Genomic DNA, 130,984 nt, shown 5'->3' on the forward strand with positions numbered 1-130,984 from the left:
TTGGAAGGTGGCTGTTGCACACCGTGTGTAAAATACAGTGGGTGGAGCGTGAGGATGAGGAGGTAAGTAAGAAACCGGCATCTGCTGTTGGGCCGTCCTACACACTTCTGTCTGTTACCAAGTATAGCAGACAAGGGAGTGTTGAGTCCAAGGCTCAATGAGAGTTTTTGAAAGATAGTAGCAGGACAGTGAGGGAAGGGAGAGAGCTGGACAAGGGTGCTACTACCTGAGGTGTGTGCTTCTGCACAGTGAACATGGGGTGAGCAAACCTATAACCAATCCCTAACCCCTGAAAAGAGGCAGTGTACAGAGCAGCATGTAAAGCTCTCTGGTCTTAGGCTGTTTACATAAGCAGTGCAGGCTGAGTCAAGAGAATGAACGCATAACCTGTGCCTGTATGTTTTACCTCATATAGTTCTTTCTCAATGAGTGCTATATGCTGTAGGCTGCAGCATATAACCTATGGCCGAGGCCTATGCTCGATGTACGAGTTCCCAGCTTCAAACTGTTGGAGAGGCTCCTGGGAAATGAAACCATTTATGTTCTGAGCAGATGATCTGACAAGCAAGTTAAGTGTTTATTATACTTTACTCTCTTCCTTTTACTTTGTATTTAATGTCTTTTTAAACTGATATTTGTTTGTGTGGCTTGATTAACATCTTTGTATCCAAAGAATCTTATCTCGTTCCACTGAGAACATGAATGGTGTCAGAAGTGGCATACAAAGGGTTAATAGCCATAAATCTGCTTAGAATGTGTAGTGGATGGTTTAGGGTTGTGCAAACCCAGAGTTGAGTTGTGCAAACTCATTGCAAATTGCCTTCATGGTTCAGTGTTGTCCTGAAGGAATGTTCCTCTGTCTCATTTTAATGACGGAGGAGTGACCTGATCAGTCACAGAGTGTATACTGTATGTCACAGTATATGTGCATGTTGTCTGTTTACTGTCTTTGTGTTACTGAAACAAACAAGGAAAAATGCATTTTAAGAATTTTAAGAAATATGCAAATTTGCTAAAACAGAAATTGGAAATTCAGCTGGATGATTTCCAGAGAAAGCATAATGTTGGTTTTTCACTGCCTGTTATTGATGAGAGTAAACATAGTGACATTTTACATAGACCCATATATTTTGTGAAGGGAGGAGGGAGTATAAAATCTATGCAGAATCCAGCAGTGATAAGCTAGCCTATCTCACAGCTAAAGAAACGAAACCTGAATCTGTGTCCCATGAATTGAAAAGAGAGGGGCAGTAAGGTGATTCATTATGTATCAGCAGTTGCTAGTGAGAGACAAACAGAGCACTTTACAAGCACAGCTGTAATTTAGAGAAGTAAAGATATTGCAGAAGATCTTGATAGTCACACATTGTTAGAACAATAGTATAGCTCTGAATTGAATGGAAACAAATCTGTGCAAGATGTAGTAGAAACTGAGGATTCTGATAACATGCCATTGGTTTGTGAGTTGAAAGATGGTTCACCTGAAATACCACATACTGCCCAGTTTTCTGTGTGTTTTGAACTGAACAAGAACCAGGAACGGCCCGAGTGCCCATTTGAAAAGGTTGGGCTAAGTGATGCTGGAATGGTTATGATGCCCAGTGAGGAATGGGATTTACCAAGAGCTAGGGGGTGGGAGACGGGCAGGATTGCAGCCAAAGCCCATACCCCTGAGACAGAAAACTGCCCAAATGAGATTTCATTTATTGGCATAATTCCCAGAGAGTTACTGTGAAGTCTCACAATGATGTAAATGCATGTTTAGCAAATGACGATTATGGTTTATCAGATATTGATGAGACAGTAGTGGTGGGAAACAAATTGATGCTGATAACCTGTGAGCCATCACATATGGTAATGCACAACTGTCTTGCAGCCACAACATACCCAACTGTTTGAGGATATTCTGGGTTGTTAACACTGTGTTTCGTATTACAGAAAAGCTGATTGTGAGTAGTAAGAAAGATCAGACCCCAGTGTATTTCCTGATAAAACCCTATCAGTCAATTGTTTTAAGTCAGCTGAAAAATGCACAGTCACCAACAGCAGTTACCAGAGCTGCCATGTCTATTGCTGGAGGAGTTCAGAGCAGAGGAATGGATAGTGCATAACAGAGGCAAGCAAGATCAGAATTTGATACATGAACGATGGTACGTACAAGTAAGGATATGCATGAAACAACAAGGTCCTTATCTTGTAACAGTTATATCACAGCCGGCTGCTGCGCTTGTCAAGTTTAAACCATTGTTGTCAACAATACCAGGACTGCATTATAGTGCTGCCTACACCAATGCAGAACTTTTATGGACTCTTTCTGTAGCGATGCAGCCATCTTTTCAGACTGTCAGGCAGACACGTGAAGAAAAGGAGCTACCCCTGCTGCAAATAGGTGGGAGACCAGTTCAGGTGGCAGAGTCATATGCCAAATTAAAATAAGACCAGCTGCAATTTGTGTGGTTCACAGAAGAATCAGCCACACTGACAACGCAAGGACACTGCGGGACAGCAGCAGCATTCCAGCCAGTTACACAAGAACTACTGTATGAGAGCAGTGAATGGTGGATCAAACCAATATGCAGAACTGCGAGCTGTGCCGATGGTGCTGAAAGAAACACAAGTCCTATAATTATCTTCACAGACAGCTGGGCCGTGTTGCAAGGTTTAACCACTTGGGTGCCGACATGGAAGCTGAACAACTGGCAAGTCCACGGCAAAGTAATCTGGGGCGGCACTGCACTGTGCAACCGTAGGCCTGCGGCCGTGTGCCATGTCAATGCCCACACTGGGCTAGATGGCAAAGAAGTTACGTATGTACTGGTTCAAGGCAGAACAGTGGCGCTTACCCCTGGAGAGCGAAGAGAACTGTACAATCTGGGAGAATGGGCTCATGCCCAGGGTGGCCACAGAGAAGCAGAAGGCCTGTATACCTGGGCCCAGAGAAATTAAATTCCCATGACACAGTCGATGGCAAGAAACATCGTGGAGAAGTGCAAAACAGATCAGCTGTGGAACTGCAAGCAAAAGCAAACTGAAGACATTGGCTCTATATACAGAGGAAAACGAGCAGGACAGGTGTGGCAGATAGCTTTTATTGGCCCTGTGCCCACTGGACGTGGGGGGGGTCAATTTATGCAGCACTGCGGTGGACACCTACTCTTTGGTGATGGTCCCTCGCCCTCTGTGCATGCTAACACACATGCCCATAGTCTGAATAGTGTGAAATTCATCACAGATGCAGCACTGATTGTGCAAAGACTTGTTATGCCAGCAAGCCTTATTCCAGCAACCACGGAAAGAGACAATGCAGAAAACGGTCACGTTTGACAAAGACAAACATCTTTGGGACAATTGAGAAGCTTTAAACAAACACAGCACAGAGTACACTGGAGGGACATTTGCATTTCTTACCATCCACAAAACTGCTAGAGCAAATGTATGAATATGTTTTTTATCGAACTGAAAAGTTCTATGTTATATATAGATTAAATATTACAGTAGGATGTATATATTTGTTTATTACAGTATAGCAGCTGATTAATGGAAATTATTATTCTGTTTGTTTAGTAAGTTTTAACAAGGTTTACTGTGTAGATTTTGCTGTTAAAGCAAATAACAGACATTTAAGTAGAATATTAAATTATATATATAGGACTGATGTATTATATTGTATTAGATATTGAGACAGGATGTGTTATCAAGAAAGATGATGTCCCTCATGTTTATCCCGGGATTGTGATACCAGAGCTTTCTTGTGATACTACTGTATATCAGAGACTGCATTACAGTGCCCAATGACAACAAGGGAAAGACTGTTAAATTGAATGGGCTCTCTTACAGTGCAAGGGTGGAGAGATTCTTTACATTAGATATTGACTTTATAACAACTGAATGTGGTGTGATCTCACACAGGACAGGTACCATCAAGAACTCTACATGTCAAAGTGTCAGATGATTATGTTTGTATATGTTTGTTTACCTGATAATGTGTATTACCCTAGTGGTAGAAAGATAAATGAATGAATGCCTTCTACATCATAAAACCAAGGGTGGATTGTAATAGTACAGAAAATGGTTGCTGAAAGCCATATTGTGTGTAGTGATTTTATAAATGTATCAGGCGAGGATTTTGGTTACGGATCAAGCAATATGCGGAGTCAGCTTTACTCAATTATGTCCCTTTCACTCCAGAGTGGGCTATTTTTGGCATTATACCTGCAGATACAAGGGCTAGCAAAGGAAGCAGAAGACTGTTATTGGCAATTAGCGCGGCTGCTCGTAAAACGTTATTGCAGGAGTGGATTTCGACTTCCTCCCCCTCTTTTGTGTTATTTAAGACAAAATTATACAATGTATTTCGAATGGATTGGGTAGAGGTAGTCTTGGAGAAAGAAAAGAAAGTGGAGAAATTTTTTGATATGTGGGAATCATATATATCTACATTATCCCTCGACATAAGGCGCCAAATACATCATAGTGTGAAGGATACATCTTGGTTTTTACTCCAGACTATTGGGAATAATCCACCAATAGACATCAACTCTACCGCGACATAATGTGTTTACATCAGATACGGGTGGCTGTGGTTCCTTTGGGGGGGTGGGGGGGGAGGATTGGGAGAGAGCTCTTTTTTTTTTTTTTTTGGTTTGTTTATATTTGTTTTTGTTTGTATTTGTGAAATGCTGAAAGTTTCAAATAATATCTGATATACAATATGATCTGATAACTAAGATATATGCAGTGTTTACATGGTGGAATACTGCTATCATAAACTATATGTATGTATCTATGGTTTTTGATTTGTTTTTAGGTTTATCTTTCTCCTTAGGTAGACACACTGTTACTACATTATGTCCACAACAACTATGATCTTTATGTCTACTGTACTCTATGTATATCTATATCTTTCGTGACTGTTATTTTGATGTATTTGATTGTGTTTTTGTGCGGTGTCTCAATAAAAGAAATTGTTTAAAAAAATAAATGTATCAGGCAATAAATAATGGTCAGCAATTGTATAAGGTGTTTTTGACAGAAAGAACTTAAGAACAGGACAAAGGTCTCTTTGTCCAGACATACATATCCTGAGTCAACATGGTCTAACCTTCCATTAATCTAAGCAAACACCAATAATGTCTCTGAGATGTCCAACATTCATAATTGAGGCAATAGTGCCCCCTACTGTCTATTCTTTCTTTTACTTATATTTCCAAACATGACCTTTATACTTGTTTAAATGCTTATGCATAAGTTTTTCCTCCTATATTTATTTATTATTTGTCAGTATACAAGCAGCCTACAGCATATAGCCTATGGTCGAGGCCTATGCTCGATGTACGAGATCCCAGCTTCAAACTGTTAGAGAGGCTCCTCGGAAATGAAACCATTTATGTTCTGAGCAGATGATCTGACAAGCAAGTTAAGTGTTTATTATACTTTACTGTCTTCCTTTTACTTTGTAATAAATGTCTTTTTAAACTGATATTTGTTTGTGTGGCTTGATTGCCGTCTTTGTATCCAAAGAATCTTATCTTGTTCCACCGAGAACACCTTTTATTTAAAATTCACCATAAGTTTTTATTAATTTTCTTTAATAAAATATTTTCTACAATAAAACTGAAAATTTCCCCACCTGCCCGTCTCACCTAGATATCTCGGACTGCTCATGTACATGGGAAAGCCAATAAATACAGTTCTAATCAATCAAACTCTCAGATCAGTGATCAAGTGCTTTTCTGCTATTATGGTTCCTTCATTTGGTTATAATTCATATCACCGTCATTCCAGTGCTGGGTCCAGGTGAAGACAAACAAGAAAACACATAAGGAAACGCCAGCATCCCAATCATTATATATAACGACGAACGCTGCTACGGATACACATTCATTATCAGCATTTAGCAATTATTAAGGACTGGCAGCCATTACCCATGATTGATATCAGCTCAAGTCATGTAACAACTGTTTAATTAATGACAGTGATTGGCCCCCCACATACTGTATCAACCTGTTTACCCAGGACCTGATTGTTACGTTAGGTTACGTCCATTCTCCACCATCGCCTCAATACATACATGAAGTAACTGTGCTTTGCAGCATGAGTCCAAGGCCCAGTTGGGTTTTATGCGTCCAGAACCAATTTGGTTATATTTATTCAGTAGATTATGGGAAATATATACATATCTCTTGTGTTCCAGGGTTTTCTTTAACTAACAATATGTAAGATGGAACATGAGGTTCTGCAGCTAGCCATTGTCTATTACATCTTTTAATAGTACCAACATGTTTCAAATGCATGTTATTGTAAAGGGGTTTTAGTTGTACAAATACTTATAGACCAAGACCAAAAGCAGAAACCTGGTCTAGTCAGGTGCATTTCATACCCAGAAGCTCAAAGGGATCTGTAGGGGTACTGAGTGGCCTGGTGTGGGTCTGGGTTGGGTGTTGAGGACAATTGGCCCCCTCCACTTTGCAGTTACATGCATAGTATTTTTTTAATTCAGTGGGGTCGTGACCATGCCTCCATGATTTCTTCATGCCCTCCTGTATCCCCTAGGCCCACCATAAGTCTTGGCAGCCCTGGAACCTCCTCTTAAAGTTATGCGGAGAACTCCATACCAGAGGCTACAGCAACACCCTAACAACTTAATAAATCTCAATGAAACCAGCAGACGTTACATTATTTCATAACAAATGTTCATTTATTAAACGTTGAGATGTTGTTCTGCAAACATTGGTCCAATAAGTGGATAGGTTTTCTCTTCAAAACGACCACTTTAAAAATTGCACAATACAACCATATGTGGTCAGTGTTCTTCTGAATAGTAAGGTGTAACGAAGTAGGCACTGGGGGTCCTTTATCCGTGGCCATCTTCATTTTTTGTGGCACCTCTTTTAAGATTGTTGAGCAGGAAAAGTTCCATGTAGGATTACTGTACATCTTTATTCTTAAATACACTTTAAATATAAACAAATGTATGTAAATCTAAAAACCAACATGCAAATAATCTATATTTCTTTTAACAAATATTTACTCATGGTACTCAGTCCCTTACAGTAGAGGAATCTGTAATTTGTCAAATAATATTTGTAATATAATAAAATCAATTAATCTTCTACCGTGCTGTGGCATCTTTTAAGATGTGGCCATCTCTGGCAATATACCGGTTATAATTTTTTATATACAGCCTTGATATTTTACCAGGTAGTGGAGTGAAGATAATTGCACACAATTTAATGAATTATGATAAATGAGAGTCTACAACTGGCGGGCCATGATCTGACCGCCAACTCTCCAGGTCCTGCTATCCTACTGCTCTCTCCCTTAGTAAGCTTTACCTAGAAGTTACAGGCAGAACGGTTATTGGTCTGTTTTCTGAATCCCTGCCTGCAGACCTTCCCTTCAAAATCCCTGCATACAGACTGTCCTTTCCCCTCAAAATCCCTGCCTGAAGGCCGTCCCTTCCCCTCAAAATCCCTGCCTGCAGGCCTTCCCCTCAAAATCCCTGCCTGCAGGCCTTCCCCTCAAATCTCTGGATGCAGGCCTTCCCCTCAAAATCCCTGCCTGCAGGCCTTCCCCTCAAAATCCCTGCCTGCAGGCCTTCCCCTCAAAATCCCTGCCTGCAGACCGTCCCTTCTAAATCCGTGCCTGCAGGCTTTCCACTCAAAATCCCTGTCTCCAGCCCATCCCTTCTAAATCTCTGCCTGCAGGCCTTCCCCTCAAAATCTCTGCCAGCAGGCCTTCCCCTCAAAATCTCTGCCAGCAGGCCTTCCCCTCAAAATCTCTGCCTGCAGGCCTTCCCCTCAAAATCCCTACCTGCAGGCCTTCCCCTCAAAATCCCTGCCAGCAGGCCTTCCCCTCAAAATCCCTGTCTCCAGACCATCCCTTCTAAATCTCTGCCTGCAGGCCTTCCCCTCAAAATCTCTGCCAGCAGGCCTTCCCCTCAAAATCTCTGCCAGCAGGCCTTCCCCTCAAAATCTCTGCCTGCAGGCCTTCCCCTCAAAATCCCTACCTGCAGGCCTTCCCCTCAAAATCCCTGCCAGCAGGCCTTCCCCTCAAAATCTCTGCCTGCAGGCCGTCCCTTCTAAATCTCTGCCTGCAGGCCTTCCCCTCAAATCCCCGCCTGCAGGCCTTCCCTTCTAAATCTCTGCCTGCAGGCCTTCCCTTCTAAATCCCTGCCTGCAGGCCTTCCCCTCAAAATCTCTGCCTGCAGGCCTTCCCCTCAAAATCTGTCTGCAGGCCTTCCCCTCAAAATCCCCTCCTGCAGACCGTCCCTTCTAAATCTCTGCCTGCAGGCCTTTCCCTCAAATCCCTGCCTGCAGACCACTCTCCAAAACCCTGCCCACAGGCCATCCTCTCCAAATCTCTGCCTGCAGGCCTTCCCCTCAAAATCTGTCTGCAGGCCTTCCCCTCAAAATCCCCTCCTGCAGACCGTCCCTTCAAAATCCGTGCCTGCAGGCTTTCCACTCAAAATCCCTGTCTCCAGCCCATCCCTTCTAAATCTCTGCCTGCAGGCCTTCCCCTCAAAATCTCTGCCAGCAGGCCTTCCCCTCAAAATCTCTGCCAGCAGGCCTTCCCCTCAAAATCTCTGCCTGCAGGCCTTCCCCTCAAAATCCCTACCTGCAGGCCTTCCCCTCAAAATCCCTGCCAGCAGGCCTTCCCCTCAAAATCCCTGTCTCCAGACCATCCCTTCTAAATCTCTGCCTGCAGGCCTTCCCCTCAAAATCTCTGCCAGCAGGCCTTCCCCTCAAAATCTCTGCCAGCAGGCCTTCCCCTCAAAATCTCTGCCAGCAGGCCTTCCCCTCAAAATCCCTACCTGCAGGCCTTCCCCTCAAAATCCCTGCCAGCAGGCCTTCCCCTCAAAATCTCTGCCTGCAGGCCGTCCCTTCTAAATCTCTGCCTGCAGGCCTTCCCCTCAAATCCCCGCCTGCAGGCCTTCCCTTCTAAATCTCTGCCTGCAGGCCTTCCCTTCTAAATCCCTGCCTGCAGGCCTTCCCCTCAAAATCTCTGCCTGCAGGCCTTCCCCTCAAAATCTGTCTGCAGGCCTTCCCCTCAAAATCCCCTCCTGCAGACCGTCCCTTCTAAATCTCTGCCTGCAGGCCTTTCCCTCAAATCCCTGCCTGCAGACCACTCTCCAAAACCCTGCCCACAGGCCATCCTCTCCAAATCTCTACCCATGGTCCACCCCTTCCAGATCCCAGCCCACAGACAGTTCTCCCTAAATCTCCCCCTTTCTGCAGACTGTCCTCTCCAAATCCCAACCCACTGTCTGTCCTCTCCAATGCCTCACCTCGCAGACCGTCCCCTCCAAATCTCCATATTTTTTTACCTGCCAGCAAATGCAGGAAAGTGAACCAGATGTGACACTGGTCTACAACGTTTAACTACAGAAAATCCCCTTTAAAAAACAAACATACAGAGACAACGTTCTCAGAAGCAGGTAGCCAATGTCAGGCACCCTGTTTAGCAAAAACACTATATTAACAACATATAAATACAACAAGTTACATTATTAAAATAAGTCCATTATTACACATAATAGTGGTCAATGTCTCAGACATGTAAAATCGTCTCACTGACTATGGGCGAGGTCACATGGTCTGAACTACGCATACACCTGTGTTGTAATTGTAGCAGTGACAGAATACTCTATAGCAGCATATGGAAGAATGTGAGGGTAATCTGTCTATACCTGTGTCCCTTCTCATCATATCACAATTATAGTCTTTGGTCCACCTGTAAAATTATGGGCCAAATGCCTGAGTGCATTAGCATGTCTAACTTGATTCTGTTATCTATAAAAGAAAAAAAACAAAAATGATTATTCCTACTGATTAGAAATGATAAAACTGAGAACTGACTATTGTTTGTGAATAACTTAAGAATGCAAACATTATGCAAAGCTTTCATGCAGTACCTTCCCAAAGCCTGCAGGTGGCGGTGTGTTCCTACTACTTCCTCTTGGAACCTGCTCTCATTCGCCATTACAGGCCAGAGCACTTTCTAACGCTTGCATGTGACAGTCACATTGGATAAAATATTTAAGTACCGTAGTAAAACCCAACTGTAAATGACCATTATACATTACAATTAATAATTGAGGAACATTAGCCATAGTGTTCTTTCAGTAGTGTAAGGGAATAGTCAGATTCTGAAAACATGTCCCTATTTTATGACAGGGGGAAAAATAAATCCTGATTAAGGAAATAAACGTTTATATAAATGACAGGAATTGTCACAGCTGGTGGGCTCATAGGATCTTCACAGTGGTCTCTAACACTTTTATAGTCTTTCCATGGAATGGGATGTCCAGCCGCTGCCATCAGTACATTGCGCTGTCACATTCCGTGGATTCGTATGGTGAAAAGAGCAGTCGGCTGCTTTGCGGCTTTGGTGCAGAGGCAGAGGGGAGGCAGAGGGTGCTCGCAGATTTCTGGGGGTTTCTGAATCCCCAGCTGAGGAACGATAACTTCTTAGATGCCTTTTGTGTTTTCGGGTTCTTGTCTTCGTCCATGGTTAGGCAGATCAGAGAATAGGTCTTCTGCATCCCAGCAGAATAGGTGGCACTTTTGTTATGCTGTTTGGATAAACACAAGAGAAGCACAGCATTATCAAGGGTGATGAGGAGATGGAGGACTGGGTTCACCAATGGAATTGTGCACAAGGTCTAATGAAGGGTCAGACGGGATCTGGTCGGGTGTGGACTGACAGGTCTACATTGAGAAGGTCGACAGGTAATTGGACAACAGCGACTTAGGTCGTCAGGGTTAAAGAGTCGACATTCAAATTGTCGACACAAAAAGGTTGACACATTATTTTATTTTAGCCTAAACCTAACTATTATGAAAAACCGCGTGTTGACCTTTTTATGTCGGACGTTTGAATGTCGACATTTTAACCCTGTTGATCCTAGGTCACTGTCGACCTTTCAACCCTGTCGACCTTTTATTGCCGTCTACTTTTTTTTTTTTGTAGACCTACCATCCGGATACCGACCTGGTCAACTTAATTGTGTATAATTGTTTTATCTATTTTTTGTATACATATTCCAGGCTCGGGTCATTTCCCATTGCCTGCCGGCACCTGTATGTATAGTCTGGAGATTCCATCGCTCGTGCCGAGTAGCGTGAGGGCTATAAGACATGAATTCGATTCAGAGGAAGGCATTATGTGATCAATGGCTCTCTAGTGCATGGGTAGCGCTGCAAGCAGATTTGTTAATACATTTACAGAAGCAAAGTAACATCGGGCAACGTGAATATTATTTTCATAACGCAAATAAAAGATAGACACCGCCCTATATTTAATGGTAAAGACCGCACAACATAAATCCTGGGTGTGTCTTTTTTACCTGGACCAGATTCCAGAGGCCGTTCCCTGTAATGACCAGTTGCAATGAAGATATATGGAGCCTGATTCTGATTTTGGGGGGGGTTGCTACTGTGCCTGTACGAAAATCTCACAGCGCACACGCATTACACTGAGTCCCACAGTATGAGAAATGAATAGGAAATGTACTGGGCAGTCCTGGGCGATGACTGGGAGACCGTACTCTGACAGAGAACTTATACCTAGCATGGGGCTGGGGCAAGTTCCGATGGTGCGACCAGGGTTTGCGTCTAAAGATGTACCATGCAGTATTACAGCGTCTATAGACGCTCACAGTGGCCGGCTCAGACATCGCACACCTGTACACCAGGGAAGAGCCGGTGCTAGCGTAAGCATAACGTCACAGACACGACTACAGCACCAGATACCAGAGCAATCACAGCGGCCAGTGCCTTGGAATGAGGACCATAGATGGGTCATTAGTGAGCAGTAATAGCACCATGTAACTAGGGACAGCCGACCTACCATACTCGATGTCTGGTCCTGGATACTGATCACTTTGATTTCTCTGCCCTGGTCATCAATTTCCTTCAGCAGGTCCATGACCTCGTTTATGGAGGACCACTTACAGTCCTTGCCTTCCACGGACACAATGTAATCTCCTTCTTTCACACCCGCTGTCTGTAACATGAAGAGATTCTAGGTTAGTGGATGTATGGAGAGGGCCATACACGGAGACTGAGCAGTCACAGACACAGGAGAGTGCCCCCTCAGTAACTGCACACCGCTTAGTAGGCTTAGGTTGTACAGCCACTCCCTACCTCCCAATTTTACCTAGACAAAGACCTACCGGTATACGAGGACAACACATTATAATAATTTCAGTATACCAGGACAGCACATTATAATAATTTCGGTATACAAGGACAGGACATTATAATAATTTATCTACAGCCTGCTGTAATATGGCCCTGGACATGTTCTTCCTTAGCTGTATATAGTACTTAAACCTACGGGGCGCTGCATGCTGCCCAATTTTAAACTGCAAAAATGGTCCCTGTCCTTAAGGATGCACCCCAATGACCTCGTCGGGCCCTTAGTACCCCATCTCTCGGGGGAACTAGCGCCCCTTCTTGCTATGTGCTATATAACCACTTTCTATCTGCCGCACTTGAAGTCCATCCGCGAATGGATGTAGAATTATCTGGTGAGAGACGAGAGGGCTGGGTTTGCCTCTGCACATTTAGGCAAACCCAGTCCCCTGTGTCTCCAGATAGCAGGACTCAGGAGACGCCACTAACATGCTGCCATTAGATGACCAGCTCATCTTTATGGGGACTAGAAGTGGCTTTAGCAGCAGAATCATCTAAATTCCAACTGTCTCAGGCATCTGGAGTGGACGGGTACAGTGGACAGATGGGGATCAGGCTTCCCTGTCTGACTTCAGATAGCAGGAGGCGCAGCCATTAACAGACCGGCTCAGCTCCCTGGGAACAGATTGTTCGGCGATCACTCCACCTGCAGGTATCTAACTCATTGCAGGGGCATGTGGGGTGGTATTAGGGGGATTGATGAGGCATATAGGGTGGTCTTAGGGGCATCGATGGTGCTTGTAGGGTGGTCTATGATGGAGCATGTGGAGTTGTCTGAGGGGCATTAATGTGGCATGTGGGGTGGTCCTGGGGGCATTGATGGGCATGTGGGGTGTTCTGAGGTCTATTGATAAAGCATGTGGGGTGGTCAAATGGCAAAGAGTTTAAATATTACATTTAATATTATGCTACACATTAGAGTCCCCTATTCATAATATGCCACACAGCTATAAGCATACCTCCCAAATGTCCCGCTTTTCGGGGACTGTCCAGCCACCCCACCCGCTGGCCACAGCGTCCCACGGGGGTTGTTGGGGGGGGGGACAGGGCGAGAGCCCGGGGGCAGCCCAGCATGTCCGGGAGCAGAGTGATAGAAACGGGCGTGTCACGAGGCCACGCCCCTTTTTGCTTCACATTGCAGTGTTGGGAGGTATGGCTGTAGTGACGCATCAAAATTGTGCCCTTTAACATGAAAACGTGCCCTCCTCGGTGAGCAGCACCCTGCACTAAAGAAATCCTAGATTGAACACCACTTAAATCCCTGTATATAGAATTATGCATGTCCCGCTGTCATTGGACCAATCGTCTGTCAGCATTCTCGTATTCAGACTAAAAACACAATGACTAAACTCTGCTGCTGTTTTAAGTGTCTGACCTGTTGGTTGTACTGTACATAACCCCACACATGTACTACGCTTTGAATTTAGAGTGTTAAATACAACAGTAAAACTGATATAATTCATCTGAAATGTAAATGAACTTACTGACGCAGGGCTCAGAGGATCCAGCGAGGTGATTTGTACGGGGCAGTCACCTTTTAAGATGAACCCCAAGTCCCCATCGTCAAGAATAAGCCGTACCTTCCTTGGGGCGGTCCACCTCTGCTTTGCTGAGAATACGGACAGTGGACCCTAAACATCAGAGACGAAATATAATGTATCAAACGCTAAATGACGGGAGCAACTGAATCCTCTGCACATTATTACCGTGTAGGGCGCTGCAGAGAGAATTGTATCTCTAGGAGCAAATGTTACAATGGAGCCAGTATCGTAACTAATGAGGGTGCAACGGGTGCGCTTGCTATGGGGTCCTCCGGCCCAGCAAGCAGCAACCACCTGCCAAGTACAGCGCCAAAGTCATTTTCAATCAGGCGCCGGTCGCAAGTCATTTTCAATCAGGCGCCGGTCGCAAGTCATTTTCAATCAGGCGACGGTCGCAAGTCATTTTCAATCAGGCGACGGTCGCAAGTCATTTTCAATCAGGCGCCGGTCGCAAGTCAATAGGAACTCCTGGACCAGCAGCCAACCAGCAACAGCTGCTGGTCTGCGAGTTCCGATTGGCTTGCGACCGGCGCCTGATTAAAAATGACAACGGCTTTTCTCTGATACGTCTAAAAGATGCTGGGTGGAGGCGTGGCTATGATGACATCCCAAAACCATGGCCAAGTCTCCTCCCAGCTTCAGCGAGGAGAGATGGAGCGGCATGCTGGGCTCAGGAAGAGGTAAGTAGTGTGGGGCTGGAGGGTGGTTGGTGGGGGGCGATGGAGGGCATAGGTAGACCTATGGAGGCCCTGAGGACATTTTGCTATGGGTCCCACCATACCTCTGGTTACACCCCTGAATGGAGCCCACAAGTCCTACTTACACCCCTGGTTTTCACCGGTACTATTTTACTCTAAGTTTTCCAACTTTTATACAAATGACAGAACTTTATAGTCTAGTTGTTGCTCATTATGCCAAGTGTTTAGTACAGCACAGTAATTCATTGTTAGTCATGGGGATGTTACAATACACTGTTCATAGGGAATATAGGATTTGATATGTATTTTTCTCCTGGAAATTCCACCTTGGGTGGAGACGTCACAGAATAATCCAATGTTGCCATATGGGTGCTGTCCTTTTTTTTACATAAAGATGGGGGTGCCTTTCCCTTTTTTACACTTCCCCGAATTGTACACAAATCTCTCTTGGTCCCTTGACCAATGTAAAATGAGAGATGAGCTGTAAATAGATATAAACATATGCTCATTGTCTCAGTTTAGTGGGCAGACATATGTACTGTTAGTAACTAAACGCGTTTCGCTGTTTTTATTAGTTGCCGCATTTCGCTCACATTTCCACGTTAATACTTCTTCTGTAAGGAGTGCAATTCGGATTACGTGGTACAAGGAAGTTATTTCATGTGCATGAAAGCAGATAGTATACAGGCAATGAGGGACATCGGGGGGGTCACTTTAATATTTTTCTGACACTTTAATACATGTTCATTATACTGAACAGAATAAGGGGATCAAGCACCTGTATTGTGGACAGTATCAGTCTGCAGGCGCTAAGGACTGTACTAATGACAATTGAATTGATATTGTTCACATTCCTTATCTGCAGTCTGAAGGTATACAGAAGCCAGTCATTCAGTCTGTTCATGTCACTGATGTACGTACCAGGCGTTGGAAGAAGTCGATCACTTTTACTCTGGCGAGCGGGGGCGAGATCATTTCTGCCTTGTACTCCGTCTTACCTGGTGGAGGGGATACGGAATGCGACACTGTCAATGATTGCAGATAACTTTACTTAGTTTACATTAAAACTAAATTACAATGAAAACTACTAAATGATTTTTACAATTTGTTTAGTTAAAATACATTTTTATTAACATTTCTTATAGACTCTTCCTGTGTCTGGGACTAGATTCAGAAACCCGGGGAAAACCCCTTAATGATCAATTAGTCAATTAGAAGTTTTTAATTAGTCATTATTAGGGCGAAATTCTGCAAAGTGCAGCATAATGGGTTACAAGATGTGGGACAGGTATATGGGGGTGCTGTATGGATGGGACAGGTATATGGGGGTGCTGTATGGATGGGACAGGTATATGGGGGTGCTGTATGAATGGGACAGGTATATGGGGGTGCTGTATGGATGGGACAGGTATATGGGGGTGTGGTATGGATGGGACAGGTATATGGGGGTGCTGTATGGATGGGACAGGTATATGGGGGGCTGTATGGATGGGACAGGTATATGGGGGTGCTGTATGGATGGGACAGATATATGGGGGTGTTGTATGGATGGGACAGGTATATGGGGCTGTTGTATGGATGGGACAGGTATATGGGGGTATTGTATGGATGGAACAGGTATATGGGGGTGCTGTATGGATGGAACAGGTATATGGGGGTGCTGTATGGATGGGACAGGTATATGGGGGTGCTGTATGGATGGGACAGGTATATGGGGGTGCTGTATGGATGGGACTGGTATTTGGGGGTATTGTATGGATGGGACAGATATATGGGGGTGTTGTATGGATGGGACAGATGTATGGGGGTGTTGTATGGATGGGACAGGTATATGGGGTATTGTATGGATGGGACATATATATGGGGGTGCTGTATGGATGGGATAGTTATATGTGGGTACTGTATGGATGGGACAGGTATATGGGGCTGTTGTATGGATGGCACAGGTATAAGGGGCTGTTGTATGGATGGCACAGGTATAAGGGGCTGTTGTATGGATGGCACAGGTATAAGGGGCTGTTGTATGGATGGCACAGGTATAAGGGGCTGTTGTATGGATGGGACAGGTATATGGGGGTATTGTATGGATGGGACAGGTATATGGGGCTGTTGTATGGATGGGAAATATATATGTGGGTACTGTATGGATGGGACAGGAATATTGGGGTGTGGTATGGATGGGACAGGTATATGGGGGTATTGTATGGATGGGACAGGTATATGGGGCTGTTGTATGGATGGGAAATATATATGTGGGTACTGTATGGATGGGACAGGAATATTGGGGTGTGGTATGGATGGGACAGGTATATGTGGGTACTGTATGGATGGGACAGGTATGTGGGGGTGTGGTATGGATGGGACAGGTATGTGGGGGTGTGGTATGGATGGGACAGGTATATGGGGGTCTTGTATGGATGGGACAGATCCATACAAACATTACAGGTGGGAGTTACAGATGGTGTTTTTTTTACTAAAAATGTGCAGTAGTTATTTAAATGAAAAATAATAGCTGTCTATCGTGATTTACCTGCTATTAAAAATGCACATTTGCCATATGAACCATTTTAAAAGCGGTAAATATTTTTTTATGGACATTTATATATTATCCAATATTTATTTTATTTTCTTTTAGGGTACATGCCGTGTTCCCTGTTTGTTCCTATTGTTCACACAGGTTTCATACAAGAATCAGGAGCGCGTATAGCCTCCGTAATCGGAAACTGGCCGCAATAGCTGCCTTAATATTTGCAGCAAGTATCTCGCAGTTGATTGAATAAGCCCCTAAAGGGCTGCTTCCGACTTGGGAGCAAAGCCAATAAAGGCAAAGAACTTAACTTAAACATGCTGCACTGCATGGCGTAGATGTAACATGTGCAGAGAGTCAAGCGGATCAATATATCGTACGGATCGCATAGTGTGCGCGCTCGATCGCGTGTCATTCATCGCATCTTCCCAAAGCGGATGGGGCAGCATGGAGATACACATCGCGCCGTCGTGCAGTGTGTACGGTCGGCGGGATCGTGCCGTCTCATCGAGCAGTCGTTGGGTACACACATCATGTAGTGTGTACCCATAGTTAGATTTGGGAGGTGCCTTCCATTTCCGATAGCAGCCGAGTAACTGCATACGGGCATCCAGGGACGGACTGGGGCTGTATTTCAGCCCTGGCAGTCCGCCCTGCACTTGCATGTGAAGGGGGCATGGTTAAATTCAGGGGGGGCGTGCCGCGAGTCATGGGGGCTGGCCTTGCGGCACGCCCCCGTCTTTGCCCGGCCCATCCATGCCTCCACCCCTTCCGTCTTCGTGATATTACAATGATTCCGGAGCCGTGGGGTGGAGGGCTGGGGACTCTTCATTTCCCCCTCCTCGAGCCGGTCCTTAGGCCATCGGCCCTTCTGGCATATGCCAGAAGTGCCCGATGGCCAGTCCGGCCCTGCAGGCATCTAACCGCATTTATCTCTGTGCACGCAATTTGCCTGATTGCAGGTAATAACTCTGCCTAGTACCATAATTAGAGAAAGATACAAGATCCATATATAGTGCAATAGAATGTACTCACTGATAATATCAGGGGCCACCAGTAGATTGAGGAAGTCGTCGCCTCTCTGGTGCTGAGCGTATTTCAGCAGCGCCCTCTTGTGGAAAGCAGACAGTATGTCCTGCAGCACATCGATCTGCTTCAGCTTGCTGCACAGACTGGATAACCTCAGGGATTCCTCATGACAAGCAATGGCTTTGGACAAATGAGCCTTTCCTAAACATGAACAAATACAACACTAGGATGTGACAAGACACAATACTTTTTCTTTCCATCTCACATAAGTTCTAATAAAAGCTACGTGATGAGGATTAGTAGCCTGGCATTCATTGGTTGACCAGTTTACAGTGATTTTTCTATTGTTCTAGAACAAACAGGAATGTGAACTATGCCCAAGTAATAGGGCGCGGTCAGGTGTATATGAACGCAGTGTTACACAAGGTGGTATGGTAACACCAGGTTTATGGAACATTACTATGACCCTATAAACCAGGATTCTGTGAGAACAAATCGAAGATAACCTCCTAAGAAATATTAGGAAGAGTCTGCGGGTGTCGCTTTCTGTGAACCCCAAAATATCCAAGAGGCAAAGCCAGTTAGTACTTCAATTGACAAAGGCACTAAACTCACTAAGACCATGGGGGTCATTCAGAGTCAGTCGCAAGCGCTGAGCGCTCGCAACCGACTCGATGTTGCCCCACTGGGCATGCGCACGACGGAGCCGGCTCCGTCGTGCGCATGCGCGAGACCCGGCTAGCGACGGATGCTCCGTCGCTAGGGGTCTCGCAGCAGACGGGGCGAGCTGTCGATGGTGAGTGACAGCTCGCCCCGTTTGGGAGGCGGGCAGGGGGCGTTCCTGCCCAAACGGAGGCGTTCCCGCCGGAACGCTTGCCGTTTGGGGGACGGCCCCACTGACATTGCTGATGTCAGTGGGGAGCTTCCTGCTCGATCAGAGCAGGAAGCTCCCTGGGGCTTACGAGTGCCCAGACCCAACCTTAGGGTCTGGTTGTAAGCCCCGATGGTCGCGATGGTCCTGACCATCGCGACCATCACCCATGTCGGTCGCTAGAGCTGTGGGTGTTAACCCACAGCTTAGCGATCGACAAGGAGGCGGTCGTTCAGGATGCAAGCGGCCGCCCTGATTCAGAGCGACCGCTTGCAACTAACGACCGCCTCTGAATGAGGTCCCATGTCTCCAACAGATGCAGTGCAGTGGTTCTCAAAATCGGTCCTCAGGACCACACGCACAGGGCCGGCTCGAGGCATGTTCGACCAGTGCGTACCCCATAGAGGGCGCACCCCTCCCAACCATCCCGAAAAGTGGGACTGTCCCGCTGTTCCACCCGTGAACCGAAGTGTCCCACTGGAGGTTGGGCACCGCCGCAGCTGTGCGGAGGTTCCAGACCCCAGAGAAGCTGAATGGATGCTGCGCGCGGCATCCATTAAGTGCAGGGAGAGGTCTGTGGGCACGCCCCCAAATAACATCATTTGAGGGCGTGGTCTATGGTTATTCGGCCAGGGGCTTTGGATTCCAAGGCTGCACAGGGCGCCGCTCCTCCTGGAGCCGGCCCTGCTCACACAGGTCATGTTTCCCAGGTCACCCAGCAGGTGCACAGGTGTATTCATTACTCACTGATACATTTTAAAAGATCCACAGGTGGACATAATTATTTCACTTGTGATTTAGTGAGGAGATCTGGAAAACATGCACCGTTTGGAGTCCTGAGGATCGAGTTTGAGAACCTGTGAGATAGAGGATATGAATAAAGGTCCCGATTCTGAGCTGGACGCAGTTATTGTGCTAAAATAAGGGAATGCCGCAGGAGATCACCTGCGTGACCATCGGCCATCTGAGTAACCCTCGAGCTGTTCACGTTTCCGGGCCCGGTAGATCTGCACCTGGAGACGCACACACTGGCCTCGGCACTCCCAGAAAATGAGGCCGGTACGTGCCTGTTTCAGAGAACACAACCCAGTGCAGCCCACCGGCATATCAATCTAGCTGCAGCTGAGGGGCACGGTGACCGTAGACGCAGAAAGAGACCTAAACATGCGCAGATCTCCAACCATCGGAGATGTACGTAAACCATGGGTTGTATGTACATCGCTGCATTAGGCCCCAACCTCAGACGTTACAGCTCCTGAATGTGTTCCCGAGAGGACGTGGACTGGAACGTACTTAATATGTGGATAAGTTTTATTGCATTGTTGTATGCATCACCCCTCTTTTTCTGGTTATAGGTGGACTTTGCCAAAAATGTTTTTTTTTTTTTTAATGTAAGTGTATTATATGTTTTATGTGACCAGAGACAGCCTTGAGCGAGGGGGGGGTTGTTGAAGGACAGGCACTCTGCGCTGCCTCTGTCCTTGAACTAGAACATCCTGGGCACTAGGACCCAAAGTCTGCAGGGAGGTGCAACCAGCAACCTGATGTGCTCCTGCAGCCACCTTCTTCACTGTGTAAGAGTGATACAGTGCTATGTAGACGCACAGAGGGTCTGATTCAGAGCCGGACGCTATTTGCGCTCAAAAAGGGGCAGGCTATTTAAATTGACCGTTCGCTCTTTGCGGTTTGTTGACGCCTCCATGTCTGAACGAGCGAACAAAACATGCGGTCGTAATTTTGAAAAAACGCTCCCTGGCCGCTCGCATCCTACGTCATCTCCGCTATTTATTAGATTAATCGAGTACATCGAAAGGCGAATGAACTGCTCGCTATTCTTGTGGTTGCATTTTCCTACTGCAATCATGCGAGCAGTTCTGGCTATAAGACACCCAACTGATGTGGTCGATGACGCTGCTTTGTTAATTATGCACACCCTTAAAACGCCCGTTTTGACCGTTTGGCACGCCTGCGTTCGGATCTCCACTCCCCATTTTCAAGCACTTTCCCCTGTTACCACCCACAAACGCCTTATCCTGTCACTCAAATTATCAGGCATTCGCTATTTTGCGAGCACACGATTTTCGGCCGCGCTGACTGGTTTGCGCATGCGTACTAAAACCCATACGCATGCGCAGTTGTGCGAACATCGCTCGGAGCGAACGAGCGGCCGCTTACGAGCGGCTCTGAATCAGGCCCAGAGCCCGATTCAGACCCGCTCGCTAAGCTGCGTTCGCATGCAGCCTGCCGATGTTTGCAATCTGCGCATGCATATAAGTCGCAGTGCGCGTACTAGTCCATGCAATCGGGAAGCGTTCGCTCGCAGCGCATAGACACCTCGCTAGATTGAGTGACAGGACGAGCCGTTTGTGGGTGGTGACTGGGGATGGTTTATGGAAACGGGGGTGTGGTGGTGCGAACGCAGGCGTGTCTGAGCGTCTTAATGCCATTTCAGAGGCATGCATAATTAAGACGAGCATCATAGTACACGTCACATGGCTGAATTACACACTGAATCAATCACAGTGCTTGCAGTAAGGTATGGTCATATGTTGCATACACTTCCTGGAGATGACGTGGGAAAGTGGGCGTCTTAAGACAGGCTGGCGGGCGTCTAAATACACACCGCGATCGCACGCCAAGACATAGTGGACGTGCTAATGCCTTGCGATTGCGGGATTTGCATACTTTGGCTGCGTGCGAACGGATCTGAATCAAGCCCTTAGCTCCGAGAGATGAGACACCTAATTCCTGCATTGATACCACTGCTTTTAACCCCTGCATTACCGCTGTGCTCCTGCATATCCTGTTTCTGCTGTTTATTGACAGTCACTTTCACATCCGCTGTGCCCCCTTATTGTGACCACCATCCCAATAGGCTACATCGAGCATGTAATCTACACTGAGCCGGTTCCGTGCCCTGACTGAGGTTACCTAGCTGTGTCCGCTGCGGTTTGTCCTTTAGTATCTTCATAGCGGTCAGTCCATCGGGGATGTGGTCATATAGCTGGGACAAAGCCTTCTCCTGCTTATCTTCATCATCACGCAGGGTCACTGTGGAAACAAAAACACAATGTAATGACTACACCAGTAGAAGGCTGCCCCCGTGTCTCTCCAGCTGCAGTGATCCTGCACATCCCGGCATGCTGAGACTTATAGTTCCACCACAACCAGAAAGCGACAGCTTACTAAAGCCTGGTGTACATTCTGAAAAGCCACTGTCATATTACAGGGGCACCAGCCATTTTTAACATAGTGTCAGCAGCTTGTGCCGAGGAAGCACAATGTACTATAATGGTGTCTATGTCGGGAATGGTCAGTAGAAGGGACACTTACACTGGTGATCAAGGAGTACGATTGCCACAAAGTAGTGAGCCAGGGCTTTGTAATGTTCCGATTTTACTTGCACCATAACAGTCCATGAATAGGGGATATTCTCCTTGATGGGGGGTTGGTTCATGGCATTGAAGACTTGTAGGTAGACCTCACCGACCTGGAAGTATAACATCATTTAAATGCTGCTCTTTCATCGTGTACAGATTACAACATAGCTGGACATCGGATCCAAACTTTCTGGGGTCAATCCAATGAGGAGCAAAAGGGGTGAACTTCTATAGGAGCGGCACAGAAATGCCGGCATCGGCGCTTACTATGCCCCCCATGCAGGCCGATATCGCTCTGGTCTAGCGCATTTTTACTCGCAGACCTACGGGGCTGTGGACAGAAATGCGCGTGTCCGGAGGTACTTGCAGCCACACTTTCTTGTGGGGGGCGAGAACATCGCTCTTAATTGGATTGACCTCTAAACCTGCAACTTAACACGTTTATGCTTTGATAGTTTATTATAGCAGTAGCACAAACTTATTTGAATACAGTTCATTTCTGCCCTTTATCTCGTCACAAGGGACACACAAACCTCACTGACCTGAAAACGCCTCCAATAGGCGCTAACGCACTAGTGCAATGCGCATAAAACTGGTGGTTTGTTACAGAAAAGAATGAACACGCCAAGGGCCTGATTATAAGATGGCGCAAAAGCGCACACAGCAGCAGCATCGCCCATCTGCGTCTTAAAGCAAATACCAATGCAAACTCCTTCTCTTGTGTCCATTTGTGTGTCCGAATCTGCACGGACTGAGACGCACACTTTCAGCGCCCATGCACGCTGCAATACCGACTGGGGCGTCCGTATACGCCACCATCGGTCACATCATCTTAACTCATACCAGCCCTATGGCGAGCTCAGTGTTTCCATCTGACCACGGCCTCCCGTGCCTGCGGCTGCCAATGAGACCCCCATAACGCGCCCACTGAATGGACCATTATTGCGCGCATTCCTAGCCAACGTCCATCGCTTTCCCGCAAAATTCCTGATGCCGTCCGTCTCGATCGCAACACCGCCTTTTGCGCCGTACGAGTCTTTGAAAATTTTCAAGCATGCGCAGTTGTAAAAAAATATTTCGGCACTGCGTGCGGCTTATGAATCAGGCCCCGAGTGAAATTGATTTTTAGATCGTAACGAAAGTAAGAACCCTCAAGTAATCCCTCCTCCGTGGCCGTTCTCTAGAACCTATAATGTCGATTGAAACTTTTACGTTATCAGTTGCATCAGTTAAATATTGGCGCAGCAGTCACGCCAATAGGATGGTAGAATCAGATGGACCCATGGAAACTCAATCAATCTCCGGTTAAGCAGCACTGCCCTAAACCTCAGCTGCTGCAAACAAAATGAGTCACTAGCGAAAGCAAACAGAAGATTCCTTATACGTGTTCACCCCAGGAATCTGCCCCTGGTTGCCGGGTTACCTGAAAACATTGCGTCATGTCTTAACTTTACAGTGCCAGAAAATCTCTATCCAGTCTACACACAACAAATACCTTTACTGCTTCCTGTGCCACCTTCACCAAGGTGCAGAATTCATTCTGTACCCCGGACAGGATGAGTTTCTCAAAGTAACACTCGTGGGCTTCCGCCATCAGCATCTTGATGAGAGCTCCCAGCATGGCCGGGCTCATGTCGTAGCTTGGGGTGTGCGTGAACGTTTCTTTCAGATAGCTGAGAACACCTGGAAGACGAGGGAATGGCGTTTAGGGGCAGCGCAAAATCCTAACTACAGTGTACAGTAAGTAACAGGAATTCCTTCCTGGAGAAAATGAGCTGTTAGTGCTGGCTGTGCGGAGGAAGGAGGGGGCTACGATCATGTGATCTATCAGAGCCAATAGGCTGAAAGCTGGCAAACTTCCTAGGGATGGTCATCGATGGGCGCTAAACCATGTAGGGTGAACCATCGATATGCATTATAAAAGCATGCATTAAAGTGTGCCCATCGTTTACACTCAGGGCTGGACTAAAGGACACTACGTGAGGCCAGTAGCTGCTGGAGAGATCACAGCCAACATACTCAGCTGACAAAATGGCCGCCTCCTGAGTAGCCGCTTGGTACACTTGAAAATAGACGACCACACCTTTATTATTAAATATTAATGTCTTAATGCAAAGCGCCCGATTGGATTCAAGATGCCATTCAAACACTCTCCACTGTGCTGCAGCTGTGTATAGACCAGCGGTGCCCAAACTTGGTCCTCAAAGCCCCCATCAGTCCTGGTTTTAAGGGTATCATGCTTGAGCACAGGTGACTTAATTAGTACCTTAGTCATTTTGCTTTAACCATCTTTGCTTAAGCATTGATATCCTTAAAGCATGGACTGTAAGGGGGCTTTGAGGACAGAGGAGCTTATTCAGACCCGGTCGTTAGCTCTACGAGCTCGCGACCGGGTCGATGTTGCTCCAGTGCGCATGCGCACGACGGAGCCGGCTCCATCGTGCGCATGCGCGAGACTCGGCTAACGACGGGTGATTCGTCGTTAGGGGTCTCGTAGCAGACGGGGCGAGCTGTCGATGTTGAGTGACAGCTCGCTCCGTTTGCTGGGTGGGCCGGGGGCGTACCCGGCCAAATGGAGGCGTTGCCGTTTGGGGGCGGCCCCACTGACATCATCAGTGACATCAGTGGGGAGCTTCCTGCTCAAACAGAGCAGGAAGCTCCCTGGGGCTTAAGGTTGACGAGACCCTACCTTAGGGTCTCGTCATAAGCCCCGATGGTCGCGATGGTCTTGACCATCGTGACCATCACCCTTAGCGGTCGTTAGAGCTGTGGGTGTTAACCCACAGCCTAACGACCGACATGGAGGCGGCCGTTCAGGATGCTAGCGGCCGCCCTTTTTCAGAACGACCGCTTGCATCCTATGACCGCCTCTGAATGAGGCCCAGAGTTTGGTAAACACTGGTATAGAGACTGTCCAAAGCATTGAAGCATATGAAATGATAGGAGAAGATGCAATGATACGGGAAGGGTAAATGAGATGGAATTATATGATATTGGAAGAAGACACAATGGGGGAGATTCAATTGCCTTTTGCACGCCCATAAGCAATGGGCACAAAACGGAATTTTGAGCTATTCAATTGTTTAGCAGATGGATGTGGGTGCAGCAGGCACCCATTACTTATCAAGCTTGTCGCGCCCAAACGTACTGCCGCTAAATCAGTCTAAAGTACTGTTTAGAGGCCGTTTGGGTGCTCAAAAGACCAACTTTTCGTGGATTTCGCCATCTTAGGAGGGTGCGAGCAGAAATTTGGGCACCTGATCAGAACAATTGAATAGCTCAGTCAGGTGCCCATGAATAATGGGCGTCCAAACAATAATGGAATTCCCCCCAATGACATAAGACGGAGATAGAATAGTGCAATTTGATTTCTTCAAAACTTGTCGGGAACACTTTGTGTACTTTACATTTCATAGTGGTTAGATTCCCTCTGCTGTATCCTATGATCTATATAATAATCTCATGTCCTGAGATAAACATGAGCATTCCACATTCTCACTGCTGCAGCAGAGGGGAAATGGGGGCAGGGGTGAGCTGAGGTGACCCAGCCTATGCCGAATCCTTATATGAAGTCATCTCAGAGTTACCTGTAGAAAGGCACTAGGACTGGATGTTATACGCTTATTATATTAGACAGATATGTTTTATAATATTTGGAGACATTGCTAAAGAATTGTGCACAGGGAGACGGTGGTGTTGCCCCTAGCAACCAATCAGTTTTAATCTGTAAGTTTTGTAGTGCAGTTTAGGAAATGGAAGCAGACATTTGATTGGTCGCTGTAATCAATGCCACAGTTTTCCTGTGCACTAGTTTTCATAAACAGCCGAGTTGCACATTTTATGGGATTAAGCAACTGTTAAAGGAAATCAATTATTATTCACTCTGGGCCTCAAGCAAAATAGCTGCCTCCAGCTATTCGGCACCCAGGGCCCTCCCGTGCTCCCCCTGCCCCTTCCCTCACTGTGCCCTCCCCCCAGACAATAAACTAATAACAGAAGCAGATGGGTGGAGGACGGGGATCTTCAGCAGCCGGACCCCGGCGCACCTGTGCGGCCGCACGTATGAAGTGTGGCTGGAGCAGGCATTGCCCACCACCATATATATAAGCTGTGACACCATATTTCCAAATGGCCGCAGCGCCATACCACTGGGAGTCCCAGTCTCGCAGAATGCCACTGCCAGGTGTGACGTTGTAGCGCCTGGCATTCTGGAGGCGGCCACTGGAGATAGAAGATGGAGGAGCAGCCGCAAAGAGGAGGGACCCCCCTTGCCTTCACAATTTAAGACATAGGCAAAAGGCTCCTCCCACCCCTTGTGCAGCGCATAATTACTATTTTCTTTATGGTTTTTGGTTTTTTTTCAAGGCCACGCCTCCGATCAGGCCACGCCCCACCGGAGCTCAGGGCGCCAAGGAAACTCTCGCCCTGAGCTCCGCAAACGCTAGAACCGGCCCTGCATACACACAATGTAAACACCAGTGTATGGTTCCAGGATTTTTACCCTAACCGGTCATACAAGATGCATGAAATCATCAGAAAACTTTCAGCCCTGACCCTGCGCCTTTATCAGTTTCTCTCAATGCAAATCATCTCCTGTCTCTGAAATACGTAATTTCACACATTCGGGAGATGTAATGAGCCTCCCCGTTACACTTCGGAGTAAATCCAGCTGGAAGGTAAAGTTTTGCAGCTGTACAAAACCATGTTGCATTACAGGGACAGACAGAGTTGGAGGGGTAACAATCAGTCCCTGTCTCTAAGTCGCTAAACTCTAAGCCGTCGAATTCCAGCATTCTTTTAATAGCAATACACCCCAGTGTTTTGCTATTAAAAGCATTGCCTTTTTAACTTTCAGGCTTAAACGTGCCAGGAGCTGGTGACTTGCCAAGTATATAAACCCCCAAGGGGCAAAAGTATCAGAGTCATAAGCCCTTACAACAAGTATCAAAGCGATTTCTCCAACACTGCCTGACAGATTGCAATATACAGTATCACACCGCCATAGCCTTCTGTAACAGCAATCGTGTAGCATAACATACTATGGGGTCTATTTACTAAGCAGTGTTAGGAGACAGAGTGAAAAGTGATAAGGTGCCAGCCAATCAGCCCCCAACTGTCATCTCACAGGCTGTGTATGAAAAATGACAGTTGGGAGCTGATTGGCTGGCACCTTATCACTTTCTTATCACTTTTCACTCTGTCTCCTAACACTGCTTAGTAAATAGACCGCTATGCCTGTTGTCTCTGGTTAAAGCATAACACCACCTGTCATTGTGCCCACCTACATTGCCACCACCTCCGTATGTAGAAACATTTTGCATCCCGTTCACTTTCAAATCGCGTACTTCAGTGACATTTCGCGCATGCGCATTAACGGGGTCTATTTACTAAGCAGTGTTAGGAGACAGAGTGAAAAGTGATAAGAAAGTGATAAGGTGCCAGCCAATCAGCTCCCAACTGTCATCTCACAGGCTGTGTTTGAAAAATGACAGTTGGGAGCTGATTGGCTGGCACCTTATCACTTTCTTATCACTTTTCACTCTATCTCCTAACACTGCTTAGTAAATAGACCCTTAAGTATCATATCGGCACTAGGTACACAGATCGCCGGAGTCATTGGAGGGGTCAGTTACCGCAAGACCCCTCCAGAGACTGAATTATTCACACATCGCTGCGATAATCGGCCACACAGGAAGTATCTTAGCGCAGAGATAGGGGATGTTTTTTTGGGGGGGGAGTCCTCCTGCATTAATTCGCCTCTCGGATCCCACTCACTTCACCGAGAGCCTGATAAAACAATTCAGGGTATTGCGTCATAGTGGCCACACCGCATGTAGGTGGCGGGTGGGGCTGCAGTAACACAATGTGCCACACGGCACTCGCATCTGGGCTTCGGCTCCCGGAGGTCCAGGTGGGAGTCGGCAAAAATGCCCGAAATTGCAGCGTATAAATACACTTCAGGAAACAAGCCTCTCATACAGCGCAGTGTATGGACCTGAATGATAATAATCACACACAGGCTGATAAATGGTCTGGATCGCTTGTTTGGTTATCAAACCTGTCCGATCCATCCGACCGTTCTTCAGCCAACTTCATCCTGTGACTGTAGATCGCCAGCATACATTGTGCAGTGTATATGCAGGCACCCCGGTTATCGGCCCGTCTCTCATCCCCTTCTCTGTGATGGCTGCACTATTGTGCGGCCTGTGCCAGTTTAAGTGAGGCCCATTATGTCCGTCACTTTACCAGACATGGGAGCAGAAGGGCAGACGGGAGGCATAAAGGTCAGACACACAATCATTAACCAGCAGGGCTGACCACTGCTTCCATTACCAACACAAAGCTCCACAGCAGATAAGAACCAATTGTCTGAAGTGTGGTAAAGAGCAGAAAGCTGGATTGTATGCTCGCTATTTATACCCCCATTGCCTGACTTCTACACTAGCTGCGTCTCAGCGATTTATACACCTGCAGCCACCTGTGCTTCAAGGCTACAATATTTCAAACAGAGACATAACAAGTATAAACCAGTCTGCAATGTCTTCTTCCCCTAAGGGTAAGTGCAGGACAGGCTACGACAGATCATTAACGTGCATCACTCACTTTGTTAGTTATACAACGTGCCAAACAGCTCATAGAAGATGCATTGGGGAGAATAGGATGTTTTTGCTTTTGTGGAGTAACACTGCCCTCGGGAACAATAACCCCACCGCGTAGATCACGTGTTCTCTTTCCAGGGGCAAAGAACTTTCTGACCGCAGCTGAACACTAGTGTACGATCAGATCATATAGCACACCAGGCACTAGTTATTACGCTTGCAACCTGGCTGGGCCAATGCACAATATGTGCCCCTTAAACTCACGTATTAAACATCTGTTACCCTATAGATTGTTTAGGACCTATAACATCTATGTCTGCTGCTTAATACTCAGTCTTAGGTTTTTTTACGGTTTTGATTCCAATTTGTAAAGCGCAACAGAATATTCAGGCGCCATATAAATAAATGTTAATAAATAAGCAGGTTATATGGACACATTCGGGAGATATAATGAGCCTCCCCATTACGGTTCGAAGTAAATCCAGCTGGAAGGTGCAGATTTGCAGCTTTACAAAAACCATGTTGCATTAGAGGGACAGAATGAGAATTGGAGGGGGAACGCCCTAGCTAAACTCTAAGGGGTGTATTTACTAAATGGCGGCCAGCAAAATCCGCCACTTCCCGGCGTGTTTAAGCCTGAAATTCAACTCCTAGCTGGTTCAAAATAAATCTATATGGTTATATAATGGAGACCTCATATGGAATATTGAATAGTAATCCATGGACCAATAGGAGAATAGCAGCGATCTGATCTCTTACCGAGGACAATGGTCAAAAGTCTGGTCAAAGCTGAATACCTCACTGGTTACTATGTGTCACTCCGTATATTTGAACTTTAGTGTATTGTTATTAAATACGCTATTAGAAGTCGTAGGGGGTCAATGCTAAATTGCTTGCTCTGGCGCAATGTAAGGGCAATACGCAGCGAGTAAACTCGTACCGGTACATCCACTAACCTCAATTTGTGCATTTTAATACACACCCCTATGGGCCTTCAAACTAAAATGCACGTTATGTGGCGGATTACAAGCGATTTAGGTGATGTAGGGTCCGGTTGCTGACATTCAAATGCTGTCATATCGCCTCTAACGGAATTCAGCCAATAGAGTACAGGCTTCCCTTACTGGGCAGATCTAACGCAGTTATTTAAATCTGTAGCACGGATGAATCAAATATTTAGAGTAACCTACAGGACATTAATCATAGGGGGAGATGTATCATCGGCGTCATCACCGATGCGGTACATCCCCCCCGACTTTGCGTACATACCGCGGTTAATTACCGCAGTATGTACCAAGAATATCGCAAAGAACAGCTCTCTCGATGAGAGCTGTCCTTTGCGATGCTGCCGGGCAGAGGGACTTCCAGGTTTAACACCCAGAAGTCCTTCTGCGCATGCTCAGAAGGACGCGGGCCGCGGGGGCTCATGGGAGGGATCCGTTCGATCCCTCCCAGCCCCGAGCGTAGCGCTAAGAAGCCCATAGACTTCTATTGGGTAACGCCACCTGAAGGTAGCGTTACCTAGCAACACGAAGCAGCAGAATGCTTAATACATACGGGGAATGCGGTAAAACCCCTGAAAACTGCATTTTCAGAGGTTTTACCGCATTTTTTCCGATGATACATCTCCCCCATAACCTCCAAATTCACTCAGCCAGAAACCCCAAACACAGCAGCGATGTGCAAGCGTTTCCCAGCCATAAGGATATGGAGGGGGAAGAGCATTACTCATTTACTTAGTAGTTTCTTTAATGCTACTTTGCTGGTGGAATAAAATTGCTCCTGTATCCCTGATATTTAAATATTTTCTATACAGAGACAATGATAAAAAAACAACACAGCAAAAAGACCTGATACATTTGGGTTTAATAGATACATTGGGCCTGATTCAGACCCACTCGCGAGCGGCTGTCCGCTCGCAAGTGGGTCGATGTTATGGACTGAGCATGCGCACGACGGAGGGAGCTCCGTCGTGCGCATGCGCCAGACGCGACGAGCGAAGGAAAGTCCTTCGCTCGTTGTGTCCGATCAAAGGGGGCGTGCTGTCAATGTTGATTGACAGCACGCCCCCTAGGGTGGGCGTGCCGGGGGCGTTCCCACGGGAACGCCTCCCGTCAGAAGCCGGCCCACTGACATCACTAGTGTCAGTGGGAGTGATTTTGGCTCTGATAGAGCCAAAATCACTCCGGAGCTTGCGGTTGAAAACCTCAACCGCAGGCTCCGGCTCGCAAATTCGATGGTCGCGATGGTCTCGACCATCGCGACCATCACAATGCACGCTCGTATAGCCTGTGGGTGGTGACCCACAGCTATACGAGCGTCCAGGAGGACGCTCCATGAAAATGGAGCCCGGCCCTCATTCAGAGCGTGCGCTCTGCTCAGAGCGTACGGCTCTGAATGAGGGCCATAGTACCTAATAAGCGCTAGAAGGTAGGAGAGCTGCTATGTAAGAATACAGCGCCAGGGATTATAGTGCACCATTCCGGATAAGCCCCCGCTTTTGCGTTATAACACACCAAACTGTGACAGGTTCTCGCACGTTCATGCTACCCCCGTTACACCACGGTCACATTACGTCTGTGCGCCATTACCTGCAGCTTTCTGAAACATGGTGACGGCTTCCTCCAGCCCAGTTTTTGTCTGTCGGTTACAGCGAGTTCCGATCTGTGTGTATAGGGCACTGATGTTAAATAAAATGCTGGCCTTCTCCAGCGAGATATTGGGCTGGCTGACGGGAACGCCAGTAAAGGAGTCATACCTAAAAGGAAAGAAAATAAGGATCATGGCTTAATTAGACTGCGTCCTCATGAAGTTGGAAAAAACTGCGACATAACTAAGGCAGCCATTTTGCGCTCCGAGCCAATATTCATGACGCTGTCCGCTATCAGTCTACTAGGATGGGCTGAAATCTTATGGATATTGCTCCAGTTAAAATAATGGGCGAAGGACAACGGGCAGGATGCGATATATCCAGCCACCCTTCGCATGTATGCCAATGTTAGCAACCCCCTTTGCGATGGGGGGACTTCCGTGTCTTAAGACCCAGAAGCCCCTCTGGCGTTCTTCTGCACATGCACAGAAGGACGCAGGCGCCGCAGAGGGTGCTGGGAGGGATCTCAGGAAGATGATGCTACCCACCGCAACCAAGCTCTGAAGTGCATCGCATTCCGAGGCTTGGTGCATATGAAAGATGCGGTCAAACCCGCATTTTTGGGGTTTGACCGCATTTCTCCATTTGCTGCACATGCCATAGCGATATCACTGGTTTCCAGTGAATGGATAAGCTGCATTCTCACAAATATTGGTTCAGGGCACATAGAGGCTGCGATGTCTCCTCAGCACTTTCACAAATATTACTTCAGCCCAGAAAATGGCTGCCTTCACTGTGGCTCAGATATACTAAACTGTCAGTTGGCAAAATGGCTGCGCCCCACTGTATGCAGATGACAGGTGCAACTTAATTCATGTCACTATGTAATACTATATATTTTCCGTAAGTAATACAATAAGACAATCTCCCCACCCTATCCATTCATGTAGAAATTTATACAGGCGTGTGGGCCTACCTCAGCTTAGTCAAACTTTTAATCTTTAACTCAAGATATGTCATTAATGTAAGTTTTCCTTTTCATTTGTTTACTCAACAAAGCCATTGAAATGAATGCAGTAGAGATGACGTCTTGAAGCACAAGCCACTGTTTGATATTAATATATAGCAAAGACTGTTTATTACGGAGCTGAATTATATACATGAAACAAAGTGATTCATCACAGATTGCAACAGCGTACGCAGATAAGTCCACGGTGCGTGCACCACAGTGCGCGTGCGTGAGTTAGCATTGCAATCGCTCAGCCATCACTCACGCAGAAAGAAAGCCATCGCAGAGTGAGTGACGGTAGGTCAGCGTTTGGGGGTGGTGACGGGGGAGTGGTCGGAGAAACGCAGGCGTGGCTGTCCGGTTAAACGCCGTTACATGGACGTGCATAAATTAGCCACTGCGACAGTATACGCAGCTTGTGTACTCACTGCATGCCGTAGCAATTTCTGAGTAAGGTCAGACCTCCTGTAATTCTGCGTGAGGGGTCGGTGTTACTCGAAGTTACTGATGTATACGCAGGACTGCAAGGTATTATGGATGTGAGATAGCGGTAGTGGGAGGCTGTGCGACGGCTTTGCGATTGCATTCATTAGCATATTTTCACAGCAGACCTCCGTGCGTAATCGTAGCTGAGCCATCGGTAGTGAGTCAGGCCCTGAGTGCTTATGCTTAACTAAATATGTCAAACACACTCCCTGTCGCTTCTCTGCATCAGGTCGGCATGTTACGCGGGAGGATCTCCTCTAACAGAGCAGACACAGAGTAACTGACCGCTGGACAGACTTGCTCTGTGTGGATTGGTGGATACATACACAGGGGTGGGGCCAGTAATGTCGCAGCAATTCAGATAACTGCGGTCTCTCATAGTGCCCGATTCCGAGATGTACACAATGCCGATAATTACGCAGATTGAGCGATTTATAGCCAATGCGCACGCCTGAAAGCTTTACTGTGATTGGTTTGCGAGGATTCACTGGCAAAGTGAGTGACAGGTAGTCAGCTTTTGGGGGAGGTAACTTGGGTGGCTACGGAAACGCAGACTGTCCACAGTTTGTATAACCTGCATCAGATGCCATCAGGACACTGTAGGAGGCACTTACCATGTGAACAGAATGCCCATGTGTCTGCTGGATGGAAAGAATCGGTTCTCCAGAAACCCCAGTTGCTGGAAATAACTCACCAACAACTCAATCCCAGCTTCATCCCTGCTGGGGGTACGGCACGTCTGCAGACAAAGACAGGACAAGGCTTAGCACTTCCAAACTCCGGTGTATGTGCAATAAACGGAACAGCGAATGTCTGGTCACGTGACACCTACACAACGGAAAGACATGGTACAGCGCAGACCGGGCGAGCCACGTAACCTGAGGTGACATTAGTCAAGCAGTATGTAAGACAGTGATAGGCAACCTGATACACCTCAGGGCCGGCATTGGGCTGTCTTCTAGCCTTCAAAGGGGCACACATTACTTTTAATCTCAGTAGTAACACAAATAATAATAATAAAAAAGACCCCTATATGTACTAACATACCAGCAGGCCATTAAAACAAGTGCTACAAGCTATAACAAACAAAAAAGCAGGAAGGAGCTGGAGGCTGTAAATCAAGTCTCGGGAGGGCGTATCGGTACCGGGCCGCCTGCTGCGCACCACTGATCTAAAGGGCTCATTTATCAATGAGTTTTATCATAAGCAACGAGTTTTACAACTCATGAATAAATGGTGCTCCAGCCAATCAGCTCCCGACTGTCACTACTCAAACAGAGTGAACAAGAAAAGGTGCTGTTGTCCTTAGCAACCAGATGTTTGCTGTCATTTCCTAGATGAAAAATGATGCGCTCTAATTGGCCGCTCTTAGCAACAACAACTTTTCCTGTTTGCGCCAGTTATTATAAATGCTTCTGTTACTTTACAGCTAAGAAATTTCATTTGTAATTTTACAAATGCTAATGTATCTACAAGAAGAAGACGTATTTCTTTGAGTTATGTACCTCTGACATAATATTGATGAGGTGGAAGGGTCTACCGTAAGCTTTTCCCATTTGTAAAACTAAAGTTTATGAAACCAGTGTCTCTCCTGGAAGCAGCCGAAATACCTTTCTCTGCGGCTGGTAATTATATTTCTCTGTGAGATCATTAAGTAACCCCTTAGCTGCTAGAAAGAATTAGGATTATTGCAGATTAACCCTGCCCATTCCCTCTCCAATCATGACAACCCAGATCCGCAACCCCCACCTAATTGTAGTACCACTGTTTCCCTTCTCTGCTCTTTCCTCCCTTGCTGTAGAGTCCGCAAACTACAAAATGTTCCACCCCTCACCCCTTGCTGTGTACCGGGCAACAGGCCAGCAGGCTGAAGGAGAGATCGGGCAGCCGGGACGTTATCAGGGCATTGTTCAAGGAATTCGCAATAGGCAAACCCACACAACCTGCCCGGCCACTATCTGCAGCACAGAGTCCCTGAGACCTGGGTCATGGATTCCAGGATTTGGAAAGTTTAGGGGGACATGCAAGATATATCAATATTAATGTCTTCACTGGGAGAAGACAATGAACAGAATTAGGTGGGGGGAGGTCAGACCAAAGGCGGGCCTGGAGTAATTTACGCAAGAGTCTTTCCCCAGCATTGGGTGGCCGTGGGCCCCCAGGGGTTAACATTTGTGGGTACCTGAGCCGAGTGGCATTCCCTCCTTGACTGACGCCCCTGGTAAGTGCCATCCTTACCAACCGGTAGTTATGGTGGCCCCCGGGTGTCATAAAACTACATACCCTGCTTACATTCCTGACAACATAAATCGCATCCCAAGCCGCCCAAAGACCACGCCCCTTTCCTGCCAAGACACACCCCTCTCTACCACCGAAGATCAACACAATCCCGTGAAAGTCAGGACAGGTGTCTGGTAAGAAATGATAACTGACATTGGCCCTCATTCAGAGCCGTACGCTCTGAGCAGAGCGCACGCTCTGAATGTGGGCCGGCCTCCATGAAAATGGAGCGTCCTTCTGGACGCTCGTATAGCTGTGGGTCACCACCCACAGGCTATACGAGCGTGCATTGGTCGAGACCATCGCGACCATCGAAATTGCGAGCCGGAGCCTGCGGTTGAGGTTTTCAACCGCAAGCTCCGGAGTGATTTTGGCTCTATCAGAGCCAAAATCACTCCCACTGACATCACTAGTGATGTCAGTGGGCCGGCTTCTGACGGGAGGCGTTCCCGTGGGAACGCCCCCGTCAGGGAGGCACGCCCCCGGCACGCCTACCAAAGGGGGCGTGCTGTCAATCAACATCGACAGCACGCCCCCTTTGATCAGACACAACGAGCGAAGGACTTTCCTTCGCTCGTCGCGTCTGGCGCATGCGCACGACGGAGCTCCCTCCGTCGTGCGCATGCTCAGTCCATAACATCAACCCACTTGCGAGCGGACAGCCGCTCGCGAGTGGGTCTGAATCAGGCCCAGAATTTGAATTGAGGTTAGAGGGGGGGTATTAGAGGATCATCCAGTAACATCTGTAGAGTTCCATTAATATGTTTTATATCCTAACCTGTCGAGACATTCAAAATGGTCTAAATCTGGGTCTAAAATGATATACCTTTGCCAAATGACTGCACACTAGCGGCTAAGAAGCAAATATCTAATTATAATGTAATATACAGCATACACCTAATCACCGTCACTGCCCATAATAACTACCTGTCTGAGGTCCATCAGATCCGCCAGCTCGTTCTCATAATCTGCTCCGTCCTCACTGTAATGTTCCAGTATAAAGTCCTGTAAAGGTTATATATAAGTGTAAGCTGCCATACCGTCTGCTTGTCCAAACTAAAATGCTTCTAAAATGTTGCTTTATAACATATATAATATATATGACAAGATCTGACTGGTCGCTATGCGGCACAACAGTCTCTCCAGGCACTGCTGTGTAAGTTCTCATCAATGTTCCCCTTACGGTTTTGTAGACATTTAACAACGATCCTAATTACCAGAGGCACATTTAGTTTAGTATCGCAGTGATACAAAGGAATATGCCACAGCCTACCGCTGCCAGAGACGGGCTACTATGTCATGCGCGTGCGTGACAGTCAGTTTGCGCATGCGCGTGACAGATTTTTCCGGCGGTGCTTGGACAGGCTTCGCTGACAGCAATAAGGGCCACATCGCTCTCGCCATCTAAAGATGGTCACGGTTTCAGATATCTACAGATGTGCCCTCAAACACTGACTTGAGTCTCACCAAGCAGCCCCTCTCAGCCCTAGGTCCTGGGCGACTGGACACAGCGAGCGTCTTTCTCGCTCAAAATGTGCGTCCTTTTTCACATAAATGACACAACTGGAAGTGACATAACAGCACAGCTAGATTGCTCTGATCAATTTGATGCTGCGATCGTTGTGCATCTGTCTGCTAATGAGCCTGAATGAAAATCGATCAACATCTAAAGCTGCATACACACACAACGATTGAGTTAATGAACGATTTTAGTAAACGATTTTCTACCTTGAAAAAATGAACTAAAATCGTTTAAGTTGTTCATTTACTATGTTCATTTAAATGTAATGAACGATTTGTATGAACTACAAACGATTTTTGCATATTAACTTAATGAAAATCGTTGAGTTGACAAGTCTGACTGAACTACAAACGTGAACGCGCATGAACTATAATCGTTCATCGTTTGACTCAGAAAGTGAACGATTTTTTTAAACGATTATCGTTAAACGATATCGTTTAACGATAATCATTCAAAAAATCATTGTGTGTGTATGCACCTTAAGGCTAAATCACACATTTACTACTACTTAAAGCCCAAAAACACAACAGCGATGGTGATCAATTTTCATCGACTTTAAATCAATTAAAATCGACCTTTAGTAAATATAACCCCCAGGTATATGAGGTCACAACGGTAACACCTTCTGGCAGCCTGACAAGTTCTTTTCCAATGAGTTTACAAAACACACTGACATATATTTGGTGACTTTAATACATGTGCTGCCAGGTCACAAGCAGACTATAGGGTAAATGTAATAGCCTGCAACTTGTAGGCATCGGCGAGATCCCGGCGAGTCTGGCCGATGTTTTAAAGCGACAATCATTTAAAAGGCCAATCCAACCGGGTTTTGGCTTTTAAATGATTGCCACTTAAAAACAATGGCGGTCTCGCCAACGCCTGCAAGTGGCAGCCTGTTACATTTACCCCTATATAGGAAAAATGTAATATGCTAAAATAAATAATAACAGCATTTTACAAAACCACCTTATTATCAAAGGGGAGATACAGTATATATTTTCAATAAAACATTTTCTGCTGAGAGAAACGTCTTTAGAATGGTACAAACCACACAGAGGTACTGTTCATTAAAATGAATACAAATAAATGTGATTGATAATACATTAAGATACATGGCTCCCAGAAGACATCCAGAGTGTATTCTGCATTAGTCATAGCTAATGGTTTCTGTCCTGCATGAATAATTCCAGCTGATAAAAGGGAGGGAAGTTATGGGTGGGGTCCGCTGAGGATTCGTCCCACGTTCTGACGCTACTACTCTGTGACTCAGACCCTGATATTACACCACAATCTCAGATACCCTGCTGGTGTCTCAAGTGGATTCATTCACTGAACGTTGAGCCTTCTAAATATAAACCACGCTCTTTATTCTAAATTTAGACCTTCTATTATTTACGTCACGAGAAACTATTAATAAGGACTACTTCAGAATACATCAAAATATCAGAGACATGTTTGGTCATTTGGTTTTTTATAGACCCCGGATTTACTAAGCGGCGGGTTTATAACCTACCACGAAACTGCTGCAGGGCGGCCGCCAAGCCCACCCCCCAAAAAATGATGTTCTCAGTGTTTGGGAGGGGGGGGTTCCCACTTCCCTAGGAATTCCAGTCTTGGGGGAAAGTTTATTAAAAGTTGATCTAAATCTATAAACATCAATGTTGAGTTTCAGGGGATAAATAGCACATTTACTAACACTGAAAAATCTATATTAAAAAAATCGATCTGTTAGTTAATGTGTGATTTAGCCCCAGACACAGAACATCGAAGTTGTTCGATTTAGATTGACCTTTAGTAAGCTAACCCCCTGGTCTGACCAATCTGGGGCAGGCAGACATTATGGCTGGGGGGCCCACGCTGTGTCTCCCTGCTATAGTGTCATCAGCCAGGACTGGTTCAGCCTAGTGCTGGTTATTGATAAATAGGGGGACCCCCACTTAAATCCCCCCCTCTATTTATTGCTACCAGCCAAGGCTAAGAGGCCTGAGGCTGGTTATCATTTTAAGGGTTTGGTCGTTTTATCTCTTTTTTAACATAATAGGTTGCACAGATCCTATTGATCTGTGCAGTGCTTGAAACCCAGGGCGGATTCTCGTTGGTTTGTGGCGGGATAGGGGCTTAAAAGCCGATGGGCATCGGCAAACAATTTTAAAATGACAGTGGAAACTGATGCTTAGTAAATTCTGTATTTTTACACACCAAACCTCCGTCGATGCCTATAGGTCTTGAATTGAGGGAAAAACCGCCAGCTAACTAAATTTACCGCTTACGGACACCAGAGTACCCTTGGGTGACATTCTATCAATTAATAATGAATCCAATATTATACCATATGCCGGGCAAGTCTTTTTATGGACTAATGTTTAATTTATTGGACTCCCATATGTCTGCACACGTTGCTATCCACTCATTCAATCTAATCTCTTTATAGTGACACATGTGTGGGGGACTATAGATCGAATACAGTGGTTCTTAAACTCGGTCCACAGGACCCCACACAGTTCATGTTTTACATGTCACCCAGCAGGTGCACAGGTGTACTCATTACTCGCTGACACATTTTAAAAGATCCACAGGTGGAGCTAATTATTTCACTTGCGATTCTGTGAGGAGACGTGGAAAACATGCACTGTTTGGGGTCCTGAGGACCGAGTTTGAGAACCTGTGATCTAATGCAATCAGCAGCCAAAGTGATTGGTAAGTAATCAACCTTGGAAGAATTTTTCGCCGGAAATAATTGGAATTAAGTTTTCTATTGCACTTGTATATTGATTGTGTGAGAGGCAATCCTTAGCTGTTGGATTTACGATCTGATGATCAGAATAATATAAATGATTAGATTGTAACATCAGTGTTTAAATTGTACATTTATGTGATTGTACAAAAATACAATTGTTCCTTTGGAAACCAGGAATATTGATGAGTGTCTGGTTAGAATTATGGTAAGTTATACTATATATACTGTGGTTTGGCGGCTCCATTTCCCTGTCTTTCAAGAAGAGCCCCAATAATGACCATTGTCTGATTGGGTCTCTCAGATGTCCGTCAGTATTTATGGTTGATTTGGTTGGAAGATAATTGCATGAACAGACCATTCAGAACTGCGGGTGGACCGGATGGCACTATGGTTGTATATATGCAATATCAAACATCTCATATTGGGGGAGATGTATTATAGCGACACTTAACGTGCCGATATATCGCTTCCTCTTTACTGAGGCAAAGCAGGAAGCACTAACGATGAGATGTATGAACATCTCATCGGCCAGAGAGGGGGAGCGTTAACTCCCCCCTCCGGCAATCCCTGCCTGAGGACACTAAGACACTAAGCTGATGCGCTGTGTCTCAGTCCCGGCCGGCTCCACTGAGCATGCGCGGGATCTCGCAAGTACCCCCGGAGCCGGCAGTCACCGCAGCAGGGACAGCGCTGTCCCTGCTGTGGGGATAGGGCATCGTCAAGCTGTAGCTGTCGATAGCTACAGCGGGCGGAACGGTCAGGCGAACTGACCGTTCATACATGCCCTGCCGATCGGCGCTGCTATCTTGTCATTATCGGCGCTGCTATCTACAGGTGCGCATAGCGCCCCTGTCATTTACCACGCAACCCCACGATCATACATCGGGGAGAAGCGGTATCGGCGCATGTAAACGTGCACTGATACCACTTCAGGGCTTAATACATCTCCCCCATTGTGTCAAGGTATGGGAGCCTGTGCGTAAGCATTCACAAACGCGACAAAGCGGCTTGTTATATTGGAACGGATTTCACCATGTTTTTTCAAATGGATTTTTAACAACGTAACGCGGAAAGCAATACTAAGCAGACACGAAGCTGAATAGGCTCCTGGAGCCTCTCTATCTCCCGTAATCTGAACACATTTTAGATACAGCTCCCAACATAGACAACACACAAGAGACGTTTCCTTACATCACTGGAGGGTACAGAAGGAAATATTCTCTTGTTACCTTGAATGCAGTGGTGAAGTCAACATCCTTTGTTTCTTTGAGGCCCAGAGGAATGAGGGGGATGCTGTAACTCTGCCTAAAATATATAATGCATTAGAGTCAAACAAGGAGGACAAATGGTATAGCAATAACAGACAGAGGGGTGTATGTAATAGCCTGCAAAAGGCACGTTTCTGGAGAGTTTTACCGATCACTTAAAAGGCAAAACCAGGTTTGTGCAAAGCATTATGGGTGGCAACAGAGGTCTCAATAACTTTATGGTGCAGTAACGCCACCTCTCTCTCTCTCTTTCTCAAAGTTATACCTAGGCTACCACACAGTGTAAGGGTTTATGCAGCTGCTGTAGAATTACAGGTCCAAGCATTCCCTGACAGATATTAATAGTACAGGTTGAGTCTCCCATATCCAAAATGCTTGGGAACAGGGGTATTTTGGATAACGGAATATTCCGTATTTTGGAATAATTGCATAACGTAATGAAATATCTTGGTAATAGGACCCAAATATACACACAGAATGCATTTATGTGTTATATACACCTTATACACACAGCCTGCAGGCAATTTTGTACACTATTTTCAATAATTTTGTGGCTCGAACAAAGTTTGTGTACAGAAATTAAATTTATTTATGTTTCATATACACCTTATGCACACAGCCTGAAGGTCATTTTATACAAGATGTTTTAATAATTTGTGCCTTAGACAAAGTTTGTATACATTGAACCATCAAAAATCAAAGGTTCCATTATCTGAGTCATGCCAAAAAAATTCTGTATTTTGGAATATTTGGATATGGGAGACTCAACCTGTAATAAGAAAAGACTTCCATGACCACTTGTACAATAAAACGTGATCGAAGATAATTCTGCAGTCAAAGTGCAGAGCCAGCACAATGTCAGAGAGACAGCTGTTGGGTGTCCTGAGAGTGCAGAGTGTGCCATTCCCTAATGAGAGTGCATATTTCCAGCGGGAGTAAGATAGGGAGTGTTCCACAATAGGTGATTATGGGAGCTAGTGGTTGTAGTAAAAGCAGGTCATGTGTTATCAGTAAGCTATTTACCTCAGCAATACTCTACACACCCAGAAATCAGGATACAGCTCTGCATTCTACACACATTACTAACACAGTCACACAGGCATAGGCACAGAACATTCCCGAAAACTGCAATTCCTGCTCTGTTATATATATATATATATATCTATCATAAATACAACACTTCCATGACTAAGTGATTTTACTGTCACATAATAAATCTAAAACACAGGGAACCATGTGTATAATCCATAAAAGAATACAAGCAAAGAGAGCGGCCATAAATAGCATATAGCAATTCTGGTACATGCTATAAATGAAAGGAATTCAGCATAATGATTAATCAGTGATCTGTAATGTTGGTGCTATAAATGAAGGGGGGTAAGAAGAAGGGTGTAGTGTGCTCCATATAAGTGAATAGTGATAATGACCACCTGCATATTATAATGATCTAATGGTAATATCAAGCAATTCCGGGGGTTCCCAGATTTTGAATTGTTCTTTAACTTGGCAGATAATATACATACTTCATATGGCAGGTGTTCCATAATCTATTGAGCACGGTTTGTAATGAGGGGGCCAACTCATAAAGTGGGGTCCAAATATTCCTCAGCAAGTAACCCATAAATTCACCAGGAACTTGTGACATCACTGAGGCGTGAGGTACAAAGAGCCTCGTGCCACGGTGTGCTCACTAGGTTCCTAGTGATCGGATTATTCTCATGGATATTGGCTCAACCCACAATAGCTTCCGCCCCTTCCTATACCTACAGGACTTTGGGGGTCCGTGGCACGGATTTTATTCTTATACTTCCCAATTCCAGAGGGAATTCTTGTATTTTTGTCGTAGCAGATTATGTTACTAGAACTGCTGACTTTATTCCCACCAATGATCTCTCTACGTCTACACCAGCATCTGAGCCTGTGACCTAAGAAGAGTTGGTTCTATGGTATCTCACATGAAGTTGTTTCTGATCAAGGAGTTCAACCAAACTGTAAGAATATGGGCCCCTGATTCTGAGTCAGACTCTGCAGCGTCCGTGTCGGCATCTCTTGCCGGTACTGCTTCTGCGGCTAGATCCAAATGCCACTACAAGCCCTTCCCTGGTGTACAGCCATGCGTCTGACTGTGCAAGGATTGAGACGCCCATTTTGAGCATCTTAAGACACTCAAATTCCACTTCAGTCGCACCATAGAAACTCGCACCAGCACATATGCTACGTGCAGATAAGTGACGTGCGGTGAGATCAATGGCTGGGGAGGCACACATGGAGATGGTGCTGACTGCTGGAATCCTGTTTCACCCCCTACTCACTGTAACTCTCCCCTCACTACACTAAGCTTCAGTGTCCATTCATTCTCTCTTACCTGCATCACTGTGTCTTCTCTTGCTGCTGCTAACTGAGCTCGATCTCTAAACACTGCAGGGCACTCCCTGGTCACATGACACATCCAAGGTGTCCCATCAGTGCTCAAGGCATCCCCCCCATACTCAGAGGCATGCTTCTATTAGCTCTCTTTCTTTGCTACTTACTGCCCGTGGTGTGGCCCTGCCCCCAGCTCTGCAAGCAGTGTCTGACTATACAGAAGCGAGGCTGGGCTGTTGCTGCCTCATCTCTCGTCTCCCTACAGTCCCAGGGAGCTCCACAAAGCTGGTGAGTGTTAACTATAAAAATTATTACAAGAAGATGTTTATAAGTTACAAATATCTTCTTTGTATTATTCTAATCATGTTTATATCAATCTCAAGAGTATAACAGTGGAGGCTCTGCCTCCCCTGACTGCACGTCCCTGGCGCAGATTCTCCGTCAGACTAAGGCCTCCGATGTCAGCGATTTTGCGTCGGATTTTGCAACCACTTCAGTGACACACTCATAACACGCCCTACCGACGGACCATCTCCGTGCCCCCGCCTAGCCAGCATCCAGGAACACCCAATACATTATCAAGACATTTCTGAGACTGTGCATCTAATTACACGGGCTCTGGGCGCATCTGCAGCGGGACTTAGATGCATGCGCAGTACCAAATAATCGCTCAACTGCGTCCAACATGGACACTGCATGCAACCCGGAATTAGGCCCTATAACTACAATGCTCTATTATTTTACTACAGAATGACGGAATGGAAAACTTTTCCTACAGCAAAGGTTGCTTATAGTAATGCACAGCGTAGTTCCACCTCCCAAAGCCATAAAATGAAGCACTCCCTGTACTAAATCCATAAAGATACATTCAATTTTACATTTGTCTGTATAAAAACCCTTCCCGGGAGCACAAGCCCAGCCCCTGACCCAGTAACAGTCTTTAGAGAAGTTGTACAAAAAGTTTTTGATTCAAGAGAGCTCCAGAGTAATGCCGGGTACCCACTATGTCGCTGACTATGTGCGCATGGAAGTCCGACCGGCGAGATAGTCAGCGGGGGCCATGCTGCATTCGGCTGTCGTTCCGCTTCTCCTGGCATCAGCAAGCGTGTATACACTTGCCGATGCCGCATTCCCCCCCGCAGGGACCTGCCGCGAACAACATCATGCTGGGTACACATCGTTAAGTGTGTACCCAGCTTTAGAGGTCTATTTACTAAGCCTTGGATGGAGATAATGTACCAAATAGCTGTAATTTTTCAAACACAGTCTGTGTCATGGCAGTTAGGAGCTGATTGGCTGGGACTTTATCTCCATCCAAGGCTTAGTAAATAGACCCCTTAGTCACAGCAACTAATACACAGGGTGGGCTATGGCCCAGAGAGGAGACCTCGGGAGCCTGGAATATATCCTGCTCCATGAATAGTTAGACAATATCATTTTAGTAGTTAATAAATATGGCTCCTGCCTTTTGTATCTTTGGGGAACAGATAGAAAAAAACTTCCTTCAATTTCAGCAATCATCTAGATAAATGCGAATGTCAAGGTTTGAAGAGACTGAGGTTATATTATTGTTAGCGGATAAACAAGTCCGGGTTAAGGGTCAAGAGGAAAAGGGAAAGTTGCAGACAATGAATTTCTAATTAACTTACGTTACAAGTTATTGGAGGCTTTATTTAATTTTTACACTCATTTAAGCCAATAATATACGTGTCAGGAAATGCGTCACGGAACAACCAAAGCAGAGAGCCAGCAGACACGGTACAAGGCGGGAATAATGTACGCCCAGTGCTCTGTGCCTTCCCCCTTCACACAAAGGCCCTCATTCAGAGCCGTACGCTCTGAGCAGAGCACACGCTCTGAATGAGGGCCGCCCTCCATAATTATGGAGCGTCCTCCTGGACGCTCGTATAGCTGTGGGTCACCACCCACAGCCTATACGAGCGTGCAGTTTGATGGCCGCGATGGTCTTGACCATCGCGACCATCGCCACTGCGAGCCGGAGCCTGCGGTTGAGTTTTTCAACCACAAGGCCCGGAGTGATTTTGGCTCTATCAGAGCCAAAATCACTCCCACTGACATCACTAGTGATGTCAGTGGGCCGGCTTCTGACGGTAGGCGTTCCCTTGGGAACGCCCCCGTCAGGGAGGCACGCCCACCAAAGGGGGCGTGCTGTCAATCAACATCGACAGCACGCCCCCTTTGATCAGACACAACGAGCGAAGGAAAGTCCTTCGCTCGTCGCGTCTGGCGCATGCGCACGACGGAGCTCCCGCCGTCGTGCGCATGCGTAGTGCACAACATCGACCCACTTGCGAGCGGACAGCCGCTTGCGAGTGGGTCTGAATCAGGCCCAAAGTGCATAGATTTCAGAACAAAGGACCTATTCCCCAAAATAAGCACTATCTATATGGTTAGTAACAGTGGAGATGCCAAGAATTAATAACAAACTCAATAAACCTGGAGGTCATTTGGGAGGTCAGTGGTCATCTACAAGTTAGAGTGCAACTGGTTGTCTGCGTGCAATGGGTGCATCGACTTTACTTGCAGAACCAAAATGGCTGCCTGCACTGCGCACAGCTGACGGGGGCAGATTAAAGCTGAACTATCATCTAGACAGGTGCACCTCCTCCTAGCTCTAGCCTTTCAGTTACTCTTAGGCCATAGACAGTGTAGCCGTCAAACCAAAACGGACGGAAGGACGATAATCGTAGCACCTCTATACACTGCACTACACCACGTCTGGAGGCGATCTCAATTCACTGCCTGGGGTCGGCTAAGGAACGGCCAGGGGGATCAGACAGGTTTGATAACTAAGCCAAAAGATCTAGACTGTTTTTCTGCTGTTTTGAGCCCGTGAACGATAATCGTGCAGTACCATTCACCGATGATCGTTCCAAACAATCGTTTGGTCGGATGCTTTGCACCATTATCGTGCATTGTATAGCGAGCTTTTGAGCCTCGGGGTTATTGGGGCATGACCCGTCACAAGGTGCAGCCATGGTTGGTGCCTCCTACTCTCATAACCCCTCTGCCACCACCTTTGATATATATTACACAGCTAGGGAATCTCCAGGAAACACTGCATGTGAAGGCCCCCAGGCTCTGGCTATCGGGAGGGGTATATTTAGTCAAATATTTTACCTATGTGGTAGAGCAGTTTTAAGATTTATTACTAGCACAAAAATGTGCCTACGAAACTGCCCTCAGCTCTTATCAGCGCAGAAATTCCGATCTTCCCCGGAGAGGTATAACACTAGGAGGGGCGCTGAGAATAGCTGAGAGGACAGAAATAACGACTTAAGCCCTATTATCAGGAGCGCAAGATATGCTTCTCTGGTAAACAAAGGTAGGGTTGGAATGAGGCAGCGTCCGTCCTTTTCGTGGAATCTCTGCTGCTCTCTTCCACCTAATCTTTATCAAGATGTACGCGCTGCTCAGGTGCGTCTGTACTTTACTGACACAATGATGTAAGTACATAGCGACGGGGGCTTACTCTGTGTTCTGATACACCTCCACCGATATGTTCAACGTTTCTAACTCCTCCTTGAGAACCTGAAGGTTCGAGTTCACATAACTCAGTTCCAGCAAAACCTGCTCCCGTACTTTGTTGTTGGTGGTAACTCTGCAGGGACAGGAAATAATTAGCACATAGTTGGGTCCTAGAAACTCATCCTCTCAGAATGTAGTTGTTTATGTATTGGCGTTTAAAAATACATAAAATAATTGCAGTTATATATATGCACTTATATTTGCATTATATTATATATATATATATCTACACACAAACACCCACACACGCTGAATATATATATATATCTCTACACACATACACCCACACACGCTGAAACATACATACAGGTTTGCAGGACACCACGTTATGCTCATATAAATTCTACAGCTTAACGATGGATACAATACTGACACGAGCCCTCATATACTGAGACTAAGCTGCAAGCTGCCCACACACTAGACCAACTTACATCCAACCAGCCAACTTGTTGATTGGTTGGAATGAAAATCTGGTAACGTATGGGAGTCAATGATGATCAGCAATTTGCTCCTAAACGCCAGAAAACAGATGAAAATGGTCGTCAGACAAGTTTGTTAAATGTTTGATCTAAACTATTTGTTCAAACAACAGTTTTTGTCCATTTTCTGGCGTTTGGGAGCAAATTGCTGATTATCATTTACTCCCACTCCTTACCAGATTTTCATTCCAACCAATCAACTAGTTGGGTGGTTGGACAGATAATCTGTAGATGTGTGGCCAGCTTTATGCTGGGTACACATACACATTAGACGATATTTCGGACGATCTGACTGATCGGTCCGATATATTGTCTAAATGGCTGCGATCCATAGCGGCCAATCAAGTAGTCTGCTTCCATATGTCCAGTGCATGACTAATGATAGAAAACGTCTGATTGGTCGCGGAGGTTTAGAGCGCAGTTATGCTATGTGCATATCTATGTACCGGCTGATGGATATTTAGGGGTAAACCACGCACTGGCGATGCCAGCGATTTGTCGCTCTGTTGACATTTGAATGTTACATCACCCCTAAAGCTCTCATTTACCGACCAGCATTTATTACGATCATTTAGCATGGGTCGGCCAGTCAGGAGAGACTGGGTGTATTTAGAAGTGTGTTCTATGGGGAAAAACTATAATGGCCATGCTATTTTAAACTGTCCCAAAAGGCAAGTGTTACATGAGGAGCACAAAACTGTTGCACACGTTCCCCTTTGGGCAGCAAGTTCCCTGAGTGACTGACCCGCCCCCACTGTGCCAGCCTCCTGCTGCTGTGACCTGAATAAGTGGCATTTCTGTACATGCAGTGTAAGTGCCACAAGTATGTCCTTGTACACCTGAGGCTTCAGAATACCGATGCCTAATGACACTCTTATACGCGTATTTACACACACATTTCTGTTTAAGTCACTTTTACTCGTGTGTGTGCGTGCATATACACACACGGTTGTTTAAGACTCTTTAATAAGTGTGTGTGCGTCTATATGGAATTGGTATGAAATACCGCCAGCTGCATGGCCGGCGGTTCGATTCCCGTCACCGGCAGGCCGACAGGAGCAGAGTGCGACGCAGCGGAAGCCCGACAGCGCTGGAAATCCCGATCGTGGATAGGTAAGTATCCACTAACCTAACCCCCCTAACCCTAACCCTCCTTAGGGGTGCCTAACCCTAACTTCCCCCCCAAGTGCCTAACCCTAATCCCCCCTCTAAGTGCCTAACCCTAACCACCCCCTTCCCCGCTGCCTAAACCTAAGTCCCCCGGGGGGGTGCCTAACCCTAAGTCCCCCCCGGGGGTGCCTAACCCTAACCCTCCCTTCCCCTAGCCTAACCCTAACCCTCCCTTCCCCTAGCCTAACCCTAAGTCCCCCCCAGGAGCCCTAAACCTAACCCTCCCCCCCCGCGGCTGTCCGCTCGCGGCGCCCGGCATCACTACGATCGTGATGCCGGGCGCCGGTCTCCCGGCGTCGGGTAAATGCGGGCGTCTACATCTAGACGACCCGGCATTTCACCCTTGCCGGGATAAGACAGTCGGGAAGCCGGCTGCCGGTATTTAGGCAGTCGGCTTCCCGATTGCCTCCCGTCTATATATACACACGCCTGTTTAAAGGTGCATACACACGTAACGATTTTGTAACCAACAATTATCTGTCAGATTTTCCCTTGAAAAAGTGAACGATTTTCTGAAGTGTAATGAACGATTTTTACAATGATGAACGAAAAATGTTCCTTCCCTTAATGAAAATCGTTATGTTGGACAGTCTGAAATGGGCGATGAACTACAAACGGGAGCGAGTTTGAACGATTATCGTTCATCGTTATAACTCACAAACTGAACGATTGAATGATAACGACGTCGTTAACGACAAATCGTTGTATGCACCTTAAGGGACACATATGAATCACGTGTTCTGTGGCTTCAAATCTGCATTTCACCTGCAAATTTGTGAGCCACGGTACCTGTGTAATTCATGTGTCCCTGATTAAAGGGGTTATATAGCAGCCCCAATATACACAAACACACACACACGTGTTTATTTGGTGGCATAAGATGCGGGCTGCTTTCCACCGCAAACAATAACAGATGAAGTGGTATACGGTGTACACAGCGCAGGGTCACGGCACAGGCTGGGGAGGGAGAGTCATGGTAACCTGCACGTGAACTGTTGTTACAATCCGAGCACTGTCTCACTGCGTTCATTAGTCTTCTGCATCTGTTGGGAATCAGCTCTGGGAATCTCAGATCACCGGAGCCGACAGAACAAAGGCTTCATTTTGTAGCCGGGCACAGAGAGAAGGGATGAATGGATGGGAACATACCGCAGGAGGTTCTCAGCCCCGGCTCTCATCCGCATGGCTTTCAGGATCTGATTGTTCAATCCCGCCCTTTGATTCTGCAGTTTGCTGCGACCGGTCTGTGCGATGGATTTACCCTGTAGTTAATTGGAAAAAAAACCAACACCATTCTGTTAAAGGTCTGTCCAGCAAAGAAGAGGTTACAGGAGTCTACTGGCACAGAAATCTTTTACTCCTTGCACAGATTAGGTGCCACCTTAGCTTTACAAACAGTGCACATGTGATTTTACCCATAGCAACCATTCAGAAATTATCAGCACAAGTTACACTAATGCAGGACTGGTTGGTAAAAGTTACCGGACGAGCTAAGGCAACCTGAGGCTTTCCCGCTGTTACTGTGCCAACATAAGAGATGGCAGCTCCCACAACTGCTAGAGAGACACAGTTTGCCATCAGGTGGAATATGACTTGTCCACTAGGGGCACTGTTCCATTGGAGCCTATGACATACACTCACCAGTTATGCATACATGGGGCAGTCATCCGTGTGCATACAAGCTCTCCACTCACCAAAGCCATGACTAGGAATTTTAGCGCCTGAGGCAAGAAGTTAGTTTAACAGAGTCCAAGTCCTCAACTGTAACCAAATTAACCTAAAATATCCATTCCCTGTGCCCACCTTCAGATTCGCAGCCTGGGTGACTGCCCCTCTGGACAGCCCCAGTTACAAGGCAGTGATGACGCTGTGTATTGCACTCATGGCGTTCTGCAGCAGCAGGCTGCGCCATAATGACGTGATTAACAACGTCACACCGGTGGGACTAGTAGCCGCCGGCCGTCGACAGCTATTCTCCACTGTCTGTAGGCGATAGGTCCACTTTAGTTTACCCTAGTAATGCGAGCAGGATAGTTACTCCACGCATGATGACAGTAGCTTGCGTGTGTCTCGCACAAGACATTTACAGAGAAATAAAATGCTATAAAGTAACTCCCAACTCCCGACCACTTTGTATATGTAATTACCATGTGTCTAGGATATCTGGGCCTATAAATGTCGCCTTTCGTTGTCCTAGTTACGCCGTTAACAGATCTCATCATCTGAGTCACTCCTTAGTGACAAGTGTCCAGTGAGCGTGAGATTTGTTTTGACGAAGATGGTGTCACCATATAAAGAGCTGACCGTGTGGGGCGAGAAACAGCCCATTGTCCCCTGACAGTGATGTCAGGCAGGGAACATCCTGCATTCAGTCTCTACTTCAATGAGCAGTAAACAGGGCTGTAAAAGGTGATTAATCTGAGAAAAGTCCGCAGTCTCCACAAGGCAAACTAACGGCTTCGTATTTAACATGTCCTGAAAACGTGCAAGTACTTGAGAACAAACAGTGACAACAATGACAGATTTTAAGTCCAGTATGCTTATAAACCCCATGACGGTGTTTGTCTGAATGTAGGTTGAGTAGAAGCATTGACAACTATCAGCAAATTTACTGACAACCAATAAAAATGCAATCACCAAATTACCAATTTACCCACTTATATTCTAATTTACAATATCTAGATTGCACGGCCCTTGGGACAGGGGCGTTTCACATTATATTCCATTAAAGCTGACTCTATAAAACACATACTCAGTTCACGTTTGTTGGTTTATTGCATATATCACATAAATGCCCTGATCCAAATAATCAACTTAATTTTGATATGGCAAGTGGAAAAGGGATCAGATCATTGTGTCAAACCAGTGGCGCTCCAGCGGCTGTGGAACTACACATCCCAGCACGGCCTGCCACAATTTTGCTGTGAGCATACTAAAACTTGGCATGCTGGGATGTGTAGTTCCAAGGCACGTGGCGTGCCACAGGTCACCTAGCCCTGTGCTAGACCATAATAAAGTGTCAGTAAAATGCAGGTGGAGTGTAAACTTGCAAATATAAACAGAATACAGCAAGGCCAGCAATAACTGTGACTGAGGACTCCATGATACGGAACAGGGGTCATGTCTGTAACGTGAGAGGCTGGGTGTGGGAGTATAGAATACACAGAGTCCTGGTGCAATCTAAGCTGGGTTTGTTTGTCAGTGATATGATCATTACTCACTGCGAGGGCTTGCCTGGTAAATGGATGCCCTCTTTCAGCTGGCAAACAGTGGCTGGCAGGAGTAGATACCAGAATAGACGCTGACCAGCACAGAGCGTAATGGACAACAAGTAACCCTTAGGGGTCAATGTACTAAAGGTGCGTATCCACTTGCCGATTAAACAGTGCGATTGAACGGTTACAACATCGTATTCGTTCAATCGCTCATTAATCGTGCATAAATTGGCCAGTACAATGTCGGAAACGACCAGCGATGTGCGCTCCCGCTGGTTGTTTCCGACTTCAATCAATGCCTGAACATGACGGTCAACCTGCCGATAACGACAGATTGGCCATGTTCAGGGATGGTGCCTGCACTGAGCGACATATCGTTCAGTGTAGGTACTGCAGGGGATGAGGAACGACTGTACAATTACAATGTTGTAATTGTACTGTCGTTCCATGATCTACAGGTGGATACGCACCTTAAGCCTTGGAGAGTGGTTAGTACTTTATCACTCTCCACTTTATCAATCAGCTCCTGACACTGGGCCTGATTCAGAGCTGAACGCTCTGACCAGAGCGCTCGCTCTGAATCAGGGCCCTCCTCCCTGAAAATGGAGCGGCCTCCTGGCCGCTCGCATAGCTGTGGGTGACCACCCACAGCATATGCGAGCGGCCAAAAAGATGGTCGCGATGGTCTTCACCATCGCGACCATCGGACTTGCGACGGAGACCCTGCGGTAGGGTCTCCCTGCCGCAAGCCCTGGAGTGATTTTGGCTATATCAGAGCCAAAATCACTCCCACTGACATCACTAGTGATGTCAGTGGGGCCGGCCTCAGACGGTAGGCGTTCCCATGGGAACGCCTCCGTCTGGCAGGCACGCCCACCAAAGGGGGCGTGCGGTCAATCAACATCGACAGCACGCCCCCTTTGGTGCGAGACCCGGAGCGATGGTGAGCCCGTCGCTCGCCGGGTCTCGCGCATGCGCAGTGGGGAACATCGACCCACTTGCGAGCGTACTGCCGCTCGCGAGCGGGTCTCAATGACCCCCCTTGTACAGACTGTGTGTGTAAAATGGCAGTTAGTAGCTGATTGGTTGGTAGTTTATCTCCCTCCAAGGCTTAGTACTAATGAGTAACTCAGACCAATAGGAATAATAGGAGATCTGGGCTGTTTGAGGTTTAGCTACTGTACAAATGTCAAAAGGAAACACACAGGCGGCACTTGTTCAGCCCACAACTATATGTAGCATAATTATATACTGTATATATATGTAGAATATGTTTTTTACAGATGTCTTTTATGATGCAATCAGTCTCTAAGCTGGAAATTATACACATACATGACAAGTGAAGACATCTAATAGTTACTACAAATTACTGCACAAGGTTTTGGGTTTTAACAGAGATCTGCTGAATCCGAGAATCATTTACAGATCTGACAAAACACAGCAAGGGCCTGATACAGAGTTGCCCGCTAGGTCGATATTCACACAAACGGCGATGTTTTCTCTTCTGCGCGAATGCGTCAGAGTCGCACAGCGCAATCATCCCAACTGTTACCGCACGGAGGCGTAGAACAGATATGTATGCAGGGTCTGTGGAATTCAGTGCGTGTTTCCGGGAAGTAAGGGGGAGGGGGCGGCTAAGCCGACGCGGACGTGTCGCTGCATCCACAGACGCACGCCCGCTCACACGCCAGGCCACACTCGGATGGGGAAACTGCACCTGCCATGGGATCGGGGCATGTTTTGATGGTGTGTGCCCCCCCTCGCCCGACCTCTGTTAGTTACAGCTTGTAACACTTGTTTTAAAAAACACCTGCCGGTACGTTATGTCGTTGAATAAATGTATTGTTGTAGCTTATTATTGAGAGATTGTAGGGACATGTCATTTATATATAGCACCAACATAGTACATTGCGCTTTACTGCGAACAAAATGAGACCGGGTAACAACACACAAAGAAAATGTATGGGGGTCCTGCTCGCAAGCTTGCAATCTCTCTCACTCTCTCTCCCTCTCTCTCTCTCTTGAAGTGGCACACGCAGTTTCACGAAGACCTCTGTGTAATCAGCTGTCCTGTTAATGGCACCCTGAGTGTGACACACCTTACGTCACACACCAGGTTAATAAGAGTATAAGTCTTGCCCTGGGGCAATATTCCAGAGACATAATGTATTTCGTTTCCTGCATATTTAATTCCGTTTCAAGTTTCCGTTTAGGATTTTAAAAAAAAATCACCCTACTGGGTTTAACCTCAAACTTATCACACACAGGGGTCTATTTACTAAGCAGTGTTATGAGACAGAGTGAAAAGTGATAAGTCTGTGATAAGTGCCAGCCAATCGGCTCCCAACTGTCATTTTTCAAACACAGCCTGTGAGATGACAGTTGGGAGCCGATTGGCTGACACCTTATCACTTTTCACTCTGTCTCCTAACACTGCTTAGTAAATAGACCCCACAGAACTTTTGCATCTGTTATATTCTGGTTCCAATAGATAATGTCCCGCGTTCAGACTACCACAATTTTTGTCTCACTGATGACCAGCAGCCTTTTACTGACACATTATTCTGCTTCCTAAAGACAATTATTTATTTGAACTTAACTTGTGTACATATGTGAATGTCAATTCATTTTACAACCGTTGGTAAATTTCCTGCAGGCTAAAGCTGGCCACGACTGTCAGTAGTACAAGTATTGCTGTGACTGGTGTCCTGGAGAGCCACAGAGTTGGACAGCCCCCATGTGCATCCTGTAATTACGTCCAGTCTGAGGACGCTGCTCTCCAAATGACATGTTGCAACCTATGAATTTTCCCTTGGTGACGCTCTTGTGATGCGATGTACCAGTGAAGGTTTGTACATGAACTGTTCTTATTCAAAAACAATGTTGAAAGACAGCTGCGCCCTACGTATATACAATGTAAGGCTGGGTACACACTAGACGATGTGCAAACAATGCAACATCGTTAATGATTTCCCTTCCAACTTCCGGACAGACGATATAGTGCATACACTTTAGACGATTAAATAAACGATCAAACGATTTATCGTTCGCCATTTAAATCGTTTCATGGTTAACGATATGCCGTTTGCTCTACTAAAACCATAAATCCATACCACATATCGTTTGGTCATGCATACACATCGTTAACGATATCGCCTGATTGGGCTGCTTGTACAGACGAAAGATGTGTCCTATGGCGCACATCGTACACGATATGTGACCGATATATCGTACGATCTGGCCGATAACGCCCATATCGTACGATATATATTGTCTAGTGCACAGGTTCTCAAAGTCGGTCCTCAGGACCCCAAACAGTGCATGTTTTCCAGGTCTCCTCACAGAATCACAAGTTGAATAATTAGTTCTGCCTGTGAATCTTTTAAAATGTGTCAGTGAGTAATGAGTACACCTGTGCACCTGCTGGGTGACCTGGAAAACGTGACCTGTGTGGGGTCCTGAGGACTGAATTTGAGAACCACTGGTCTAGTGTGTGCGCACCCTAAATCCAACAGTACAGAGTTTGCGATGCCCGCTGCAACCTGGCCTGAAGACAATGAGAGCATAGGCAACCTAGTGTGAGCCTACAGTGCCCTCCTGGGTACAGAGCTGTACTATATTAGGGCGGTGCAGGGGCATAGTTATATTGATGATGAATATAAAGGGGGTTTATTGGTCATTTAATAATAGTAGATGGATTTCAACCAAAAGCTATTTAAATTATTTTTCCAGGTCCACCCCACGAGGTTGGATTAGAATCAGGTGCAAATTTTGCAGACAAGGTTGCACGCAGGGCAAATACTGTGACCTTATGTGGCAGCCATATCTATCACACTGTATTTTATAGGCCCCTCACCCCTCTAAGCCAGCCTCCCCCAAAACAAGCAGAAGTGTTAGGTTGGCAGGGTCTGGTGACAGTATTATGAAAGGGACCTGTAACTGCAGCTCTCACAGGTCCTTTGTTAATCAGGCCCTGTATGATACAGTCTCGGGTGGTTCCCAGCTTAGTATGGCCTGACTCCACAGGCGATGGAGTTATCATGTTGAAATCAGGAAACTTTACCCCCCTTGTATACCGGAGTCTGTAGTAGGGAACTGGAGATGATCCCACGGTGGGTATAAACTATTACGCGCGTCTGTACAGGCGTCATTTGATAAAACTATTACTAAAATAGTTTTTGCAAAAAGTTGTCCCCTTTCAAATCACTTGTTCTAAGGGCGGCACATATGACTGAATACACTGCTTTATCTGTCTAACCTGTCCGTATGTTTTTTAGGTAAGTCTTTCATATAATCTTTGCCATAGGATACGACACAGAGCTGCTCCTTGGCAACATTTGCAAACAACAAATACAAAGAGCAAATAGAGTCGTCCCGGCTCTGCCTGGATGATATAAAAACCTTATTGATTTACACAGAAAAATCCAGGCTGAAAAAAAAATAAGGATACATTTAGTGTACAGACCAATATAGTAGAGTCGCCCCGAGGTGTAAAAGGGACAGACGTGGTAGTGGAAGTAAAAAAAGAAACAACCCACATTTGCTGTGAGGACTTACAGCCGCCATTTTTATGGGATTCGAACCCTCAGGTAATTCCAGGTCAAGGTTCACCTTCTCATATCAGCAGTGCTGTACATACCACACAGCTACAGACTCCCAACAGAAACTTTGGGGTAATATTAACCTGCTGATAGCCCCAGCCCAGCACTGTCTTCTATACGACACGTCCGTTACACTTTCCATTAACACCTGATCATTAACTAACCAATGACAGCCTGGTCTATGCAAATGGTCAGGTGAAACGTTACCACTCGGGAAACAAAGCATGTGTTGTCTATAAACGATAGGATTATAAGGGGCCCATTTATCAATAATTGCATTCTCAAGCGACCATGTGCTAAAACCCCCGGATTGTATCAACGAGCCCGTCCCCGGGATGTGTTTTGAGTGAAGTAACCGCATCAGCGGTGCCTCCACTCCTCTACCGGGGTTCCTGTGCATGCGTGTTCTACTGACCCCACATGTGCGACGCACAGTCCCGGTAGGTTTTGCAAAGTGTAGCCCAGAAGCTGCAATGGCTAACGCTTTCTTCAGATTTATATTCGCAAGTATCCCCCAAAAACACCAGTTTTTGGGGGATACCTGCAAATATAAATCTGGAGATAGCGTTAGGGAACATATAATAGGGGGGGGGGGGATTACTGTTAAGTGAGACCCCTTAAAATAGAGTCGTACAGGTTGAGTCTCCCATATCCAAATATTCCGAAATACGGAATATTTTTAGCATGAATGAGAAGTGAAACCTTTGCTTTCTGATGGTTCAATGTACACAAACTTTGCTTAAAGCACAAATTATTAAAAGAATAGTATAAAATAACCTTCAGGCTGTGTGTATGAGGTGTATATGAAACATAAATGAGTTTCATGTATGTACACAAACTTTTCTTGATGTACAAAATTATTAAAAATATAGTATAAAATGACCTTCAGGTTATGTGTATAAAGTGTATATAAAACATAAATGCATTCTGTGTGTATATTGGGGTCCCATTCCCAAGATATTTCATTATTTTATGCAAATATTCCAAAATACGGAATATTCCGATATCCAAAATGCCCCTGGTCCCAAGCATTTTGGGTATGGGAGACTCAACCTGTACTCCCAAATCAAAAGTAACAAAAATATGCAAATTAGTACATAGTTCTTTCCAATAAGATAAATAATTATATCCACCATAGACGTCTGATTTTCATGTGTTCTGTTTGAATAGACACAGATGGAAGTAGAATATAAGGTCCTTGGCATTAACTGATGTAAACGGGGAACTCAGGCAAATTTTTTACAAAGGTCTATAGACTGCAGTAACCTGATAATACAGTAATTCTCACATGAGACAGAACATAAATATAGGGAAATAGGTTTGTACTGGTGTAATATGACCCAGCTTCCGTTCCCTGCTGTAAACATGGACATGTATAAGTAAATAATACCTTATACGGGTGCTGTGCCCCTTGATTTACACAAGGATTTTATTTTTGCACCAGCTGTGAGTTGGGCGATATCGGGTCTTGCCCTAAACGGGATCAATTCTGGCCCTTTTCAGTAGCACCGTGACGCAGGAGCCCACACTTTGCCTAATGCCAGATAAAGCGTCACACACGAAACTGCCGCATGTAATAATGACAGTTCTGATTAAGGCTGGCAAGAGACCGTGGCTGTGCCATCTTGGGGACATGGTTACGCCTTCTCCTGCCCCCCCTTCAGCATCTCTCGTTCCGATGCCCCTCACTCTGATTATTAATTTAAGCCACAAATTTGTTTGTACTAACCAAAGGTTTAGTAGAAATACTGAAAAGTAAAATAAAAGATAATATGGTCGGAGGCTGGACTTTGATGCGTTTATACCAGAGATTTCCTAACTGTCCAGGTATTAAGGATATCCATGGTTGAGCACAGATGGTTAAATCAAAAGATTGAGGTACTAATTAAGCCAGTTGTGCCCAAGCATGGTTACCCTTAAAACCTGGACTGTTAGGGTGCCTTGAGAACCGGGTTTGGGAACCTCTGGTTTATACAGTATTTTTTATTTTCGTGGGCGTGCTCAGCGAGACGCAGTACAGGTACCTCTCTCTTTTTTGTTATCTTTAATTCTTAAGAAATGAGTGAAATAATTGCAGGAATGAATAAAATAGGCACCTGCACAGCTTGCAGTAGTGTGGAAGTCACTACACATCTTGTATCAGCTTATAATGACCTTAGGTGCTTTTCGCGTAGATAAAAAAACACTGTGGGCCTGATTCAGCAAGGATCGCTATTCTGCTAATACGCACGCAACGCAGTTGCTAATATCAGCGGGGACATGTAAATGTTTGCATTCGCATTGCGATCGCAGGCTGACATAAGGACGCCCTCTTTCCCTTACACACATCCATATTCTTTGGCAACATAGCGAAATAACTGGCAACATCGAGTACCATCGGACCCATATGCATAGTTAAGGCAGGTCAGATCTCACTCAGGAATTACTAACTTCAGCGCACGTTATGAGACCTCAGGCTGCGTATGGTATCACAGTGGATAATTTATGCACGCCCCTGTAACGCCGTTGAAACGCACTGGCACGCATGCGTTCGCCCGACCCCCACCGAGTCACCACCCACAAACGGCACCTCCTGTCAATCACTCTGCGATGGGTCTATGTCGCCACTGCGATCGCAGTGGCTGGATCGCGCACACGCACTGCAATGCGTACACATGCGAAGTGCAAAACAATCGGCCGATTGCGTGCGTATTAGCAACTGAGATCCAAGTTGAATCAGGCCGTGTGTTTATACATTTGTGCTGAGCGCCTCTTCTGATCTTTTCCTCGTTCCGCATACCAGGGTGCACTTCTAGCCTCCAAAAAGCAGAGAGTACACGTGCGCAATAATGTAAGCAGGGTCTAGGTGCAAAATATAAGCATGTCGTGCTGCACTTCGATAGTGTGTCGTCTATAAACTACAGCGTATGATGATAAATGTGCCCACTAAAACAAGCCTGGGCAATTAGTTTCTTGCACCCCAATGCCAGCACACCCTGCCAGTCAATGGGATCTGTTCCACAACAGCTGGTGACCCAAGGTCTGCCCACCTCTGCTCTAGAAGCTTGGCAGCACTTCGAGGCAACAGGAGATCTTCATCCGTCAAGCAAGGGTGGATAATTAACAGGGAGAGAGTTTCTTTCAATCACAGTCGGCAACAAAAGAGCTTTGCAGATATTTGTACGTGGTAATCGGTCCAGAACAGCTCTGCTTCCTGTCTCTGAAAGGCTTGTGAAGGTCAGAATCAGTATACACCGGCCGTATTAGGCTCTCAGATTACCGGTGCGCCTTGGACTCAAAGGAAAAGCAACCGGCTAAGTGCCTCCAAATCAGTAGTGCTTAACACTAAGAAAAAACTCAATAATTGAAAAAAAAATGTAAATAAAAAAATAATGGTAAATAATAACATAAGAGGTCATTCACCTGTCCAACTTCAGGCCATATTTGCGGCCATTTTTATTTGCCCGTCCAGGTGGATGTACAATAAATAAGTTTTGTGTTTAAGTCCAAACACCATAGTCAATATCTAAGTTGCACAGCAATGGTACGCTAGCATGCTGTTGTAGAGTGGCGGCATTCAGAATGTCGACGTGATTTGAATGGCAAAAGTCAACATGTCGACATTCACATTGCCGACACTGTCCGAAATGCCAACATTGTGGATATCTATAGAATGTCAGACAATTTTAGGGTTTGTGCTAGACTGCGGTCAGGCTAAGGTTAGGGTTTAGGGTTAGTGCTAGGCTGCAGTTAGGGTTGAGTTTAGGGTTAGTACTAGGCTGCAGTTAGGGTTAGGCTTGGGTTTAGAGTTAGTGCTAGACCGCAGTTAGAGTTACATTAGGGTTAGTACTAGGCTACAGTTAGGGTTAGTGTTACACTGCGGTTAGGGTTGGGTTTAGGGATAGTGCTAGGCTGCAGTTAGAGTTAGGGTTGGGTGTAGGGTTAGTGCTAGACTGCAGTTACAGTTAGGTTAGGGTTAGTACTAGGCTGCAGTTAGGCTTGGGTTTAGAGTTAGTGCTAGACCACAGTTAGAGTTAGGGTAGGGGTTAAGGTTAGTACAAGGCTGCAGTTAGGTTTAGGGTTAGTGTTACACTGTGGTCAGGGTTGGGTTTAGGGAAAGTGCTAGGCTGCAGTTAGAGTTAGGGTTGGGTGTAGGGTTAGTGCTAGACTGCAGTTAGGGTACGGTTAGTCCTAGGCTGCGGTTAGGGTTAGTACTAGGTTGCAGTTAGGGTTACGTTTATAGTTAGTACTAGGCTGCTAACCGCAGGTTAGGGTTGGCTTTGGGGTTAGGGTTAGTTGACAACTCAATGGAAAAACACATTGTCAACATGGTGACTGTCGACATTCCATGTCGATATTCAGGAGTCAACATTCCGAATGTCCACCTTTTATACCACATCCTGTAAGACTACAACTCCCACCGTCTGCATGGTTTTGTCCCAAGGTAAGAATAGGCGAGATCAGCCAGACAGGAGACAGGGTGCCGTTGGGTGATGCTTGATGCCGTGTAACACACATACTGAGCCATTGGCTAATGAGCATACACTGTGGCGTTTACACTAGGTGGGTCATAGCGAGATAAATTCCTGCCACGCTAATCTCACAGCCCATAAATCCTCATCATAAACCAGTTTTATACACATGAAAAGAGCTATTTTTATACAACGCTCAGCGCTCAATCCTCTTGCCCGTCATATAACACATGTAAGGATGACGCTTCCACACTTCTAAACATGCTCATTATTATATGCCATTTACTGCCTATTATTAATAGCATTTTATACTCCCTTCATTGTAACAATACAGCATTAAGAACATAAGTATAGTCATAAAACTATATAGCAAGTACTGATATTGTCATAGATAAGGTTACACCACAACGTCAGTCTGTACATTAGGACTAATGCGCTGTACACAATACAGGTGTTCTAAGGCTGCAGGTGCACAGGTGTTAGGACGTGTGCCCATCTCCCAGTGCCGAATCCGGTCATTATTCCGGCAAAGATGATGCCGAAGCTTAGAATACTGGCGTCCCGGAATCCCGACACCTGTCAGAATCCTGGTGGTCAGAATCCCGAAGGTAAGTAGCGGGGTTAGGGTCAGGCAATAAGGGGGAGGGATTGGTTTAGGGTGCAGTGAGGGGGAGGTTAGATTTAAACACTGGGGGGAGCTCAGGTTTAGGCACTGGGGAGGAAGGATTAGGGGTAGGGAGAGGGGGTGTCGGGGTAAGGATACCGGCGTAGGGATTTTGACAGCCAGGATACTGAGCGCCGGCATCCCGTACCCAACCACACCGACAGGCAAAAATAGGGATCACAAATCATAATGGAGGAACTCAGATAGATTGCAGTGGTTAGTGACACTGTGGACCTCATTCAGAGTCGGTCATTGCGGCCGCACGGTTGTAAGGTAAAAGGGACCGGATATACAAATGAAGCGCTCGCAAGTTGCGTCGTTAAGATGGGATCGTTAGCTCGACGAGCGAGGGGAGGATGCGGCCATAAGACTGTTCCCATTACACGTCATCTCCGGGCATATAAGGATTAATCAAGACCATCGGGAACCATCGGAGCTGTTCGTAGACCTTAAGGTTGACCATACCCTCTCTTAAGCACTACGATCAAGTCAGTGTAAAAACCTCCCATGTCACTAGTGCCATGACACTACTTAGTTAATTATGCACTCCCATAAAACGCCGTTTGCATAGTCAGGCACGCCTGCGTTCGGATCTCCACTCCCCCGTTCACAAGCACCTTCCCGTTACCACCCGCAAACGCCTCATCCTGTCACTCAAACTAACGACCTGGCTGTGTTCAAGGAGAGAGCAATTTCTGATCGTAATAGCTAGTTTGCGCACACGCATTGCGAATTTTACGCATGCACAGTTTAGCGAACATCGGTGGCGTACGACCGTGCGGCCTCAACGAAGAACTCTGAATGAGGTCCTGTATCTCTACAGGAAACTATGGTCAGTGGCGTAATGCCCGGAGGTCACAGAATCTATCATCTACAAGTGCCAGGTGGGATGGGGTGACAGCGTCGGGACGGGGGAGTGGCTGAGCCCCATGACAGAATTCGAGAGTGCAGGAGATGTATCTTGCAAGGAGCTTACAGTCTAAATTCCCTAACACCAGGAGGAAACCCACGCAAAGTACATACGGAGACCCACCAGAAGGGTGGCAGGGTGACCAGCAGGTAATACTGGGTGACCAGCAGGTGATACTGGGTGACCAGCAGGGGTGACAGGGTGACCAGCAGGGGTGACAGGGTGATCAGCAGTGGTGGCTGGGTGACCAGCAAGGGTGACAGGACAGGTGTGACTGGGTGACCAGAAGGGGTGGCAGGGTAACCAGCAGGAGTGGCTGGGTGACCAGCAGGGGTGGCAGGATGACTAGCAGGGGTGGCAAGGAGACCATCAGGGGATACCGCTGACCAGCAGGGTTAGCTGGGTAACCATGAAGATTCAGAGAGAAGATGCTAGGTATGTGCATGAATAAAATACAGAAACAGGACAATTTATTTTTGTTGTTATTCACTAAAATTCTAAATTTGACACTAATTTCGTGGCATCTGGCTCCACGGATCTTCAGAGTGTACTTTGTGAATTGCATGTCCACTCACCTATATTATAATCCATAATATAATAAAATCAGGGCAGGTGTTTAGTTCCTGTATGCCAGCAGCCAGCATATAAAGCAAACACTGTGTGCTTGGTGTTACCGGCCACATGTGTACCTAGGCAACACACATGCAAAGTGTTAGAAAATAAACTTCTGGGAACAAACATTTCTGCTGGTACAATAAGGAGAACCTCGGATTTCAGCTGCGTATTAGATCGCTTGTTCTTCTGTTTTAGAGCAGGTGCCTCCAGATGGCAGGCTGGGACTTGTAGTTCCACAAATGCTGTAGGCTGTCCGCCTCTGTTCTAGGAAAATACTGGGGGTCATTCAGACCCGCTCGCGAGCGCAGGACGTTCGCAAGCGGGTCGATGGTGCCGAATTGCACATGCGCACGACGGAGGGAGCTCCGTCGTGCTCATGCGCGAGACCCAAATAACGACGGCCAAGCCGTCGTTGTGGGTCTCGCACCAAAGTAGGCGTGCTGTCGATGTTGATTGACAGCACGCCCCCTTTGGTGGGCGTGCCGGGGGCGTGGCTGCCAGACGGAGGCGTTCCCATGGGAACGCCTACCGTCTGAGTCTGGCCCCACTGACATCAGTAGTGATGTCAGTGGGAGTGATTTTGGCTCTGATAGAGCCAAAATCACTCCAGGGCTTGCGGTCACTGAGACCCTACCGCAGGGTCTCGTCGCAAGCCCGATGGTCGCGATGGTCTTGACCATCGCGACCTTCATCATGGACGCTCGCTATAGCTGTGGGTGGTAACCCACAGCTATGCGAGCGTCCATGAGCCCGCTCCAAGTTGAGGGAGGTGGGCCCTGATTCAGAGCGAGTGCTCTGGTCAGAGCGTCCGGCTCTGAATCAGGCCCACTGTTTTCTCCTAATCTTTTCTTACTTTGAACAGTAGAGAAAAGTGAATAACAAACTGATTGTCCTCGTGACAGGCAAGTCTTTCTAATATAAACATCTGTGGCTCTCCATCTGCTGTGGGCACTACAGCTCCCAGCAGCACTGTTTGTGACTGTGAGCTGCAATACTGCTTGCTTGTTCATCGTAATATGATATTATAACCTGTAGATTTCAATGGAACAGTGCCCCCCTATGGCCAAAATATCATGGAAAAGAGCTATATTTATTAATGTTTTTATTTTTTCAATGAGCCGTCTGATCTCTAGAAGTATAAGTGTTTTCAAGTCAGCCGACATAACAGTACCTCCATTACTGGCGCACGTGATGTATCACCCATGTTTTGGAACCTTTCATTAAGGCACATCGTATGGGGCAGCTCATTCTGCAACAGGATTCCACGCCGACAAGCGCTCATTAACGTGTCAGTCCCATTTAGTGTAAAATAAGAGAATGACAAAGAGAACAATGTACCTGAGTGGGGTCATACAGCATCACACCTGGTACCTGTCTGTCAGGTTGGGATTATTATATAAGCACTGAACACACTTTCTCTATTTACAGCAAAGGATTTCTGCCGCGGATCACCTGGTTCAGGTGTGTACGTGTCTGATTTACACAGACACAGACATTCTTTAGGCAACACAATTATGACTATAGCTCAGGCACGAGAGGTTTGCAGAAAGCATGACGTGGCCCCATTTCCCCCCCCAGTTTCTTGGCCCCTGACTAATTACTGCAGATTCTTTTAGCCATGTGATTTAACAGGGTCACCACAAATTTCATCTATGGGGACATTATTTCTGCAGATTCCAGTATAATTAAATTATCAAGGTCATGTTGTTCCAGGAAAACCAGTAATGAGCGAGTATACAATCCTAGGGAAACCATAACTGCGTGTTTGGCAACAGCCTCGCGTCCGCAGAAAGAGGTGAAGGGTCCAGGAGGCGCGTCCGTCTTTCTGTGTAAGAGCCCGGTAACCATATAATATAAGTTGGTCAAATACAAAAAGACATTTTGCGATACTTACAGGTATTGTTCAAACAAATCCCATATTGAGACATAATATAAATGCACTCTAACCGTATATTTCTCTAAAGCTAGGCACACACCATACGATAAATCGTCCTGACGCGGATCGGAATGTTATATCGTACACATCGTATAGCATGTGCTCCCGATCCATCGTCCCCGGACAGCATTCATCGTATCGTCCCATCTACTGTGCCGCACATCAGATTGGACGATTCAATAAACGACCGTGTAGTTACATACATACATTGCGCAGTTGTGCGCTGGACATACAGTGTGTACGGCGTGCATGACGTATTCTTAAATTGCTCGCCGCAAAGCTGGGTCACAGCGTCGTAACACCAGCTTAAGTTGGAAGTAAAGCAAAAAAAAAAAAAAGAGAGCAAGTAACTACCTGGACATTCCATGTTGCACTGCAATATATTTATTTTGTTATTGTTTTTTGCATGCAGGGTAAATACTGGCTGCTGTTGCATGTAGCCCACGTGTGCTGGACAGCTTTATTCTTACGCTGCATTTTAGATATGAGTTTGGACACGCTCCCCTCCCAAATCCAACTGTGTGATATGTGTCTGTGGCAGAGGTAAAGGAATTTTGATCCATTGCCATTGTTATGTGTTTGAGTAGATAAAGGGCTGTCTTTTTATGTGTGGCCGCTCAGAACCCGTTCCTCTCCCTCAGCCCTTCCCTTCTATCAAGCTGCCCATATACCTGGTTACTTGGCATGTCAAAAGTCCCCAGCCACCATACCCATGCGTGTGCTCCAAAATGGCTGCCATGTTCAGTCAGCATTCAGTCCTATGAGACCGAGGGCCGTATTCAATTAGCGGCGATAATATCGGGCGATCCTGCAGGATATTATCGCCGATTCTGGCATGCGCGCTCCCGTTTTTCACCATGAACAGGCAAAAACAGGCACGTGCGATAATTATCAAGCGAAAACAGTCGAAAATGTCAGGACATCTAGGAGGTCTGTACCCATTGGAAATATATTTACAAGTGTATTAGTGGCTGAAATATAAGTATTTAAGGTACTTAAATAGCGTCGGTTGGCTGTAATTTGCGTATCTGGAAAAATTTTGAAAAATTATAGAAAGCAATTTTTTTCCAGGAAATTATGGCTGCACGTAAATTGGGGGTACGTAAAAACGGGTCCAAGTATATTTTGATGTCATAAAAGCGCACTTTTAAAAAAAGTTAAAAAATCACCTGCTGCGGCCACCTGTAATGTTTAAAACACCTGTCGCATCCATACAGCCCCCCGAAATACCAGACCCAATACGTTAAACCCATATTCAACTTTTTTTTTCACCCAAAACTTGACAGGTAATTTTTGGCCAAATTACAAACAACTTTTGGGGTAATTTATCATTAGGGGGGGTGTCCAAAGGGTTCTGAAACAAATCCCTAAATCTTTAGACAAAAATAGGGATTTAGCATATTTTTTTTCACCTAGTCTGAGATGGTGAAAACTTTTCGCCTATTTCACACTATCCGATTATCGCAGGTGTGATAATATCGCACACAAATCGGTGATAATCGGCTGATATTATCGCCAGCAATATTATCGCCGCTAATTAAATACGGCCCTGAATTTGATCAGGATGACAGAAGCACGGTTGTCGTTATGTTAGCATTGCTGCCTCACTGCACTGAGGTCTTGGGTTTGATTCCCACCAGGACCCTTGCTGTGTGGAGTTTGTATGATCGCTCAGTGCTTGCGTGGGTTTCCTTCCACACTCCAAAAATATACTGGTAGGTAATATATGTTTGCACAATATAAATAACTGTTAGTAAATAAGATCAGGTCAATCTATAAGCACTACTTTCACACATAAGCCTGGATCCTAAACAACGAAAGAGACTGGATAACCCACTAGTGTGGCCCCATTGCTGGTCTGGCTATTTAAGGTATACAAATCAAAATCTAAATTCAGGAGCCAAATGATGAAGTCAGTAGGACATATGGAATATGTGGATCTATTAAAGTCAACAAAAACTAGCAATGATTGTTTCCTTTATTCCTATATACAAAACAGGGGGCACGACCAGACCAACAAAAAAAAGAATAATACTATAATGTGGTAATAAATAATACCTCATCACAATATGTTCACTCGCTATACACAGGCAGGGTTTTCTCATACATCATCACTTATATTAAATACAGCAGAAATCTGACTTTTTTTATTCTAACAGCTCTCTACAGGAATTGTCAGTACACACTACACAGAGCTCAGAGGGGTGTTCCAAAGCCTCCCTGCTCACTAGATCCTGTGCCATGGTAATGACTATGACACTGGAGACTCTGCAGATCTTAGAAAAAAAAAATATTAGCAGCTGCCTGAAGAAACAAATCAAGGCAAAATGGTAAATACCATTTTGGAATTAGCTTATTGACAGAAAACGTAGTGGATTTTACTTATTAATCTTTTATTCTCCAGCAGATCGGTAGTTGTCATAAGCATGTTTAAATTACCCTTGCTTTTTCAGCTACTTTTTGATTTAGCTAGGTGTTTGTTCCAAGTATTTATTACTCTTTCAGGTAAAATAAAAAGCCTTATCTCAAATATTGTAAAAAATGTGATAAGCTCCAAATCCGCTCACCTATGTACTCGTGAATATTTGCTTGGTTTAAGCCAGTTGCAATACATACAAGACATTATCAAAACCTGACCTGTCAACAACTTTAAATGTAATCTAGATACAGGAAAACAATACACCCATTTTTAAGTGGACCTACCAACTACACAGTACAGGCAGCCATTTTGTGGAAGTGCTGTGGGTATGGTGTGTGATTCTAGTCATCAAGCCTCCCCTCCCTGCTGCGCAATGCGATTCCGCAATTTGGTCATCACACAGTGGCAGGTGGGGCCATGTTAACGCAATTTACAGAAGATCCAGGATTCCGGAAGAAATCCCCAGAATCGCCTCTCGTCCGGAAAATATACTGCAGCTTATTAATTCACTAGCAAGTATTGAAATCACTGAGGCGCAAACTTTGAAGGGGCCTATTTATTGTACAAAAAATACGGACAATCCCCCAAAAACAGCTGTTTTAGAAGAGTGGTCGCATTTTTTTCATTCTTGTATCAGAGCCATTTACCAAGAGTGTACAGCAACAGATATTGGAGGACTGACACATTTTTTAAGCTGTATCTGCCGCGTCACTGTTCACAATCACAAAAGCAATCTCCATAGCTTTCTATGGTGGGCACTGTGTAAAAGCCCCATTTACCAAGCTTCCAATAGCCAAGCTTGGCCCCGATAGCCAGCTCCATCTTTACCCACTTGTGGCCTATAGCCTACAATTTTGCAAAAGTCTTTGGAGAAAAAAAAACACAGAGGCTCCCTCTCTGTTAAACAGAATTTGCATACGCGCGGCCCAATCAGCTTTGCCGAGTCCTAATCCAGATGTAAAGTGATCGAATCTCGTGTCCCTGTATCTGAGCAATTTGCAGCATAAAGAATGTAACTTTTTGTGGGCGTATCACATAAATATTACTAAATAGGATCAACAGAGAAATATATTGGGTTTCTTTTGTTTGTTTTTAAAACAACCATCTATCAGCTCTGCGTATGTTTAATGCTGGCCATACACGCTGCAATTATCGGGACAATCCGCCCGATATCGGCGGATCGCCACGATAATTGTAGCGTGGGGGGGGCGACCATAGGGTTAAATATTGCTCGGTCGGGCATGCTGGATTGTCCAGCATGCCCGTCCGATGCGATATTTACCCGGTAACTGTCGGCCGCATTGGGCAGTGTATGCCCAGCGCGGCCGACAGACAGACATTTCCTGTGTTCCTTCCTACGGAAGGAAAAGGGAAATGTCTCCTCCCCCGGGGGCGGAGCGCGGATGTCGGGCTATACACTGTGAGATTTCTCTCACAGTGTATGCGGCGGACATCTGCGGCTGGCACCCGGCCAGATAAAATGTCTGTCAGTCTGACAGACATTTTATCTTGCCGTGTATGCCCAGCATTAGTTACAGTCATTTTTAGGCAAGCAAATTATGTATTTTTTTCTAAAGTTTTTCTTTCAAGTGAAACAAAAGGCTAAGGAAGAGGTTCTGCAGTAGCTGAGAGTAGTCTTTTGTACGGACAACAGTCAGGCAACTTGCTCTGTGAGTCCAAACAAAAAAAAAAAATAGTCAATAAGATTATCTTTTCATTAAACTGCTATCCCGACCCCTTTCAAGGGAAGACGATAACATTAGATTGGTTTAGCACAGAGAATTTAGAATCCCATTGAAGGGCACAGCAGGGTGTTCTTTGCAGCTAAACTGTATTTAAATGTCCCAGATAAAGGTCTTTGTTCAGTATTGGGATCTAAGCGTTTACTCCAGTCACCTGAAAGAGGAATTGGCGACTTTGAGGTAAAACAAAGGGGCTTATAGCCATTTCCTTATGATGTCATCATTACAAGACCAATTAATACCAATTTCCAGAAACAATTGGTGACCTGTAAAATAACATAATTATCTTGTTTGCTACGAGACCTCTATTTGAGGAACAATGAACTCTTGCCTGTCCCACCACAAACTGTAGTCTAATAAAGTCTGGTGATGAACAAAGGCCTCTGTCTATTTATGTGTCACCTAAATGGTCTCTCAAAGCTACTTAAATACTCTGAATCAGGATAAAGGATAGCCATACTATAATTTTTACCTTCAACTATTTTAATGGAAGCAAAAAGAAACTTTAAATGGCCTTGGTGAGAATAATAGTATTGATATTATTTAATAATTCTGACCATACGGCACATGCAGGTTACCGGTGAGTCTCCAGCTGTTGGAACAATAAATGCCAGTGGCTGGCAGGACATGTCGGAACTTGTATAGTCACAAAAGCTTCGGAGCTACAGGTTGTGGAAGTATGACCGGATCGGTGCCTTGTTCTAGCTCTGTGTTTGTGACATTGCTCCGTTATATGGGAGGGTGAGATAACGTGAGTACCCCCCAAACATATTTAAACGCTGGCTCCTACACGTCAAGGTAATAGGCCCTGACGCATCCTTAGGTACTGTGTTCTGAGCTAAACACAATAAAATGCACATGTGCTTTTATTAAAACCACCCAAAGTGAATACTCAAGACTATTCAATATATGGCTCTCCAGCTTTACAATCAACAGATTTTGATTTTCAGGAAGTGGACGGATCAGTGACAAGTCAGTCGCAAGGGATCTGCTCACATTGGGCCTTGGAGTCAAAGGCCCTCATTCAGAGACGGACGCTCTGAGCAGAGCGCTCGCTCTGAATGAGGGCCGTCCTCCATAAAAATGGAGCGTCCTCCTGGACGCTCGTATAGCTGTGGGTCACCACCCACAGCACATACGAGCGTGCAGGATGATGGTCGCGATGGTCTTGACCATCACGACCATCGCCAGTGCGACCAGAAGCCTGTGGTCGGGGTTTTCGACCACAAGCCCTGGAGTGACTTTGGCTCTATCAGAGCCAAAATCACTCCCACTGACATCACTAGAGATGTCAGTGGGGCCGGCTTCTGACGGTAGGCGTTCCCTTGGGAACGCCTCCGCCTGGCAGGCACGCCCCCGGCACGCCCACCAAAGGGGACGTGCTGTCAATCAACATCGACAGCACGCCCCCTTTGATCAGACACAACGAGCGAAGGAAAGTCCTTCGCTCGTCGCGTCTGGCGCATGCGCACGACGGAGCTCCCTCCGTCGTGCGCATGCGCAGTGCACACCATCGACCCACTTGCGAGCAGACAGCCGCTTGCGAGTGGGTCTGAATGAGGCCCAAAGATCACTCTTCCTGCATATTTTGAGGCGCACCAGTCTTTTTTATGCAGAAATCATTAATGTTGTCACGGTTCGGTTTATACAAAAATAAAAAAACAAACATAGTTGATTACTGTAATAAACAGTCATTTTGTCCGGAGATCTGACAGCGGTTAAACCTTTGCAGTCCCCACCGTCACTAGTAATTAAGGGGTTAAGCCTTGTTTGAAGCAGTAACTGAGAAGTCTGCACAGGAGTAAGGTACAGTAATGTGAACAAGGACTGGTTATTCCAGAAATGTAAGACTGACACACAAAGGAGAAAGATCTAAGATAACAGTGTCAACTCACCTTTTGATTTTTGCGATCACCGGCGTAGGGGGGCAGCCCTGCAATCCAAGTCACAGCCAGAACCATTTCTCTCTTGTGCTCTGATAATGTCTAATGGGGCTCATTCATGTATAGACCTAAAGTCAGATGAAGCGCTGGAAAGCATAGTGACAGAAATATAAGGGGCTGCGATGGCTTTTGAGGGGGCGACAAAGCTAAGTGAACCTTTCATTGGAATGTTCCAGGTGTTCTACACAAAATGTTTGTTTATTGAGAAGAAAAAGGAAAATATTAAATAAAATGGAATTGAACAATTTGTTATCTGAATGAAAGATATATACCTGCTTGTGCCCATTTACTAATATGGTACAAAGCTGCAGCAAAATCTATATAACAATTGGATGCGGTCTGTATGCAAAGTCTCAGGGGCACAGCATACAGAAGACGATGCCCTCCGCGACTGGCAATACAGATGTCTGCAGCCAAGGGTTAAAGGGGGAGCGACTGACAGGCCAAAAAACAACAACAACTAGCATTGACATAGTATGGTAGCCCCCAGGCAAGAGCCTGTGCCAGTCTTGGAGCCCCCCCTCCCAACCAATGCACTAGGATATGGTGCCCCCTCTCCAGCTGGAATTAAGTTAGTAGTTGTCACAGGTACTCCCACTGATGGGTGAGAGGGGCATGGACGGCTAAAGGGAAGAGGGGGGGGCACGTGCCATGTGGGATCTTAGGTCATTTGGGACATATTGAGGTTAGGGAGGACAAATCTATGCAAAGTTGGAGGTCTGAGGTTCATGTGGGACATTTGGGGAAAGTGAAGGTCTTCGGCAGAGCCGTAACTAGACTTTTTGGTGCTATGTGCCAGAGAGAGCATTGCACCTTCCCCCCACCCATTTGTAATAGTGCACCTGAGAGAAGGCCGTGGCCTCATGGGGAAGGGCCTGTAAAGAGATAGGGGAGGCCAGGAGATGCTGGGGATAAATAGGGACATAATATAGTGCACCTGAGAGAGGGCCATGGCCTCATGGGGAAGGGCCAGGAAAGAGATAGGGGAGGCCAGGAGATGCTGGGGATAAATAGGGACATAATATAGTGCACCTGAGAGAGGGCCATGGCCTCATGGGGAAGGGCCAGGGAAGAGATAGGGGAGGCCAGGAGAAGCTGGGGATAAATAGGGACATAATATAGTGCACCTGAGAGAGGGCCATGGCCTCATGGGGAAGGGCCACGGAAGAGATAGGGGAAGCCAGGAGATGCTGGGGATAAATAGGGACATATGATAGTGCACCTGAGAGAGGGCCATGGCCTCATGGGGAAGGGCCAGGGAAGAGATGGGGGAGGCCAGGAGATGCTGGGGATAAAAGAAGAGGAAGCTACAAGTGAGAATGATAATAAACAGGTATGTCAGGCCCAAACAGCGCCCCCTGCCCTGCGGTGCCCTGTGCCATGGCACTGGTCGCACCACCCTAGTTACGGCCCTGGCCTTCGGACTTGATTAAATGTATTGTTTTAAATTATAACAGAGATTAATTGTAACGTGCGGCCAATCTGAATGTTGAGTACTTCGGATTATTATCAATAATGATTTGAGGACTTTTTTTTTTTCATGGTCATTGCTGGCGCAAATCTCTACATTGCTTCAGTAACAACGCAATTTATAATCGTGGCAGCAGTCAGTAACTGCCCGCCTGTACTGTCCAAGGCTGTATTGCGCTCTGAAGTGACCGGTGTGTGGTTCCCAGTGACCGTTGTGTGTAGTCATTGAAGATCGGTTATATTTAATATATAAAGATACAGTATATCCCCCCCCCATTACCAGTAGTTGTCAGTGTCAACCACTCAACCTATAATGGTAAAAAGCTCCTGTCACCTTGAGGGACAAAATGAACCCGAATGATGGAAAAGTAACTCCAATTGTGTTCATTGAAAATTCACACAGATAACTATTGTAATGAAAATTGAAGGGGGGGTTTGAACTATTCTCAAACTCCCTAAATCAGGTTAGATTATGACAATGCAGACTATCAATCAGAAGCACATGTGGCAGGAAGTCGTTATACAGCTTGAAGCCATTGAACTCTGAAATGACAGTGTGACCCTGTGGAACTGCAAGTCCCAGCATTCCCTGACAGCCAGAGCAAGCTGGGACTTGTGGTTCCATAGCAGCGGGAGATCCGCAGGCACCTTAGACTGAAATAAATATTGTAAATTATAATTATAAAAGCTACGGTTACCTACCACCAACTATTAACATCAGCACTGACTACATTTTATAACCAACACAATTCATCTTCCTGTTAGTAACAACCGCATGCTATAAACTATGTATATATCGGCACTGAAAAGCGTTTCCTGCACAAGATGCAGTGAGTAATAATAACTGTATGACACATGACATAAATGACCATTCATACCAGGAGAGGTGCACACCCCTCTATAATAAACTTTAAAAGTTATCAATACAATTAGTTTCCACCCTATGACATATATGAGGGCAGCACCAAACACATCCAACAGCAACAGGAGCCAGGAATGAAAAAGTCACCATGATAAGAGTCAACACACAAGGTGTAACCGTGCAGCTAACAACGCAACCCAAACTGTGTCATTACCTGGGGTCAGACAGCACAAAGCCACTGAGCCCATCTGTTCTGTGTCCCCATGTACTAATATACATGAATACTACTAATACAGGACCACCCTCAGACTGCTGGGCTCACTGATCATTTAAGCAGGTTTGGGTCACATGTGGCTCTACAGTGTTTATAGAGCTATAGGGCCTGGTTCACTACCGATCGCAACCGCAATAGCGATTACACACGCAGTCTCACTGAGATAGTATGCTAATCCATTGCGATCGCTATGCAGCCGCAGCACTACATAAGGACGCCCGCCTTACCTTACACACATCCGTAATGTTTAGCAAGACTGCGAAACCATCGGTAACACCGGGGACCATCGCAGCCTCACGCACACTTACACAAGCTCTGACCTTACTCAAGAATGGCTAACTTCATCCCACGCTATGAGGCTCAGGCTGCGTATGACATCGCAGTGGACAATTTATACACGCCCCTGTAACGGCATTCAAACGCACTGGCACGCCTGCGTTTCGCTGACCACCCCCTGTCACTACCCCCAAATGGCACTTCTTGTCAATCACTCTGCGATGGGTCTGCGTGGTCGCTGCGATTGCAGTCCCGATCGCAGTGGCCCGATTTGCGCATGTGCAGAACCGATTGCGTGTGTAATCGCCGATTTGCGTGTGTAATCGCAGTTGTGATCAGTATTGAATCAGGCCCACAAACCACAGTATACCCTGCCAGCTGTTGGCATGATGAGACTTGTAGTTCCACAACAACTATAAAGCAACAGGTGGACTCGTCTTACTGTAGGTCCCGGGCTGTGCTGTGGAATAGTGCTATTATGCAGCCTAGACTGTATATTCCATGTACAGCAGGTGACTGTCATTTGTCACTGTAACATTACAGATGTCTCTTACCTTTCGGAAGTAGCTCTGATCAGGCAGAACATTTCCCTTGAGGTTCCCAGGGAGCAGAGTGTCAGTCATGTCTCCGGCAGCCAGGAGGGGGGTGCAGGGTGTAACTCCTGCTGTATATGGTAAGCTGTGCTGTATACACTCACTGTATATAGGAATACAGTCTCTGCGGCTCAGGTGTCTGCACGGACTGAGGTCTCCTCTCTCCCTGCTCAGCAGCCAGAGGGACTGTCTCACTGCCAGGGGTGGGGCTTAGCCTAACCACACCCACCAGTGACATCGTCAGACACACCCCCGGCTCTGTACTTTGCCCCAGCTCCCTGATTACAATGTATCAGCCCAGACTCACTATACTGCTGCATGTACATACTGTACATTGTAATGCTACACAAACAGAGGCATCCAGTCATTCACTCACTATACTGCATGTACATACATTGTAATGCTACACAATCGGAGGCATCCAGTCATTCACTCACTATACTGCATGTACATACATTGTAATGCTACACAAACAGAGGCATCAAGTCATTCACTCACTATACTGCATGTACATACTGTACATTGTAATGCTACACAAACAGAGGTATCCAGTCATTCACTCACTATACTGCATGTACATACATTGTAATGCTACACAAACAGAGGCATCCAGTCATTCACTCACTATACTGCATGTACATACATTGTAATGCTACACAAACAGAGGCATCCAGTCAGTCATTCACTCACTATACTGCATGTACATACATTGTAATGCTACACAATCGGAGGCATCCAGTCATTCACTCACTATACTGCATGTACATACATTGTAATGCTACACAAACAGAGGCATCCAGTCATTCACTCACTATACTGCATGTACATACATTGTAATGCTACACAAACAGAGGCATCCAGTCATTCACTCACTATACTGCATGTACATACATTGTAATGCTACACAAACAGAGGCATCAAGTCATTCACTCACTATACTGCATGTACATACTGTACATTGTAATGCTACACAAACAGAGGTATCCAGTCATTCACTCACTATACTGCATGTACATACATTGTAATGCTACACAAACAGAGGCATCCAGTCATTCACTCACTATACTGCATGTACATACATTGTAATGCTACACAAACAGAGGCATCCAGTCAGTCATTCACTCACTATACTGCATGTACATACATTGTAATGCTACACAATCGGAGGCATCCAGTCATTCACTCACTATACTGCATGTACATACATTGTAATGCTACACAATCGGAGGCATCCAGTCATTCACTCACTATACTGCTGCATGTACATACATTGTAATGCTACACAATCGGAGGCATCCAGTCATTCACTCACTATACTGCTGCATGTACATACATTGTAATGCTACACAAACAGAGGCATCCAGTCATTCACTCACTATACTGCATGTACATACATTGTAATGCTACACAAACAGAGGCATCCAGTCAGTCATTCACTCACTATACTGCATGTACATACATTGTAATGCTACACAATCGGAGGCATCCAGTCATTCACTCACTATACTGCTGCATGTACATACATTGTAATGCTACACAATCGGAGGCATCCAGTCATTCACTCACTATACTGCATGTACATACATTGTAATGCTACACAAACAGAGGCATCCAGTCATTCACTCATTATGCCATAGAGAGAGAGAGAGAGAGGGATAGATAGGGTCCTATTTATCAATGAATATGATTTATAATAGATGTATCTACATGGGATCTGCTGCTGTCCACAGTTTTCAGGAGTAAAGAAACCTACGGGGGGCTGCTTTCTGCTGTCTTTACCAAGCTTGGTCCTGGTAGCTAACGCCCTCTGAAGATTGCAGAAAGCACGGGCCGGCACTCACCACTCGCACTTGCTAATGCGATCACGGGACAGGATCCTATCGTAGCCCCTGTCCCTACATTTGTTCTTAAATAAGCGAATAACGGGGATAAGAAATTATAATTATTGGATCAAAAAGGTGAAAATTAATAAATGGGCCTGAGAGAGAGAGAGAGAGATTAGCCTATCAATCTATATATGTATATATAGAGAGAGAAATATTTAAATACAGTATATAGATTTGCTTATTTATTATTTATTAGCAGTTACTTATTTAGTGCCATCATATTACATTGCACTTTACAATTGAGATATGTTGATAGATAGATAGATAGATAGATAGATAGATAGATAGATAGATAGATAGATAGATATGAGATAGGTAGATAGATATATAGATATGAGATAGATAGATGATAGATATGAGATAGATAGATAGATAGATAGATAGATATGAGATAGATAGATAGATAGATAGATAGATAGATAGATATGAGCTAGATAGATGAGATAGATATGAGCTAGATAGATATGAGCTAGATAGATGATAGATAGATATGAGAGATAGATAGATAGATATGAGCTACATAGATGATAGATAGATAGATATGAGATAGATAGATATGAGATAGATAGATAGATAGAGATACATATGAGCTAGATAGATGATATATAGATATGAGATAGATAGATAGATATGAGATAGATAGATATGAGATATATCGATAGATATGAGAGAGAGAGATAGATAGATAGATAGATAGATAGATAGATAGATGATAGATATGAGATAGATAGATAGATAGATAGATAGATAGATAGATAGATATGAGATAGATAGAAACATATGAGCTAGATAGATGATATATAGATATGAGATAGATAGATATGAGATAGATAGATATGAGATAGATAGATAGAAACATAGAATTTGACGGCAGATAAGACCCACTCTGCCCATCTAGATATATATGAGATAAATAGATAGATAGATATAAGATAGATATGAGATAGATAGAGATATAAGATAGATAGAGAGATATGAGATAGATAGTTAAATTGATATAGATACATAGATAACTAGATATGATATATATATATATATAGATATGCGATAGATAGAGAGATAGATAAATATGAGATAGATAGATAAATAGAGGCGATAGATACATAGATAGATATGAGATAGATAGAGAAATAGATAGACAGATATATATGAGATTGATATATATAGATATGAGATTTATATATAGATACAGTATATATAGATATGAGATATATAGATAGAGGAGTAGATATGAGATATATAGATAGAGGAGATAATACATAGATATTAGATAGTTAGCTAATTAGATATATATATATATATATATATGAGATCTATATATATAGGAGATAGATATATATTAGAGAGTTAAATAATTAGATAGGTATATATTAGATAGATAGATATGAGACTGATATATATATATATATATGAGATATATATATAGATAGAGGAGATAGATACATAGATTAATAGATGAGATAGATAGATATATATTAGATAGTTAGATAATTAGATATGAGATAGATAGATAACTCTTTGATAGATACTTTTTGATACATTTTATATTTTGGCCATTTCATAGGCAGTACGACTAAATAATTCCTACGATTGCTCATGGTAATTATTCCTCACCTGTGCCCTGCCTATAAGCACATACTTGTTATATTTATGGTAATTTATATTACGATTGTTGGCTTATATATAAAGTGTAAGTACCTGCAGCTTTCAGCTAGACTCTCTGCGCTCATGGATTATATAGAGCATGCTAAACTAACATTTTGCAGCTTCTCAGCAAATTATCAGTCATACATAATAATTCATATGTTGTTGGGGTCTTTCACGAAGAACATGACTTACACATAGTGCTGAAATTGTGCGATCAGTCATAGCATTGTACTGCCACCAGTAAGTAGTATACTCCACTCAGTATTTTATATGGCTTACAGTGAGTTTATACTGTGCTATGATATTTAAATACCTCATCCTGCCAATTAAATTCATTATGTTGAGGAGTATAATTGTCCCTCTATTTCAGAAGCTTGGAATGCCCACAATCTGCCCCTTTCTAGTTTTCTTCCTGTGATAAATTTAACTGCTTCACATTTTGTGAGGTTCATCAATGCTCATTGCCATAAAAACAGGTGTACAGAGCACACAAATATCTGAAGCATAACTATAGCACTTGCAGGAAGTTACACTGCTGACCGGGAATGAGTGTCATGATTTCAATAGTAATACTGGATGTCATACAACTAGCAACAGCCCTGTATAAAGTTCTATAACAACAATATGATTAAAGGGTTCATGCTTCTATATATATATATATATATATATATATAATCTCTTTTGAAACAAATGCTTTAACTAAATAAACAGATCAAAATGAAAATCTTCCTATGTCGCTATTGTTACAAAATAAATAAAGGGAAATCATTTTTTTATTGTCTATTAATAAATATGATGCAAATATTTGACAACATCATGTGCACTTAATACCAGTTTTTTCCTCATTAAATGTACAATAAACAAATATATATCCTTCTCATGCTTGAGTGAAGGGAAGGGAGATGGGGAAACATTGGGGAGGGGTTGACCATACAGGAAAGGGATCTACTGTACCTGAATTTCAGACAAATTTAAAAATGTTCCCAATTTGTTTTTGTTTTTTTGTTGTTATTTTTTTTCAACTGTGACCAACAGAAAAGTCCCGTGAATTTTTGGAATCAGCGTTATGAATGAGAAGCTCCGAGCAGCCTGCTGTTTACAGTGACTAATAACCCTTTTACACTAGTAGCAATAACCTGTCTTATTGCACGTGAGGGGTGTGGATTAACATATAGTGAAAAAGTTGAGTGTCTAGATAGACAAAAGATGTTAGACAGTCAATAGGTCGACCGGGACAAAAGGTTGACACACTAAAGGTCGACATGTACAAATTGTTGACAGGGTCAAAGATCGACATGAAAATGGTTGACACAAAAATGGTCCACACGTGAATTTATTTATATTTTTTTCGCCCTAATCTTCACCCTAACCCTCCACTTGGTGCCTAACACTAACCCTCCTTCTAGGTGCCTAACCCTCCGGTAAGTGCCTAACCCTCCATTTGGTGCCTAACCCTCCAGTAAGTGCCTAACCCTAAAAACAAAAAATAATGTGTCAACCATTTTTGTGTCGACCATTTTCAGGACGACCTTTTGACCATGTCGACCATTTGTCCCTGTCGACCTTATTACATGTTGACATTTAGTGTGTCAACCTTTTGTCCCAGTCAACCTATTGACCACGTGAGCGTGCAGCAACCCGGGTTACTGTGCAGTGTGAAAGGGCCAGGTTGAAATAAGCCGGGTCGAGTGACCCTGGCGTTTCAACCCTGGTCACGAGAAGGACTGTGCGTGTTCAACACTGCTCGTGATGCAGTGTGAACAGGTAACCCTGGTCAATGCGACCTTGGTCGCGTTCTATGCATAGGAAGAGCCAGTATTATTGCTGAGTCTCAGCCAGGTCACACCCGGGATAGGTGCGTAAACATAATCCCGGGTGCGACCCGACATTCAGATGGAAAAGCAGTCTAAGCGATCCCCCAGACTCCACAGGTAAAGCCGCGTATCCACTTGCCGACTGAGGAACGTTTGAACGATTGCGACATCCTAATCGCTTAGTCGTTCCTCATCCTGAAGGTGCCCACACTGAACGATATGTCGTACAGTGCAGGCACCCTCCCTCATCCCCGAACATTCCCAATCTGTCGTTAGCGGCAGATTGACCGTCATGTTCAGGAGATGATTGATGTCGGAAACGACTAGCGGGAGCGTGCATCGCTGGTCATTTCCGATATTGCAGTGGATGATTTATGCACGAATAATGAGCAATTGAACGATTACGATGTCGTAATCGTTCAATCGCTCTGTTTAATCGGCAAGTGGGGGTGGAAAGAGTGTCTGTACATTGCATCACTCAGGAATACAGGTTAATGTGTGTAATACACTATATATATATATATATACACACTCTCATTTATTATACATGTGTAAAGATTCTTAGTGATGTTATGATTACAGTAAAACATTTATGTATGAACACTGGGCCTGATTCAGAGCCGCTCGAAAGCGACCGCTCGTTTGCTCCGAGCGATGTTCGCACATCTGCACATGCATATGGGTCGTAATGCACATTCGCCAACCAGTCATTGCGGTCGGAAATCGTGCGCTCGCAAAACAGCAAGGGCCTGCTAATTTTAGTGACAGAATGAGGCGTTTGTGGGTGGTAACAGGGGAAGGTGCTTGAAAATGGGGAGTGGAGATCCGAACGCAGGCGTGCCTAACGGTCAAAACGGGCGTTTAATGGGAGTGCATAATTAGTAAGGGAGTGTCATCGATCACGTCACTTGGTTGTCTTTTAGACTGAACTGCCCGCAGTGATTGCGGTAAGAAAAACCTACCACAAGCACTGCGAGCAGTTCAGATGCCTTTCGATGTACCCGATTAATCTAATAAACAGCGGAGATGACGTACGATGCGAACGGCCAGGGGGCGTCTATACAAAATAGCGAGCGCATGTTTCGTTCGCCCGCTCAGACATAGAGGCGTCAACAGACCGCAAAGAGCGAGCGCTCAATTTAAATAGCCGGCCCCTTTTTCTGAACGACCGTTCGCAAATAGCGTCCGGCTCTGAATCAGGTCCACTGTTACCAACACAGTTTTGCTTGTAATCAGCATTTCTCATTTTTATGTCAGGATCTGGTAAGATTTACCAATAGGCAAATACTGTAGCTGTCAATGGTACCATAGTTGCTAATTCCTCCCATATATTCAGTTTCTAATGGTGATAGGACCTCAATTAACTATAAAGAATGACTGCCTGAATATTACTAACTACAGATGTGTCCTCCGTCATTTTTGGGTGCGTTTCGGCCAGCTCCGACCTTCTTTTCGTGTGTTGTCTTATTCGCAATTCCATAAGACGCACCAGCAGACGTTGCTGAGTAGAATGATAAGCGGCATGTGTATGTTCTGTGTGCGGCCGGCTCTGTAAACTCATAACAACCGAATGTGACGAGAAAAACAGCCGCCGATACTGTAACGTAGCATTTCGTACACAGATATAGCCGCAGTCACACACAGAATATATACATGCCGCCAGGGGCGTAACTAGGTAATGGATGGCCCCATAGCAAAAGTTTGTAGGGGCCCCTATGTACCACCCAATGGTGATAAATGTATATAACACATGTAACTGTGACAATGAAGATGGGCCCCCCCTTCAGCTCTGGGCCCCATAGCAGCTACACCCCTTGCAACTATGGTAGTTACACCCATGCATGTCGTATATCATTTTACTCAATAAAGCGTTTTATTCGCATGGCAATTGCGAATCGCATGGCGCTGGCTGTGTCGCACGGGAGCCGGCGGCTCTCACACACCCCGTGTAACGTGACTCATAACGCACGGAGGACAGACGAGGAAGGACATATCCGTATATGTCCTCTTTGTCTATTGGAAGCAGGAGAGTGAAGATCGCCCTTGATGACCCCAATATCACAGTATTGGCTCATTCATTGTAACTCCAATAGGTCCAGCTCTTCTGTATACTAATCCTGCTTCCTGGAATCAATGACACAGCAGTTGTCAATGCCCCTCCCCTGTGTACTCATGTGCATGCAAATTAGGAGGGGCATTGACAACAACACTGCCTCTGATAGCTTTTCCCTTGTGTCTGATGCAGCTTAATGGTCCTTTAATAATGTATTTTATTTATTAGGTGCCACAACGGTTCTGCAGACCTGCTCGCTAAGATGCATACTCTCGCTGCTGCTGATGGTATGCAGTGTAGTGTGCGCGTGCACGTACTTTAGCGAAAGTTCACAATGCATTCGCCCGCTGCGCATAGATAGCCCAGCAGAGTGAGTGACAGGGGAAGCCTCTTGTAGGTGGTAACAGGGGCTGGCCATTAAAAACGGGGGAGTGGAGGTGCAAACGCAGGGGTGCCTGAGCATCTCAACGGCGTTTTAGGGGAGTGCATAATTATAAGACAGCATCATAGAACACGTCACCTGGCTTGTTTTTACACTGAAGTGCTCGCACTGCATGCGGCAGGGTATGGTCATCCTCAAGCGATGCGATAGCATCCGATGTACCGATGGTTGCATACACTTCCTGGACATGACGTGCACAAATGAACATCTTAAAACAGGCTGGTGGGTGTCTGCATACATTATGTGATCGCTCTCTACTGGGCGTGCTAATGCATTGTTGTGCGATTGCACTGCCTACGCAATTTGCATACACATCGTGCGAGCGATCACATCTAGCGAGCGGCTCCGTATCAGGCCCAAAGGACAAGAGTCTAAGGGCTGGATATCATTGTCACCTCCTGCTTATATTTCAGCCCAGTTCTGTCCTTCCCTATACCTCCGTCCCTGTCTGGCTCCTTCCGCTGGATGCGCCTGCTTGAACCCTACGTCACACATGTGCACTAGCTCTGCCACGTCAGACCCGGCAGTGCTAATTGTCACAGCTCTGAAAGTAACAGTGAAAAGATCAGTGGAGACAGCTGATAAATTGCTCCGGCACTCACGGCGAGTATGAAAGTTAATTAACAAAACTAATATGGCCCTAAGGGGTTATTGTATCCAGCAGTGAAAAGAGTGGAGAAGTTGCCCACAGCAACCAGTCAGCTCTCAAGTAGCCTTTATCAAGTACAGTCTATAATATAGGGAGGAGCTGATTGGTTACTATGGACAACTGCTCCACTGGTCCATTTCTCCACACTTTAAACTACCTGATACATAAACCCCTGTGAGTTGTTATACACAGGAGCACAATTCACAGATACACATAATTATATCCAGGGATGCCAAGAAGAGATGGGGATACTAATTACCCTGGTTTCCTGGAGGAGATTGGCAGGCCCCCGTAGTACAGAGCAGGCAGCAGTGATGAAGAGGCAGTGAGTTACAGTAACAGCATCTGGGGCAATACATATTATACTGCTGACATGGGTGCACATTGCAGCATTGTACAAGGGGGCTAACGTCATCATAGGTTGTTGATTTGCGCCGGAGCACGTTCCTGCACAAGCACACATTTGCAGACCAGACCTCCCGCCGAATCCAGCTAAGAGCCGCTGCTATGTGTGTGCCTTTAAATTAAAACATGATCTAGTTTAGTGACATCCTAATCACCTACTCAGGCCTAGGATATTGTGTGTTTCAGCATTACAAATATAAGTTATCTTAAACAAAGGAGCTACAATGTACATTAGCATTTACACTTGCACACGCAGACACACACGGGCACGCATGCACACAGCTAGGAGACAGAGAGGAATGTAACTCTCACTGCCAGCATGTGATTACACAGCAGGAGTGGTAACCACTTGGCACTGGGTGCTACCTGGCAATCAAAGCCGCTCCTGGCTGTGACATCACTGAGACTGAGTAACGATCTAAACACAGATCAAAATACACCTCTGACGTCTTCCACGTGGAGCATCACAGTGGGATGTGCCAGTCGGGAACGGATTATATATTTTTTTTTTCTCGATAGATCAGAGACTGTCAAACCGGGGAACTACAAGTCGCAGCATGCCCTGTCAGGTTCATGTGGTTCTGTAACATTAGCATTTTTTCATCCTACAGTACGTCAGAGGGGCCGTTTTTTTCAATGTGCCCAGGCGATATATACAATTTCAGCTGACTCCGGAACAGTGCCCCCAGTGGCCAAATCTATCAGGGCAATAAATAAAAATGCATTCTTTGACAAGTGATGAATTTTGAACAAAGCATCTTTGTGACATTGTAACTGTGACATCACACATAGGGCCTGATTCTGAACCAGATGGATGGCATCTAACACAGACGCAAATGGCGAGTTCTTTGCAGCACATGCATAGAGTTTTATTATGCACTTTTGCATATGTCCATCCTCTTCTGAGCCGACCACAACTTGGCCGGATCTGTCTTCCTGTGGAATAGGGAGTTTTGGGATAGGAACTGGGCGGTGGCAATACGATCGGACGTAACTGCCCTGAGTTGCCAGAACGTCATGGGAGTGTCATGGTCATGTATTTTACATACATGCCTATGACACTCCCATGAAGTTCTGACAACTCAGGGCAGTTAAGCTCAAGCTCTGTGTGATTCTGAGTTGCATGCACGGCACGGTGAAGCCTGTTTCAGACATACCTAGCTCCTAGCATGGTTCTAGAGCAGGCGCTGATACGAATTATGACGGATGTGGCAGCCGGCAAAAATATCAATGGGTTGCCTCTTGCACACACACGAACACCCGCATTAGCTGAGTAGAGGGCCTGATTCAGAGCCGGACGCTCTGACCAGAGCGCTCGCTCTGAATCAGGACCCTCCTACCTCAACTTGGAGTGGCCTTATGGACGCTCGCATAGCTGTGGGTTACCACCCACAGCTTATGCGAGCGTCCATGATGAAGGTCGCGATGGTCAAGACCATCGCGACCATCGGGCTTGCGACGGAGACCCTGCGGTAGGGTCTCGCTGCCGCAAGCTCTGGAGTGATTTTGGCTCTATCAGAGCCAAAATCACTCCCACTGACATCACTACTGATGTCAGTGGGGCCGGCTTCAGACGGTAGGCGTTCCCATGGGAACGCGTCCGTCTGGCAGCAACGCCCCCGGCACGTCTACCAAAGGGGGCGTGCTGTCAGTCACCATCGACAGCACGCCCCCTTTGGTGCGAGACCCGGAGCGACGGAGAGCCCGTCGCTAGCCGGGTCTCGCGCATGCGCATGACGGAGCTCCCTCCATCGTGCGCATGCGCAGTAGGGCACCATCGACCCGCTTGCGAGCTTCCAGCGCTCGCGAGCGGGTCTGAATGACCCCCAGAGTCTCCAATGAAAGTGGGTATAGGTATTCAAGTGCCTGGTGTGAGGACGTGGGTATACACGTTGTCTAGCTTACCCTTCCTGGTTCCTTGGCAGACTGGTCTCTCCTGGCGTTCAGCCCTAGTCCCCTTCTCCCATGCCCAGAGCCGGCACGTCTGGCTGAAGCGGCCAATGATTACCTTACTCCACAATGAATACTGCACTGTTCCCGCTGGTCCCAGACGCGTTTCGTACCTTAATGGCACTTTGTCAAGTACCATCAATGTACGAAACGCGTTAGTAAGTCTGACTCTGACTGGGACTCTTTCTGGAGTGCCATCTAAAAAGTGCGGAGCCTTGCCTGGTGGTGGGACCAAGAATCATATGTACTACTTCTTGGCATCGTGATCTTTATACATGGCATCATAGTCAAATGGTGACGTGGTCTTTGTACGCAGTGGCTACGCCCACTGCAGGTTTTTGTGATCCGTGGCTCCATCAGAAGATTCAGCATTGGATCTTCTGCGTGAACATCGGTCCCAGAGGTTACTCAGAATGGCCGGTGTTTTCACGCTACCAGGGCCGGTGAAGCTTGGCCTCGGCACGCCTACAAAACGTTGCTGACACCCCTCTTCCATGTTGTAGATTATTCCCCATCGTCTCCCCCTCCCTGTCTCTAAAGGGCTGCAGGCTGTCACTCACCTGACGTCTGCAACCGCGCTGCGTCCGGTGGCGCAGGACTGGATTTGTACATGCGCAGATAAACAAACATTGTCAAAATACCTAAAGCATCTGGGCTAGTGTACATCTCTGAATTAGGCCCATTGTAAACACTCCAACATCGACGCAACATCGGTCGCACGATCAACATTTGCGGCAGCCTAGGGTGTACTACTCTCCTCTAATCCAACTAAACATTTGTCAGATTTTTCGCACCTGCGCAGTAGCAAAAAAAAAAAAATTACTCAACTGGAACATTGGAATTGCGCTAATCTCTAAATTAGGCCACACTAGTCCTACAATCAATTGCATATTGGCACTGTATTTGCCCATATCTAACCATGAATTTTCCCACCTAGGTTGAAATGATACCAAACATTACATATATCCGGTGATGGAACTTTCTGTATGTGAAATATTATTAGACACACTAAGGGACCTTACTCACGGACTGAGGGCCTGATTCAGACCCGCTCGCTGCCGGAGGCAGCTTGCAGGTCTGATGGGCGTGGTTTTTTTTTTTTCAGCAGCCCGCTCGCAAAGCTGTGGGTTACTACCCACAGCTTGTGCGAGCGGCCTGGAGATGGTCGCGATTATTGCGACCATCGGGCTTGCGACGAGACCCATTGGTAGGGTCTCGGCTCCCGCAAGCCTGAGTGGACTTCCTGCTCTAATAGAGCCGCCCACAAATGCCAGGCGTTCCTTTGGGAACACCTGCGTTTGCCCAACCACCCCCCCTAACCGCCTACAAAAATGGGGCGAGCTGTCAATCAACATCGACAGCCGCCCTGTCTTGTAGCGAGCCCCGAAGCGACTGAACTTCAGTCGCTCGCTAGGGTTCGCGCATGCGCACGCTGAACGCGGCGCATGTGCAGGGGCAAGCATCGACCAGCTTGCGAGTGCTGTTCGCTTGCGAGCGGGTCTGAATCAGGCCCTGAGTCTGTTTCCATTTCTTAGAAAATCAGATACTCCAAAGCTTCTGGTCGATGAACAGAAATTAAAATAAGAAGCAAAGTGCAGGGAAGAGGACGCCATGTCCTGACGCGGCTGGGCTAACACGTCCATGCATGGGGTGTTTTAATGTGAAGTTCATGGACATTAGGAGGGAAGGAGGAAATATATGGGCAATTAGTTACACAGCTGTCTTGCTCCACGGAGCCATAAATGAGTACTGTAATTATGAGTGACATCACATGTTGTGTAACAAGTGAAAGTTCCTTAAGGAACGTACACACTGCGACAGATTATTATGCTGAACGTCATCCAGCGATTGAAGAGCACCAATCGGGCTCGGGAAAAAGTCTTACTGTAGAGCCTTGTCCTGGGATAAAAATAGCAATTCCCCTGCCCTGTGATCACACTGTCCAAGAGAGAGCAATACATATGCCGTAAAACCAGGTACAGTGTGCTGGCTACAGTGTCACTATAATGCTGCCACCTGGGGAGGCTTCTTACTACATTCCCCTGCGACCGGGGAGCTGTGAAATGGGGGCTCATTTGTCATTAACTATTTACGGTATACTGATGCTCCTCACTTAATGACTGAGGGGCTAATTCAGCAAGGAACGCAGAAGGCACGCATTCCGGCCGATGTTTTTTCACTGCGCATGTGCACGCAACGCACAGCGCGTGGGCAAACTAGCCAGTGCGAGCGAGTAAGGGTACGCAGGCTACCCGTAGTGTGTACGCAGACCCTTCCGATATCGATTGACAGGAAGTGCTGTTTGTGGGTGGTGACGGGGGGTGGTTGGGCGAACGCAGGCGTGCCTGTGCGTTAGGGACGCCGTTATAGGGGCATGCATAATTAAGGCAGTGCGGCGACATACACAGCCAGATGGCTCGATGCACGCAGGAAGTGGCCAAAATCCTGCACGACATCAGGTCAACCTCTATTGTGCGTATGGTTCCGATGGTTCTCGATGCTACCGATGTTTTCGCTGACTGGCGGACTACTCAGGCTTTAAGTTAAGGGATGTGGGCGGCATTGTGTAGTGCTGGGCGTCTGCATCTTATGTGGAGGTTGCCGTGCGTATGCATTGATCAGCATATATTCGCAACGGCCGAGTGCGTGTGTGCGCACACTGGCATTCCTTGCTGAATCGGGCTCTGAGTTCTGGGCCTGATTCAGAGCCGCTCGTAAGCGGCCGCTTGTTCGCTCCGAGCGATGTTCGCACAACTGCGCATGCATACGGCTCGTAATACACATGCGCGAACCAGTCAGTGCGATCAAAATTCATGTGCTCGCAAAATAGCGAATGCCTGATAATTTGAGTGACAGGATGAGGCGTTTGTGGGTGGTAACAGGGGAGTGGTGATCCGAACGCAGGCGTGCCAAAAGGTAAAAACGGGCATTTTAAGGGTGTGCATAATTAACAAAGCAGCGTCATCGACCACGTCACTTGGTTGTTTCTTAGCCTGAACTGTTCGCATGATTGCGGTAAGAAAATCCAACCACAAGCACTTCGAGCAGTTCAGATGCCTTTCGATGTACTCGATTAATCGAATAAATAGCGGAGATGACGTAGGATGCGAGCGGCCAGCGGGCGTTTTCATCAAAACAGCGGCCGCAGGTTTTGTTCGCTTGTTCAGACTTAGAGGCGTCAACAGACCGCAAAGAGCGAGCACTTCATTTAAATAGCCAGCCCGTTTTTCAGAACGACCGTTCGCAAATAGCGTCCGGCTCTGAATCAGGCCCTCTGTTCCTACGACCAGGTTGTTACAGGAATTGGTCGCTAAACGAGGAGCCGCATACAGGGAACTGTTTTTATCTATTCTGAAAATAGAAAAGGTCTAAAGGAAACTCAAACTTTCATGCTGTAACTGTGTTTTATTTTGCATAACTCTGACATATTGTACAGTACAATTAAAGTTATAGAAAAAAAGACATTCAGAGTACATTTTAGTCATTGCGCTATGGGTTCCAGCTAGCTGGAGTACCGGTCGTAAGTCTGAGCGGTTGTTAAACAGGTAGGTTGTTATGTGAGGAGCATCTGTATATCTAGAAAAACACCAGTTTTTGGGGGAGAATCAGAAATATTTTGTATCCCCGATATGTATTATGGAGGTGACCGCAGTAGATATCTCCAATATTTGCTGCTACCCCTCCATTTACGACAGCAGCCGCAGCCCTTATAGGTTTCTATGGGGGATGCGATTCTGTCAGATTTACCAAGCTCCGGAATGCCAATGGGTAGTCTGTAGACCATGCATGCGCAGGAGCCCGGCACAGGAGCGAAGAGGCGGTCTCTTCACTCTGAGCACTTCGCAGGGACAGGGGACCTCATTCAGAGTCGGTCGTACACATCCGATGTTTCCAAATCACGCATGCGCACGGTTAGTTGTGCTCATGTGCGTACAAGACCTTGCGATCCAAAATGCTGTAGATCGTATGGCTTACGAGCAGGAAGTGGCTTCCGGGAGTTGATTGCCATGAAAGGCCATTTGTGGGTGGTGACGGGGGTGGTGGTCTGAAAACGCAGGCGTTCCTCACCGTTTTCAGGGCGTTTTAGGGGCGTACATAAATATCCTGCTATGACCGACATAGAAGGCCGGAAGTAGTAAAACGTCACTCTGCGAGCAGGTTCGAGGCCTGGCTGATCATACAGCTTGAGGTCGAGTATGTGCTCTCTCAAGCCCCAGAATACAATCGATACTATCGAATGTTACTGATGTTCGGAGTGATGTTTCTATATTGAGCCACACAATGCAAGCAGCTAATAATCGTTTGTTGTTGCTAATTGGCTTGTAATTGATTCAGTTGCGTTTGCATTAGTGGATAATAAGAATATATATATTTCATGGGGATGGCTTATTCTATGCGTTTTTTTTGGTAATTTTTGGTGTAATTTGCACACAACACAAGCGGCCGCAACCATCAGAAGAAAATTAACATACAGCGACTGACAATGACTGACAACGATTGACTCGATCGCTAGCTGCTATCACTCGTTACCTAGAGGAGGTGCTTTGTTCATGTATGGGCGTCACTTTGGTTGCGATCGCCCGGCCGCGCGATTGTTTTTTTTTCTGATTCTCGATCGTTAGGCGTACGATCGAGCGGCCGCTTACGACCGACTCTGAATGAGGTCCAGGATCCTTTTCGGAGTCCCTGTCCCTGCTGGGACTATTTGATACATGCCTGGCTCCTGGTAAAGAGATAGGCTGCATCCTTATGAATACTAGTTACTAGGGAATAGATAGGCTGCACTCTCAGTGATGTCACTGTCTCCTAGTGAGTGGACAGACTGTATTCTTAGTGATGTCACCGTTTCCTAGTGAGTGGATAGGCTGCATTCTCACTGATGTCACAGGTTCCTAGAGAATAAATAGGCTGCATTCACAGTGATGTAACCGGTTCCTATTGAGTGGTTAGGCTGCATTCTCAGTGATGTCACTGGCTCCTAGTAAAAGGATAGGCTGCATTCTCAGTGATGTCATCTGTTCCTAGTGAAAGGATAGGCTGCATTCTCAGTGATGTCACCTGTTCCTAGTGAAAGGATAGGCTGCATTCTCAGTGATGTCACCTGTTCCTAGTGAGTGGATAGTCTGCATTCTTGGTGATGTCACTGGTTTCTAGTGAATATATGTGCTGCATGCTTAGTGATGTCACCGGTTCCTAGTGAGTGGATAGGCTGTATTCTTAGTGATGTCACAGAAATCACCAGGCAAATGGTGCTGCTGTAATTTTCCCGAGCCATGTTCCCGAAGATCTGTGCATGCACAGTAGGCTCTTACACACTGCCACAGAGTCTACTGGACACTGCCCATGGGCCGCCTCCTCTCTTAAACCCTCCATGATAGGCTGCATACTCAGAACTGTAGCTGGTTCCAAAGTAAATGATAGGCAGCTTTCTGAGGTAATTTTTGTTTATCTCGCAAAGTGCTTGCGTCAGAGCCACGCACAGTGCCCAAGCTCATGTAGCTGATCGATTTTTGCCTACTGCGCATCCCCCAATATTCCCTACAAAATCCTTCAGCACATGTGTTACACTGCCCGAATGCACAAACCAGCAGGTGCACAGATGCAGTCATTACTCATTGACACATTATCCAGGTCACCCAGCAGGTGCACAGGTGTACTCATTACTCACTGACACATTTTCCAGGTCACCCAGCAGGTGCTCAGGTGTACTAATTACTCACTGACACATTTTCCAGGTCACCCAGCAGGTGCACAGGTGTGCTCATTACTCACTGACACATTTACAAGGTCACCCAGCAGGTGCACAGGTGTAGGCATTACTCACTGACACATTTCCCAGGTCACCCAGCAGGTGCACAGGTGTAGTCATTACTCACTGACACATTTCCCAGGTCACCAGGCAGGTGTACTCATTACTCACTGACACATTTCCCAGGTCACCCAGCAGGTGCACAGGTGTAATCATTACTCACACATTTCCCAGGTCACCCAGCAGGTGCACAGGTGTAGTCATTACTCAGTAACACGTTTCCCAGGTCACCCAGCAGGTGCACAGGTGTAATCATTACTCACTGACACATTTCCCAGGTCACCCAGCAGGTGCATAGGTGTAGTCATTACTCACTGATGCATTTTCCAGGTCACCCAGCAGGTGCACAGGTGTAGGCATTACTCACTGACACATTTTAAAAGATCCACAAGTGGAGCTAATTATTTCACTTGTGATTCTGTGAGGAGACCTGGAAAACATGCACTGTTTAGGGTCCTGAGGACCGAGTTTGAGAACCTGTGTTCTAGAACAGGAATAGCCAACTTGGTGCTTGAGAGCTACTAACAGTTCATGTTTTCCAGACCACCTAGCTGGTGCACAGGTGTAGTCATTACTCACTAACACATTTTAAAATATCCACAGGTGGAGCTTATTATTTCACTTGTGATTCTGTGAGGAGACCTGGAAAACATGCACTGTTGGTAGCTCTCGAGGACCAGGGTTGGCTACCCCTGTTCTAGAAGATAATAGCTAGAATCGGATTGGTTGCCATGGGTAAGAACTCCACTTCTAAAAACCCGCACTTTAGTAAACACATACCTCCCAACATTTTAGTTAACCAAGGAGGGACAGGTCCGAAAAGGAGGCAGCGGCGTATGCTCCCCACAACTTCCTCCCCACTGCGGGACACTGCGGCTCGCAGGTGAGACAGTCCCAGAAAAACGGTACTGTCCCGCTGAATGTTGGGTGATATGGTAAATATACCCCCTTGGTGTCCTGTGGCAGTGGCTTGGAATCACTGCTATAATGGCAGGACATGATGGGACTTGTAGTTCCACCATACTTGCCAACTCTCCCTGATTGTCAGGGAGACTCCCTGAAATAGCAGCAATCTCCGTGATTCCCTGAATAGTCTAATAATCTCCGTGATTGCACCTTACCCCATTATGAGACTAATATAAAAGAATAAACAGATATGTACATTCATATGGGATCAATAGTATAATTTCCCTGCATTGGGTATAAGGCACAATGGTCCCTATGGCTACAGGCATTTTCTGGAAAGTATCAGTGTGTTTTCATCGCCAAGTACAATCTTACTAACTGCTTTGGGGCTCACTTGTATGAGACGCCGCTCAGATATAGCAGTACACGCCCACTTTACCGCCGCGCGCATATGTGCTGCTGTCACAATCTCCCTGAAATGCTTTTTCAAAAGTGGACAAGTATGCGTTCCACAGGTTGCATCCTCTAATCAAGTCATTATATTAACAGCCTGAGGGAGGGACGACAACGGTGACTGACGGCTATTTCCCGGGATACAGTGAGCGTTCTGACCTGGTGAAGTGGACTTTGCCAGACCCGCTGCCTGTGTATAATGTATATTTAGGACTGCTGAGTATTGCTCCTGTCATCCCTGCTAATTACCAGCCCCCTATTCATGACAAACACTTGCATCGTGCAACACCCAACCCCCTCATAACACATAATTATGCTGCGAGGAGACAGAGAGACAATCAGGAGACAGGGTCAAGCTGTGTACAGTGAGTGATATAATGGTCTGGCTTCCAGACCCATGTAACAGCTATAAATACTGTGTGTGCAGTAATAGGCCATTACTTCTTTACAGCTGCTCTGTAGGTCTCGCTGGGTGGCTAGACGGGCACCGCTTTTATTACCCAGCGCTGACGTCTTTTATCTGTTGTCCAGAATTCCCTATTGCCTTCCTAGTTCTTAAAATGGACACACACATCGGGTTTATAATATAAACCATGTTTCTCAATTTCATTTCTGTGCAATCACATCCATACGATATTCGTTAGATCATTTGAAATACAATTATTGTTAATCAGATTGTAAATAATAATAAAAAAAACAAGAAGTTGTTGCTTGAAACATAATACAATATTGATTTGATTGATATAACGGAGCACAAAAATCTTTTCGACATATGCGAGTGTGGGATTGTTAGATTAATTGTATGATTGTAGTAATACATACCACCTATATCCTTGTTGGATGCAAAATTTCCACACAATCTGATTAACTGATTTTATAATTTACTGTAGATTGTATTTGATCTATTGTCATCCGCTCCTTAGACGCCTAAAGCGATGATTGTCCCGATCTCCCCTGAACTGCTGAGCAAACGATATAGTGCATACACACTGGGCCAGATTCAGAGCCACTCGCTAGATGCGATCACTCGCACGATGTGTATGCAAATTGTGTAGGTAGTGCTATGGCACAGCAATGCATTAGCACGCCCAGTATTTCTTAGAGAGCGATCACATAGTGTATGCAGACACCCACCAGCCTGTCTTAAGACACCCACTTGTGCACGTCATGTCCAGGAAGTGTATGCAACCATCGGGTAACATCGGATGCTATCGCAGCACTTGAGGTTGAACAAGCCAGGTGACGTGTACTATGATGCTGTCTTGTAATTATGCACACCTCTAAAACGCAGATGAGATGCTCAGGCACGCCTGCGTTTGCACCTCCACTCCCCCGTTTTTAATGGCCAACCCCTGTTACCACCTACAAACGGCTTCTTCTGTCACTCACTCTGCTGGGCTGTCTATGCGCAGCGAGCAAATGCATTGTGAACTTTCACTAAGGTATGTGCACACGCACTGCGATACACGCGCACAATGCATACCATCGGCAGCAGCGAACATTTGCATCTTAGCGAGCGGCTCTGAATCAGGCCCAGTGTGCAATCTTCCAAACAATATATCATGCATCGTTTGGTCATTTCATCATTAACTATATAACGTTAACATATCGCCTGGTCATCCGGCAGAGCGTACGCACTGCACGATTTGTGGAAAATCGTTGACGAGATCCTCAGATTGAGCAGCATTTAGGGGCGACCAGAAGATGCGGCGGACGACGCAGCGGGATGGTGCATAGTGCATACACACTTGACGATTTAAACGATTTGTCGTTCTTATGCGTCAGAATTGGGCAAATCGTTAAAAATATTGGCTAATGTGTACCCAGCCTAATAATTTGGGAGGAGACCTCCCGGACAGACACCTGAGCAGTGGCGGATCCTGATGTGGGCAATAATGGGTGAATTCTTCCCCCGACGCTTGACAATTGGGGGCTGTGTTGACAAGAGCAGCAGGCTCGGAGGATTGGCGCCTGTGTTTCGTAACCCGGGACCCCCGAAGGCTTACATCCCTACTTCCTGCCCAGCATTTTAAACACAATTGGAGCAGCCGGGCAACATCCACTTCCTATTTATCAAGCAGGAGGCCCAGCCATGCAGTGCTCGGCCAGACAGTTACTGGGTATGACCGTGTATCTCAACACTGATTGGTGAATAGCTGGAATGAGGTGCAGGAGTGGCACTGTGCTAAATCATTACCCCCTTAAAAACAAAGTCTAGATCTTCCCCACACTAGGAGCATTTGCTTGATGCAGTGTGAATGGGGCAGGAAATTAAGCCCCGCCCACCCTAGTAAACCTCTCGTAGCAGCAGTATAAAAGATATGATTGCCATTCAGAGTCTACTTAGGTGGGTGGTGCTTGATAATGTGGTTGCCCCACCCACTTTTCATCATGAACCATGTCTTCGAGCCCTGTCAACCTGTTTTGGGGGGGGTTTTTTGCGACCTTGCCATGCCATGTCCTAAAAGCAATATAGGTAAAGGCAGAGCCAACAACATAAATCTTGGGGCCTGGCACATTCAAGTTTTTGGTGGCCCCTCCATCCCTCCCTGGTAGGGGGATGCGGTCAAAATGGCGATGGACAGGAAGCCGTCTGACTAAATCCCGGCGTCTAAATCCTGACACTGGACTAAAGACATGCGTCGAAATCCCGACGCCGGAATCTAGACAGACTGCTTCCAGAATGAAGGTAAGCAGGGCAGTGTTTTAACGCTTAGCCCGGGGGTTTAGGTTAGCAAATCCTTGGGGGGACTTAGGGTTAGGCACCACCCCGGAAGATTTAGGGCTGGGGGTTAGGGTTAGGCACCATCGGGGGGAGGTTAGGGTTAGGCACCACCCGGGAGGGTTAGGGTGCGAGGAGGGCGGGTTAGGGTTAGGCATCACCAGGGAGAGGTTAGGGTTAGGCACCACTAAGGGACGGTTGGGGGGGGAGAGGGGAGAGTCATGGTACTTACCAGCCCCAGTCGGGATCCTGACGGTTCGAGCTTCCAACGTCTGTATTTAGTCCGCCGGCATCACATTCGGCAGCATTAAATACCGATTCCCCGGTAGGTATAGGCCGGTCGGACATTAACACATCCACCTGTTTTTCCAGTCTCATCCCTGCTTGTATCTCTCAGCCTCTTTCCTCCTGTATGTCTCAGTCTCATTCCCCCCTGTGTCTCTCAGCTTCATCCACCCCCCGTGTCTCTCAGCTTTACCCACCACTGTAGCTCTCAGCCTTACCCACCTGTGTATTTTGTGCCAGCGTCTGATAAATGGGTATGACTTAATGACATGCGAGGCCATGCCTTCTATTGCGCACATTTTAGGTGCGTGATTGCACATCATGTCCCCGTTCTCATCACGCTGGGGGCACAGTGCGGATGACACGCATCACAGAGTGCCCCCCCCAACCTCCCCCCCACGCCCACAGGACACTGACGCTCGTGAGTGGGACAGGGCCGAAAAGCAGGACTGTCCTACTGAAATCAGGATGGTTGGGAGGTTTGCATATTGTAATGTATATGGCCAGTTTAGGGACTTTCCAGGTGTTTTTCTTAGGTATGCTGTAAGATTGCTGCCAGCAAGCAAATAGCTTGACAGACACATTGTTTTCTGCCTATCTGTGACTAGGAACTAGTCACATTGCTGAGGCATGAGGCACTAAGCTCATCCCACAGCAATGTTCAGCAATGCAGCTGGGATGACACGTGTAATAAGAATGGGCCACCACCAGCCATATAAAAGAAAGTGAACAGTGCTGTCACCTGAAGCAAAAACTTGTACAAGTTACAGACAGTCCACAGTCAGTAATCTGCACCCCAGGTCCTGCTGGTTCACATGCTACTGCCAGGGCATAAATAATGCATTCTGTACTTTGCGGTGTCATTTTCTCGTCTGTGTTGGGTTCCTTAATACAATGAGAGCGAAGTTTCAATGCCACAAGTCATCTGCACATCTGTGTATTGCAGTGGTTCTCAAACTGTGGACCTCATTCAGACCCGGTCGCAAGCGCTGAGCACTCGCAACCGGGACGATGTTTAGGCCCTGCGCACGCGCAGTGGCCACACTGCGCGTGCGCAAGCCCCGGAGCGAGAGAGAAATTCTCTCGCTCCGGAGCTCACTACAAAAGGGGCGGCTGTCGATGTTGATCGACAGCTCGACCCGTTTTGTAGGCGTGGCGGGGGGGGTGGTTTCACAAACGCCTGCCATTTTGTGGGTGGCCGCACTGACATCAGCAGTGATGTCAGTGGGGAGCTTCCTGCTCGATCAGAGCAGGAAGCTTCCTGGGGCTTGAGGTTGCCGAGACCCAACCTTAGGGTCCCGTCGCAAGCCGCGATGATCTTGACCATTGCGACCATCAACCTGGTCGGTCGCTAAAGCTGTGGGTGGTAACCCACAGCTTAGCTAGTGACCAGGAGGCCGCACTTGAAAAGTCAAGCGGCCGCCCTCATTCAGAGCGAGCGCTCGCTTATTGCGACCGCCTCTGAATGAGGGCCAGTGTCCTTAAGGCACTCTAACAGGCCAGATTTTAATGGTATCCATGTGTATGTAGTAGATTATTTGTTTTACAGTTTTAATAAACATATATTTTAAATGTCAAATCATTAATATTCTTATTTGCTTTTACATATATATAGTTACTTTACTTATGTGTACTATTAATCATGCTTATGATTTGTTTTGGTTTGTGACCAGTGTCAGAGCTTATGTTGATTATAGATAGTTTTGTGCGTAAAAAAGGTAGAATTCCTTAATCTGGGCATATGATGGTTAGATGGTATTGGGCATGTGTCACACTTTGGGGCAGATTCAACTGGGTGCGAGGTTTAGCGAGGGAAAAAACTTGCGCCCAATTTTGGAATACCGCGGGTATGCGCGCTCCCGATACCCGCGGTATCCAATTAAAAAAATAGTGGTCTCTGGGTTTTCAGCTCTGAAAAACCTGCACCGTGTAAAAAAAAATAAAAAATATATTTTTCACTTACCTGCCCGGGGGTCCCCGGTGGTCTCCGCTGCTCCGGGTGGCCTCCCCTCTATCTTCTCACTGGAGAGGGGGCTTATGGGAGTCCCGGAGGATGCTGGTAGGCTCCAGGGATTGGTGGTAGGGGTAAGGGCTGCTGAGAGATGTAGTTCACTCAGCGCCAATTCGGGAGGGCCACACTAACACTGGGACACACACACATACACCGAGGGTCACACACACACACTCATACACACTTACAAACACCACACACGCTGACATACTCACCCTGCTGCAGAAGACCCGGTACCCGACGCTGGATGCAGAATTATGAAACTTCCAATTTCTTAATTAGTCCTAAGGGGGGGTTCCGCCGGGGTACCAGAGCAAGTCCCACTGATTTTACCTAAAATTTGCGATTTTAGGAAAAATCACACTTGCTCTGGAGGTGCGTAAATAAAAGCCTCCTGGCTCAAAAATAATAACAAAACATGCACCTTATTGAATAGCAAAAATCCCGCACCTACAGGAAAAATCTCGCAGGTGCGGAATTTTTGATATTCTCGCACCCAATTGAATATGCCCCTTTGCGTGTTCGAGAATAATTGTACATATATTTGCCCGTATGCAGAATTTTATGCATCTTGGGCTGCGTCCGTTCCCTCTTTGTATGTTTGGTTTGATACTCAACATCATCAGTGCCCATCCGCTTACTAAGGAAACAGGCGTATTTACACTTACGACATATTCTGTAGCAGAGCCGTAACTAGACTCTGGGCGCCCTGTACCAGAGAGAGCATTGGCGCCCCCCCACTCCATTTTTTAAATAGGGACAAGAGACAGTGCACCTGATAAAGGGCCATGGTCTCATGGGGAAGGGCCAGGGAAGAGATAGGGGAGGCCAGGAGATGCTGGGGATAAATAGGGACATAATATAGTGCACCTGAGAGAGGGCCATGGCCTCATGGGGAAGGGCCAGGGAAGAGATAGGGGAGGCCAGGAGATGCTGGGGATAAATAGGGACATAATATAGTGCACCTGAAAAAGGGCCATGGCCTCATGGGGAAAGGCCAGGGAAGAGATAGGGGAGGCCAGGAGATGCTGGGGATAAATAGGGACATAAGATAGTGCACCTGAGAGAGGGCCATGGCCTCATGGGGAAGGGCCAGGGAAGAGATAGGGGAGGCCAGGAGATGCTGGGGATAAATAGGGACATAAGATAGTGCACCTGAGAGAGGGCCATGGCCTCATGGGGAAGTGCCAGGGAAGAGATAGGGGAGGCCAGGAGATGCTGGGGATATATAGGGACATAATATAGTGCACCTGAGAGAGGGCCATGGCCTCATGGGGAAGGGCCAGGGAAGAGATAGGGGAGGCCAGGAGATGCTGGGGATAAATAGGGACATAAGATAGTGCACCTGAGAGAGGGCCATGGCCTCATGGGGAAGGGCCAGGGAAGAGATAGAGGAGGCCAGGAGATGCTGGGGATAAAAGAAGAGGAAGCTACAAGTGAGAATGATAATAAATAGGAAAATTGACAGGCCCAAACAGCGCCCCCTGCCCTGCGGTGCCCCGTGCCATGGCACTGGTCGCACTACCCTAGTTACGGCCCAGCTCTGTAGCTTGCACTTCAATCAAAATGCCCTCACCGAACTTTATCTATGTGATATTGCCCATTAACAGCCGCGTTATGCCATAAGTAGGGATGCGCTTCAAATACGTACGACTATGCATCTCTTGTACTAGGGAACATTTGGTAGATGTACAGTTTCCCATTGCTGTGCACAGATAGAAAAGCCAGGGCCACCTGCATGCATTTGCCCCATGGCTAAAAGTTGCCAGCCAGCCCCTGGCTCCTAGTGTAATACGCTATTTATTGTTTTGCACAATTATCAGTGATCTAAACATTTTAAAATGTATTGTATTTTATGTTACAGTTTATTTTTAAAATTAATTGCAAACATTTTATCTAGTAGATCTGCTGATGCTGCACATCTCACAGACGCTGGGACCAGTCAGAGATGCTGGGGGCTGGGGTCAGCGCGGCACATTAGGTAACATAGCGGTTTGAGATTACCTTGATGAAATATCAGCACAGTAACGTCTCATATTTTAAATGCTGTATACAGTAATTAAAAGAATAGTCTACGAATAACAGATTATTATGTGAGGATTATGTTTTACATTAAAAAAATCATTTAATATAGTTGGTTGGTAGATATCTTCTTTACATTGTTTGCAGTTATAAGGAGTATTTGCCGAACTCACTTAAGGGCAAGGGAGACATTTCCAGAAGTCCATTTTTTCCTACTTGCTGAAGTACCCATTGTTGCTTGGGTTTAAATCTTCAAATTATTCAGTTTTATTATGTGATGTCGTCCAAATCCATCCAGTGGCAGGCCCAGAACAGGCTCCATGGGTCATAATTCTGCCCAGCGTGCACCAACAGGGGGTCCAACTGTGACATCAACCCCCTAGTATGTCTTCTGAGAAACAATGTTACCCCTCTGTGAACTTTTCGTCCAAATCCATCCAGTGGAAGCCTCAGAACAGGCTCCCCGGGTCAAAGTTCTGGCCAGTGTACACCAACAAGAGGTCCAACTGTGTTATCAACCCCCTAGTATGTCTTCTGGGATACAATGTTACCCCTCTGTGAAGTTTTCGTCCAAATCCATCCAGTGGAAGCCTCAGAACAGGCTCCCCGGGTCAAAGTTCTGGCCAGTGTACACCAACAAGAGGTCCAACTGTGTTATCAACCCCCTAGTATGTCTTCGGGGATACAATGTTACCCCTCTGTGAAGTTTTCGTCCAAATCCATCCAGTGGAAGGCTCAGAACAGGCTCCCCAGGTCATAATTCTGCCCAGCGTGCACCAACAGGGGGTCCAACTGTGTTATCAACCCCCTAGTATGCCTTCTGGGATACAATGTTACCCCACTGTGAAGTTTTCGTCCAAATCCATCCAGTGGAAGGCCCAGAACAGGCTCCATGGGTCATAATTCTGCCCAGCGTGCACCAACAGGGGGTCCAACTGTGACATCAACCCCCTAGTATATCTTCTGGGAACCAATGTTACCCCTCTGTGAAGTTTTCGTCCAAATCCATCCAGTGGAAGCCTCAGAACAGGCTCCCCGGGTCAAAGTTCTGGCCAGTGTACACCAACAAGAGGTCCAACTGTGTTATCAACCCCCTAGTATGTCTTCTGGGATACAATGTTACCCCTCTGTGAAGTTTTCGTCCAAATCCATCCAGTGGAAGCCTCAGAACAGGCTCCCCGGGTCAAAGTTCTGGCCAGTGTACACCAACAAGAGGTCCAACTGTGTTATCAACCCCCTAGTATGTCTTCGGGGATACAATGTTACCCCTCTGTGAACTTTTCGTCCAAATCCATCCAGTGGAAGGCTCAGAACAGGCTCCCCAGGTCATAATTCTGCCCAGCGTGCACCAACAGGGGGTCCAACTGTGTTATCAACCCCCTAGTATGCCTTCTGGGATACAATGTTACCCCACTGTGAAGTTTTCGTCCAAATCCATCCAGTGGAAGGCTCAGAACAGGCTCCCCAGGTCATAATTCTGCCCAGCGTGCACCAACAGGGGGTCCAACTGTGTTATCAACCCCCTAGTATGTCTTCTGGGATACAATGTTACCCCTCTGTGAAGTTTTTGTCCAAATCCATCCAGTGGAAGGCTCAGAACAGACTCCCCGGGTCAAAGTTCAACCCGACGCACTCTGCCATGAGGTGCGACCCGAGACCCCAACCACTCTATTAGGCATCCCAGACCAATTGCCATCCCTCTGTGAAGTTTTCATCCAAATACAACCAGTGGAAGGCCCAGAACAGGCTCCCTGGGTCAAAGTTCTGCCCAGCGCCTCCGGGTCAAAGTTCTGACCAGCATATACCAACGGGAGGTCTGACAGGGACCTCTGGGATCCAATGTTACCACAGTTTTTATCCAAATCCATCCAGTGGAAGCCTCAGAACAGGCTCCCAGGGTCACAGGTCTGCCCAGCGTACACCAACGGGAGGTCCGACTGGAACTCAATCGCTCCTAAAACCTGGCCAGGATCCAACTGGACCACCTCGCGTTGGTTTTATCCGAATCAGTGCAGGGGTGTCCAAGTGTATGACCGGACAGACAAACAAACAAACCAATGAATTTTATATATAAGATTTGTTGTCGCTATGTGTTCTAATAGCTGTTACTTTTTTGATACTAAATAACTATGTAAAATTTGGCAGCTTTACCTTGAGAGCTGTGAAAGATATTCGCCAACAAACAAACAAACTTCTTCTTTTATACATAGATAATACCAGAGAAGTGATGTAATTGCACGTGGATGATAAATACGGTCATCACTGCCAAATGTAACTCACAGGACATGCTCATACGGAATCGGTATGATTTACCGCCGGACCCCTGCCCGCCGGTTGGAATCCCGACACCAGGAGGCTGTCAGAGGAGGAAATCCCGATCGTCGAAGGTAAGTATCTACTAACCTATTTCTAATCCCCTAACCCTCCTTTAGGGTGCCTAACCCTAACCTTCCCCCCCCAGTGCCTAACCCTAATCCCCCCTCTAAGTGCCTAAACCTAACCCCCCCTTCCCCGCCACCTGAACCTAAGCCCCCGGGGGGCTACCTAACCCTAACCTCCTCCCCCCTAGCCTAACCCTAACCTCCCGGGGGGGTGCCTAACCCTAAGTCCCCCCGGGAGCCATAAACCTAACCCTCTCCCCCCCCCCCTCTTGGCTGTCCACAGCGGCGCCCGGCATCACTTCGATCGAGATGCTGGGCGCTGGTCTCCCGGCGTCGGTAAAGTGACAGGCATCTAGATTTAGACACCTGTCATTTAACCCTCGCCGGGATTAAGCAGTCGGGAAGCCGGCTGTCGGGATCACCTCCTTGTGATCATAGACAAGATCCATTCTATCCTTGCCAACCAGGCACCAAAAACATTGCCAGCTTCACTGGGCAGGGAAACTGGCTGAATAATTATGTGTACTATGCTTCATTAAGTTGTACTCATTATGGGGCACAATTATTATAATATGCGGTCTGAACCCAAATATTAAGAATCCTTATTGCTGCATATATTAGGATTTTTATTTCTGATGAAATATTGCAAATTAAATCGCTGGGAGATGGGCACCGATAAGAGCCCAGTGCGGCAATCAGGAAGAAGTACAACAAGAAGTCACTTCACTACTGCGTGTGGACATCTCGCAGCTACCGCGCATGGGTAGCTTCTCCTGCGATGCTCAGCGGGACCTCCTGCAAGCCCACTGGAGAGGGATCACAAGGTTCGATATGCGGATCTAGTTAAATATCATCCCCATAAAAACTATGAGGGACAGCTGCTGCGGGGGGCTGGTGGACAGAAAGCGCAGATATCTCCTGCTTTCTCTAATCGTTAAATTCCAGCCACATTTAATGAATACGTCTATGCATTTCAAGGGCAGAACTAATTAATTAATATGCCCCTATATCAGTTAGATATATGAAGTTTGTTTCATACAGACACCACAGTGCTGCCAGACTCCTCTAAGAGCAGGACACCATGAAACGCGCAGGTTGGGGACACTATGACGTTTCGCAACATTTCACGTGAATGTGGCCCAGCCCCCACTGTGCGCTGCTATATATCACTTGCCAATTGGATCTCTCAGAGGGGAGGGGGGAGATTCAAAAAAGAGTATGCATTAAGAGATGTAGAGATAATAAATACAATTCATTGGTGGTATTCTGCAGAACGCAGCAGAAACGCTGGCATCGAGTAGCGTAGCTATAATGGGTGCAGGGAGAGTCAAGGGTACCCACACTGAGCACTACCCTCTACCCTTTGCTTATATTTACCCGGTGTCAGCCAATGACATTATTTTGGTGATTTCTTCAAACATACGGTGCTGGAGCCACATTACAAAAGTGATTGCAGGAAGGCTCTGGCTCATTCTAATATTAATAGTTGAAATGAGCAGGTTCGGATCTCAGAGATCCGAACCCACCCGAACTTCGGGGATCCAGGGCGATCCGAGCGCAGCTCGGATCTCCCTGCCTGCCCCGGATCCCTGACCCAAGGCAAAACCTCAGTCAAGTTGTGAGGTTTTGTTTTGAGCGGGCTTAACGCTGATTGGCTGAGAGAGCCGTCTGTCACGGCTCTCGGCCAATCAGCATTAAGCCCATTGAAAACAGCATAAAGGATAAAAAGAAGATGGCGCCCACCATACCCCGCCGCCTGACATCGCCGGCACCCCCCACTGCCAACACCGTCGGCACGCCCACTGGCAGCATCCCCCGCTGCCGACACTCCTGCACTGCTGCCCAAAGTACTGAGGACACCGTCAGTGACCCTGACACTGCCGACACTCCCACACTGAGGACACCACCAGCACCCCTGCACTGCCGACACAGTCAGCAAACCTGCATGAGGACACCGCTGGCACCCTGCATTGAGAACACCTTTGCACTGCCGACACAGCCAGCAAACCCACACTAAGACACCGCTGGCACCCCCGCACTGCCGACACAGCCAGCAAACCTGCACTAAAGACAACGCTGGCACCCCCGCACTGCCGACACAGCCAGCAAACCTGCACTAAAGACACTGCTGGCACCCCCGCACTGCCGACATCACCGGTACCCTTCACTGAGGACACAGCCAGTACCGCAGCACTGCCATTCCATGTACTGAGGACACCGTCAGCAACCCCGCTTTGCCGACACTGCTGTCACAGTAAGTGCACTATTGGTGTATCCAACCCACACTGTATAACACACTGTATCCGTGTTGGAAATTAGAAGCTGAACTGCTACATGTTAGTGCCACCCACTGTGTCACTTAGCTTAGTCAGCCAGCTAGCTGGATGCAACCTTTTGGCCTTCACTAGATGAAGCAAATAATATTGTGAGGTGGTCAAAATTGATTGGAAATTAATGGAAATAAATGTTATTGAGGTTAATTATACTGTAGGAACAAAAACAGGCCCATTGTATGTGATTTTAGCTGTTTTTATGGTTTCTTAAGAAAAAAATCCAGATCCAAAAACAAAACACGAAAACAAAACAAAGGAAGAAAATCCAAAACCAGATTCAGATCCAAAACCAGGGGAGATCCAGATCCAAAACATGAGGGTCGGCGGACATCTCTAATTAATAGTAACAGTTCTTACAGTGACCATTTCTTATAATAGATGTGTTCTGCATGTAGAAATCCCTGCTATAGGTCTGTACCAGCAGCTGCACCCCCAGACACGTCTCATTTACATACATGAAGACACCTCTCCTCTAACAGATGTTCTGGTACAAACACGTCTCTATTTACACGACCTTCGGTATTAAATATGTATGAGACTCAATTGTCCCTTTGTGTGTTACAAGTGAGTCTATTACACGGATACACATGGGAGAGCATTAAACAGGCACATGCAGTTCGAGGTGCTGGAGATCAGATAAACGCAGGAACAACACAATCGAAACGCGGATGTTTTATTTACAAGAAGGACGTAATGGATCCAAACAGACGCATTTTGCTTTTGTTCCAGTTACAAAGCTACAGGAAAACGAGGTGTTGCTTGAACAGCCCGATTTCATGTGTACAAAGTACTACAAACTAGAGATACACTGCAGTGACTGGCTATATAGAGGACAGTCCGTGGGATAGGAGAACGCCAACAAAATAATAAGCCACACCGGGCCCTAATTACAGTTTAATATGACGCACAGTCACAGCGTCAGCAGGTACTAGAATAACCAAATAACAATCAACAGCCTTAAAATTATAACTCAAAAAGTTAACAAGGGGTTGTTTGCACAGACAAATTATATTATACTGTATGTACTACACTATGGTCACCAACTATGTAATATACAATCAAGGAGGGCAGAAGCAAACCTTCAAATATAATTCTAAGGGGCCTATTTATCAAATAATGGCCCTCATTCAGAGCCGTACGCTCTGAGCAGAGCGCACGCTCTGAATGAGGGCCGGGCTCCATTTTTATGGAGCGTCCTCCTGGACGCTCGTATAGCTGTGGGTCACCACCCACAGGCTATACGAGCGTGCATTGTGATGGTCGCGATGGTCGAGACCATCGCGACCATCGAATTTGCGAGCCGAAGCCTGCGGTTGAGGTTTTCAACCGCAAGCTCCGGAGTGATTTTGGCTCTATCAGAGCCAAAATCACTCCCACTGACATCACTAGTGATGTCAGTGGGCCGGCTTCTGACGGGAGGCGTTCCCTTAGGAACGCCCCCGTCAGGGAGGCACGCCCCCGGCACGCCCACCAAAGGCGGCGTGCTGTCAATCAACATTGACAGCACGCCCCCTTTGATCGGACACAACGAGCGAAGGACTTTCCTTCGCTCGTCGCGTCTGACGCATGCGCACGATGGAGCTCCCTCCGTCGTGCGCATGCTCAGTCCATAACATCGACCCACTTGCGAGCGGACAGCCGCTCGCGAGTGGGTCTGAATCAGGCCCAATATTTGTGGGATATTCCCTGAAAACAGCCGTTTTTGAGGGGATATCCGCTTATATTAAGTATCTCCAAAATGTTGTTCATTTGCCAACATCAGACATAGGCAGGGCCATTAAGAGTCGGCTCCGGGCCTGTGGGAAAGGGGCGTGGCCTAATCATGAAGGCATAGCCCCGCCCCCTTAGATTAAAATAAGAGAAACACCTAGTTGCGCACTGGGGAGAGGGGCGCTGTGAGCCCCTCAACCCGACGCAAAGTCTAGTCGGATGCGATCAGTGTGATCGCTCTCCCCCAGAGGTAGAGGAGACTGTGCTGGGCTGCTGATAGGTAAGAGGGAGGGAGGGGGCTGCGTTGGACCCGGGCCCTTCCAACAAGCCTGGGCAATTAATACCTGCTCACTCCCCCTCTCGGCGCCCCTGGCCGTAGGCCCCATAGATTTCTATAGGTGCTAAGCAGCTGTCAGATATACCAAGTTCCCTCTCTGTCACCCCTCAATACACAGACACAAAAATATTTATCACATACGCATTAAAAACATTCCAGAGTTTGGTCTCTATAGGATAACGCCATCTCCAGATGGCATTACCCTATAGTAGCCTATGGGCTACAAATTCACAAAAATGACAGTGAGAGGGTTACTCTGGTGCCTTCCCCGGTAATGGTCGCCTCACATGCATGGTCCACAGACCACGCATGCGCAGAACAGCCCCGGCTCACGCTATCGAAGGGAAATTATTGCGATTATGTCACTTATTTACACATCGCAGGTACGGGCTCCTTTCCAAGCCCCTCTCCCTCCATGTGATTTTTAGCACATTCGAGTGACTGTAACTTTCTTATTGCTGCGAACAGCAACAACGCGTTACCAACGCCGCTATGCATGCGATGACTGGCGGAATGCATTGTGAGCCCATTGTGAGGTGAGTTGGGTGCAGGGAGAGTCAGGCCTCAGAGGTGCCGCGGGCCCCATAGCCACCGCACCCCCTGTACCCACGGTAGCTACGCCCCTGGATATATATAAAACACGTTGTGGATTACAGTTCTAATCCTCTAACATGCTGGAAAAGTATTAAAAACTGATTCATTAGTTTTACACATACACTTGTGATACTCCACCAAAACACTGTGGGCGGAATTCAATTCTCTCCAGCCCCTATCGCGCCCGACGGAGCTATTCTATTCTTGCTCCTGTCGGGCGCGATCAGCTGCCAAGCGCTAGATTTCAGCTCGCAGCCCCTGGGGGATGAGAGCTGAAATGTGCGAAAAGTGACATGTTTGGGCGCCCAAACATCACTTTTCGCGATCGCGCCCAGCACTTTGGTCGGGTTTAGCTGCTTTACGCGGCTAAACCTGACCTCTATGGACGCGATCAGCGTGAAATTCTGGCACAATTGAATAGCGGCCCGCGATCTCCTGTCACTTTAGACGGGAGATGCGGGCCGCGAAATCAATTGAATTTCGCCCTGTGTGTTAAGCCTATTGTGGGTATCACTAATGTATTTAAAACCCCTATTAAAATATCTAAATATATGTACTGGTACACAGGTAGTATGTGGTGAGCCAGCAGCAGGTCACATGACTCGTACTGGAAGCAGCTGCAGGTGGCTGCGGGGGACCAGTTATGTCAGTTGCAGGGGGTCTCTCCTGAGGTAACAGACAGTTAGTGAGCCCTGAGGGAGCAGTCAGAGGGAGAAGACCTGCGCAGGGGCACTGTCTGAGGAGAGGATGGGACCTGCACTTTGGTGTTACCTGCGCTTCTAAAATAATCAGCAACCAGGCTGTGGAAGCAGCAGCACTAATCGCAGCACTAAACTCCCCATCGCCTGATGAGTGCTCCCTCCTAACAGTGCAGGGAAAACCATCAACCATAATCATACTGAAATAACGACACAGAGACTTGTATAAGGGGAAAGGAAGGTCAACTTTATTTATTTTTAAACTAAATAAACTAATATACAACTGAACTAACTAATAGAAGAAGAAATAAAGACAGACAAAGTATGGTGGCACAGAAAGAACGGCCCCACAATGCAAGATCACCAACTGCATACTAACACCAATCTTCTAAATAGGAAACGGGCAGCCAGCCCAAAACCACCTCCCACCCCAATGGCACAACTTGAGGCCCATCTGGTTAGGTGGTTGCCGCTGACCCCAGTAGGGTAGAATCAGCCTATGCCATGTATTGGAAGGGAGAGCGCCTCAAGCTCCAAAGCCAGATGGTGACTGCTACCGTTCTTTCCCGTCACAAGAAAAGGGAGAGAGGGCGGGAAACAGCCGACCAGAGAAATTTCTATAAAATGGCTGCCAAGCAGCAACTCTGAAATAGCACTGACCCACCCTCTGCCAATCCTAAAGGCTAACCAAATCTAACCCCACCCCCTGCCCAATCCTATAGGCTAACCAAACCTAACCCCACCCCACAACACTACCTCACTAAACAACTAGCCCCTTGTCCAAAGGCCGACACCCACAGGCTCGGGTGTTTAATTACCTCCATGCATATGAATGCCCTCCGTCCTAGTAATCCTGAGATTGGTGCAGCAGTGATTTCCCTGCAGCAGGGGCTGTGTCTGTGACGGAGCAGGGCTGTCTCTCCTCCCCCGAGGGCAGACAGTGGGCAGCAGAAAAGGACCTTCTGTAAAGGAGCAGCTTGAGAAAGAGAGGTGATTCCCCTGAGAGATGCCCATATAAGCAGTGAGAGCGACCAGAGATGTCTGTAAATGCACCACCATTCACAGCTCTACATCCTGGTCATATACTGTACTTACACTGGCCACTAAAGAGCAGAGGCGTCACTAGGTTTGGTGTCACCCGGTGCTGTAATGCACGGTGACACCCCCCCTCCACAAAAAAAAAATATAGGGACCAAGTTACACACACACATTATATATATTTATATATATAATATACGCACACATTATATACGCTAACACACACACATACAAAAAGTTAAAGAGTAGATAAACTATTTAAAAAAATATATTTTGAAAAGTTTAATGATTAAAAGGAGAAAAGCATTTTTTTAAATCCATAAAGGCTTGAGGGCCAATTTATCAATAATAGCATACTCAATGAGATCTAGGCGCAATATTAGTGCCCATGATCACATTGCAATATGCAATGATATCTCCGGGATGTATGAAATAGCACCCGCAGAGACAGGTGATCTGAATGGGGCCCATCCCTGCGATGTGCAAGGAGTGAAGAGACCGCATCAGTATTAATAATATATATGCGCCCTTAATAACTGAAAATTGTGCTTACTTGGCATCCTTAGGTTCATTTTTATGGTGTTGTATGACCTTGATCCTCTGTCCAGTCGTGCCTCTTTTGATCGCCAGCCAGCAGCCAATGGGTGAAGCTGCAGAGGCACACATAGATAATGTGGGCTTAGGATAGGCAGCACACAGAGGAAAAAGGGACAGGGGCATAGATAGGTAGGGGGCAGAGGCACAGATGGGGACAGGGCCAGCAACAGAAATCCTGGGACCTGCCACACTCATTTTTTTGGGGCCCCCTGTCCCCACCCAGTATATGCACGCAGGGGCGCAGGGAGTGTGTCTCTGGTGGAGCTTGCCAGCCCACATTGCAGAAACCCCAGGGGAGTGGAATCAGGGACAGTGGAGGAGACAGTAAGAAAGGAAGAAAATCTGAGAGAAGAGGAAGAACTGAGAAGCCATATAGTAGGTGTGTGTGTCTCTGTGGGTGGGGGGGGGGGAGGTGGAAGTCAAGATGGAGGTATCGTGTTTTGGGTAGGTTTGAAGGGAATGGGGGTGCAGCTTGGTACTTTACCACTACAATCATTGGTAATATATGTAATATTGTTGCTGTTACAGGTGTATTGCTGGCACCACACAAATGTAAATAGAAAGAAGGGCTGTTTGCGCTATAAATGCAATATAAATTTTGCTATAGCAAAACTGAGTTACAGTATTAGCAAAATAATAAAAGTTTTATTATTTGGCTAACTAGTACAGTGCAAAATGTGCCTGGGTGGGATTCTGGATTTTTTTTTAACAGAACAATGGGGAGCCCCTGTGTGTCACCCCAGTGTGTCTCAGCCCAAATTCCCTCAGCTCCATCTCCCCCCTTCACCAGCATACCTCCACTGCCTGCACAAATTTCTCTAGCCAGCCCACACTTACCTGCGGCAGCTGCCTGTCCTGCTATGTAGTCCTTCTTCCAGGGCGGTCAGCTCACACCCGGTTCCAGCTCCTCTGTTCCAGCGGCGTGACGTCGCGCTGCGCCGGGCTGCCCCACCTGTCTGCCCGGCTTCTCTGCTCTGCGCTGCTGGCTTCTCTGCTCTGCGCCGGCTTCTTTGAACCTGTTGCCGCTTACAGCAGCGGGCGGCGGAGCCTGCAACTAGGGGGCGGAGCCTGCAACTAGGGGGCGGGCCTCGTATGAACACTGGCAAGCTGCTGTAGCAGGAAAAATAAAATTCCTGTCTACAGAAGCACAGCAATTAATGGCCCCATGGGCTGCCGCCCCACCCTATTGGTAAAGGGAAGGAGGTGTAGAAATATATGTTAATGTGAACTGAGTTATTGTATTTAAGCCTCGTTTGAAGTATTTTGTTCATTATAGAGAAACTTAAAGATAGTCCTATGAGCACCATATTATTTCTTTAAAGGTGTAGTTTTAATATTGATAGTAAAGCCTTTAGTAATATAGTTGTACATGGAAGAAACATTTACCTTTGCACCATTGAGCCTGGTTTGTGTTATATGGGTCAGGTGATATCTACTGGAGGTAAAGGAAGAAGTGACGGACAATGTTTGCTGAGTTCCAGTAAAAATAAATGGTTAAACTGGTTATGAGTGTGAATAGAGGCCCTGATTCAGAGCCGGACGCTCTGACAGAGTGCTCGCTCTGAATCAGGGCCGGTCTTTTTTTTTTTTAGAATGGCCTCCTGGCCGCATTGCTGTGGGTGACCACCCACAGCTATAGCGAGCGGCCAGGAAGATGGTCACGATGGTCAAGACCATCGCGACCATCGGGCTTGCGACGAGACCCTTGTGGTAGGGTCTCGTTGCCACAAGCCCCAGAGAGATTTCGACTCTAACAGAGCCGGAATCTCTCCACTGACATCACTTGCACATGGAAGCGCTTCTCCCAGGCTCCTGTTATCGGCACATGGAAGCGCTTCTCCCAGGCTTTTGTTATCGGCACATGGAAGCGCTTCTCCCAGGCTTTTGTTATCGGCACATGGAAGCGCTTCTCCCAGGCTCCTGTCATCGGCACATGGAAGCGCTTATCCCAGGCTCCTGTCATCGGCACATGGAAGTGCTTCTCCCAGGCTCCTGTTATGGGCACATGGAAGCGCTTCTCCCAGGCTCCTGTTATTGGCACATGGAAGCGCTTCTCCCAGGCTCCTGTTATTGGCACATGGAAGCGCTTCTCCCAGGCTCCTGTTATGGGCACATGGAAGCGCTTCTCTCAGGCTCCTGTTATGGGCACATGGAAGTGCTTCTCCCAGGCTCCTGTTATTGGCACATGGAAGCGCTTCTCCCAGGCTTCTGTTATTGGCACATGGAAGCATTTCTCCCAGGCTCCTGTTATCGGCACATGGAAGCGCTTCTCTCAGGCTCCTGTTATGGGCACATGGAAGCGCTTCTCTCAGGCTCCTGTTATGGGCACATGGAAGCGCTTCTCCCAGGCTCCTGTTATTGGCACATGGAAGCGCTTCTCCCAAGCTCCTGTTGTTGGCACATGGAAGCGCTTCTCCCAGGCTCCTGTTATTGGCACATGGAAGTGCTTCTCTCAGGCTCCTGTTATGGGCACATGGAAGCGTTTCTCCCAGGCTCCTGTTATCGGCACATGGAAGCGCTTCTCCCAGGCTCCTGTTATCGGCAAATGGAAGCGCTTCTCCCAGGCTCCTGTTACGGGCACATGGAAGCGCTTCTCCCAGGCTCCTGTCATCGGCACATGGAAGCGCTTCTCCCAGGCTCCTGTTATCGGCACATGGAACAGCTTCTCCCAGGCTCCTGTCATCGGCACCTGTAATCACTTCTCTCATGTTCGTACCACGCATGGCACCTGGAACCGCTTCTCCCAGGCTCCTACCACTCAATATTTGTAAGGATGCCTGTCTACCACAAAGATATATTAGGGTAATATCTAACCCCTATATACACAGGTCTATGTGGATAATAGTATTTGCTGAACTTCAGGTAACTCTGCACAGGCCAAAAAAAAGCATTGGGACTGCTGACCCTTACGTAACACATGTAATCAATCCCAACACTTGTTACTAATTTTATATCTTCAAGCCCCTTGGTGACATGTAAGACTGGGAAGATACACCAATGTGGACCGGCCTGACTAGAAATCGTCACTGACTATGTTGCTGGAATAAAGAGGTAACTACAAATATATCTAAGTCCTTATATTTTTTTTAGTTTTTATTATGGAATGATTTTTTATTTTTTTTTATAAAAAGAAACTATATAAAACAATAAAATAAAGGTTTTTTTTTGTTTTATTTTTTTATAAAAATAAACCATATAAAAGAATAAAATAAATTAATAAAACTATATTTCAATACAAATATAAATTTGGCTATAAGGATAATAAAATATATGTTTTGTTCTTTTCCCATTTAAATTCTTGCACACCAGCCATCTGCTTTCTTACACCTGTTTAAAAATAAAAATAAATTCAATTAGAGGACAATTAAAAAAAAAAAGCTTTTAATTAACTGGGGCACTATAGCTGGGCATTTAATTAACTGGGGCAAATACTGTGGGGGCTATTATTAACTGGGGCAAATACTGTGGGGGCTACTGTAGGGACATATTATTAACTGGGACACTACTGTGAGGGCATATTATTAACTGACACTACTGTGAGGGCATATTATTAACTGACACTACTGTGGGGGCATATTATTAACTATGGCACTACTGCATGGATATACTGTATTATTAACTAAGACTACTGTGGGGGCATATTATCAACTGGGGCACTACTGTGGAGGCATGTCATTAACTAGGGCACTACTGAGGGGTCATATCAATAACTGGGCCACTACTGTGGGGACATATTATTAACTGTGGCACTACTACATGGGCATTGCATTAACTGGGGCATTACTGTGTGGGCATATTATAAACTGTCACTACTGTGGGGCATAACATTAACTGGGGCACTACTGTGGGGGGCATATTATTTATTATAAGGGGCAATACAGTGGGCACATATTAATTCTCGCACAGGGTGCTAGTAGACCTGGCGCCAGCCCATGCTCACCTTTATTATTGTCGGTTCTTTTTTTGCTGCTTTCTTTGCAGCCATTGTCCTCTTTTTCTTCTTCTGAGCTGTCTGTGATGTTATAGTAGCCCCTTCTTTTTGCCACTGCTTTTTCCACTATTTGCTCTACCTATTATGAGCTTTGAGCAGCTTCCACCTGCTTAATAAATAGCAATTTGATTAAAAGGATGATTTTAAAAAAACAAAAAACAAAATCTAAGCATTTCTCGCCCTACTCGCATCTGCGCACTTACCTGTGGGATCACTGCAGCTGTCCTTAGCTGTTGCACTGCTTGTTCTTCCTCATCGTCCCTACAGCAGCTTAAGCAGCAGCCCGTTTTAAGGGTTCTTAGTTGTTGTTTTTTTTTAAATATAAATTGCAAATAAACTTAAGAGTATAAACAGCTCAATATAACAATAGAAAATAAAAAATATAAAGATATAAAGAAATATAAATACATTAAATTAGTTACAAATTTAAATAAGAATTAACAGTAATGTAAGTAACTAAGAAATAATTAAGTAAATAAGAATAAGATATAAGTAAATAAGAAATAAAGATAAAGTCACTAAAGTGTTGAGGAATCCTGGTTGCAGATACCTAACCCTAACCTCCCCCCTAGTGCTTTACCCTAACCTCCCCCGGGGGGTGCCTAACCCTAACCCCCTTTTACCGCTTCCTAAACCGAACCCTCCCAGGGGGGTGCCTAACCCTAACCTCTCCCTGGGGTTGCCTAACACTCCTCCCCTAGGGGTACCTAACCCTAATCCTCCCCCAAACCTAACCCTAACCCCGCTAGACTCCCTAATCCAAACCCTCCCCGCCGCGGCCAACGCTAAAGGCGCCCTGGACTTACCTCATTCGGGATGGCGTCCTCTGTGTTCCGGCGTCAGGATTATAATAGGAGTCAGTATTTTGACGCCTATCTTAAATCCCTTGCCGGGATTCCACTGTCGGGATTGAGACCGGTGGCCTCATAACTACATCCTGCGTGAACACAAAGGAGAGTAACAAGAAACAAAGATATTATGAAGACATTTCAAAAAGGATTGTCTGACTAAACATCATATAACAAGATTATTACCTAAGCTACATTATGAAAACAAAAGATATTAAAAACATCAGATGATGCACATAGGGAAACAACCTCATAAACTGAAAATCAGCCTCGAAACCATGATGTAGAGAAGGTAGAAGTCCCGTTTCCCAGACCCTGATCACCTCCATCCCAGTTAAAAACCATGAGAATACCCATCACCATACAAGACCTAAGATAACTGCCTACAAAGGAACCAGTTAGTGGTTTTAAATATTTTTATTATCTTAAAACTGTGACAAATCCAGGTGTTCTATATAAATCCCCCATTTCTTATAAAATTGTACAACACCTATTTCAGTAACTGGCAGTGTATCTTGTCTACCTATATACGGTGAAATATTTAAAATCAATTACTTTAGTAAGTAGAAGGGATCTTTATTTTGTCCTCCTACTGTTTCAATTCATTTAAGCACTTTATTCCCTATACAGATCTATAATATTGTGGTAAAAAAATTCCACTATGTCTTCTGTGTGTGTTATTCAGATTGTAGCATTGGATAAGATCCTTGTAAGTATAGGTTTTGATAGTGTTATAAGAGTATTGCTCAGTAATGTAATGGTCTAAATGTAACATAATAGGATTGAAGATGTAGATACTTTCACAATCTGCTGCTAGACACCCTTTACTTGCAGGAGAACTAGCAGCTCAGTTCACGAGTGTTAATTCTAATTAATATCAGTTTTAGACGTCGGCCATTTAATTGGCGACAAATACTTTTTCAGAGGCACACAAACCTATTTATTCATTATTAAATTCCCTTAGATTTTGGGCATTCATTAAGCCCTCAAACTATACAGCAGACGGGGGTAACACACACATGGTCTACTAGTATAGGAGCATAGAAGAAATGCAAACCGCTTCTCCCAGGCTCCTACCACCCGAATTGTGTAAGGATGCCTGTCTAATTACCACAAAGATATCTTAGGGTAATATCTAACCCCTATGTACACATGTGGATAATAGTATTTGCTGAACTTGAGGTAACTGCACAGACCAAAAAAAGCATAGGGACTGCTGATCCCTACGTAAAACACGTAATCAATCCCTACACTTGTTACTGATTTTCTATGTGCAAGCCGGTGGGTGACATGTAAGACTGGGAAGATACACCAATGTGGACCGGCCTGACTAGAGATGGTCACTGACTATGTTGCTGGAATAAAAACGTAACTACAAATATATCTATGTTTTTACGCACAAAATCAAGAACACAAGTTCTTATGTTGTTTTTTTGTTTTATTATGGATTTTTTTTTTGTATAAAATTAAACTATATAAAAAAATAAATAGATTTTTTTTTATAAGAATAAACTATATAAAAAAATTTAATTAAATTACAAAATAAATTATAAATTTGACTACAAAAAATATGTATTTTTCTTTTTCCATCCTTCGCAATAAATTCCTGCACCCCAGCCATCTGTGTTCATACATCCGGCAATACCTGTTTAAAAAGAAATATAAATTCAATTAGAGGATAATTAAAAAAAAGCATTTAATTAACTGGGGTACTATGGCTGGGCATTTAATTAACAGGCAAATACTGTGGGGACTATTATTAACTGTGACACTACTGTGGGGGCATATTATTAACTTTGACACTACTGTGGGAGCAACTGTGGCACTACTGCATGGACATATTATTGACTAAGACTACTGTGGGGGCATATTATCAACTGGGGGACTACTCTGGGGGCATATCATTAACTGGTACACTACTGTGGGGGCACACTTTTAACTGGGGCACTACTGTGGGTGCATATCATTAACTGGGGTACTACTGTTGGTGCATGACATTAACTGGGGTACTACTGTGGGGTCATGTTGTTAACTGGTACTACTGTGGGGGCAGATTATTAACTATGGCACTACTGCATGGATATATTATTAACTAAGACTACTGTGGGGGCATATTATCAACTGGGGCACTACTGTGGGGGCATGTCATTAACTAGGGCACTACTGTGGGGTAATATCATTAACTGGGCCACTACTGTGGACACATATCATTAACTGGGGCACTACTGTGGTGCGGGGGCATATTATGAACTGGCACTACTACATGGGCATTGCATTAACTGGGGCATTACTGTGTAGGCATATCATTAACTGGGGCACTACTGTGGGGGGCATATTATTATCAGGGACAATACAGTGGGCACATATTAATTCTCGCACAGGGTGCTAGTAGACCTGGCGCCAGCCCATGCTCACCTTTATTATTGTCGGGTCTTTTTTGCTGCTTTCTTTGCAGCCATTGTCCTCTTTTTCTTCTTCTGAGCTGTCTGTGATGTTATAGTAGCCCCTTCTTTTTGCCACTGCTTTTTCCACTATTTGCTCTACCTATAAAGAGCTTTGAGCAGCTTCCACCTGCTTAATAAATCGCAATTTGATTAAAAGGATGATTTTTTAAAAAACAAAACAAAATCTAAGCATTTCTCGCCCTACTCGCATCTGCGCACTTACCTGTGGGATCACTGCAGCTGTCCTTGGCTGTTGCACTGCTTGTTCTTCCTCATCGTCCCTACAGCAGCTTAAGCAGCAGCCCGTATTAAGGGTTCTTAGTTGTTTTTTAAAAAATATATAAATTGCAAATAAAATAAAGAGTATAAGCAGCTTAATATAAAAATATAAAGAAATATAAATACATTAAATTAGTCACAAATTTAAATAAGAATTAAAAGTAATGTAAGTAACTAAGAAATAAGTAAGTAAATAAGAATAAGATATAAAGATAAACTCACTAGTGTTGAGGAATCTTGCAGATACCTAACCCTAACCTCCCCCCTAGTGCTTAACCCTACCCTCCCCCAGGGGGTGCCTAACACTAACCCACTTTTACGTCTTCCTAAACTTAACCCTCCCAGGGGGGTGCCTAACCCTAACCTCTCCCTAGGGTTGCCTAACCCTAACACCCCCCCCTAGGGGTAACTAAGCCTAATCTCCCCCCCCTCCCAAACCTAACCCCGCTAGACTCCCTAATCCTAACCCTCCCCCCCGCGGCTAACACTAAGGGCGCCCTGGACTTATCTCATTCGGGATGGTGTCCTCTGCGTTCTGGCGTCAGGATTATAATAGAAGTCAGTATTTTGTCGCCTATCTTAAATCCCTTGCCGGGATTCCGCTGTCGGGATTGACACTGGCGGCCTCATAACTACATCCCGCATGAACACAAAGGAGAGTAACAAGAAACAAAGATATTATGAAGACATTCCAAAAAGGATTGTCTGACTACACATCATATAACAAGATCATTACATAAGATACATTATGAAAACAAAAGATATTAAAAACATCAGATGACGCACATAGGACAACAACCTCATAAACTGAAAATCAGCCTGGAAACCATGATGTAGAGAAGGTAAAAGTCCCGTTTCCCAGACCCTGATCACCTCCATCCCAGTTAAAATCCATGAGAATACCCATCACCATACAAGACCTAAGATAACTGACAACAAAGGAACCAGTTAGTGGTTTTAAATATTTTTATTATCTTAAAACTGTGACAAATCCAGGTGTTCTATATAAATCCCCCATTTCTTACAAAATTGTACAACACCTATTTCAGTAACTGGCAGTGTATCTTGTCTACCTATATATAAAGGCTGGAGAAAACAGGTATTATGCTCCCCCAATAGGGCAGGGACGGCTACTATCCAATGACCTTTATACAGGAGCTGCAGTAATGATATTAGTTAGTAGAGGAATAATTGCCCTAGAGTGCCAGTTTGCAGAGTTCACACATAAAATAGTTAGGGGGTCTTTAGTATTAATAAATCCCATCACCTTGTCCCAATAAGCGCCTAATTTTAAAACAGTCACATAAGTTATGTAAAAAGGTGGAATTCGGATGCTTCCACATTGAATTTGAGATGTTCATGTCCTATGTATGATTTTAACATGATCCTCTTGTAACATAGAGGAGCATAAACACTGTATAGTATCCTCATAATGATGAACTAGGACATCTGAAGCGGTAACACCCAGTATCTCAGATTGCCAGCGAACCACTACTGTTTCCCATACCTTTTCCACACATTGAATATGATATCCCAACAGTCAAAATCCCAACACATGTTGGTGAGTATACTAACTCTAACCCACCCCTCCCACAGCCTGACCCTAACAATCCCGTTTAGTAGCCTAACCCTAACCCACCCTTCCCACAGCCTAACCCTAACCATCCCCTTTAGTAGCCTAACCCTAATGCGCCCCTCCCACAGCCTAACCCTAACCATCCCCTTTAGTAGCCTAACATTTACCTAACCCTGATACTCATCCTCAGGATTGTCACCTCCAGTATTCCGGAGCCGGTACTGTGATGACCTTTGGGATGCCGGAGCCGGTATTGTGACCGTCTGTATTCCGACCACTGGCTTCCTGACTACATCCCCTTTTCCCTAGTATAACACGGGAAACAGCCGCACCAGTTGCAGATCCTGCCTCTCTTAAATATACCAAAATTAACTTATCATCAAATTCAGCATGTTATAGAGGGGTGCAGCTCACTGTAGTCGAACAACAGTATTAACAACAAAAATAACAGTGTTTTGAGCGCACTGGTCTGAGATATCATTAAAATATAACTTTTAATTAATAGATTAAAATATTCTGTGTATAAACGGTGAAATATTTAAAATCAATTACTTTAGTAAGTAGAAGGGATCTTTATTTTGTCCTCTACTGTTTCAATTCATTTAAGCACTTTATTCCCTATACAGATCTATAATATTGTGGTCAAAACATTCCACTATGTCTTCTGTGTGTGTTATTCAGATTGTAGCATTGGATAAGATCCTTGTAAGTATAGGTTTTGATAGTCAGTTATAGGAGTATTGCTCAATAATGTAATGGTTTAAATTAGGGGTGAGCGGGTTCGGTTTTACTCGGTTCTTATCGTCACTTTACCGCAAATTCGGCTCGATTTTATTCGCTATCCAAAACACATGTTCGGCGATAGCCAATAAAAAGATCCGAGTAAAACCGAGTAAAACCGAACCCGCTCACCCCTAGTTTAAATGTAACAATAGGATTGAAGATGTAGATACTTTCACAATCTGCTGCTAGACACCCTTTACTTGCAGGAGCACCAGCAGTTCAGTTCACGAGTGTTAGTTCTAATTAATATCAATTTCAGACGTCGGCCATTTAATTGGCAACAAATACTTTTTCAGAGGCACACAAACCTATCTATTCATTATTAAATTCACCTTAGATTTTGGGCATACATTAAGCCCTCAAATTATACAGCAGACGGGGGTAACACACACATGGTCTACTAGTATAGGAGCATAGAAGAAATGCAAACCGCTTCTCCCAGGCTCCTACCACCCGAATTGTGTAAGGATGCCTGTCTAATTACCACAAAGATATCTTAGGGTAATATCTAACCCCTATGTACACATGTGGATAATAGTATTTGCTGAACTTGAGGTAACTGCACAGACCAAAAAAAGCATAGGGACTGCTGATCCCTACGTAAAACACGTAATCAATCCCTACACTTGTTACTGATTTTCTAAGTGCAAGCCCCTGGGTGACATGTAAGACTGGGAAGATACACCAATGTGGACCGGCCTGACTAGAGATGGTCACTGACTATGTTGCTGGAATAAAAACGTAACTACAAATATATCTATGTTTTTACGCACAAAATCAAGAAGACAAGTTCTTATGTTGTTTTTTTGTTTTATTATGGATTTTTTTTTGTATAAAATTAAACTATATAAAAAATAAATATATATTTTTTTATAAGAATAAACTATATAAAAAATTAAATTAAATTACAAAATAAATATAAATTTGACTATAAAAAATATGTATTTTTCTTTTTCCATCCTTCGCAATGAATTCCAACACCCCAGCCATCTGTGTTCATACTTCTGGCAATACCTGTTTAAAAAGAAATATAAATTCAATTAGAGGATAATTTAAAAAAAGCATTTAATTAACTGGGCTACCATGGCTGGGCATTTAATTAACTGGGGCAAATACTGTGGGGACTGTTATTAACTGTGACACTACTGTGGGGGCATATTATTAACTTTGACAGTACTGTGGGGGAAACTGTGGCACTACTGCATGGACATATTATTAACTAAGACTACTGTGGGGGCATATTATCAACTGGGGGACTACTCTGGGGGCACATCATTAACTGGTACACTACTGTGGGGGCATACTTTTAACTGGGGTACTACTGTGGGTGCATGTCATTAACTGGGGTACTACTGTGGGGTCATATTGTTAACTGGGCCACTACTGTGGGGACATTAACTGGGGCACTACTGTGGGTGTATGTCATTAACGGGGGCACTACTGAGGGAGCTTATCATTAACTGAGGCTCTACTGTGGAGATTTATAATTAACTGGGACTCTACTATGGGGGCATATAATTAACTGGGGCACTACTGTGGTGTGAGTTCATATTATTAACTGGCACTACTGTTGGGGCATATTATTATCAGGGACAATACTATGGGGACATATTATTAACAGGGGCACTAGGACACTACTGTGGGAAAAATTTAACAGAGTGGGTGCGCTCTAAAAATTCTCAAACAGGGTGCTAGCAGACCTGGAGCCAGCCCTACATACACTTTCCACATGCATGCTTACCTTTACTAATGTCGGGTCATTCAAAGCTGATTTCTTTGCAGTCTTTATCATCTTCTGATTCTTCTGTGCTGCTTGTTAATCCTCCTCATTCTTACATTTTGAAGGTTCTTAGTTGTTTTAAAAAAATATATATAACATGTAAATAAAATAAAGACTGTAAATAACAATATAAAAATATAAATACAAAAAATATAAAAAATATAAATAAATGTAAGTAAATAACAATAAGTAACTAACATTAAGAAAAAGCTAAGCAAGAGGACTCCAGTAGCCTATTTTAACTAGATATGGCAACCAGGGACTTCAGTAACCTATAGTAACTATATATGGCTGCACTGACTAGTCCCTGCTATATATAGGGCAGAGAGGCTGGCTCTATGATATCACTGCCATGTCATAATGTAGTCCACATTTCCTATTTTTTTTTTACCAGTTTTTCTGGTTTGCAGAAGCCTGTTTACACCTTTGGATTTTTTTCCTGGTCGTATAGAATGACCTTTGCTGTTTTTTATTTTTTTTTACTGTAGTTAGTTTTGTTAGCACTCCTGTTATGTAATTACCGCAGCATTTATTTATTTTTTAATCGTTTTACTGGCATTTCAATAAAGATAGCATGAACACAAAGACATTCAGAAACATTAATGACATAGGAGGGTAACAAGAAACAAAGATATTATGAAGACATTATAAAAAGGGATGTCTGACTAAACTAAAGGCAGTGTAAAACCTTCCAACACATCATATAACAAGATTGGTACATAAGAAACATTATGAAAACAAAAGGTATCAAAAACATCACATGGTGCACATGAGACAACCACACAAGGAAAATCAGCCTGGAATCCATGATGTAGACCAATGTTTCCCAACCTCGGTCCTCAAGGCAAACTAACTGTCCAGGTTTTAGCGATATCCATGCTTGAGCACAGATGGTTAAATCAATATAACTGAGGTTCTAATTAAGACACCTGTGCTCAAATATGGCTATCCTTAAAACCTGGACTGTTAGCGTGCCTTGAGGCCCGTGGTTGGAAACCCCTAATGTAGAAGGTAGAAGCCCTGTTTCCCAGACCCTCATCACCGCCAACCCAGATTCAGATAAAAACCATGAGAATACCCATCACCATACAAGACCTAAGATAACTGCTAAAAAAGGAACCAGTTAGTGGCTTCAAATATTTTTATTATCTTAGACAAATCCTGGTGTTCTATATAAATCCCCCATTTCTTATAAAAGTATACAACACCTATTTTTAGTAAATTTCAGTGTATCTTGCCTACCTAAATATAAAGGCTGGAGAAAACAGGTCACATGCTCTCCCAATAGGGAAGGGACGGCTACTATCCAATGACCTTTATACAGTAGCTGCAGTAATCACCACCAATCAGGCACGATGAGGAGCTCTAAAGAGAATATTAGGCATTACCTGGAAAAAAAAAGGGGGGGGAGTAAAGAGTAAATCTGGGTACACATTAAATGATATGTGTACAGAGAGATCTGATGGGTGACTGGGATTGGGCGATGGGTGCCCGACCGCCTGATATGTCGTATCCCGCTGCATGGGGTCCTAACTCGCATCGTCAGATTGAGCCGCTTGTAGGGCCGACTTGTCAATGTGACTGACGACCAAGCGGGAGGGTGCATGGCCCGACATAGAGCGTACACGTTAGATATTGGCAAAATATTGGACCAATCCGTCGGATTGGACAAAATATCATCTAATGTGTCCCCACCTGTACGACTGTGTAGAAGAGCTGCTAAGGAGTAGGGGGAGAAAATCTCTAATTTAAGAGCTTTATGAGTAAAACTCTCTCTATCATATAACCTGTCAAGAATGTAACAGAAGAAAATAGAATGGGAAAAGATGAAAATATCTGGAGCCGCCAAACCAACCTTTTGTCTGGCAGTTCACAGCTTTCTATTCTTCCACAGAAACTTAGGGCCTGATTCAGAGCCGCTCGTAAGCGGCCGCTCGTTCGCTCAGAGCGATGTTTGCACATCTGCGCATGCGTATGGGTTGTAATGCGCATGCGCCAACAAGTTAGTGCGGTCGGAAATCGTGTGCTCGCAAAATAGCGAGTGCCTGATAATTTGAGTGACAGGATGAGGCGTTTGTGGGTGGTAATAGGGGAAGGTGCTTGAAAACGGGGAGTGGAGATCCGAACGCAGGCGTGCCAAACGGTCAAAACGGGCATTTTAAGGGTATGCATAATTAACAAAGCAGCGTCATCGGCCACGTCACTTGGTTGTCTTTTAGCCTGAACTGCTCGCAAGATTGCGGTAGGAAAATGCTACCACAAGAATAGCGAGCAGTTCATACGCCTTTCGATGTACTCGATTAATCTAATAAATAGTGGAGATGACGTATGATGCGAGCGGCCAAGGGGCGTCTTTACAAAATAGCTAGCGCATGTTTCGGACGCTCGTTCAGACATAGAGGCGTCAACAGACCGCAAAGAGCGAGCGCTCAATTTAAATAGCCAGCCCCTTTTTCTGAACGAGCGTCCGCAAATAGCGTCCGGCTCTGAATCAGGCCCTTAGACCATAACTTAGAACAAAAAGATAAATCAGACTTGGTTAAATGTATCGGTAGCATCTGAATGGTATATGACAATTTGGGACAGATGACACTCTTTAGTATAGCTATCCTGCCCAATAATGACAAGGGCCAGGTGTCTACCAAGCTGCTCACCCTCTCAATCACGGGGATAAAATTAAGTTTATATAATTGGTCTAAATTCCCAGGAATCTGAATGCCCAGGTATAACATGAGAGTGAATTTGGTGAAATTGTCCCACTAAAGAAGGAGGAAGTGGGGGGAGCACAATCACCGACAAGCTGCATAAGCACAGATTTACCTAAATTCACTCTGTAACCGGCAAAAGACCAAAACTCGGAGATCACGTCAATGATAACCAGTACCGAGTATTCAGGCTGGGGCACAAAAATCAGCATGTCGCCTTCAAACTGTGACATTTTGGAATGCGCACAACCTGTTCTAATGCCATGAAAAGTATTTGTAGTACCCAAAGCGACTGCAAAAGGATCTAAGTCTGGGGAAAACAGCAAGGGCGACAGTGCACACCCCTGACGGTTCCCACTGTGAATTTGGAATGGCAATATACAAAACTCCCATACAGGGGCTTAAACTGTATAGAAAATAACTATCACTTATCCAATAGAACCACACATAGAAATTCATAGGGTATAGCAGGGGAAATTGTAAGGTGGAATATTAAATAGTAAATTCAATTATGAATAATCCAGTTCAGTTAAACATCTGTCAATGATCAGTAACACAAGAAAAGGCCTGCATATATAAATTATCTCAGACGTGGAGCAGGTATATCAAGAAGCAACTAATAAAAATAAGGACCAAAAGATCAGGCAATCACTATATAATAATATTTTATTTAAAGCACATAGAAACATCAATATGTAATGGTAATCCACACAGCCAGTGTAGTTTAAAATTACTTTTTAAAATAAATTGGCTTAATGCACATTATATACAACTATTAGCGTACAGTTCACGGTAACCAGTGTGAGAATAATAAAAATACTAATTTAACACAACTTGCCCAGAGAGTACTTAATAATAAGACACACGTGGAAGACTCCTTCCGTGGGATGTACAGTAGCTGACCTTAAATAGACAATAAAAGGTCCTACTCTCTCTCATTTTGTGCGCCCAACATTGCCTGATATTTCGGGTTTCAGTGACGAATGTAGTGATCCAGTGGTGGAACCGGTGTATGTGGGCCCAGCTCAAGATAAGGCAGGCGCCAGGCCGAGATGACTATGTTCCGTTGTTTAAAATAAACTTCCCAAGGAATTGATCTGGTCAGGATCCAGGAGACAGAGGCCTCTGACTTGAGAAAGGCCACAGGCTCTGTCACCATCTCAGCGGTTTCCTCAGTAGACAAAAAATACATGTTTAAGCTCCTACAGGGATTGTTTAAAAGAGGCAGCCTGTTCTTGGGGCAGGGGTGACCTAGACTCTTTAATTGCCTTTAATACGTCATTGTAACAAACAGGGTTCTCTGTACTGTGAGCTCCTGCCAAATCAGAGTTTTCAGGTTCAGAGGAGGCAAGTGGCGTTTTTCCTACCTGCGGAGCAGTTGCAGGGCAGTTATGCAGCAGTTGCTTCTTTCTGTCAGATTGGGAGCACTGTTGTTTAGGAGGCATGGGGGAGGACAATAACTTGTCCATCCACATAGGAAAAGTTTACGGGAGGTTAACTGGCCGAATCCACGGTTGTTGGAGGTGTCAGAGGGCCTTGTAATAGCGGTGAAGCTGTGGCCGCTGCGGAGCAGCTGCTCAAAGCCACGGCTTACAGCATGGCCGCCAGAACAGGAAGTCTACCACGGCATTTCAAAATAAAATTGCCAGTGAGTTGTTCCTTAAAAACCAAGACTGGTAGAGACTGGAAAATTTGAAAGTGGAAACATTGGTCCACACCCTCAGTTTGCAGTTTGGTAACATCTCTTTAAGGGAAAATACAGTGCCATCACAAAGTGGTTGTGGGCCGCACCCTGGTGTCACCGGCCGAGGGGTGACACCAAAGTGCCGACTCTTCAGTGACACCAAGGTGCACTGTAGCATTAAGCGCAGCACTCGGCTCCTGACACAGTGAGGGAGCCGGCACTGCAAAAAGACTGGTCCCCGGGGGCAGTGCGCTTCTCCGGGACCCCCAGAGTGACTAGAATGGGGGGGTTCTGGCTGCGTGGCCACGCCCCTACCCACGAGGCCACGCCCCTACCCGTGAGGTCAAATTCCCATTTCTGTGTGACCACTGACTCGGGATCAGTGACCTGAAAACCCCCTCCATCATAATCTGTATTCTTGTGATCTGAATTCTACCCATCATCACCTACACCAGATAAAGCATTAGGAAAGTATTTCTCTGACACTGACTTCTGTCGCCCACTGAAGGATTGCTTTGAAAGCTCTGTCAGATTGCCTGTATATTGGATACACGCCCGCTCACTGCCCATGAGATTGCCGCATCTATTGGGATCAGCCCTAAAGGAACTTGCTCATCATCAGCAAACTTCCCCAGCAGTGAGCCCTCCTGGACTCCATTATCTGATCCACAGCTCGGCCGGTGCATACTATTAGGTAGCCGGGACACTGAGGACTGAGACGGATCACCTAAACAACTAATACACTCGGAGTTCGGGCGGTGGAGCGCTGCACCCTATAGACCACACCAGAGATAGTGTTCAGGGTGAATGTGAGATTCCGACAGGTACTGTGCAATATTATTGTACGGCTCTCTGCAATGGGAATATAATATCTACCTCTGGTAAACCGCCTACTACCAGTACAGCTGAGGACATATTTACCTACATTCTTTCTGGGAATAAAAAGGACGTCCTTTTCATTTGGACTACTGTACCCATTCTAATACAGATACCTGGATAGTGAGTATACTTGTCAATATATCTTGTGCACACATGTAAGCTGTGTTAGGTAACCATAGGATCCCTGACCTATGAGGATTTGAGATTAATATATTTATTGTTTTAGCATCCAGTGAGGTTAAAACCTTGAATTGACATTGGAAATTTCCAAGCACTGAAACAAATATTTTACATTGTATTACTTATTATTATATACCTTGCTCAATCATTTTATGAAAACATATTTTAGTATTATTTGTGTTTTCCTTTCAAACAAGCGCTTCATCAAACTTTGGCCCTCATTCAGAGCCGCTCGCAATTAGCGCTCGCTCGTTCAGAAAAAGGGGGTGGCTATTCAAATGAACTGTACGCTCTTTGCGGTCTGTTGCCGCCTCCATGTCTGAACGAGCGAGCAAAACATACGCTCGTTTATTTGATAAAAACGCCCCCTGGCCGCTCGCATCATACGTCATGTCCGCTATTTATTAGATTAATCGAGTACATCGAACAGCGTATGAACTGCTCGCTATTCTTGTGGTTGGTTTTTTCAACCGCTATTTTGCGAGCAGTTCTGAGTTAAAAAAAACCAAGTGACGTGGTCAATGACGCTGCTGTAATAATTATGCACACCCTTAAAACGCCCGTTTTGACCTTTAAGCACGCCTGCGTTCTGATCTCCACTCCCCGTTTTCAAGCACCTTCCCCTGTTACCACCCACAAACGCCTCATCCTGTCACTCAAAATAGCAGGCCCTCGCTATATAGCGAACAAACGATTTTCGGCCGCACTGACTGGTTCGTGCATGCGTACTAAAAACCGTACGCATGCGCAGATGTGCGAACATCGCTCGGAACGAGCGTACTGTCGCTTACGAGTGGCTCTGAATGAGGGCCTTTGTCCAGATTGTTGTTACTATTAGCAGGTAGCAGGTCCTGCTGTTTGGAGCCGCCAGTTTAAAATATATTTATATTGATTGAGAGGCACACCTTTCCTCTCTTGCATACTACAAATTTAGGACCTCATTCAGAGCCGCTCACAAGTTGCGGTCGTTCGTTCAAAAACAAGAGGTGGCTATTCAAATGAACCGTTCGCTCATTGTGGTCTGTTCACGCCTCTAAGTCTGAACGAGCGAGCAAATCTTGCGGTCGTAATTTTGAAAAATACGCCCCCTTGCCGCTCACACCATACGTCATGTCCGCTATTTATTAGATTAATCGAGTACATCGAACAGCGTATGAACTGCTCGCTATTCTTGTGGTTGGTTTTTGCTACCACTATATTGCGAGCAGTTCTGACTATAAAACAACCAAGTGACGTGGTCAATGACGCTGCTGTATTAATTATGCACACCCTTAAAACGCCCGTTTTGACCTTTAAGCACGCCTGTGTTCTGATCTCCACTCCCCGTTTTCAAGCACCTTCCCCTGTTACCACCCACATACGCCTCCTCCTGTCACTCAAAGTAGCAGGCATTCGCTATATAGCGAACAAACGATTTTCGGCCGCACTGACTGGTTCGCGCATGTGTATTACAAACCGTACGCATGCGCAGTTGTGCGAACATCGCTCAGTGCGAACGAGCGCCCGCTTACGAGCGGCTCTGAATCAGGCCCTTAGTGTGCCCGCCAGGGAGAGCTTGGGGAAGCCCAGCACTTCCATACGTTCTGGGCATGGCCCTAAGTGTGACAAATTGGAGGCGTGACAGAAGGGCAGCCCCATCCCCAGCCGGCCACGCCCCCTTTTCGGGAGCTCCCTGCCCCCACCCTCAGTGCCCTGCCCTGCCTGCAGTCTAGCGTAAACACTACACATTCACATTGAAAAATGAGGTCTATCCCAATATTAGAACAGAGATTGCCACAGAAGGTTTTCCTTACTGAGACGCCACTATTATTCTGAGGCACCGCCTGAGCAGGCTGCATCATGAATATGTATACAGGGCCTGATTTATAGTTGTATGAAAACCTGATGGTTGGAGTACAACTACTGTGATGGAAGCACTGGGCATGTACAATATGGGTCCTGCATCAACTTACGCAGTATGCCCTTAGCCGCAGCTTCATTGACAGGCAGTGGCCATTTGGGGACGGAAAGGGGGCGGCCACAGTGTCCATTATTACACAATGGGGACGTGTCCGATATTTGTAGTAATTTAAAGTGATGCGGATGAGTAAGGTGAGGAAGAGGTAGGATCAGGTGGAGGTACCCGAGTGTTCATTCTAGCACCCTGCACCAGTTAAAACCCTTTCCTGTCAGGAGTGTCACTCTCTGCTCTGGTGCTTATAGTATACAAACTGCTTAATCTCAGCAGTTTGTTGCATCAGCTGAGTGTGCTAGAAACACCAGAGCAGAAAGCGACACTCCAGGCAGGAGAGAGGAACTGCACGGGTTGTGACAGGTGCAGGGTGCTAGAATGAAGACTATACCATAGATAACTTATATGCACAGTACTCCCAATAAATGTCATTGTTTTCCACCTATCAATACTCACATCTCCCTCTCTAATGTTTATTTCATCCACTCCTCCTGCCCACTCTCGGAACCCCCCCTTTTTTCTTTGACTCCTTACTGCCTATCCGGTTCCTGCTTCTACCCACCAGACTGCCTTCTTTTTAGATATTACACCACTCATGTTGTGTTTCCTCACACCCCTCTGTCATCTACATCACTTGACTGCCTTCATTCTACTCCACTCCCCACCCACCACCTACAGACCCCGACGCGTGTACAACACTACACCCCGACCATCAGGACCCAGTAGCTATAAACAGAACGTAAGGTTTACTACCAGCTGTAGAGCCTGATTCAGAGCAGTACACTAATGGCAATGCAGCTGCATCTGTGGCCCTGATTCAGAGCCACTCGTAAGCGGCCTCTCGTTCATTATGAGCGATGTTCGCACATCTGCACATGCGTACGGATTTTAATACGCATGCGCGAACCAGTCAGTGCGGCCGAAAATCGTTTGTTCGCTAAATAGTGAATGCCTGCTATTTTGAGTGACAGGAGGAGGCGTATGTGGGTGGTAACAGGGGAAGGTGCTTGAAAACGGGGAGTGGAGATCAGAACGCAGGCGTGCTTAAAGGTCAAAACAGGCGTTTTAAGGGTGTGCATAATTAAAACATGAGCTTCATTGACCACGTCACTGGGTTGATTTATAGTCAGAACTGCTCGCAAGATTGCGGTAGGAAAAACCAACCACAAGAATAGCGAGCAGCTCATACGCTGTTCGATGTACTCGATTAATCTATTAAATAGCGGACATGACGTATGGTGCGAGCGGCCAGGGGGCGTCTTTTTCAAAGTTAGGACCGCAAGTTTTGTTCGTTCGTTCAGACATAGAGGCGTGAACAGACCGCAAAGTGCGAACGGTTCATTTGAATAGCCACCCCTTTTTAATGAATGAGCGAGCGCAAATAGCGTCCGGCTCTAAATCAGACCCTGTGTACGCAGCGGCTATGGGAAAATATGTAAACGTCGCAGCCGCCTGGTGATGTATTGAGACGCCCACCTGCGGCTTTGCAAAACCAAGCATCTGCGCTGTACAGACGCAGCACCTGTCGCTGATCATTCGATTGTCGCAGTCCTGAGTGAGTCTATGGTCCCGCAGAACGACCATGGGAAGCGTGACGCTGGAGCCTTGTTTCCTGCGTACAGGATCGCAGATGTAGGCAGCAAAACGCGCTAAATATGATTACGACTCTCCTGCGTTTTTGCCGCCATTCCCCGTTACCACCCCCAAACGCTGCCGGTCTGTCAATTACACCACGAGTAAAAATCGAAGCAGTGAGTACAGGAAAGTACTTTAACACATACGCAGTGCGACTTAGACACAAGCACAGTTTACCGGTAATCGCTGGACTGCTAAAACATCAGCACAGCGCACGTCTCCGAATTAGGTACTTATTGTTAAATTGTATTTTCCTATAGGGAACATTCTTATTGTATTGAAAGGTACTTCCACCGTATGCAAGGTTACGGATCCATGTTTACTATACAGAGGCGGGTTCTGGCATTACCACAATGTAGTAAGCCGACATCCACCGCCAGATGGAAACGCGTCCGCGGATGCGTCCGACTCAGATACAGCCCCTAAATGCTAAATCAAAGCGATCGTTCTGTATCTCATGTCAGCCATTGCAAACTGGAAGTGGCCACGAGGAGGACTACATTAAATATAACAACTCATTTCTACATGCTCAAATGATGCTCTAAAGAGGCTGAATGCCTTGAAGTGGATTTAAGTTAATTGCATTACATATGATGTGCAGCCAGTTTCATATCTGCCAGAAATAGAATATAAGAGGGAACGGAGGTTGTGTGAATGTACAGTCCATCAAGAGGGAGACAGATACTATTTTGTTAAGTACAGTCCAATAGCCCAATTAGAAATCGGTCACCACCACCCAGGTTTGACCAGGATGGGCTCTGTGGCTTGGGCAAGCAGTTTACTAATTAGGCTGTTTCTGCATGTTTTAAGGTGTACGGTACGGGATCCCGGCGGTCAGAATACCAACAGCGGCATCCAAACAGTCAGAATCCCAACGCCTGCAGATAAGTACCCTTACCCCTATCCCTTTCCCTGGCCCACCATTCCCGCTGCTTAACCCTCCCCTCCCGCAGCCTAAAACTCCCCTCCCGCAGTCTAAGCTTAACTCGCCCTCCGCAGCCTATCCCTAACCCTCCCACCCGCAGCCTAACCCTTTCCTCCTGCAGTCTAAGCTAAACCCGCCCCCCCGCAGCCTATCCCTAACCAGTGGCGGATCCAGGAGGGGGGGTGATTGGGGAGATCGCCACCCCTAGCACACTGCTGCCTCCAGTGTGACCGTGCTGGGATGCACATACAGTACACTGTCCCGGCAGTCCTGCTCGCCGGCACTACCGTGCCCAACGCCTGCACCTCCTGCTAC

The 130,984-nt window shown here is 45.9% G+C and overlaps 1 protein-coding gene across 3 annotated transcripts; it reads right to left on the minus strand.

The window, feature by feature from the left end:
* Positions 1 to 6,675: 6,675 nt before the first annotated feature.
* On the minus strand, positions 6,676 to 83,602 carry RHPN2 (rhophilin Rho GTPase binding protein 2). Of its 3 annotated transcripts, none has more exons than XM_088451093.1 (15): positions 83,530 to 83,602; positions 49,446 to 49,558; positions 46,592 to 46,720; positions 40,696 to 40,771; positions 36,135 to 36,212; positions 33,542 to 33,666; positions 31,434 to 31,600; positions 23,739 to 23,926; positions 22,197 to 22,353; positions 21,795 to 21,914; positions 17,999 to 18,193; positions 15,358 to 15,434; positions 13,682 to 13,828; positions 11,851 to 12,006; positions 6,676 to 10,573 (listed from the first exon to the last, which is right to left on the minus strand). In XM_088451093.1, exons 2-15 carry the CDS (start codon positions 49,478 to 49,480, stop codon positions 10,319 to 10,321), a joined length of 1,905 nt encoding a protein of 634 aa, XP_088307219.1. In that variant the 5' UTR covers positions 49,481 to 49,558; positions 83,530 to 83,602; the 3' UTR covers positions 6,676 to 10,318. The 3 variants fall into 3 exon arrangements, with proteins under 3 accessions (XP_088307219.1, XP_088307220.1, XP_088307218.1); XM_088451094.1 differs by lacking the exon at positions 83,530 to 83,602 and adding an exon at positions 83,018 to 83,069; XM_088451092.1 differs by lacking the exon at positions 83,530 to 83,602 and adding an exon at positions 74,229 to 74,433.
* Between the last annotated feature and the right edge of the window lie 47,382 nt (positions 83,603 to 130,984).

This window comes from Taudactylus pleione, unplaced genomic scaffold (assembly GCF_031769625.1).
Source record: "Taudactylus pleione unplaced genomic scaffold, aTauple2 ptg000537l, whole genome shotgun sequence".
NCBI classification, from domain to species: Eukaryota; Metazoa; Chordata; class Amphibia; order Anura; family Myobatrachidae; genus Taudactylus; species Taudactylus pleione.

Bases quoted from the DNA above. Each gene is read 5' to 3' on its own strand.
- RHPN2 (XM_088451092.1), bottom strand. From the start codon at position 74,297: ATGACTGACACTCTGCTCCCTGGGAACCTCAAGGGAAATGTTCTGCCT. The intron at 40,772-46,591 runs GTAAGCCCCCGT...TATATATTTTAG, and splicing joins GAGGTGTATCAGAACACAGA to GCAGAGTTACAGCATCCCCC. The intron at 13,829-15,357 runs GTACGTACATCA...TCTGATGTTTAG, and splicing joins TCGACTTCTTCCAACGCCTG to GGTCCACTGTCCGTATTCTC.